The 138,563-nt window shown below is 42.9% G+C and overlaps 2 protein-coding genes and 1 long non-coding RNA gene across 4 annotated transcripts; 1 reads left to right on the top strand and 2 right to left on the bottom strand.

Annotated features, from left to right (window-relative positions):
- Positions 1–77,365: 77,365 nt before the first annotated feature.
- LOC124009722 (dynein light chain Tctex-type 5) lies at positions 77,366–79,523 on the top strand. The gene is made up of 2 exons (XM_046321845.1): positions 77,366–77,501; positions 78,265–79,523. Exon 2 carries the CDS (start codon positions 78,277–78,279, stop codon positions 78,985–78,987), a length of 711 nt encoding a protein of 236 aa, XP_046177801.1. The 5' UTR covers positions 77,366–77,501; positions 78,265–78,276; the 3' UTR covers positions 78,988–79,523.
- Positions 79,524–81,427: 1,904 nt separating this feature from the next.
- LOC124009721 (serine/threonine-protein kinase PLK3-like) lies at positions 81,428–89,187 on the bottom strand. Its single transcript, XM_046321844.1, has 15 exons — positions 88,896–89,187; positions 87,935–88,042; positions 87,716–87,832; positions 87,488–87,617; positions 87,202–87,289; positions 87,005–87,100; positions 86,529–86,727; positions 86,062–86,188; positions 85,851–85,960; positions 85,181–85,304; positions 84,814–84,897; positions 84,549–84,711; positions 84,273–84,402; positions 83,933–84,043; positions 81,428–83,800 (listed from the first exon to the last, which is right to left on the bottom strand). The coding sequence occupies exons 1-15, from the start codon at positions 89,100–89,102 to the stop codon at positions 83,606–83,608; spliced, it is 1,989 nt and encodes a 662-aa protein (XP_046177800.1). The 5' UTR covers positions 89,103–89,187; the 3' UTR covers positions 81,428–83,605.
- Positions 89,188–111,843: 22,656 nt separating this feature from the next.
- Positions 111,844–128,829, bottom strand: LOC124009977. Of its 2 annotated transcripts, none has more exons than XR_006834342.1 (7): positions 128,739–128,829; positions 114,561–114,870; positions 114,301–114,369; positions 113,966–114,136; positions 113,739–113,826; positions 112,862–112,986; positions 111,844–112,332 (listed from the first exon to the last, which is right to left on the bottom strand). It is a non-coding gene; the product is annotated as an uncharacterized LOC124009977 (long non-coding RNA). The 2 variants fall into 2 exon arrangements; XR_006834343.1 differs by lacking the exon at positions 128,739–128,829 and adding an exon at positions 118,157–118,287.
- Positions 128,830–138,563: the final 9,734 nt, after the last annotated feature.

The raw sequence follows: 138,563 nt of genomic DNA, 5'->3' as shown, positions 1-138,563 counted from the left end.
GCATCAGTGACATGGCAGGAGATGTTTTGAAACAATGACTGTTTCGCATACAAGCCAGTGAATTCTATGCGTTACAGCTGGATGAGTCAACAGACGTGGCGGGCCTGGCACAGCTCCTGGTATATGTCCATTACTCCACTTGAGTGCACTTCAGCATCCACCGAGAGGCTCTTGCTGCCAAGGGAATGCCTGACAGCTTGAAATACGTTTTGGACACTATAGTGAAAATGGTTAACTTTGTTAAAGCAAGGCCCCTGAACTCTCGTGTATTTTCTGCATTATGCAATGATATGGGCACCGGCCATGTAATGCTTTTACAACATACGGAAGTGACACTTTTTTTAAATTGAGAGAACGTATTGACACATGTTTTTTTATTGAGAGACTAACTTAAAGCTTTCTTTACTGACCATAATTTTCACTTGTCTGACCGCTTGCATGATGACGAGTTTCTCACACGACTGTCCTATCTGGGAGATGTTTTTTCTCTCCTGAATGATCTGAATCTAGGATTACAGGGACTCTCCGCAATTATATTCAAAGTGCGGTACAAAATTGAGGCTATGATTAAGAAGTTGGAGCTCTTTTCTGTCTGCATTAACAAGGACAACACACAGGTCTTTCCATCATTGTATGATTTTTTGTGTGCAAATTAACTCAAGCTATATCAAATGTGATATAGCGAAGCACCTGAGGGAGCTAGGTGAGCAATTACGCAGGTACTTTCCCGAAACGGATGACAGAAACAACTGGATTCATTATCCCTTTCATGCCCTGCCTCCAGTCCACTTATCTGAACAAGAGAGCCTCATTGAGATTGCAACAAGCGATTCTGTGAAAATTGAATTTTAACAGAAGTCACTGCCAGATTTCTGGATTGGGCTGCGCTCAGAGTTTCTTGCCTTGGCAAATCACTCTGTTAAGACACTGATGCCCTTTGCAACCATGGACCTATGTGAGAGTGGATTCTCGGCCCTCACTAGCATGAAAACTAAATTCGGGCACAGACCTGGGGTGTGTGGAAAATTATTTAAGACTGAGACTCTCTCCAATACAACCAACATTGCAGAGTTATGTGCATCCTTTCAAGCGAAACCCTTCTCATTAACCTGTGGTGAGTTATTCACAATTTCTGATGAACTAATAAGGTTTTATATGTAAGATGGCTAAATAAAGAGCTAAATTATTGATTATTATTATATTATTATTTGTGCCCTGGTCCTATAAGAGCTCTTTGTCACTTTCCACTAGTCGGATTGAGACAAACTCACACTCATTCTTATGTTTAATAAATGTATTGTATAGTGTGTGTGTGGCAGTCTTACAATTATGGCAAAAAACAACATTTGAGAGTGCGCTGACCTTGGTGCTAGAGGGGGTACGCAGCTGGAGGTTGAATGTTTCAAGGGGTACGGGACTATAACACGTTTGGGAACCACAGCTTTAGCTGATCCTTTTAGCAGTTGATGTGTATCATATTTTCTAGAGTTTGGTAATTATAATTACTGTCATTTCAATGATCTGCTTCATAAAAAAATTCCTCTTGGATACCTTCCTTTCACATTTACGTTTGTAAAGCACCTTTTACTCCAACACGAAAAGGTCCAAAACACGGGTTCCAGACACAGGAAATATCTAGACTGCATGGTTTTGATGAGCCAAAGCAGTAAACAGTGGGCAACTCCCTGTCGGAAGGGCCTGGCATGTCTGTGCGCAGTGCTATGCCTGGTGAGTGCATGTGTCAAGTCTTTGACTGTTTTACATGTCTGGCACTGTTCATATTTTTAGTGCTTGTAACAAAGCTTGTAGTTCGGCTAGCTTGATATAAAACAGAGCAGAGAGAAGAAGAGATAGGAGTCTACTCTACCTTATGTAGCGCCTGGATTTACAGTAAAACTCCCACCCAAACATGGATGAGGGTGAGCCGGGAAAAGGGATGGTATGTTGTGGGTTTTATAATTGTTTAAAAACATGAAGGTTGTTCCAACAGAAATTCCCCTCCTCTGGCACCAATTGTGGTTTATAAAGCAAAATCTAAAGTATGTCACTATAACATAAGCACATCATCACGCTTTATAGTTTATCCTCTAGGGGTATGATTGTGTGTGCGTCTGTGCTCTATGTGTATGTGCGTGTGTGTTTATGAGTACTAGCAAGTGGACATTCATCTGTGTGCGTGTCTGGTGCTGGCCATGTGGGTGACTGCCCTTACTCTGCTGGGGCCTGTTTTAGGGGGGGAGCCCAGTGAGGCAAAGCCACAAGAGTGCAAACAGCACGCTGCCCTGCCTCTCTGATCTCTGTGTGTGTCTCCTCTCCTCTGTCTTTGTCCGCCCAGCAGGGCTCTGTCTATCTGTGAGGTCCTTTAACAACCATTCTCTCCCCTCAGCCTCCCAACACTGCAGGCAGCCACAACTCCACTGGGTGTCCCCATGCACACACAGGCCCAGAGGCCAAGCCAGAGGCAACCTCCAAGGGGTAGAATCCACACGGACTCACTCATGACGGTTGCTGACTGTCCTCCTGTTACACAGCATATGTTCCATCGCTCTTTTGGCTTGTGTCCCAAATGGCACCCTATTCCCTATTTAGTGCACTACTTTCGACCAGGGCCCATCGGGCTCTGATTAAAATATACGGAATAAGGTGCCACTTGTGAAGTATCCTTAGAACAGACCAAACTTCCCATGGTGGGATCCCAGGCTGTGTCTGTATTAAACCCTGTGATGACATGATGGATGTTTTGTTTATGTCAGGCCTGGCTGGAGCCCCTACTCTCAATAATCACATGGCATGTCACTGTTTGGATTGTCACATCTGGCTGGGGACATTTAGTTTTTTTGTTTACGTGACACAATTTCCCATTCTCCAAGCACCGCTGGTGTGCTGACTGACAGACAAGGCATTGGGGAGTGGGGTCCATATTGGCATCCTAATTGGCACCCTATTCTCTATATAGTGCAGTACTTGGGCAGTGGTGAAAAGTAGTGTGCTGTACAGTACATTTGGAAAGTATTCAGACCCCTTCCCTTTTCCACATTTTGTTACGGTATAGACTTATTCTAAAATGTATTATATTAATGTGTTTCCTCATCAATCTACACACAATACCCCATGATTACAAAGTGAAGACAGGTTTTAATAAATTTTTACACATTTATTTAAAATAAAAAACATAAATACCTTATTTACATAAGTATCCAGACCCTTTGCTATGATACTCGAAATTGAGCTCAGGTGCATCCTGTTTCCATCGTAGAGCTCTGGGGAAGGGTACCAAAAACATTCTACAGCATTGAAAGTCCCCAAGAACACAGTGGCCTCCATCATCCTTCAATGGTAGAAGTTTAGAACTACCAAGACTCTTCCTAAAGCTGGCCGACTGGCCAAACTGAGCAATCGGAGGAGAAGGGCCTTGGTCAGGTAGGTGACCAAGAACCCGAGGGCCACTCTGACAGAGCTCCAGAATTCCTCTGTGGAGATGGGAGAACCTTCCAGAAGGACAACCAACTCTTCAGCACTCCACCAATCAGGCCTTAATGGTAGAGTGGCCAGACGGAATACACTCCTCAGTAAAAAGCACATGACAGCCCACTTGGAGAGGACTCTCAGACCATGAGAAACAAGATTCTCTGATCTGATGACAAGATTGAATTCTTTGGCCTGAATTCCAAGCATCACATCTGGAGGAAACCTGGCACCATTCCTATGGTGAAGCATGGTAGTGGCAGCATAAAGTTTTTCAGTGACAGGGACAGCTGGGAGACTAGTCAGGATTGAGGGAAAGATGAACGGAGCAAAGTACAGAGAGATCTTTGATGAAAATCTGTTCCAGAGTACTCAGGACCTCAGACTGGGGCGAAGGTTCATCTTCCAACATGATAACGACCCTAAGCACACAGCCAAGACCACGCAGAACCCCATCAAACATCTCTGGAGAGACCTGAAACTAGCTGTGCAGCAACGCTCCACATCCAACCTGACAGAGCTTGAGAGGATCTGCAGAGAAGAGTGGGAGAAACTCCCCAAATACAGGTGTGCCAAGCTTGTAGTGTCATATTCAAGAAGACTCGAGGCTGTAATCACTGCCAAAGGTGCTTGAACAAAGTGCTGAGTACAGGGTCTGAATACTTATGTAAATGTTATATTTCTATATTACAATAAGGCTGTAATGTAACAAAATGTGGAAAAGGTCTCATTTGTCTGAATACTTTCACGAATGCACTGCTATGGAAGAAGGTGCCATTTGGGATGGGCCTGATGTCCTTTCTTCTGTCGGTCTGGGTCTGGGTTCCTCTGCTCTGTGGTCTGGCATGGGGCCTTGATCTGTCCAGAAACAGTCACATCCTCTTACAGATGAAGGGAAGCAGTACATCTAGGCCTCGGGCTAAGGTGGAGGATATCCAAGTCTGGAACCAGGTCCAGTAACATGCTGTGATTTATTTGTGATTTCCCTTGACTGATGTTGAACTGTTTTCTTGGACAAACGAAGAGTGTATAGCTGTGGAGATGTACAACACCATAACGATTATGTGTTAATCTAAAGTTGTGTTCATGGCTTGATATGTTTTTCGAAAAAGGATCAGCGGAGAGAATTACTAAGATTAACATCATGTTATGCTCAAGATCATGCTGATTATGATATCCATCTCAATCTTGAGAGAAGCACTAGTAGATTGAGTGGTAGTATATTACAGTGAGCCCTGTGATTTGAGTGAATCAAAAATTGCAGCCAAACACTTAAATTATACTGAGTTAGACAATACTACCTGAATAATTCCAAGGCTAAGAGGGAGGTATTCTGCCCCTCCCCCTCCCCTGAAGACAAGACAAGACTCAGATATCCAGCTGTCTTAATCACAGATTTAGTGAGAACATTACTCAACGGGCTTTGGGCTAATTTGGCCAGGCATTGTAATTCGGCACAAAATTCAGCTGTTTCCCTAAAGTGTCTGCCAGGATTGCAGTGGAGTCGGAAGCAGCACTATGGCTTTGGCTTAGCTCTGTGTGAGGTCCTCCTCCACCTTCACAGGGTGAGCAGTCTGCTGGCAGGACAAACATGGGTGGGACTACACCATATACAACCACGCTTAAATCACACACTCTAATTCTATTAAACAGAGGAAGGAGGCCAACAGAGCGTGGGCTGAGTCATGGGCCATGCATCTCTCTCTCTCTCTTACTCTCTTGCTCTCTCGCTCTCTCAACCTGTCTCATTCATTCCTGTCTTCCATTTAGACAAAGAGAATTATCCCTTAATGAAAAAAGACTGAGAGTAATGTCTTAACCATTGTTTTTGGAGGATATCTAGTTTAAGAAAAGTGGTATTACGTTAAGCAGTGCAGTAACTCAAATCATCAGGATTTCTGGGTTACAAGACAAGAGACAAAAATGGCTGCAAATGGTGGAGGTGTCGTGTTCCCCAGAAATTCCTTACAGTTACAGTTTTGTTATTTATTTGGTACACAACTCCAAACAGCTCATCAAAAAGGCAGTTCTTTTAAAACTCTAAGCACATTTTCAATTGACTAACAACACCCAAAATCATACAGTCACTTTTTTCACCAAACTTCATTTTTTTTTTATCTAGAAGTACATGTTCCACATTGCAATACATGTTCATATAAAGTAATTGCCTTTCACAATGCAATGCATACATTACTTTTGATATGATTCCCTTCACTTTAAAAAAAATACCTTTTACTATTACTTAACTTGTTATGGCTGTGGGCAGTATTGAGTAGCTTGGATGAATAAGGTGCCCAGAGTAATCTGCTAATCAGGCCCAGTTGCTAATATATGCATATTAGTAGAAGATTTGGATAGAAAACAGTCTGAAGTTTCTAAAACTGTTTGAACAATGTCTGTGAGTATAACATAACTCATATGGCAGGCAAAAACCTGAGAAAAAATCCAACCAGGAAGTGGGAAATCTGAGGTTTGTAGTTTTCCCAACTCATTGCCTATCGAATATACAGTGTCTATGGGGTCATATTGCATTTCTGTTATGCAGATGAATGAGGACCCAAAAGCGACTTAACAGAAACAGAGTTTATTCCAGTCTTAACAGAAAACGACTAATCCTGAATTCTTTCACAGGTAATGTCCAAACAGGAATAACAGAAATCCTCTAGTCTGTAGAGGGGAACAACAGGAGAAGCGACCAAAGACTGCAGGTCGCTTCGGGTAGGCGCAGGCCGTAGCTGATAGAGACACCTGCTCACTCGCAGCATCTGATGAAGGCAAAAACACGACGGAACAAGAACACAGCACAGCAAACATCAAACAAGGATCCGACAAGGACAGAAGCGGAAACAGAGGGAGAAATAGGGACTCTAATCAGAGGGCAAAATAGGGGACAGGTGTGAAAGAGTAAACGAGGTAGTTAGGAGAATGAGGAACAGCTGGGAGCAGGAACGGAACGATAGAGAGAGAGAGAGAGAGAGAGAGAGAGAGAGAGAGAGAGAGAGAGAGAGAGAGAGAGAGAGAGAGAGAGATAGAGAGAGGGAAAGAACCTAATAAGACCAGCAGGGGGAAACGAATAGAAGAGAAAGCACAGGGACAAGACATGACAATCTATGACAAAACATGACAGTACCCCCCCACTCACCGAGCGCCTCCTGGCGCACTCGAGGAGGAACCCTGGCGGCAACGGAGGAAATCATTGATCAACGAACGGTCCAGCACGTCCCGAGAAAGAACCCAACTCCTCTCCTCAGGACCGTAACGGGAAACGATGAAAGGGAATCTAGTGCAATAACTCTTATAAAAATGAGACACGGGTAGAGAACTGTAAGCATTAGAGCAATCAGGACCAAACAGGCCAGGAGAGTAACAACTAGGGACAGACTGAGACACAGCAAGGCTAAGACCAGGAACAGGAGAGAGGCGGTGGCTGTGGACAGACTGAGACACAGCAAGTGCAGGAACAGGACCAGGAGAGATGCGGTGGCTGGGGACAAACTGAGACACAGCAAGGGCAGGAGAGATGCGGTGGCTGGGGACAGACTGAGACTCAGCAAGGCCAGGAGCAGAAGCAGGAAGAAAGTTGCCGGACTTAGTCTGCGCGCAGTCCGAACAAGCAGCCACGAAACGGCGCGTGTCACGCTCCTGAGTAGGCCACCAAAAACGCTGGCGAATAGAAGCAAGCGTACCCCGAACGCCGGGGTGGCCAGCTAACTGGGCAGAGTGAGCCCACTGAAGAACGGCCAGACGAGTAGAAACGGGAACGAAAAGAAGGTTCCTAGGACAAGCGCGCGGTGACGGAGTGTGAGTGAGTGCTTGCTTTACCTGTCTCTCAATTCCCCAGACATTCAACCCGACAACACGCCCCTCAGGGAGAATTCCCTCGGGGTCGGTAGAGGCTACAGAAGAACTGAAGAGACGGGATAAAGCATCAGGCTTGGTGTTCTTAGTGCCCGGACGATAAGAAATAACGAACTCGAAATGAGCGAAATACAGCGCCCAACGAGCCTGACGCGCATTAAGTCGTTTGGCAGAACGGATGTACTCAAGGTTCTTATGGTCAGTCCAAATGACAAAAGGAACGGTCGCCCCCTCCAACCACTGTCGCCATTCGCCTAGGGCTAAACGGATGGCGAGCAGTTCGCGGTTAGCCACATCATAGTTACGTTCCGAGGGCGACAGGCGATGAGAAAAATATGCGCAAGGGTGGACCTTATCGTCAGTATGGGAGCGCTGGGACAGAATGGCTCCCACGCCCACCTCTGACGCGTCTACCTCGACAATGAACTGTTTAGTGACGTCAGGTGTAACAAGGATAGGAGCGGATGTTAAACGCTTCTTGAGGAGATCAGTACAACAATCATACGACCGGTGAGGAGGAAGGGAGGTGGCTCTGGACCGACTGAAGACCGTGCGCAGATCATGATATTCCTCCGGCAATCCTGTCAAATCACCAGGCTCCTCCTGTGAAGAGGGGGCAGAAGAAACAGGAGGAAAAGCAGACATTAAACATTTCACATGACAAGAAACGTTCCAGGAAAGGATAGAATTACTAGACCAATCAAAAGAAGGATTATGACACACTAGCCAGGGATGACCCAAAACAACAGGTGTAAAAGGTGAACGAAAAATCAAAAAAGAAATGGTCTCACTATGGTTACCAGATACTGTGAGGGTTAAAGGTAGTGTTTCACATAATATACTGGGGAGAGGACTACCATCCAAGGCGAACATGGCCGTGGGCTCCCCTAACTGTCTGAGAGGAATGTCATGTTCCCGAGCCCAGGCTTCGTCCATAAAACAGCCCTCCGCCCCAGAGTCTATTAATGCACTGCAGGAAGCTGCCGAACCGGTCCAGCGTAGATGGACCGGCAAGGTAGTACAGGAACTTGACGGAGAGGACAGAGTAGTAGCGCTTATCAGTAGCCCTCTGCTTACTGATGAGCTCTGGCCTTTAACTGGACATGAAATGACAAAATGACCAGCGGAACCGCAATAGAGACAGAGGCGGTTGGTGATTCTCCGTTCCCTCTCCTTAGTCGAGATGCGAATACCCCCCCAGCTGCATGGGCTCAACACCTGAGTCAGTGGGGAAAGATGGTAGTGTCGGGGAGAGTGGGGACACAGTTAACGCGAGCTCTCTTCCATGAGCTCGGTGACGAAGATCTACCCGTCGTATTATGCGAATAGCGAGTTCAAATCAAAGAATCCACGCTGGATGGAACCTCCCGGGAGAGAATCTCATCCTTAACCTTAGCGTGGAGTCCCTCCAGAAAACGAGCGAGCAACGCCTGCTCATTCCAGTTACTGGAGGCAGCAAGAGTGCGAAACTCTATAGAGTAATCCGTTATGGATCGATTACCTTGACATAGGGAAGACAGGGACCAGGAAGCTTCTTTCCCAAAAACAGAACGATCAAAAACCCGTATCATCTCCTCCTTAAAGTTCTGATACTGGTTAGTACACTCAGCCCTTGCCTCCCAGATAGCCGTGCCCCACTCCCGAGCCCGTCCAGTAAGGAGAGATATGACGTAGGCGATACGAGCAATACCCCTGGAGTACGTGTGGGGCTGGAGAGAGAACACTATATCACACTGGGTAAGGAACGAGCGACATTCAGTGGGCTCCCCAGAGTAGCACGGTGGGTTATTAATTCTGGGCTCCGGAGACCCGGAAGCCCAGGAGGTAACCGGTGGATCGAGGCGGAGATTGTGAATCTCCTCCGAGAGGCCGGAGACTTGGGCGGCCAGGGTCTCAACGGCATGTCGAGCAGCAGACAATTCCTGTTCGTGTCTGCCTAGCATCTGGAACTCGACAGCAGAGTAGAGAGAATACGTAGTCGCTGGGTCCATTCTTGGTCGGATCCTTCTGTTATGCAGATGAATGAGGACCCAAAAGCGACTTAACAGAAACAGAGTTTATTCCAGTCTTAACAGAAAACGACTAATCCTGAATTCTTTCACAGGTAATGTCCAAACAGGAATAACAGAAATCCTCTAGTCTGTAGAGGGGAACAACAGGAGAAGCGGCCACAGACTGCAGGTCGCCCGGGTAGGCGCAGGCCGTAGCTGATAGAGACACCTGCTCACTCGCAGCATCTGATGAAGGCAAAAACACGACGGAACAAGAACACAGCACAGCAAACATCAAACAAGGATCCGACAAGGACAGAAGCGGAAACAGAGGGAGAAATAGGGACTCTAATCAGAGGGCAAAATAGGGGACAGGTGTGAAAGAGTAAACGAGGTAGTTAGGAGAATGAGGAACAGCTGGGAGCAGGAACGGAACGATAGAGAGAGAGAGAGAGAGAGAGAGAGAGAGAGAGAGAGAGAGAGAGAGAGAGAGAGAGAGAGAGAGAGAGAGAGAGAGAGAGAGAGAGAGAGAGAGAGAGAGAGAGAGAGAGAGATAGAGAGAGGAAAGAACCTAATAAGACCAGCAGGGGGAAACGAATAGAAGAGAAAGCACAGGGACAAGACATGACAATCTATGACAAAACATGACAATTTCTTAAGGCTTCCACTAGATGTCAACATTCTTTAGAACTTGTTTGATGCTTCTACTGTGAAGGGAAGGGGAATGGGAGCTGAATGAGTCAGAGGTCTGGCAGAGTGGCATGAGCTGACCACGCGCGTTCACGTGAGAGTTAGCTCTGTTCCATTGCAATTCTACAGACAAAGGAATTCTCCGGTTGGAACATTATTGAAGATTTATGTTAAAAACATCCTAAATGTTGATTTTATACTTCGTTTGACATTCTTCTACGGACTGTAATGGAACTTTTTGACTTTTCGTCTGGCCTGCGCGTCATGAATTTGGATTACTAGGCTAAATGCATGAACAAAAAGGAGTTATTTGGACATAAATTATGGACTTTATTGAACAAATCAAACATTTATTGTGGAACTGGGATTCCTGGGAGTGCATTATGATGAAGATCATCAAAGGTAAGTAAATATTTATAATGATATTTCTGACTTCTGTTGACTCCACAACATGGCGGATATCTGTATGGCTTGATTTGAGCACTGTACTCAGATTATTGCATGGTGTGCTTTTTCGGTAAAGCTTTTTTGAAATCTGGCACAGCGGTTGCATTAAGGAGTAGTGTATCTATAATTCCATGCATAATAGTTGTGTATTTTTATCAATGTTTATTATGAGTATTTCTGTAAATTGATGTGCGCTCTTTGCAAAATCACCGGATGTTTTGGAACTACTAAACATAACGTGCCAATGTAAACTCAGATTTGTGTATATAAATATGAACTTTATCGAACAAAACATACATGTATTGTGTAACATGAAATCCTATGAGTGTCATCTGATGAAGATCATCAAAGGTTAGTGATGAATTTTATCGCTATTTCTGCTTTTTGTGACTCCTCTCTTTGGCTGGTTTCTGTGACTAGGTGCCGATCTAACATAATTGTTTGGTGTGCTTTCATCGTGAAGCCTTTTTGAAATCGGACACTGTGGTGGGTTTAACAAGTTTATTTTTAAAATGGTGTAAAATACTTCTATGTTTGAGGAATTTTAATTATGAGATTTCTGTTGTTTTGAAAAAAACATGAAGAAGTTTTTAATACAACCGCTCTTAATTGATGATCACTTAACCGTTTGGTAAACCTGTAGATTTGACATGAAAACTGGTTTGTCTACTACAGACAGAACTACATAATGAAAATATATGTCTGTAAAGTAGAAACATAAAAAGTATTATAACGTTTCTTTTATCGTTTTGGTGCAGTTTACACGTGGTCAATTTTCACAACTCTTAGTACAAAACTCTAAACAGATCATCAAAAAAATCATCACACTGCTTTATAAAAATATACGTAACTGACACTTTTATCTAAAGTGAGAGGAGTCCACACGTTTTGGCATGTGACACCCACATCTCTGGTGTTGCGAGTGCCATGCTTCTATGAACTGAGCACATACAGGACCACTATACATACAGTTGAAGTCGGAAGTTTACATGCACTTAGGTTGGAGTCATTAAAACTTGTTTTTCAACCACTCTACAATTTTCTTCGTTTTGGCAAGTCGGTTAGTACATCTACTTTGGGCATGACTGTCACGCCTTGGTCATTGTATTTTGTGTTTGTGTTATATGTTTGGGTAGGCCAGGGTGTGACATGGGTTTATATGTTGTATTCGTATTGGGGTTTGTATTATTTGGGATTGCGGCTGATTAGGGGTGTGTCTAGTTAGGCTTGGCTGCCTGAGGCGATTCTCAATCAGAGTCAGGTGCTTGTCGTTGTCTCTGATTGAGAACCGTATTTAGACAGCCTGACTTTCGCTTTGTATTTTGTGGGTGTTTGTTCCTGTCTCTGTGTTGTAGTCACCAGATAGGCTGTAATTAGTTTCACATTCCGTTCTGTTGTTTTTGTATTTAGTTCAGTTATTTCATGTACCGAGATACTTTCATTAAAGTCATGAGTAACCTACACGCTGCATTTCGGTCTGACTCTCTTCATTCAACAGACTAAAGTAGTTACAGAAACACCCACCACTTCACAGACCGAGCAGTGTGTAAACTGGCAGGAGCTAAAGGAGGACGTTATGGACAGCAGAAGCATGGAGTATACGACGTGGGAAGAAATCGACAGGTGGGCGGCCGACCCAGAGCGAGTGCAGGAGCCCGCCTGGGATTCCCTGCAGCAATGCGAAGAGGGCTATAGACGAATGGAGTCTAAAAGGAAAACATGGCGACGCAGAGCGCAAAACGAAAGTAAACCCCAAATATTTATTGGGGGAAAGCGCAGAGAGAGAGTGGCTGAGTCAGGAGTCAGACCTGGGCCTACTCTCCCTGTTAATTGTGAAGAGCAGCAATATAAGGACTTCTGGTCTTGGGAGATGATATTAGACGGAAAAGGACCCTGGGCGCAGCCGGGAGAATATCGCCGTCCCAAGGAAGAAATAGAAGGAGATAAAGCGGAGAGGCGCAGGTATGGGGAGGCAGCACGGCGACGAGGTTGGAAGCCGGAAAAGCAGCCCCAAAAAATTATTGGGGGGGGGGACTAGAAGGGAGAGTAGTTATGCCAGGTAGGAGACCTGCGCAAACTCCCTGTGCTCACCGTTGGGCTAGAGAGACCGGGCAGGCACCGTGTTATGATATGGAGCGCACGGTGTTTCCAGTGCGGGTGCAGAGCCAGGTGCGGCACATACCAGCCCTTTCTATTGGCCGGGCTAGAGTGGGCATCGAGCCAGGTAAGCTTGGGCAGGCTCGGTGCTCAAGAGCTCCAGTGCGCCTGCACGGTCCGGTCTATCCAGAGCCACCTCTACACACCAGTCCTCTGGTAGCAGCTCCCCGCACCAGGCTTCCTATGCGTGTCCTAGATCCAGTACCACCAGCGCCAGCCTCACGCACCAGGCCTCCTGTGCACATCCCTAGCCTTGCACGTCCTGTGCCTACACTGCTCTCAAGATCTCCAGTACGCCTTCACTGTCTAGCCCATCCTGTGCCACCTCCACACACCAGTCCTCCGGTAGCAGCTCCCCGCACCAGGCTTCCTGTGCGTGTCCTCGATCCAGTACCACCAGTTCCAGCACCACGCACCAGGCCTCCAGTGCACCTCGCCTGTTCAGCGCAGCCAGCGCTTTTCTCCTCTCCTGCGCTGTCGGAGTCTCCCGCCTGTTTAGCGCAGCCAGAGCCTTACTCCTCTCCTGAGCTGCCGGAGTCACCCGTCTGCCCAGCGCCGCCAGTGCCGCCAGTCTGCCCAGTGCCGCCAGTCTGCCCAGCGCCGCCAGTCTGCCCAGCGCTGCCAGTCTGCCCAGCGCCGCCAGTCTGCCAGGATCCGCCAGAAGTGCCAGTCTGCCAAGATCCGCCAGAAGTGCCAGTCAGCCATGATCTTCTAGATCGGCCAGACAACCTGAATCATCCAGTTCCACCAGCCAGCCAGGATTTACCAGAGCCTACTACCTGCCTGAGCTTCCTCTCAGTACTGGGCTTCCTCTCAGTACTGGGCTTCCTCTCAGTACCGGGCTTCCCCTCAGTACCGGGCTTCCCCTCAGTCCCGGGCTGCTTCGGTCCCGAGCTGCCCCTCTGTCCTGAGCTGCCCCTCTGTCCTGAGCTGCCCCTCTGTCCTGAGCTGCCCCTCTGTCCCGAGCTGCCCCTCTGTCCCGGGCTGCCCCTCTGTCCCGGGCTGCCCCTCTGTCCCGGGCTGCCCCTCTGTCCCTGGCTGCCCCTCTGTCCCCTGCCCCTCTGTCCCGAGCTGCCCCTCTGTCCTGAGATGCCCCTCTGTCCTGAGATGCCCCTCTGTCCCGTGCTGCCCCTCTGTCCCGTGCTGCCCCTCTGTCCCGAGCTGCCCCTCTGTCACGAGCAGCTCCTCAGTTATGTGGGGCTCTGGGTGAGGACTATTAGGCCATGGTCGGCAGAGAAGGTGGATTATCCCAGGACGCGAAGGGGAGGAAATAGGACATTTATGGAGTGGGGTCCACGTCCCGAGCCAGAACCGCCACCATGGACAGACGCCCACCCGGACCCTCCCTATGCTCTTGAGGTGCGTCCGGGAGTCAGCACCTTAGGGGGGGGTTCTGTCACGCCTTGGTCATTGTATTTTGTGTTTTTGTTATATGTTTGGGTAGGCCAGGGTGTGACATGGGTTTATATGTTGTATTCGTATTGGGGTTTGTATTATTTGGGATTGCGGCTGATTAGGGGTGTGTCTAGTTAGGCTTGGCTGCCTGAGGCGATTCTCAATCAGAGTCAGGTGCTTGTCGTTGTCTCTGATTGAGAACCGTATTTAGACAGCCTGACTTTCGCTTTGTATTTTGTGGGTGTTTGTTCCTGTCTCTGTGTTGTAGTCACCAGATAGTCTGTAATTAGTTTCACGTTCCGTTCTGTTGTTTTTGTATTTAGTTCAGTTATTTCATGTACCATGATACTTTCATTAAAGTCATGAGTAACCTACACGCTGCATTTCGGTCTGACTCTCTTCATTCAACAGACGAACGTCTTTACAATGACACAAGTCATATTTCCAACAATTGTTTACAGACAGATTATTTCACTTGTAATTCACTGTATCACATTTCCAGTGGGTCAGAAGAAAACATACACTAAGTTGACTGTGCCTTTAACCTGTTACTCCTACCCCCTAATTTTTCGAACATTCTGTTAAAAATCGCGCAACATTTCAGCGCCCTGCTGCTCATGCCAGGAATATAGTATATGCATATGATTAGTATGTGTGGATAGAAAGCACTCAGACGTTTATAAAACTGGTTAAATCACGGCTGTCACTATAACAGAACGTGCGTTTCATCGAAAAGCGCAGGAAAATCTGATCACTGAAAATGGAAATATATATCCATCCGCCACTTCAACCCATTGACAAAGGCGAACCACAATAAATGGGGCTGAGGTTGCAATACCTACAGACACGATGTCAACAGTCTTGTCATTTGCCTATGCTTTGTTTCTTGGTCAAACGAGGACATTATTTCCAGACGGACAGCTAAAGAATATACTTCGCCTCGTGATCAATTTGATCGCTTATTAACGTTTACTAATACCTAAAGTTGCATTACAAAAGTATTTCGAAGTGTTTTGTGAAAGTTTATCGTCAACTTTTTTAATAAAAAAAAATGACGTTACGTTATAAGACGCTATTTTTTTCCGTTTATCACACAGTCTTCATAGATCGATATCTAGGCTATATATGGACCGATTTAATCGAAAAAAAGACCCAATAGTGATTATGGGTCATCTAGGAGTGACAACAAAGAAGATGGTCAAAGGTAATGAATTTTTATATTTTATTTGTGCGGTTTGTGTAGCGACGACTATGCTAATTATTTTGTTTACGTCCCCTGCGGGTCTTTTGGGGTGTTACATGCTATCAGATTATAGCTTCTCATGCTTTCGCCGAAAAGCATTTTAAAAATCTGACTTGTTGCCTGGATTCACAACGAGGGTAACTTTAATTCAATACCCTGCATGTGTATTTTAATGAACGTTTGAGTTTTAACTAGTACTATTAGCATTTAGCGTCGCGCATTTGCATTTCCAGATGTCTAGATGGGACGCCTGCGTGTCAGGTAGGAGCAAGAGGTTAAACAGCTTGGAAAATTCCAGAAAATGATGTCATGGCTTTAGAAGCTTCTGATAGGCTAATTGACATCATTTGAGTCAATTGGAGGTGTACCTGTGGATGTATTTCAAGGCCTACCTTCAAACTAGTGCCTCTTTGCTTGACATTTTGGGAAAATCCAAAGAAATCAGCCAAGACCTCGGAAGAAAAATGTAGACCTCCACAAGTCTGGATCATCCTTGGGAAGCAATTTCCAAATGCCTGAAGGTACCACGTTCATCTGTAGAAACAATAGTACGCAAGTATAAACACCATGGAACAACAAAGTTGTCATACCGCTCAGGAAGGAGACATGTTCTGTCTCCTAGAGATGAACGTACTTTGGTGCCAAAAGTGCAAATCAATCCCAGAACAACAGCAAATGACCCTGTGAAGATGCTGGAGGAAACAGGTACAAAAGTATCTATATCCACAGTAAAACAAGTCCTATATCGACATAACCTGAAAGGCCGCTCAGCAAGGAAGTAGCCACTGCTCCAAAACCGCCATAAAAAAGCCAGACTACGGTTTGCAACTGCACATGGTGATAAAGATCATACTTTTTGGAGAAATGTTGTCTGGTCTGATGAAACAAAAATATAACTGTTTGGCCATTGTTATGTTAGGAGGAAAAAGGGGGAGGCTTGCAAGCCGAAAAACACCATCCCAACTGTGAAGCACAGGGGGGTGGCAGCATCATGTTATGGGGGTGCTTTGCTGTAGGTGGGACTGGTGCACTTCACAAAATAGATGACATCATGAGAATGGAAAATTATGTGGATATATTGAAACAACATCTCAAGACATCAGTCAGGAAGTTAAAGCTTGGTCGCAAATGGGTCTTCCAAATGGACAATGACCCTAAGCATGCTTCCAAATTTGTGGCAAAACGGCTTGAGGACAACAAAGTTAAGGTATTGGAGCGGCCATCACAACGCCCTGACCTCAATCCTTTAGAAAATTTGTGGGCAGAACTGAAAATGCGTGTGCTTGCAAGGAGGCCTACAAACCTGACTCGGTTACACCAGCTCTGTCAGGAGGAATGGGCCAAAATTCACCCAACTTATTGTGGGAAGCTTGTGGAAGGCTACCCGGAACATTTGACCCAAGTAAAACAATTGAAAGGCTCTGGAGCAACGAACCACCTGGCCGGTTCCCCTCTGCCTGGCCGGTACCCCTCTTTCCACTGTGATTCTCTGCCTCTAACCCAATTACAGCGGCTGAGTCACTGGCTTACTGGTGCTCTTTCATGCCGTCCCTAGGAGGGGTGCGTCACTTGAGTGGGTTGAGTCACTGATGTGATCTTCCTGTCTGGGTTGGTGCCCCCCCTTGGGTTGTGCCGTGGCGAGATCTTTGTGGACTATACTCGACGTTGTCTCAGGATGGTAAGTTGGTGGTTGAAGATATCCCTCTAGTTGTGTGGGGGCTGTGCTTTGGCAAAGTGGTTGGGGTATCATCGGATGGGGCCACAGTGTCTCCTGACCCCTCCTGTCACAGCCTCCAGTATTTATGCTACAGTAGTTTATGTGTCGGGGGGATAGGGTCAGTTTGTTATATCTGGAGTACTTATCCTGTCTTATCCGGTGTCCTGTGTGAATTTAAGCATGCTGTCACAGCTTTCTTCCTGGGAAGGAGAGGCGGACCAAAACGCAGCGTGGTTAGAGTTCATGTTAATTTAATAAGGTAACTCAAACATGAACAGGATACAAAACAATAAATGTGAAAACCGAAACAGTCCTAACTGGTGCATAAAACACAAAGACAGGAAACAATCACCCACAAAATACCCAAAGAATATGGCTGCCTAAATATGGTTCCCAATCAGAGACAACAATAAACACCTGCCTCTGATTGAGAACCAATCTAGGCAACCATAGACTTACCTAGACACCTAAACTGAACACAACCCCATAAATCTACAAAAAACCCTAGACAAGTCAAAACACATAAATCACCCATATCACACCCTGGCCTAAACAAAATAATAAAGAAAACAAAGATAACTAAGGCCAGGGAGTGACATATGCTCTCTCTAATGATCTCTTTCTCTCTTTCTTTCTCTCTCATGGAGGACCTGAGCCCTAGGACCATGCCTCAGGTCTACCTGGCATGATGACTCCTTGCTGTCCCCAGTCCACCTGGCTGTGCTGCTGCTCCAGTTTCAACTGTTCTGCCTGCGGCTATGGAATCCTGACCTGTTCACCGGACGTGCTACCTGTCCCAGACCTATTATTTGACCATGCTGGTCATTTATGAACATTTGAACATCTTGGCCATGTTCTGTTATAATCCCCACCCGGCACAGCCAAAAGAGGACTGGCCACCCCTCATAGCCTGGTTCCTCTCTAGGTTTCTTCCTATGTTCTGACCTTTCTAGGGAGTTTTTCCTAGCCACCGTGCTTCAACACCTGCATTGCTTGCTGTTTGGGGTTTTAGGCTGGGTTTCTGTACAGCACTTTGAGATATCAGCTGATGTACGAAGGGCTATATAAATACATTTGATTTCATTTGATTTGGTGGAATAGAAATTATGGAAATGTTATGTTCAGTCAATTTTAATGGGTAGTGCAAGAGTGAAAATGTGAAATGTGTGTAATGTACTCTAATGTACAGTACTGTAGCATGCTACATTCAAAGGACAATGTTGAAATATGCATCTTACATGTAATGCTGTTGGATTAACTTGTTGAATAACTCAATTGAAAAGATATAATTATGTTGTGTATTGGTGATTAAACCAATGCAGTCATTATATTTCACAGCAAATATTTTGTCTCAATGGTTGTGTGGTGAAAGAAAGGTTTTCAATGTAAGACTGGCTGTGTAACAAGTGTTACCAGTTTGGAGTTTTGTACTAAGTGTTTAGAAAATTCACCACATACTTGTGAAAATAGTACCAAAATGAAATAAAATACTGCAACAGTCAATGTAGTTCACGTTACCCCTGCTTCACATTTCAACAAATCCAGACTTTGGACAACACATCCAAAATATGTATTGGTTTATCCTTTACTATAGTGTACATGTAGTTACACTTTCCTTTAAGACATGTTAATTTAAGTTGAAATAAATGTTTTTAGCATTCCAAACATTTTGAGTGAGACAGTATGTGTGGTCCTGTTAGCACCTAATGTAGGGTAATGTTGGCAAGGTGTGTGTCTGTGTGTGTGTGTGTGTGTGTGTGTGTGTGTGTGTGTGTGTGTGTGTGTGTGTGTGTGTGTGTGTGTGTGTGTGTGTGTGTGTGTGTGTGTGTGTGTGTGTGTGTGTGTGTGTGTGTGTGTGTGTGTGTGTGTGTGTGTGTGTGTGTGTGTGTGTGTGCGTGTGTGGGTGCGTATGTGCATATCTGTGTGTGTGTGTGTGCGTGTGTGGGTGCGTATGTGCATATCTGTGTGTGTGTTTGTGTGTGCGTGTGTGGGTGCGTATGTGCATATCTGTGTGTGTGTGTGCGTGTGTGCGTGTGTGTGTCTGTGTGTGTGTGTGTGTGTGTGTGTGTGTGTGTGTGTGTGTGTGTGCGTGTGTGCGTGTGTGCGTGTGTGTGTGTGTGTGTGTGTGTGTGTGTGTGTGTGTGTGTGTGTGTGTGTGTGTGTGTGTGTGTGTGTGATGTGTGTGCGTGTGTGTGTGTGTGTGTGTGATGTGGCTACCTCTGCAGGAACACCCATGGCTAGCTTCGGCCTACATGTCAAATTGTTGAGATGGAGCAACAACTCCCTTCTGAGATACAAACAAACAGAGCTCCACCCCGGCTGTTTGAATGTTGAATGCACAGCTGCAGATCTAGACTTTATCCCAAATGGTATCTTATTCCCTGTATAGTGCACTACTTTTGACCTGGGGCCCTAGTCAAAAGTAGTGCACTGCATAGGAAATACGGTGCCATTTGGGAAGCAGTCCTGCACCAGGACTTGCCGGAGGCTGAGACTACTAGGGTCACAGCCCTGATTACTTTTGGCTCACGTCTCACAAGATACTTTCAAACACATTATGTTATTGTCATTAGGCAATTCTATATTATGTGATAGATGTTGTATTTACCTCACCTGAAAAATGAAATGGACATCTAACATATGATTGAACATGTTGAAGATTGAATTTAATAACCATGCAAAATTAGAAGTCAAACATTGTTTCTTCAACATGGTTATAGGTTTTCACTGTATGAAACGGTCTCACAAGCATTGTAAATGCATTCTCTGCTAAGTTATACTGCAACATGTTTCAGCATTTGCACATTTCCCCATAGGACTGTAACTCCAAGCACCATAAAATGAGTGGAAACAATTGTGTGTATCCAGAGGCCCATATAATTGTAAACAAAAACACAACCCCACCGGGCTTTCACCAATTATTTATTTGTCTACTCATTTATCTATTATTATTTGTATTATTATTATTATTACTATTGTTATTATTATGTGTTTCTCTCTGCATTGTTGTGAAGCATTTCACTGTCAGTCTACCTACACCTGTTGTTTAAGAAGCATGTGACAAATAACATTTGATTTGATTTATTACCTCTGATTTGATAATTGGATTTGACTCTCTGTAACAGCGCTCCCTTGTGGTAAATCTGGAGAATTGCTGGAATCACATTTCATCTCGGCCAGCGAAACAGGGCTGTTATGGTCAGGTTACGGTACTGTTTAAACCCCACAAGATCAGACGCGGATGATGAAGAAGGGATGAGAATTCCTGCCTGCTGTGGCTGGTAGCAGCTTCCGGTGGCTCTGGGAAATCAGTTGAACGTGAATAAATCACCCTTAACAAACCCCCCTTAAACACCATACTGAGCCCAGGCTAGAAAACCTGCCATATGTTTTGTTTCTCCACTCTGTGTGTGTGTGTGTGTGTGTGTGTGTGTGTGTGTGTGTGTGTGTGTGTGTGTGTGTGTGTGTGTGTGTGTGTGTGTGTGTGTGTGTGTGTGTGTGTGTGTGTGTGTGTGTGCAGCTGGATCCATCTTTCTCTCCAATCCCCTGGAACAATATTCCCCCTCCTGCACAAAAGTATTTCACAGAAAACAGAGAGACGGTGGTCTAATAGTAACAGTAGGCCTCATGGAGACTGACTTACACCCCCCACCTTCTCTTCTCTCACAGAAAAGTATACCTCCTCGGCCAGATGTCCTGGTCTCATCCTACAGTGAAGGTAAGTTCAAACAGCAGGGATAAATAACACACATTTGACTGCAGTGAAGACAGTTTTAGTAGGTTTCATAAGACCCTGGTCATCCAGCTAGTTCCCACAGTGCCGTATTTAAAGACGCTTGTTGGGAGGTTACGACACTTGTATACACTTGTACCCTAACACACAGACAACTTAATATACAGTACCCTAACACACAGACTATTTCATATACAGTACCCTAACACACAGACTACTTAATATACAGTACCCTAACACACAGACAACTTAATATACAGTACCCTAACACACAGACTATTTCATATACAGTACCCTAACACACAGACAACTTAATATACAGTACCCTAACACACAGACAACTTAATATACAGTACCCTAACACACAGACAACTTAATATACAGTACCCTAACACACAGACTATTTCATATACAGTACCCTAACACACAGACAACTTAATATACAGTACCCTAACACACAGACAACTTAATATACAGTACCCTAACACACAGACAACTTAATATACAGTACCCTAACACACAGACTATTTCATATACAGTACCCTAACACACAGACAACTTAATATACAGTACCCTAACACACAGACTATTTCATATACAGTACCCTAACACACAGACTATTTCATATACAGTACCATAACACACAGACTACTTAAACAGACTTTTAATATACAGTACCCTAACACACAGACTAGTTCATATACAGTACCCTAACACACAGACTAGTTCATATACAGTACCCTAACACACAGACTATTTCATATACAGTACCATAACACACAGACTACTTAAACAGACTTTTTAATATACAGTACCCTAACACACAGACTAGTTCATATACAGTACCCTAACACACAGACTAGTTCATATACAGTACCCTAACACACAGACTACTTAAACAGACTTTTTAATATACAGTGCCCTATTTTTTTATTTATTTTTTATTTCACCTTTATTTAACCAGGTAGGCTAGTTGAGAACCAGTTTCATTTGCAACTGCGACCTGGCCAAGATAAAGCATAGCAGTGTGAACAGACAACACAGAGTTACACATGGAGTAAACAATTAACGAGGTCAATAACACAGTAGGAAAAGAAAAGGAAAACAAAGAAAAGGGGAGTCTATATACATTGTGTGCAAAAGGCATGAGGAGGTAGGCAAATAATAAAACTTTTGCAGATTAACACTGGAGTGATAAAGAAGGTAGAGATACTGGTGTGCAAAAGAGCAGAAAAGTAAATTAATAAAAACAGTATGGGGATGAGGTAGGTAAAAATGGGTGGGCTATTTACCGATAGACTATGTACAGCTGCAGCGATCGGTTAGCTGCTCAGATAGCAGATGTTTGAAGTTGTTGAGGGAGATAAAAGTCTCCAACTTCAGCGATTTTTGCAATTCGTTCCAGTCACAGGCAGCAGAGAATTGGAACGAAATGCGGCCAAATGAGGTGTTGGCTTTAGGGATGATCAGTGACATACACCTGCTGGAGTGCGTGCTACGGATGGGTGTTGCCATCGTGACCAGTGAACTGAGATAAGGCGGAGCTTTACCTAGCATGGACTTGTAGATGACCTGGAGCCAGTGGGTCTGGCGACGAATATGTAGTGAGGGCCAGCCGACTAGAGCATACAAGTCGCAGTTGTGGGTGGTATAAGGTGCTTTAGTGACAAAACGGATGGCACTGTGATAAACTGTATCCAGTTTGCTGAGTAGAGTGTTGGAAGCAATTTTGTAGATGACATCGCCGAAGTCGAGGATCGGTAGGATAGTCAGTTTTACTAGGGTAAGTTTGGCGGCGTGAGTGAAGGAGGCTTTGTTGCGGAATAGAAAGCGGACTCTTGATTTGATTTTTGATTGGAGATGTTTGATATGAGTCTGGAAGGAGAGTTTACAGTCTCGCCAGACACCAAGGTAGTTATAGATGTCCACATATTCAAGGTTGGAACCATCCAGGGTGGTGATGCTGGTCAGGCGTGCGGGTGCAGGCAGCGAACGGTTGAAAAGCATGCATTTGGTTTTACTAGCGTTTAAGAGCAGTTGGAGGCCACGGAAGGAGTGTTGTATGGCATTGAAGCTCGTTTGGAGGTTAGATAGCACAGTGTCCAAGGACGGGCCGGAGGTGTATAGAATGGTGTCGTCTGCATAGAGGTGGATCAGGGAATCGCCCGCAGGAAGAGCAACATCGTTGATATATACAGAAAAAAGAGTCGGCCCGAGGATTGAATCCTGTGGCACACCCATAGAGACTGCCAGAGGACCGGACAACAGGCCCTCCGATTTGACACACTGAACTCTGTCTGCAAAGTAATTGGTGAACCAGGCAAGGCAGTCATCCGAAAAACCGAGGCTACTGAGTCTGCCGATAAGAATATGGTGATTGACCGAGTCGATGAAGACGGCTGCACAGTACTGTCTTTTATCGATGGCGGTTATGATATCGTTTAGTACCTTGAGCGTGGCTGAGGTGGCCCCTTGACCGGCTCGGAAACCAGATTGCACACCAGAGAAGGTACGGTGGGATTCGAGATGGTCAGTGACCTGTTTGTTGACTTGGCTTTCGAAGACCTTAGATAGGCAGGGCAGAATGGATATAGGTCTGTAACAGTTTGGGTCCAGGGTGTCTCCCCCTTTGAAGAGGGGGATGACTGTGGCAGCTTTCCAATCCTTGGGGATCTCAGACGATATGAAAGAGAGGTTGAACAGGCTGGTAATAGGGGTTGCGACAATGGCGGCGGATAGTTTCAGAAATAGAGGGTCCAGATTGTCAAGCCCAGCTGATTTGTACGGGTCCAGGATTTGCAGCTCTTTCAGAACATCTGCTATCTGGATTAGGGTAAAGGAGAACCTGGAGAGGCTTGGGCGAGTAGCTGCGGGGGGGTCGGAGCTGTTGGCCGAGGTTGGAGTAGCCAGGCGGAAGGCATGGCCAGCCGTTGAGAAATGCTTGTTGAAGTTTTCGATAATCATGGATTTATCGGTGGTGACCGTGTTACCTAGCCTCAGTGCAGTGGGCAGCTGGGAGGAGGTGCTCTTGTTCTCCATGGACTTCACAGTGTCCCAGAACTTTTTGGAGTTGGAGCTACAGGATGCAAACTTCTGCCTGAAGAAGCTGGCCTTAGCTTTCCTGACTGACTGCATGTATTGGTTCCTGACTTCCCTGAACAGTTGCATATCGCGGGGACTATTCAATGCTATTGCAGTCCGCCACAGGCTGTTTTTGTGCTGGTCGAGGGCAGTCAGGTCTGGAGTGAACCAAGGGCTGTATCTGTTCTTAGTTCTGCATCTTTTGAACGGAGCATGCTTATCTAAAATGGTGAGGAAGTTACTTTTAAAGAATGACTAACACACTGACTATTTCATATACAGTACCCTAACACACAGACAATTTGATATACAGTACCCTAACACACAGACTACTTAAACAGACTTTTTAATATACAGTACCCTAACACACAGACTATTTGATATACAGTACCCTATCACACAGACTGTTTGATATACAGTATCTTAACACACAGACTGTTTGATATACAGTACCCTAACACACAAACTATTTCATATACAGTACCTTAACACACAGACTGTTTGATATACAGTACCCTAACACACAAACTATTTCATATACAGTACCCTAACACACAAACTATTTGATATACAGTACCCTATCACACAGACTGTTTGATATACAGTACCTTAACACACAGACTGTTTGATATACAGTACCCTAACACACAGACTGTTTGATATACAGTACCTTAACACACAGACTGTTTGATATACAGTACCTTAACACACAGACTGTTTGATATACAGTACCCTAACACACAAACTATTTCATATACAGTACCCTAACACACAAACTATTTGATATACAGTACCCTATCACACAGACTATTTGATATACAGTACCCTATCACACAGACTGTTTGATATACAGTACCCTAACACACAAACTATTTCATATACAGTACCCTAACACACAAACTATTTGATATACAGTACCCTAACACACAAACTATTTGATATACAGTACCCTATCACACAGACTGTTTGATATACAGTACCTTAACACACAGACTGTTTGATATACAGTACCTTAACACACAGACTGTTTGATATACAGTACCCTAACACACAAACTATTTCATATACAGTACCCTAACACACAAACTATTTGATATACAGTACCCTATCACACAGACTGTTTGATATACAGTACCTTAACACACAGACTGTTTGATATACAGTACCCTAACACACAAACTATTTCAGTACCCTAACAGTTTCATATACAGTACCCTAACACACAGACTATTTCATATACAGTACCCTAACACACAAACTATTTCATATACAGTACCCTAACACACAGACTATTTCATATACAGTACCCTAACACACAGACTATTTCATATACAGTACCCTAACACACAAACTATTTCATATACAGTACCCTAACACACAGACTATTTCATATACAGTACCCTAACACACAAACTATTTCATATACAGTACCCTAACACACAGACTATTTGATATACAGTACCCTAACACACAGACTGTTTGATATACAGTACCCTAACACACAGACTGTTTGATATACAGTACCCTAACACACAGACTGTTTGATATACAGTACCCTAACACACAGACTATTTCATATACAGTACCCTAACACACAGACTGTTTGATATACAGTACCCTAACACACAGACTGTTTGATATACAGTACTGATAGTAGTTTACATGTCTGTTTCAAAGGACCACACTTGAAAAGTAATAACACATGAAAGTAAATGTTTTGTTGGACATATTGACGTGCAAAGGCCTGACATTTTGCTTTATATAATTCTGTATATCATATAGCATGCTGTATATCATAAACTCTATGGGCCAGTTTACAGGACAGAGATTAATTGGATTACTGGACTAAAAAGCATGCTCAATGGAGATTCTTTATTGAAATAGCTTTTTAGTCCAGGAATCGGCTTAATCTGTGTACGGGAAAACTGTCCCTATATAATTATACACCCAGATTATATATTTCTTTATTGTCTGATTTTCACAGATATTTGCTTTACGTACAATAAAATGCACTGCGATAGGGTGGGAGACATGGCATAGGCTCGACATATTATCAAACAAAATGTACAGTTTAAGGACTCTTACCCCTCCCTTGGCCATTACATAACTGTACCCCCCCCCCATATACTCACTATTACACATCCCTTAAAAGCCCAAGGCCCCTGAGCTTTGCACATCATGTTACTGCACAACCCTATAATTTCAATATCCATCATTCCTCTACCTTGAACAACCCTTTTATTTGAAACAGTTTGTTACATTTCACTTTTCACTATTGCAACTTCCTGAATGAGTGAGTCCATCCCTATGCCCCTAATGGCCTCAGTGTTCCTCAGTGTTCAGTCAGAGAGAGCTGTTACTCGACCAGCCTACCCAGAAGACAGAGTGGTTGGTCCTGAAAGGGCAGGTCAACCTGGCACCAAGCAGTGGTTGGAGTGCACCCACATACTAAATGAAGTCTCTTTTGATCCCTGGCACAAAGCCTATGTGAGTGCCCCTAAGGAGAGAGGACCACCTCTCTGTCTGAATGGCCCTGTGGATACCATGCCATGCCACCCCCCATTAGACACCCAAGAGGCCTCGTTTCTCCTCCTGCTTGGCCACCAGCCTGTATACCATCACCACACACAGACAGGGAAAGGGAGGGAGTGAAGGGGTGGGGGGGATAGAAAGAGAGACCCTCTAGTGAAACAGAGAGGATGATGGTGGTGGAGGCCCCAACCTAAGCCCAATGATTTACTCCCTGTCTGCCCAACTAGTGCCTATTGTCCTGTCCTCACCACTCCAAGCCTTCATAGGTAGTTATGAGCTATTAGGCAGATTTCCAGTGAATATAATCATACTATTTTATGGTGTGTGTTTAGCTGGAAAGTACTTGATTTGAATCTCATGCCAAGGAAAGTTCTAAATTAAGGATGATATATTTTTGGATTAAAACCTGGTAAGTCCTATATTGTTGGAAAGGTTCTATCAATCAGTGCTTCATACGTGGTCTGGTCCAGGATGGTTGGTCCCTCAGATGAATTTTCCAAACCTGACCAAGGCTAATGAGCATGTCTCTCTAGGGAATACAATCCTATAAGTAACTTAAAATAGAAGCAAGGATCCATTTATACAATACAGGTTGTATATGGATAATTCCCAAATGTGTCATCTTAGCATAAAACACATTTAAAAAATGAATAGGCCAGGACAACAACTTCATGCATGAATCTGGGATTATTAGAAATGGGATAACACTGAGTCTTGTGAGGCATTGAACAGCATCAAACCTGAAAACTGTGTATAAATCCTGGATGACTAACAGGGGCGCTGTATTGAAGCCACGGCACAGCCATTTTGGTACTCCTCCATTGTAAAAAAAAGACTTTGGAAATTATAAAAATGTCTACATTCGTTTTTGCCCAGTATATTAAATTACAGACACCTTAATTCGTACTTTTAAAATATCTGATGTAACTATATATTAAAATAAAACATTAAAAATACATATAAAAATACATATAAAACATATACAAATATATCTAAATATTTTTTCATATATTCATATATTAATGAAAGTGTTTTTTTGTTGAGATTACTTATGTTACGGTCCCTACTACTACATGCAGTGTAATGTAATTTTGTCCTTGAATAATTTGATTGAAATACCAATTCCATTCCTTCCCATGGAGGACTGCTCCTTCTGGGGAGTACCAGTATGGCAGGCAGTGGCTTCAAAGCCTCTCATTACAAAGAATCAGCTATCCAGGGTTTATACACATTATTGCATTCAGCTCATTGCCATGTCCCCTCCAAATGTTTTGACTTTACCTGTAGTACTAAGGAATGACCACCATCTGGTGGTAAAGTCAAGTAAGATCTCTCTGTAGAAATTGCCAGTCCATGGTACAAGATTGTTCCTGGAAATCTGCTGAGGAAACAAGGGAGGGCAATTTAGCATGTAATTGAGGATTATACGTCTTTTAATTCATTTATTTTTTTCACCAAAAGTTTGACAAAAAATCTTGTCTTTAGAAATATATATATATATATATATATGTATATATACATACAGTATATTAGATATACATTATTATTACTATATTTTCTTCTAAGAATGTTTACTTTTCTTATTTATATATATATATATATATATTTTTTTTTTTTGTTTGTTTGTTAGTTTTTGTTTTTTGTTAAATGTGTAAATCACACTTTTCATATTTTCCCCTAAAATTGACCAATGTTGTCAACAGGTATCAGAAGTGTTCTCCTGCTGAGTGAATGGCCACTTGAAATGACCCTTTCTTCTCCAGTACACTATCCTACAATAACAGAAATCCTCCTGTTGAAACTTAACTGCTGCTTATGACTGGGAAGGAATATTTCAGGGACATGATGTGAATGACCTCTCTCTTCCTTTCAGCCATTCAACCGGCCCAACCAGCTTACTAAGACAATGTCAAACAGGACATATCAGTGGAAGAAGGCATGGTCGGACTCTGAGTGTGGCCAGCCAGGCAAGTGCAGTCTGAAAACCCCTGGTTAGACCCATGATTGGAACTCTCTCTCTGTCACACCACGATCAGGGAGATGGAATGCATCTCCCGCTCTCCAGAAAAGTCTTCTCCTTATCGCCGCTCATGTTTGGACCCTCCTTGTCAAACCCCTGCCCCATCCCCCAATATGTCCCTTTTCTCCTGGTTGCCTGGGTGATGCCTAACAAAGCCATCATTTTACCAATTTCCACAGAAACAGGTGCTGGCACAATGGCTGCTTCCTTCTTAGCTGAATGGGAAGGTTAGCGAGGTTCATGGGAACCCGGGTGGACAATCTCAGGGCTGTCCAAGTGTCGTCCCTGGGCCTGGACATAAAAGAAGGCTAATTTGTTGTCGCTGTTTTCCCAGGGGGGGGAATTTCAAAACAGACCCCCTGATATCATTCTCCATGCGTGATAGGTCTGATTTCAAAGGGTGGTGTCAATATTTTTTTTGCTTCGACTCTGCAATAGAAGACAAAAGCGGCCATGTCATGACTTCAAGATGTTTCAATTTAGCTTTTCATCGAGTGTCCACGTCTGTGTGTGTATTTATTTATCAGGGATTTTTTTTTGCGTATCCAATTTAAGCCTCTGATATCTGCACTTTTCTTTAATCCCTTGCGTACTCGCCCCCTTGAGTGCCCCACCAAAAACAGAAAGAGGCTGGGCATTTGGCGGCGCTACAAAGTATTTATGGGCACTTTAAGAGTGAGGAGGGCTAGTGGGGCCTCTGCTCCTCTTGCACAGGCCTCCCCACAAAATGTTTTGTGGGGACACAAACCGTTTGAGGGGCGTAGGCAAAGCATTTCAATTGTGCAAGAACTGTGCCATTCACTTGCAATCTCGCTAATGGTATGTGTCTCCATGTGCATTGCCCAATGGAATAAATTGAACTCAATCCAATTTGGATCGAGTTCAAGTACTGGGCTGTCACAGCTTTATTTATGCAACACAAAAATATATTCTGAGTATACTTTTTTCAGTATATTTCATTATATCTGTTTCAGTGCTACAATAACATGAGTTATAGTGGAGAAGTTGGGTGTCAGAAAAGGGCATTTGTCAGCTCACACTTTTAGTTTTGTTTCCTGTCGCCTATTTTCATGTCCATTGCACGTTTGTTTTCATGTTTTCAGTATCGTCTGGATTCCTCAACGTCTCTCTACAAATAAGACACAGGCTTGTGCACATTTCCTGGTCTTTAAAAAAAACGTTTATGTGTTTATTAGGTGTGAATTGTTATTGTATTGTTAGATATTGCTGCACTGTTGGAGCTCGGAAATGAAGCATTTTGCTACACTGCGATAACATCTTGCAAAACTGTGTACGCAACCAGATAAACATATTTTATTTGCTATCTCAAGTGACACCTATTCCCAATATAGTGCACTCCTTTTGACCAGAGCCCTATAGTAGTTCACTATAATGGGGAATAGGGTGCCATTTGGAACTCATCCCAGCCTGGGGTGCCACCGTGCCAGTCTGTATGGTTACGGTTACGCCACTCCGTTTTCTGACCCAGACAAATGCAGCCGGCGAGCAGTAATCCAACAGGTTTACACCCTGACTAAACGGAGCAACACTGCGGAGAGGGGGCTCAGTCCAAAAAGAAACAAAGCCATCAAGGAAGCAACGCCACCTAGAAACCACAACATCACTACACTAAAATATCCCTTATGGTTGAGGCTACCGCTGAGGACACGAGCGCATACAAGAAGTCCCGCTAAGACCTCCGCAGAGCCGTCAACCAGGGAAAAGGACCAGGTAGAATCCTATTATACCGGCTTCCAGTGGTCAACACATGTTGCAGGGGCTATATGGACACAGGGATGGGTCAAAATGACCAAATAAAATGACAAAACACCATGAAGATCAATGTATCAAAATAAACTGCTAAATACCCGTATTTTAAATGTCTCATTAAAATACATGTGTTTTGTATTTTGAAATACAGAAATACATTTGCAAGTAGCAGCCCGAACAGGAACAACATTCTCTGTAACGGTTACAGAAACGTTTTATTTGCTACGACTGTGATATTTAGTTGTTTATCGAACTTAGTTGAATGCACTGACTGTAAGTCACTTTGGATAAGAGTGTCTGCTAAATCACCAACATGTAAATGTACATGTGAAGACGTACATATCAAAATGAACTGCAAAGCACACAGGGTATAATTATTGGCCTTATTTCAGAGCCATGTCTAGATGGGATACAGCTTAACCTAATTCTCCTAACCTGCTACATTAATTCTCCTAACCTGCTACAAAAAAGTCAATTTTGACAAAAGGAGTATCCCTTTTAGGCAAAACCTTGTTTTGGGGTTGAGGCCAATAGAATAATACTCATGCTTTGCAATTGTCCATTTTTACATGCACATTTATATTTAGTTCATTTAGCAGATGCTGTCATCACAACGTGGTGCCATCAGACTTCTCATACCAAGGCAGGGTGAAAGGGGACCACAAAATGGTAAACCGCAAAAAGAAAGAATATACAGCATGCTATATTTTGAAAATATAAATTAAAGCTCTCAAAGTATCTTGTTACAAAATACATTTGAGTGTAGTTCAGCTCAGTGTAATACAAATGACTAAAAAGTCAGAAGTAATTCAAATACATATTTCAAATACATGTAACAGAAATACTGCACATCTCTGATTACGAACTACAAAGGAAGCCCTTGCTGTGATCTGGTCAACGATGCCTCTCTGCCAGACAAACTCAATGCCTTTTATGCACGCTTTGACAAAAACCATACAGAGCCCTGCATGAGTGCCCCTGCTGATTCTGAGGACTAGGTGATCGTTCTCTCCGAGGCTGACGTGAGTAAGGTTTTAAAGCAGGTCAACACTCGTAAGGCCGCGGGGCCACACGGTATTCCAGGACGTGTCTTCAGGGCATTTGCAGATCAGCTGGCAGGTGTCTTCACAGATATTGTCAACCTCTCCTTGTCCCAGTCTGTAATCCACCATCATTCCTGTTCCTGAAAACTCTAAGGCATCCTGTCACAATGACTATCGCCCTATAGCACTCACTTCTGTAATAACGACGTGCTTTTAAAGACTGGTCATGTCTGACATCAACTCCATCATCCGAGACACCATGGACCCACTCCAACAGATCCACAGATGATGCAATCTCATTTGCACACTGACCTCTCCCACCTAGAAAAGAGGAATACCCATGTGAGGATGCTGTTCAATGACTACAGCTTAGCGTTCAACCCCATAGTGCCCTACAAGCTCACCACTAAGCTCGGGACCATTGGACTGACTGGATGGGTCGACCCCAGGTGGTAAGAGTAGGCAACAACACATCTGCTGCGCTGAACCTCAACATGGGGCCCCCTAGGGGTGTGTGCTTAGCTCCCTCCTATACTCCCTGTTTACCCACGACAGTGTGGCCATGCACACCTCAAACTCCATCCTCAAAGTCGCTGATGACACGACAGTGGTAGACCTGATCACCAACGGTGATCCTACAGGGAGGAGGTCAGAGACCTGGCAGTGTGGTGCCAGGACAATAACCTCTCCCTCAACGTCAGCAAGCTGACAGTGGACAATAGGAAACAGGGACAGGTGCTCACCCCCATCCCCATTGACAGGGTCGCAGTGGAGAGGGTCAAGCGCTTCATGTTCCTCTGTGCCGACACCACTGAGGACTTAACAAGGTCCTCTCACACCAGCACAGTTGTGAAGAAGGCACGGCAGTGCTTCTTCTTTCTCAGGAGGCTGAAACAATCCTTAGGAACTTTACAGCTGCACCATCAAGAGCATCCTGACCGGTATGGCAACTGAGCGCCCTCGACTGGAAGGCCCAACAGAGGGTGGTGCAGACGCCCCAGCTCATCACTGGGGGTGAGCTCCCAGCCATCCAGGATGTACATGCCAGGCAGTGTCTGAGAAAGGCCCAAAGAATTGTCAAAGACTCTAGCCTCCCGAGACATGGACTGTTCTCCATGATCCCGTCCAGCAGGAGGTAGCATCAAGGCTCAGATCAACAGACTCTTAAACAGCTTCTATCCACTGACCATAAGATTGTTAAATGGCTACTACTGCTCCTCCTCACGCCAACGCTGCTGCTAATTTGATTATTGATTAGATTTATTACTACCACTACGCTGCTGTGCAATGATTATTGATTGCCATTACCATTAGTATGTATTTATTTAGCCTGCTACTCGTCACTATTACTCCTTTTTACATGTATATTTGCCTATCACACCTACACTGACACACTTGCACACAAACATTCACACACTAACACCCACACCCACACCCACACCCACACCCACACCCACACCCACACACTCACACTAACACTCACACTAACACCCACACCCACACCCACACACTCACACTAATACCCACACACTCACCATAACATCCACACACTAACTAATACCCACATACTCACAACAACACCCACACACTCACACTAACACCCTAACACCCACACCCTTAGCGACAGCGACTGGGAGACTACTCGGGATCGAGGGAAAGATGAACTGAGCAAAGTACACAGAGATCCTTGATGACAACCTGCTAGGACAAAGGACAAAGTTCCTAAGCACACAGCCAAGAAAATGCAGGAGTGACTTTGGTACAAGTCTCTGAATGTCCTTAAGTGGCCCAGCCAGAGCCTGGACTTGAACCCGATCGTACATCTCTGGAGAGACCTGAAAATAGCTGTGTAGTGATGCTTCCCATAGCTGACAGAGCTTGAGAGGATTTGCAGAGAAGAATGGGAGAAACTCACCAAATATGTAGCGCCATACCCAAATAGACTCAAGGCTGTAATCGCTGCCAAAGGTGCTTCAACAAAGTACTGAGTAAAGGGTCTGAATACTTATGTAAATGTTATATTTCAGTTTTTTATGTTTTATAAATTTGTAAACATTTCTAAAAACCTGTTTTTGCTTTGACATGATGGGGTATTGTGTGTTGATTGATGGATACGGCTGTACATTAAGAAAATGTGGAAAAAGTTAAGGGGTCTCGTGTTTTCTTTAGAATGTTTTATTTTTATTAGTAATCATTTTTTGACATTGAGTACTGCACATTTGAGGTCGGACTTGCAAGTTAAGCATTTGGGAAACTGGCACAGAGAATGACCTATGAAAACAATCCACTGACCTATGAAACCAGTCTTCAATCAACAAAGAAAAAAGAACACAAATCAAATTTGTGCCGAATACTACTGGTGTAGACTTAACCAGTAAATGCTTGCTTACGAGCCCTTCCCAGCGATGCAGAATTAAAAATAGTAACACAAGAGGAATAAAATACACAAGAATGGAGATACAGGGAGTACCAGCGCCAGATCAATGTGAAGGGGTATTAATTGAGGTAGATATGTCGAAATCTAGGTTCGTAACTTTCGATCGGTCCAGAAGTCCAGAAGCGCATGGCGGATATAATAGTATGAACTTTCACAAATCTAAATCTAAATACAATACATAATTAGCATAAAGCAACAATACAACACAATGTCATACGGTTGAATTCAGGATGTGTCTGTGTGTGTGCTTGTGTTCGTGCGTGCATTCGTGTGTGTGGCTGTGTCTTAGGTGGCATCCTCCCACCCACACGGGCAGGAGATGAGCTGGGGCCATGTTTGCTCTGTTGGGGGCTGCAGTGTTGGGTTTTCTCCCTGATTTCATCTTCTCCAAAGCAGCAAGACCTACAATTGTCCTGTTCGGCCATTGGCTGCAGTGTAGTGCAACCACTAAAACATTCGACAAAGCGTATAATGAGACATTGGCGCAAGAGGCTTAGGACTGGGGAGAGAGCAGGGATCGCTGGGCTTGTAAACCATTCTGTAAACATTCCATTGAGAGATGGAAGAATGCAGCCTCATAAGAGCGCTATTCAGTCTGCCGGGATCACTGTCAGTCAGCCCCTCAGAGGAGTGGTGGGCTGGGAGAACATGCTCACGCACGCTCACAGGAACACACAGAGAGCTAGCGCACAGCACAGCACACTTGGAGGGAAACAGACAAAAGCACGCACATTTTATCTCAGGAGCCACCGATGATAAAAGGGAGGAAAAGAACACATATATCAGTCATAGACAAGATTGTGACCACACACATACACACAGATACCTAAACATCTCTGTAACCTGCAAAATCACTCATTCATGCACTCTGGTGATTTTGGTGGGACAAAACAAATGATATGTTTTTGATGCATGCCAGCAAAGCCACTAAACAACACACCACTAAATAATACATTAATTGCACTATAATGGTGACAAATAGTTCCCAGAAACTGTTAGTGTTTTCAGCACCATGGAGTGAATCCTTACCGCTGCTACATCTGACTATCTGCGACGCCTTGTCTGGCAGTGAAACAGTTCATTCAGCCTCATTTACTGCCTTTATCTGATATGACTGACTTGCTGGTTTCTGTTGACAATTAAAATGTACAAACTATGGCATAAGGGGACGACGAGCAGATAAGAGGCAATTTGTCATTTAAGAAATTAATGAGAGAGCTACGACGGACATAGTCAATATAACTATTTTTCAGCACTTTTAAAATTGTACAACAAGTCAGAACCATAGGATAAATAAAGGGGGCATTTAAGCAGACAATAAAAGCTCTTATAATTTTCAATGATGAAATTTCTCTATAACAGGCTATAGGCTACATGTGCACCATCAAGTCAGAACAGTAGGCTAAATTATGAGGGGGAAAGGTACCAAATTATTAGGGTGAGGCACATAGGCTACTAACAGCTTACTATTTATTTCATTTTAATTTAACCTTTATTTAACTAGGCAAGTCAGTTAAGAACAAATGATTATTTACAATGACGGCCTACCAAAAGGCAAAAGGCCTCCTGTGGATATGGGGGACTGGGATTAAAAATGTTAAATAAATACAATATAAACGTAGGACAAATCACACATCAACAACAAGAGACAACACAACACTACATAAAGAGAGACCTAAGACAACAACTTAGCAAGGCAGAAACACATGACAACACAGCATGGTAGAAACACAACACAAGAACAACATGGTAGCAACACACTATGCTAGCAAAATAAAACATGGTACAAACTTGATTGGGCACAGACAACAGCACAAAGTGCAAGAAGATAGAGACAACAAGACATTACGCAAAGCAGCCACATCTGTCAGTAATAGTGTCCATGATTGAGTCTTTGCATGAAGAGATTGAGATAAAACTGTCCATTGAGTGTTTGTTGCAGCTCGTTCCAGTTGCTTGCTGCAGCGAACTGAAAAGAGGAGCGACCAAGGGATGTATGTGCTTTGGGGACCTTTAACAGAATGTGAATGGCAGAACGGGTGTTGTATGTAGAGGATGAGGCCTACAGTAGATATCTCAGATAGGGGGAAGTGAGGCCTAAGAGGGTTTTATAAATAAGCATCAACCAGTGGGTAGTGCGACAGGTATACAGAGATGACTAGTTTACAGAGGAGTATAGAGTACAGTGATTGTCATGGAAATATTGAATCAAATATGTCTCAGATACTGGAGCTTGTGAATTTTTTTATATATTTTTTATTTCACCTTTATTTAACCAGGTAGACTAGTTGAGAACAAGTTATCATTTGCAACTGCGACCTGGCCCAGATAAGGCATAGCAATTCGACACATACAACAACAGAGTTACACACAGAGTTACACAAGTCTATATACAGTGAGTGGAAATGAGGTAAGATAAGGGAGTTAAGGCAATAAATAGGCCATGGTGGCAAAGTAATTACAATATAGCAATTAAACACTGGAATGGTAGATGTGCAGAAGATGAATGTGCAATTGAAGATACTGGGGTGCAAAAGGAGAAAGATAAATAAATAAATACAGTATGGGGATTAGGTAGATAGATGGGCTGTTTACAGATGGGCTATGTACAGGTGCATTGATCTGTGAGCTGCTCTGACAGCTGGCGCTTAAAGCTAGTGAGGGAGATATGAGTCTCCAGCTTCAGTGGTTTTTGCAGTTCATTCCAATCATTGGCTGCAGAGAACTGGAAGGAAAGGTGACCAAAGGAGGAATTGGCTTTGGGGGTGACCAGTGAGATATACCTGCTGGAGCGCGTGCTACGAGTGGGTGCTGCTATGGTGACCAGTGAGCTGAGATAAGGCAGGGCTTTACCTAGCAGAGACTTGTAGATAACCTGTAGCCAGTGGGTTTGGCGATGAGTATGAAGAGAAGGCCAGCCAACGAGAGCGTACAGGCCGCAGTGGTGGGTAGCGTATGGGGCTTTGGTGACAAAACGGATGGCACTCTGATAGACAGCATCCAATTTGTTGAGTAGAGTGTTGGAGGCTATTTTATAGATGACATCGCCGAAGTCGAATTCAAATAGACTTTATTACAAAAAGTAACAAAGCCGAGCAATTCCATGGAAGAACTAAATTCTCTTGCCACAGACCTCAGGCTTTATAGGTTTCCACCTTCAGATAACACACATGGTCTTTCCATGGAAGAACTAAATTCTCTTGCCACAGACCTCAGGCTTTATAGGTTTCCACCTTCAGATAACACACATGGTCTTTCCCCTCTATGTAGATGATTAACACCCCTTGGCCTCTCGCCACCATTATCTTTCTGTCTCAATTCTTACGTGTTTACAGATTCTATTGGTGGCGTATCCATAGCAATGATACAAAAAATAAGACACACACATAATGCAGGTGTCTGTCCAATGATACTCATAGGACTACACAATGGCTCTCCCCAAGCCTGTAATGGAACAGACATACACATACAATACAACTACATGCCCTAAAGCCAGTCACAGGACCAGGCAATGACTTCCCTCAGGCCTACAACAGCACAAGCATACATACGTAATGCAATTCGATGTCTCAATGCTAGTCACAGGACAAGTCACTTGGCTCTGTCATAACCTCACATGGTCTCTCCTATCATTGCTATGCAGACGACACACAATTAATCTTCTCCTTTCCCCCTTCTGATGACCAGGTGGCGAATCGCATCTCTGCATGTCTGGCAGACATATCAGTGTGGATGACGGATCACCACCTCAAGCTGAACTTCGGCAAGACGGAGCTGCTCTTCCTCCCGGGGAAGGACTGCCCGTTCCATGATCTCGCCATCACGGTTGACAACTCCATTGTGTCCTCCTCCCAGAGCGCTAAGAACCTTGGCGTGATCCTGGACAACACCCTGTCGTTCTCAACTAACATCAAGGCGGTGGCCCGTTCCTGTAGGTTCATGCTCTACAACATCCGCAGAGTACGACCCTGCCTCACACAGGAAGCGGCGCAGGTCCTAATCCAGGCACTTGTCATCTCCCGTCTGGATTACTGCAACTCGCTGTTGGCTGGGCTCCCTGCCTGTGCCATTAAACCCCTACAACTCATCCAGAACGCCGCAGCCCGTCTAGTGTTCAACCTTCCCAAGTTCTCTCACGTCACCCCGCTCCTCCGCTCTCTCCACTGGCTTCCAGTTGAAGCTCGCATCCGCTACAAGACCATGGTGCTTGCCTACGGAGCTGTGAGGGGAACGGCACCTTAGTACCTCCAGGCTCTGATCAGGCCCTACACCCAAATAAGGGCACTGCGTTCATCCACCTCTGGCCTGCTCGCCTCCCTACCACTGAGGAAGTACAGTTCCCGCTCAGCCCAGTCAAAACTGTTCGCTGCTCTGGCTCCCCAATGGTGGAACAAACTCCCTCACGACGCCAGGACAGCGGAGTCAATCACCACCTTCCGGAGACACCTGAAACTCCACCTCTTTAAGGAATACCTAGGATAGGATAAAGTAATCCTTCTCACCCCCCCTTAAAATATTTAAATGCACTATTGTAAAGTGGCTCTTCCACTGGATGTCATAAGGTGAATGCACCAATTTGTAAGTCGCTCTGGATAAGAGCGTCTGCTAAATGACTTAAATGTAATGTAATGTAAATGTAATCCCTCAGGCCTATAACAGCACAGGCATACATTTTCTGCTTACGTTCTGTTTTGACATGTGTAGTGATCAACTCCATGTTGCCCTGTTCATTCTCAGCTTTTATTCGGCTTGCACCTGTCTATTAAGTAACCTTATGTTGATTCTGCTTACTACTTTTGGGAGAACAGTCTAGATACTGGAAAATCACCCATAGTCATGATATGTAGGAGAGGAGCATTGGTGGCAAATCTGATGGCCGAATGGTAAAGAACATCTAGCCGCTCGAGCGCACCCTTACCTGCCAATCTATAAATTATGTCTTTGTAATCTAGCATGGGTAGGATGGTCATCTGAATCAGGGTTAGTTTGGCAGCTGGGGTGAAAGAGGAGCGATTATGATAGAGGAAACCATGTCTAGATTTAACTATAGCCTGCAGCTTTGATATGTGAAGGACAGTGCACTGTCTAGCCATACTCCCAAGTACTTGTATGAGGTGACTTCCTCAAGCTCTAAACCCTCAGATGTAGTAATAACACCTATGGGAGGTCGGGCATTCTTCTTACCAAACCACATGACTGTTGTTTTGGAGGTGTTCAGAACAAGGTTAAGTGTAGGGACACCAAGAAAGCTTTGTTGTAAAGCATTTAACACAAAATCCAGAGAGGGGCCAGCTGAGTATAGGACTGAATCTCCTGCATATAACTGGATGAGAGACCTTCCTACTGCCTGAGCTATGTGGTTGATGTAAATTGAGAAGAGCATGGGGTCTATAAAGTCAATAAAAATAGCAGCATAACATTGCTTAGAATCAACGGCAATTGTGGCATTATTGAGGACCTTTAAGGTTGCAGTGACACAATCATAACCTCAGCGAAAACCAGATTGCATACCCAAGAGAATACTATAGACATCAAGAAAGCCAGTCAGTTGATTATGTTTTACCAACACTTTTGATAAACAGGTGTCACGAGAGTCATGGGAAGAAGTGGACGTGTTCATTCTATTTATTCATTAACTGAACACAGACAACAACCAAACAAACTACGAACGTGATGTTCTGCAGGGCAAAATAACAACCAGTGCAAAATTAAGAACCCACAAATGAAAGAGGGAAAAAGTATGATTCCAAATCAGAGATAATGATAGACAGCTGCCTCTGATTGGGAACCACACTCGGCCAAAAACAAAGAAATAGAAAACATAGAAATAAAGAAACTAGAATGCCCAACCTAGTCACACCCTGGGCTAACCAAAATAGAGAATAAAAACCTCTCTATGGCCAGGGCGTGACAACAGGGAAAAATAGAAATAGGCCTATAACAGTGAGGATCAGCTTTATCTCCCCCTTTAAATAAAGGTTGAACCGTGGCTGCCTTTCAAACAATGGGAACCTCCCCATAAAGGAGAGACAGGTTAAAAAGGTTGGAGATAGGCCTGGTGATGATAGGGGCAGCAAACTTAAAGAAGAAAGGGTCTAAACCATCTGACCCAGATGTTTTTTTGGGGTCAAGTTTAAGGAGCTCCTTTAGCACCTCAGACTCATTGACTGCCTGCAGGGAGAAACTTTGTATCGGGACAGGGAAAAAGAGGGAGGAGCATCGGGGATAGTCACATTAGAAGGGGTGGGAGATGAGGGAATGTTGGACGGGCAAGGAGGCATGGCTGAGTCAAATAGGAATCCTGACTTAATGAAGTGGTGATTAAAGAGCTCAGCCATGTGCTTCTTGTCAATAACAACCACATCATCAACATTAAGGGACATGGGCAGCCGTGAGGAGGAGGGTTTATTCTCCAGATCTTAGCCCGTTTTCCAGACCCTCCTGAGGTTAGACCCACAGAGATAGAGAGTTGCTCCTTAAAGTAACTAACTTTGGCCTTCCGGATAGCCTGACTGCACTTATTTCTCATTTACCTGAATGATAGCCAGTTAGCCTGAGTTTGCGTGTGCCTTTCACCAAATGCAGTTCTTGAGGTTCACCATTACTACACAACTTAGTATTACTTTCTTAGCTACAGTATACATATCTCCCTGGCATATTACATAAGTTATGCAGCAGCACACAATACATTTTTGGACTCACCTTGTTGTGCTGTGCTCACTTGAACAGGAAGGTGGCGCGGCTGTTGTTCTTGTGGCCAAATTTTGTCATCAGACTCTGTCATCGTTCTCTGGATTTATGGTGCTTTGATTTTCACATCGAAGCTCTAGAAAGAGGTCGAGGTCTAGAAAGAGTTGGATGAGCGTTCAAGACGTATTTTCCCAGTCGTAACTCTTTTTGTTTTAGAGTTCCAAGTTGTCTTGAACTCACTGAAGTCTGAGATTTACCAGTTTCCAGTTGTTTTGAATGGGGCAGAAGTCATGTTGTGTTGATAGCGTGGCCAATCTATTTAACCTTTTCTGGTGTTGAATGTATCTTTTTTAAGCTTGGAAAAGAGACCCTTAAACAAACATCCCCACAGCATGATGCTGCCCCCACCATGCTTCACCATAGAAATGGTGCCTGGTTTAATGCTTGGCATTAAGGCCAAAGAGTTCAATATTGGTTTCATCAGACCAGAGAATCTTGTTTCTTATGGTTTGAGAGTCCTTAGGTGCCTTTTGGCAAACTACAAGCATGCTGTCATGTGCCTTTTACTGAGGAGTGACTTCCGTCTGGTCACTCTAACATAAAGGCCTGATTGGTGGAGTGCTGCAGAGATGGTTGTCCCTCTAAAAGGTTCTCCCATCTCCACAGAGGAACTCTGGAGCTCTGTCAAAGGGACCATCCGGTTCTTGGTCACCTCCTGGAAAGGTACACAACTGTCTATATAAGGTCCTGCAGTTGACAGTGCATGTCAGAGCAAAACCAAGCCATGAGGTCAAAGGAATTGTCCGTAAGGCTCCGAGACAGGATGGTGTACCCAAAAGAAATCTGCAGCATTGAAGGTCCCCAAGAACACAGTGGCCTCAGTTATTCTTAAATGGAATAAATTTGGGACCACCCTAGTCCTAGACTGTTCTCTCTGCTACCGCACGGCAAGAAGTACCAGAGTGCCAAGTTTAGGTCCAAGAGGCTTCTAAACAGCTTCTACCCCCAAGCCATAAGACTCCTGAAAACCTAATCAAATGGCTACCCAGACTATTTGCATTGCCCCCCCCCCCCCCTTTACACCACTGTTACTCTCTGCTGTTATCATCTAGGCATAGTCACTTTAATAACACTAGCTACATGTACATATTACCTAAAAAAAACGGTGCCCCCGCACATTGACTCTATTCCGGTACCCCCCCTGTATATAGTTCGCTATTTTATCTTACTGCTGCTCTTTAATTACTTGTTACTTTTATTTCTTATTCTTATCTGTATTTTTTAAAACTGCATTGTTGGTTAGGGGCTTGTAAGTAAGCATTTCCCTGTAAGGTCTACTACACCTGTTGTATTCGGCGCATGTGATGAATCCAATTTGATTTGATTTGATTAGAATTCTAACCTCGGGAATTAATACCTAGAATAAGATTTCTGGTAATTGGGTTAATAACCCTGTTAAACATACATATATTGACAGCTGCCTTTCATATTGTTGCAGGAAACCACGTGGTGCAATTATGTGTTATATATCCACTGACTAGTCTTTTGGCCTGAGCCACATGTTCAGCCTAGTCGGTATAAAAAAAGATGACATGCTGTGAATGTTCAACTCCACTAGATGGCAGTAAGGAGTTTCATCGAAAAAACAGTTTTGATCCAATGTGATGCATCACTTCTCCTCCACAAGAGGTCAGTGTTTCCCTGTATATCAGCCCTAACAGTCTACAGTTGACTGTAGCAGATTTGTTTTTAGGGAACGTGTTGAAAAAATGTGCAGTTTTACAATGCAATTCTACACATTTTGTCACGAGGCTAAGAGAAAATGTTGCAGTTCTAACTAAGTTCTAGCTAATTTCCTGCAGTTCTACACGTTCAAATCAAATCAAATCAAATGTTATTTGTCAAATGCGCAGAATACAACAGGTATAGCAGACCTTACAGTGAAATGTTTACTTACAAACCCTTAACCAACAATGCAGTTTTAAGAAAATACCTAAACAAAAGTAAGAGATAAGAAAAACAAATACTTAAAGAACTGCAATAAATAACAAGAGCGGGGCTATATACAGGGGAAACCAGTACAGAGTCAATGTGTCAATGTGCGGGGGCACCAGTGTCGAGGTAATAGAGGTAATTATGTACATGTAGGTAGAGTTGTTAAAGTGGCTATGCATAGATAATAACAGAGAGTAGCAGCAGCGTGGGGGGGGAGAGAATCAATTGTTGGTTTATACATCATCTCATTCTATTGTTCACATTTTGCCATGAGGCCGAGCGAAAAGTCGATAAATATATCAATGAGAAAAGAGGGTTATAGAAGCCATATGATTCTGAAGGAGAAGTGGTAAGGGGGGAGTTGTGATGCTTTTTCTTCTTGTTGTTGGGATGATTTCTAATGAAAAAGTCACCATGACCCACCAAGGAATCCCCATCAGCTGGACACATGGTTAAAAAAACGATATAAACAATCCACGAGAGAGAAAAATCCCCTCGAATACAAGATGAGGTCTAAATATTCTGACTGCAATCATATCAGAGAAAATATGAATTAGAAGTCAGAGTCCAAGACGATACATATTATTCTTGGAAGTGAACCATAGTGTATTCAGCTTGAAATCAAATGTAACAGTTATCAATTAAATGCTCAAATGCATCACGGCAATACCAGAGTGATCTATGTTTGCCAATTGTTTAGAAGTTTTCCTATTCTCCAGCAGAGGCCAGCATCATACAAACTTTATAATGGAGTCCTATTTTTGGGCCCAGCCTCAGACGGGTAGTTATGGAAAAAAGAAAGAAAAAAAACCCAACCACAACACAGGTGGAGTTTTTTTGTTTTCTTCAAAGTGAGAGTAGATAATAGCTAACCACAATGTGTCTGCTGAGTTTTCCATTTCCTTCTGATCACTGAGTATGAACAGCTCTCTACAAACACAGTTTTATCAGACAGTCTGAACTACTGTTAGATCTGGTTGGCTCATTCCAAAATGAAAATGTAAACGAACAAGCTCCCTAATCGTAACTACAGTATTGAACTAAAATAGTGTACACAAAATGCAGTACCTTTTAAGACGTTGTTAAGTCCATGGTCACTAATTTAAAAAAATACTTGTTCTGCTAGAAGGTTGTTGGTGGCTCGGGAAGAGTTGGTCATCTGGACATGACCATTCACAAGGGGTCACAAGGGCTCATTCAGCAGGCATCTAGTCTATGACAAACACATTACAGAAACTGTTGGCAAGTCACAAGTAAAGTCATCAGGAGTTAGGACTGTGAGCATTTGACACATTCCCAATGTTATGGCAAAGATGGCTGCCATACAGGGTTTATTATCCATCTCTCCCTCCTCATTTGTAAACATGTTCCTGAACTTACCAACTGACCTTCTAATGTGTCTGTAACTGACTGCTATTTGTACCATCGGAAAGATCATCTGAACATAATTGCATTTCTGCCCCATTTTTACACAGAGAAGATTCTAATGCACTGTACTATTACTAACATTGGAGAGAGATATTGGGAGATAGAGAGAGATATAGGGACAGAGGGGGAAGAGAGAGAGGGAGAGAGAGAGGGAGAGAGAGAGAGAGAGAGAGAGAGAGAGAGAGAGAGAGAGAGAGAGAGAGAGAGAGAGAGAGAGAGAGGGACAGACAGAGGGAGAGAGAGAGAGAGATATAGGGAAAGAGGGAGAGAGAGATATAGGGAGATGGAGAGAGATATAGGGACAGAGGGGGAAGAGAGAGAGAGAGAGATAGGGCCAGAGGGGGAAAAGCAAGAGAGATATAGGGACAGAGAGAGAGATATTGGGACAGAGGGAGAGAGAGAGAGAGAGATAGGGACAGAGGGAGAGAGAGAGAGATAGGGACAGAGGGAGAGAGAGAGAGATATAGAGGGAGAGAGAGAGAGAGATATGGGGACAGAGGGAGAGAGAGAGAGAGAGATATAGGGACAGAGGGGGAAGAGAGAGAGAGGGAGATATAGGGACAGAGGGGGAAGAGAGAGAGAGAGAGAGATAGATAGATAGAGCGATAGAGAGAAGAGGGCTGTCTAAATGATAATCATACACTTATACCATACAATTGAATGTACTCCAATTAACATCCATTAAGACAGCTATTAACATGTTCTCCTGTTTCTACTCCTTGGTGGCCATACAGCACAGTACAGACACATCCATCACCATAGTGTGAGTCCTCCATCCTCCCAGTCATCAACCTTTGTGGTAGTCGTTTGGCCACTACTGGCTTAAGTAGCAGCTGTGGTTATGTTTTTCCCCCTCAGGGTACCAAACTCATTTAACCACTGAGTTCCAGGGTCTCTAAAGACTGTGTTCCCTCTTCTGCTCCGATGGTGCAGAACCAGGGAACAAAACAGCATCTGTGTCCTGCTCTGCAGCTCTGCTCTGGCCAGGTAAATAACGGCCCATGAAGTGTCGTTGACTACTGTAGGATTGATATGAGCAACAGTGAACAGACACTGATGAGCGGGTCACATTGTCACATTGTTCTACCACGTTATTCTCAGTGCCTCTCAGTGCACATTTGATGTGAGTTTATTGAAGTTCAGACAGAAACACAGCATATCCGGTATGATTCAGCATAAAGAGAAATAAGAAAACTTCTCTGAGGATGTTTCTAAAGAAAAAAAGGATCTTAAATTCATGAAATATTTTCTTTCTCCCCATCTCAAATCTATTTGGCATTCATATCATTCTAACGTCTGGACTAATCCTGACTAACGGTTCATTTAGACAGCTCTTAGACAGCTCTTAGACAGCTCTCAGACAGCTCGGGATAAGGCCCTTTTCCTAAGAGGGAACACCCCAATACCATATCACCCAGAACTTCTCCCATTGTTAAAATTAGAGAAACCTTCTGGCCTGTTATTGCACCATAATCCCTTAATGATGTCAGATTCTCGTTTGGTCTCTCTCTCTCTTATTATTCCTCCAGGTTTTTTTTTTAAATCACTCAGAACTAAACATGTAACCATAGAAGGTTTGGAGGGACTCTGACTGGTGGACTGCTGGTACTTGGTGAACCATGGGACTGGTACAGCTGAGCCAACACAGAGGAATATTTGCCCTGTGATGGAAACCAAAACAAAAATGTGTCCAAATGTGTCCAAACTAAACAAAGAAAGCAATCAGACTAGTCATCATGACAATAAATAAAAGAGTTGCCTGAAATAAAACGTATCCTAACCAGCACATCAATGACACCGCACCATATAGTCAATATGCATCTAGCTAACGTAGAGCAATAACGCACAGAGACACAATCATATGAGAAATATTCAATCAAATGGAGCCACTGTCTGTCCTCCCCTGTTTTGGGCCCGGACATGACACATACATGTGAGCTCAAATAGCAACACATTGGAGAAGATGATCCTGTATGTCTGTTTAACCTACAATACCAGAACACTGATGATTTAGTATGAGTAGGCCATATTTACTCCCGGTCGCAGCACTGCCCCACAGAATGTTGTTCATCTCCTGGGAATGACAGTCACAGATACTCTGACAATGTTTGAAGATGAAGGAGACATAGGGACTGTTAGAGAGCTGAGAGCAGATCATGGAGGCCGTTGACGGGGGATGTGTAATGGTTTAGGCTTGATTGGTGGAGTTTGTTTTAGATGTGCTTAAATGACAGCTGTGCACTGATGTAACTCAGTCCCTTATGAGCCAGTGGAATAATTACATCTGAGATGACGAGTGGTCTGGCAACACAGAGATCAATCTGGCCTGTTATGTGATTACATAGATCCTGGGATGAGATGGGAGGTTGTGTGTACCGTGTCACATACAGCATACACACACTCTCGCACTGTCGCATGAAACACACACACACACACACACACACACACACACACACACACACACACACACACACACACACACACACACACACACACACACACACACACACACACACACACACACACACACACACACACACACACACACACACACACACACACACACACACACACACACACACACACACACACACACGTAACGGATGTGAAATGGCTAGCTTAGTTAGCGGTGTGCGCTAAATAGCGTTTCAATCGGTTATGTCACTTGCTCTGAGACCTTGAAGTAGTGTTTCCCCTTGCTCTGCAAGGGCCGCGGCTTTTGTGGAGTGATGGGTAACGATGCTTCGAGGGTGACTGTTGTCGTTCTGTGCAGAAGGTCCCTGGTTCGCGCCCGGGTATGGGCGAGGGGACGGTTTAAAATTATACTGTTACACACACACACACACACACACACACACACACACACACACACACACACACACACACACACACACACACACACACACACACACACACACACACACACACACACACACACACACACTCACACACACACACACACACACACACACACACACACACACACACACACACACACAGGTGTACACTTGTCACACACCACTCTGATACTGATGCGCCAATAATCAAATCTAATTTATTTATATAGCCCTTCGTACATCAGCTGATATCTCAAAGTGCTGTACAGAAACCCAGCCTTAAACCCCAAACAGCAAACAATGCAGGTGTAAAAGCACGGTGGCTAGGAAAAACTCCCTAGAAAGGCCAAAACCTAGGAAGAAACCTAGAGAGGAACCGGGCTATGTGGGGTGGCCAGTCCTCTTCTGGCTGTGCCGGGTAGAGATTATAACAGAACATGACCAAGATGTTCAAATGTTCATAAATGACCAGCATGGTCAAATAATAATAAGGCAGAACAGTTGAAACTGGAGCAGCAGCACAGTCAGGTGGACTGGGGACAGCAAGGAGCCATCATGTCAGGTAGTCCTGGGGCACGGTCCTAGGGTTCAGGTCCTCCGAGAGAGAGAAAGAAAGAGAGAATTAGAGAGAGCATATGTGGGGTGGCCAGTCCTCTTCTGGCTGTGCCGGGTGGAGATTATAACAGAACGTGGCCAAGATGTTCAAATGTTCATAAATGACCAGCATGGTTGAATAATAGTAAGGCAGAACAGTTGAAACTGGAGCAGGAGCATGGCCAGGTGGACTGGGGACAGCAAGGAGTCCTCATGTCAGGTAGTCCTGGGACATGGTCCTAGGGCCCAGGCCAGTTGTAACTGGAGCAGCAGCATGGCCAGGTGGACTGGGGACAGCAAGGAGTCATCATGTCAGGTAGTCCTGGGGCATGGTCCTAGGGCTCAGGTCCTCCGAGAGAGAAAAAGAAAGAGAGAAGGAGAGAATTAGAGAACGCACACTTAGATTCACACAGGACACCGAATAGGACAGGAGAAGTACTCCAGATAAACAAACTGACCCCAGCCCCCCGACACATAAACTACTGCAGCATAAATACTGGAGGCTGAGACAGGAGGGGTCAGGAGACACTGTGGCCCCATCCGAGGACACCCCGGACAGGGCCAAACAGGAAGGATATAACCCCACCCACTTTGCCAAAGCACAGCCCCCACACCACTAGAGGGAAATCTTCAACCACCAACTTACCATCCTGAGACAAGGCCGAGTATAGCCCACAAAGATCCCCGACACGGTACAACCCAAGGGGGGAACCCAGACAGGCCGACCACAACAGTGAATCAACCCACCCAGGTGACGCACCCCCCCAGGGACGGCACGAGAGAGCCCCAGCAAGCCAGTGACTCAGCCCCCGTAACAGGGTTAGAGGCAGAGAATCCCAGTGGAAAGAGGGGAACCGGCCAGGCAGAGACAGCAAGGGCGGTTCGTTGCTCCAGAGCATTTCCGTTCACCTTCCCACTCCTGGGCCAGACTACACTCAATCATATGACCCACTGAAGAGATGAGTCTTCAGTAAAGACTTAAAGGTTGAGACCGAGTTTGCGTCTCTGACATGGGTAGGCAGACCGTTCCATAAAAATGGAGCTCTATAGGAGAAAGCCCTGCCTCCAGCTGTTTGCTTAGAAATTCTAGGGATAGTCAAATATGTAGAGAGAGTGGAGTTGGATTTGACCTCTCATAATGGCTCAAGGGCCCATCCTTAGAACAGCTGAAATAATGCTACTGAACTTGATTCTGATTAACACACGACTGTGTTTTTTTTGTCATGTTTTTTTGTCATGTCTCATCGCTATTTGTTTCTTGGTCTATGACTTGTTGCGTCAGTGGCCTACTTTTACATATAGCATTGTTCTATTTGTGTAGTTCAAGAGACAGGAACTTGAACAGTGTCAGTTGTAAATAGAAAGTGTCTGAGTGTGGCGGCCAGCAGCTACACAAATGCGTCACTAAAATCTTAAAGGTGCACTGTAAGACCTGTACTATTTCTACGTCTTCTGATATAAAACCTGCGTAGATGGAAATGAAAGTGGGTGGAAAAATACATTGGTCTTATCACAGATGGGCCTCTGTCTGCAGTGGGTAATGGTGCCCTGGATGTGCATCAACAACCTGTGTGTCATTGACAGACCACAGAGATCAACAGGACGCTGGAGCAGAGACCTTTGGTAAGACAAAACAACCGCGTGGGCGACAAGGGTCCACAAACCGCATGTAGTGTCCACATGACCTTCGAAGTAAACAATACTATATAGCAAACAGTCAATGCCTTCAAGATGCAGTTTCTGACACCGTTTCTGAATTCTTACTGTCGGCTTTGTTTACAGATATTATAGTGACGGCACACAAAAAAGTCATATATAATGCCAAATAATATGATTTGTCTTGTAACCATAGCAGATCCCTTTTTGGTGCTATAAAATAACCTTTTTTTGAAGGTTCTATAAGAACCATGCTTATAAGGTTCTAACTGGAATATGCATGGTGCTATTAAGAACCCTTTCTTAAGGTTCTATACAGAACCATTAATAAAATGTTATGTATCGTGCCAAAAAAAGGGTTCTGCTATATGGTTACAACCCTTTTTGGGGCTATATACAGTAGAACCCTTTTTCTGGATCTTTATAGAACCTTTATGGAAAAGTGTTCCATAAAGAACCTTCCTTAATATAAAAAAAATGTATAGATCCTTTTGATGAACCACACAGGGTTTGTGATTAATCACATTTCCATTGGTGTCATTATTGTGTTCGTTGACCAGTTGAATCACGCGTTAGCTCTGGAAAAGCTGGGGAGAAAGTTGAGACAAAGCCTTATGTGAGTCTTTCACAAGACATGCTTACGGGCCATAGTCATACTTATCATGCAGTGACATAACACAACATGTTAGATCAACTGGAATGACACTATAACTCACGGCTGCTCCAAAGAGATGTGAGCAAACCACGCCACAAAATGTTCAAATGAGCTGCCAACCCTTCATTTGAACTGTCACTAAAAGAGGAAATAACCCTTTTCAGAACTGCAAAAAAACCATCGAAGGGCTCAAATAGTTATTTGAGTCATTATGGTTCCACATAGAACCATCACGCTTCCCAAAGAACCCTTGAGGAACCCTCTTTTGTTCGTGTGTGTATAGATTGACATAAACATGCAATAGTGCATGCATTAAGGGCGAGCAACAGTGCACACAAATATCACACACCTGCTGTTGATCGGTAGCAGTCGAAACTGCTGAAGAATAGAAAAACATGTTTGTCTTCCTCTCACTGCAAATGTGGTCAAACAGCCCAGTGCGCCTCTGCATGGTTAGTGTAAGGTGGTTTCATAGTGGTTCTGTCTGATTGCAGTATTGTCCTGATGTCTCTCACTAAGGTTGACACTGCCGCAATCCAGCTGCAGTCTGGGCAGATTGATCACTCTATTAGTTGGCTGTGTTCCAACACCCAACTCGTTTCTGCTCTCCTGTCCAATCAGATTTTGCAGTTAAATGCTGGAGGACTGGCCTGGTTGGGAAGGGTGTGTCCTCTGGATCCAATACTACTGCATCAGACATTAACCCTGAACATCAGCGTGAGGCAGGGGGCTCATTATGGAAGATAACAGGTCCACATGACAGAGATGAAAGTACAGGTGTACCAACCTAGCCCACGTATCATGTAACAATATTTAGGAATATATTGTAGTAAGCCAGAGTAAAGGAATGTAGCTTAGTCGACTTTTATAGTTCTACGAACCTCAATTGTTGTGAGCAGAGACTTTGGTTATGCTGCTTGTTGTAAAAGCATTAGGTAATCAAGGCAACTTGAACAGGCTTACATGTAGGTATGTATGGGGCACTCCTGCCCTAATGCCTTGTCTTACAGCACTGGGTAGCAGAGACAGTTACCAGCCAGTACAATGCACCCTATTCTATTTGTTTGACTGTATTGCCAGCTCAGGCCAGAACGGCTGATGTTGTAGTTGCTTTATGTAAGTTGCAACATCTAAAATACAGGAGCTTGGACACATTAACACTCAATCCCTTCTGGGATTACTAACAGACTGTAGGAAAGGAGTAATAGAGACCTTTGTGCTACCATGGTTACCATCCCCCTACAGTGGGTTTCATAAGTATTCAGGCCCTTGCACTTTTTCACATTTTGTTGAGTTACAACCTAGAAATGAAAATGGATTTAACTTGGATTGTCTTTGACACTGATATATACAAAGTACTCTAATGTCAAAAGACCCCCTTCTGATCAAAAGGATGTTTATCTTTGTCTCTCTTCCTAAGTCTAGACTGATTCATTTTTCTTTAGGCTGCCAGAACGTTTCCTGCTTGTCTTCCCAGCCCTGTCATGCCCCCAGTCAGTACAGTCAACCCTTGGCTGTTAGCTCTGTCAGACGGTGTGCTGTCATCCTAGCACAGCAATGCTGAATCATATCTCTGGGATCTCTGTCAATCACAATGTTTCCTCAGTCGTCACTGTTTTGTGTACCAATACAGGCTGCAGTGAAATTGCCCATGATCAGTCAAAAAAATCGATAAAATTAATATAGTATGCTAAATATGAAGGTATGTTGAATATGATAGCCATGAGTGGATATTCTTGCACAATTGCACACAGCTAGCACGAATAGATCCACTCCTGTGCTGCAGGCATCTGTGAGGACACTGTGGAGTTGAGTGGAAGAGGACTGGGGAGGTGATGGATGATTGATCTCTTAGACTGCAATAAAGAAGTTTACAGATCAGCTTAGAGTGGCCAGGCAGGCGTTTTGTGGCCTTTCTAATCTAGTTGTCTTTATTTTAATTTGACATTTTTTTTAACCTTTATTTACCTAGGCAAATAATTTAAGAAGTAAATTATTATTTACAATAACGGCCTACCCCGGCCAAACCCGGACGACGCTGGGCGAATTGTGCGCCGCCTCACGGCCAGATGTGATACGACCCGGATTGAAACCAGGGACTGTGGTCACGCCTCTTGCACTGAGATGCAGTGCCTTAGACTGCTGAACCACTCGGGAGCCCTAACTTTGGCCAGTGATCTTATTTTTCACATTCTGAACATCTACAAGCTTTCTAATTCGGTTTGAACCAACATCAGCAAAGCACCACACAGTTGTCGGTCTGTCTTTGAGGCCAGGAGTCAGGAGGACAAAGAAATTGACAAGACCTGCAAACTGTGCCTGTGGTTTATCTTGGAAAAAGCTGAACTGTTAGCATTTGAAAGTCACCTCAAAGAGATACTGATACAGTCCACCACAGTGATATTGAAACACTTTGGAGAATGAAGTGAAATCTTACTGTAGATGCCAATTCTGTTCTATCACACATTATATGAAGGTTATTTTTGTTTTAGGACTCAACGCTAATGATTGTATTCATAAGCAAAACAATAATATGCATGACAAGCTGTGTGTGGTGTAATGACAGGATGTGTTGAAGGTCACAGCATGTGACACAGTGAGACTCTGTTGCCGAGTGTTACTTTACAGAGACTCAACTCTAGACTAGAGTGATTTGAATGTGTGTGTTTGTGTGTGTACTGTATGTGTGTGTACATGTGTGTGTGCGTGTGCAGAGAGAGAGGACTATAGAGGGCTACAGAGAAATAGAGATAGAGAGAGCGTGACGCACAACACAGCTATGGAGAGAGAAAGGGCATATGGCAACTAAATCCTTGCCTGTTACTATGGAAATAGCTACCTCCACTAACCACCCACATGTCTGTATGTCTGTCATGTCGACGTGGGAGGTACTGGGGTTTCCTATCTCCCTTTCCTTCTGCAATCCAATTATCAAACCGACTGATGACACCATCGCAGCGTCACCTCAACGCTGTCACTTGCCTTGCACTTCACAATCACCCACCAGTCCTTTCACTCTCCCCTCCCTCCCTCCCTCCCTCCCTCCCTCCCTCCCTCCCTCCCTCCCTCCCTCCCTCCCTCCCCCTCCCTCCCTCCCTCCCTCCCTCCCTCCCTCCCTCCCTCCCTCCCTCCCTCTGGGCAAGTTCCCTTGCATCTCCGAACACTTCCCACCCATTGTACAACACCAATAGATCACTTCCTGGGGCCTTTTGTGTGCTGCTGAGCTCAAAGACGTATTACTCAGACAGACAAGCATTGTTTCCTGTTTTGATGATTGCTAGACTGCAGCACATACACTGAGTTTACAAAACATTAAGGGCACCTGCTCTTTCCATGACATAGACTGACCAGGTGAATCCAGGTGAAGGCTATGATCCCTTATTGATGTCACTTGTTAAAACTTCTTCAGGATTGGTGGGTCCCCTGCGGCACGGTTGAGCTAACGTAGGCTGATGCGATTAGCAGAGGTGTGGACTCGAGTCACATGACTTGGACTCGAGTCAGACTTGAGTCACAAATATGATGACTTGCAACTCGACTTTAACACCAATGATACCCTCCCCCAAGCCCAAATATTAAAAATGATGCTATTAAAAGAAGTGTGCAGCGCATCAACTCTTCATTTAACGGATTATAGTTTGAATTGGACAGCAGCCAATCAAATTGTGCCAGCTGAGAAAAAGTTGTGTATATGGCAGCGCAGAGGAACGTCGGCGGGTGAATTCAGATGGAGCCCTTGGAAAGAAAAATGATTCTTTTCGGATATAAAGACGACGCTGTATCAAAAAAACAGATTGCAACTTGCAAAACATACGGGAAGAAAATGACAGACGGAGGTGGGGGGGGGTCTTTCTCATGGCTACCCATAACGTTCTTTTGGAAAGTAATAAATCATTTAAAAGCATTCATGATTTGCATAAAATGTTATATTAACCTTGTTAAAAATATGAAATGGTATTACATTTGGTGAAGAGCACATTATGATTCGTTTAGGACTCGAAATTCAAAGTTTAGGACTTGAGACTTGACTTGATATTTGACGGTCTTGACTTGAGTCTTGACTCGGTCTTGCCTGTTTTGACCTGGAACTTAAGTGCTGAGACTTGAGACTTGTAAAACAATGACTTGGTCCCATCTCTGGCGATTAGCATGAGGTTGTAAGTAACAAGAACATTTCCCAGGACACAGACATATCTGATATTGGCAGAAAGCTTAGATTCTTGTCAATCTAACTGCACTGTCCAATTTCCAGTAGCTAGTACAGTGAAATAATACCATGCTATTGTTTGAGGAGAGTGCACAGTTTTGAACATGAAAAGTTATTAATCAACAAATTAGGCACATTTGGGCAGTAAACACAACATTTTGAACAGAAATGCAATGGTTCATTGGATCAATCTTTGCACATACTCTGCAAAATCGAAATTGCCCCTGGGCTGGAATAATACATTATGGCCATTCTCTTGCATTTCAAAGATGATGGTACAAAAAAAAACTGTTTTTTTCCTTGTATTATATTTGACCAGATCTAATGTGTTACATTCCTTTCACATTTCCACAAACTTCAAAGTGTTTCCTTTCAAATGGTACCAATAATATGCATATCCTTGCTTCAGGAGCTACAGGCAGTTAGATTTGTGTGGATTGTGTGTGTGCCATTCAGAGGGCAAGAAGTGCCTTTGAACGGGGTACGGTTGTAGGTCCCAGGCGCACCGGTTTGTGTCAAGAACTGCAACGCCGCTGGATTTTTCAGGCTCAACAGTTGTCCATGTGTATCAAAAATGGTCCACCACCCAAAGGACATCTAGCAAACTTGACACAACTGCGGGAAGCATTGGAGTCAACATTGGCCAGCATCCCTGTGGAACGCCTTCAACACCTTGTAGTGTCTATGCCCCGACAAATTGAGGCTGACAAATTGAGGGCAAAAGGAAGTGCAACTCCATATTAGGACGGTGCTCCTAATGTTTGGTATACTCATTGTATGTGGTGTTGCGCCCAACAACATACATGTTGCACAGATTTCTTAGGTCATAGTGTATAGCTAGCCTTTTAGATGATATCATTTTGATGAACATTTATATGATAGAGTATGATGGAGTATCAGCACTGTAAAAACAATCGAGCCATTAATCATTGTAATGGATGCACCACCAATAATTGATTACTTGTGGCATTTAATTGCAATTATTTATGTTGCTGAAACTCATTAGGTCTACATAACATCCTAATTGTCTCAAGTACCACCAAATACTAGATATTACATAACTGGACTGAAGCATCTGGCTTTCATTTCTTAAAAGCCTGGACTCTCGGAAATGGACTAATTCAAGGTTTTAAGAGTTAATAATAAGAAGGTGAATGACCCCACTAATCTATGTCTGAGAACCCCTTTGTTATCTGTTTGTGTAATGTTCATTTATTGGCTAGAGTTCGTCTTTGATTTTAAAGTTCCTGCATGTTAAAACGGTTTATTGGAAATACTTCCAAGTTCCATACCTTGGAAAGAGAACAAAGCATATTTATTAGATACAATCTGAACCTGTAATTCATATCATCTTTAAAGAATGTTTCAACGTATTTTATGTAGCGGAGAATGCATATGGGGGAATTTCCCAAATAAACAGAATGCCAGGGAGGAGATGATATTGGAGACAAGCACAGGAATTTATGACCTGAGAAGGCTTATTAGCCCATGAACTTCACGGGTGCTATGATCAAGATTCATGGAGAGACTCTTTTGATGTCCCGGTAGTTCTACTTACAGAGTTAACAGATTTATACTGGTGTTGAATGAAACAATACCACAGGAGGCATGTAGGATGCGTCCCAAATGGAACCGTATTCCCTTTATAGTGCATTCGTTTTGACCAGAGCCCTATGAGCACTGGTCAAAAGCAGTGCACTAAATAGGGAATAGGGTGCCATTTGGGACCCAAACATAGTACGATATCGACGTCAGAGTAATGAATATGCAGGTATCCCTTGTATTGTTAGTGGTTCTAAAGACAGCTGGCAGAACCATGGGGAGGGTCTAAACTAAAACAACCTATGTCTGGAGAAGTGTGCCTGAGATACAGAAAGCTGCACCTCCGTCCCTCATGAAGATTAATGAAGTGAAATGCACTTCCGTGCCCCTGCTGGCTTTACCTGACCCCTCAGAGGCAGATGGCAGATGGGGCAAATTCTGGACAGGCCCTTGGCCTTGTGACAGCTGTCAGGGGCGGGGGATGGAAGAGGTCAAAGGTTAAAAAAACTCTGTCGGAAATAACCACCCCTCCCTCCCAACCCTTTCCCAACTGCTACCACAACAAAGGCTGTTTCACTTCCTTTTCTGTCTCGAAAACAACAACCAGAAATCATGTGTATACATAACATAGTAAATGTACTTTTCTTTCCCTCCATTTAGTAAAATATGTATACAATTGTGGATGTCCATCATCCATTTCGCATGATATGTTACGAATTGTACTGGGAGACAGGAGAACAGCCAAGTAGTGATGGACATTTAAACATGTTTTGGGGTGAGCTGGATCATTTGCCTCTGTTCACCTAAAACAGCTGTTCACTTGGTTCCCAAATGTCTATTTGTTCAAAATTGTCCTAGAAAAAAGAAAAAAGCAATATGTTAATGTAAAGCCTTCCCTGATTCTGTCCCAAAAAGAGGATGTGTCTGGACATGTCCTGTCATGTACTAGGGGGAGGCAGCAGGATACCGCTAAGCAAGGAAGAAGGACTGTGCTCTCCTCAGCTGTTTTATTCATGAATCATGTCCCCCATGGGATGCTGAATCTTTTGAAGCTGACAGGTCAGGCCTGTAATTCAGGATCAGGATACGGTGTCTGGTCCAGGACTAGGGGTTTCCCTTCCTTCAGTTTGGATGCTGTCTATAGAGTTATGTCACAGATCCTGTACCAACAGAGGACATCCTCTTCTGTTTGGTCCATATGTAAAGCCAGCCTTATGTTTATACATATGTAAAGCCAGCCTTATGTTTATACATATGTAAAGCAAGCCATATGTTTATACATATGTAAAGTAAAGAGATGTTTATACATATGTAAAGCAAGCCTTATGTTTATACATATGTAAAGCAAGCCTTATGTTTATACATACGTAAAGTAAAGAGAGAGGCTAAAATGAAGTAATATACATTTTTGCGCATGTAACTTGATTTTTCTCACAAATGAATGCATACACAAAAGTCAGAGTTAAGCTCTGATATCTCAAGTTAGGATTCAGCCCATACACAAAAGTCAGAGTTAAGCTCTGATATCTCAAGTTAGGATTCAGCCCATACACAAAAGTCAGAGTTAAGCTCTGATATCTCATATCTCAAGTTAGGATTCAGCCCATACACAAAAGTCAGAGTTAAGCTCTGATATCTCAAGTTAGGATTCAGCCCATACACAAAAGTCAGAGTTAAGCTCTGATATCTCAAGTTAGGATTCAGCCCATACACAAAAGTCAGAGTTAAGCTCTGATATCTCAAGTTAGGATTCAGCCCATACACAAAAGTCAGAGTTAAGCTCTGATATCTCAAGTTAGGATTCAGCCCATACACAAAAGTCAGAGTTAAGCTCTGATATCTCAAGTTAGGATTCAGCCCATACACAAAAGTCAGAGTTAAGCTCTGATATCTCAAGTTAGGATTCAGCCCATACAATCTTAAAGTAGTTAAGGGCACCAGGTCTGGAAAGAAAGGAAGTTCGCAGGTCACACTGCATTCTCTAAGCTCACTTGCCCTTCTTTGCATATTCATTTCAAACCCAACGCTGCTAATTTTCTGTTCCCTTGTTGTTGAAGCAAGCGTTAAGGAGGAACAGGCTGTACCCTTTTCTTCTCTGTCAGTGAGTAAGGTAATATATTCAGCCTAAGTGGGACGACAGGCTGCCTTCCCTTGTCTGTCGCAAACGCTAACCATTGTGACTGCCTTTCTCCTGTGTCAGCAGTGCTGCTAATAGTAAATAATATGGAGCAAAAGGGTCCCAAGACAATACCTGCCTGGAGGGATGGCTAAAAAAAAGTTCAATCTGCATCCTTGCAGAAGTTATAGATTTCCTAAAAAGTGCTTGGTATTCTAAATTGACAATATACACTCAGTGGCCAGTTTATTAGGTAGCCCTTTCACGAAAATGGTTCGCTCCTACAGACAGTAAGTCACGTGGCCGTGGCTTGCTATATAAAGCAGGCAGACCGGTATAGAACCATTCAGTAACTGTTCGATTGCACGTTAGAATGGGCAAAACAAGTGACCTAAGCAACTTTGAGCGTGGCATGATCGTCGGCGCCAGGCACGCCAGGTTCCAGTATCTCAGAAATGGCCAGCCTCCTGGGCTTTTCATGTACGACAGTGTCTATGGTTTACCGAGAATGGTGCAACAAACAAAAAAGATCCAGTCAGCGGCAGTCCTGTGGGAGAAAACAGCTTGGCCACAAACTGCTAAATAACAGCGGTGTGCAGAGCGGCATTTCGGAACGCACAACTCATCGATCCTTGTCACGGATGGGCTACTGCAGCAGACGACCACACCGGGTTCCATTCTTATCAGCTAAAAAGAAGAAGAAGGGACTCCAGTGGGTACGAGATCACCACCGGACAATTGAGGAGTGGAAAAACATTTGGTCTCGATACCAATTGAGCAACGTTCCCATGTCCCGAAGAATTCAGGCTGTTCTGGAGGCATAGGAAGGTCCGACCCGGTATTAGATGGATGTATCTAATAAACTGTTACATTACTGAGAAACTGTTCAACAACTGACAAAAAAACTCACAAATTACAAGTCTTGGACCTTGAGGAATCGCAGACCAATGGATCAATAACAGTCACAACAAATCAATAGAACTATACAAACATTGTTTTATGGACATATTTCATTGTTTTGGGGTGTCCTTTGCACATTTCCTAATTGAAGTCAGTCTGCATTTATCTCAATATCAACATTGGGGTGGCAGGTAGCCTAGTGGTTAGAGCATTGGGCCAAACTGAAAGGTTGCTGGATAGAATCCCTGAGCTGCAAAAAAAATGTCCTTCTGCCCATGAACAAGGCAGTTAACCTACTGTTCCCTGGTAGGTTGTCATTGTAAATAAGAATTTGTTCTTAACAAAGTTGCCTAGTTAAATTTAAAAAAGGACAGAAAACCTTTTGGTTCAAGAAAGATCACTGATAGAGATATCTACCACCACACCTGTGTTTCCCCAACTTTGCTGAGCCCTTGTTTCACTATCGCAGCCAATATTGTCATGAACAGCCTACTATAATAACATTCCTTTCCTCTAACCTTCATCGCCTTGGCCAGCCCTAGAGACAGGTGTACACATGCACATTCATAGCTGGGATAGGATTTGAATAATTGCATTCAGTGGAGTGAATAGGAGTCATTGGGGCCCAGGATCGCTTTCTATTCCCTGGCTGAAAGATGAGCAGATTGTCTTTGTGTTGGTGGGGAGCGGAGGGAGTGAAGTGGAGGGGCCCCTACTCACTCAGCCCATAGGTTGAGGTTTAGTGGTGGCGGCCGTAGGGTTGTGTTCCCCGCTGTCACTGCAGCAGATGGGGTTTGGATACCCTCTCGCCCTGCCGAGGGTCCAGGCTGGGGGGGGGGGGGGGGGGGGGTTGGTCCCACCAGCCGGGGCCACACAAAGCACTCCCGTGTCATCACAACACCCTGCCCTGCTGCCTGTCAGACCCAGGAGGCTTTTCTTCACTGTGTCTTTGTCGACGAGGGCGTAAATACTGCTTAAATATGAATATTAACAATACACAGCTGCTGCTTGTTTGGCTCCGAGCTAGCTACCTCCACTCATGGTCTCTACTGCTGCCAGCAGCAAAAGTGTTATTGTCATGAAACATGAAGGCCTATGTTGTTTTGTCCTGTTCCATGCCAGAAGTGGTTTGGTAGAGGAGTAGTATAAACTGGGTAATCAGGAGAACAGGGAAAAGTACTGTTCAGTCAAGACTCCTCTAAACACAGAGATTCACAAAAAGACATTTGAGGAGAAGCATCCAACAATTTGTCAACAAAAATGTGTAGATACTGGAGGTCCACTTTATTTAGATAGTCCATCTGTAAATAGTCTATGGCGTGCAGGTCCAGACGCGGCAACGATCGCCTGTCAGTGAGATATTGATTGGATGGTTGATCTAAAGGCAAAGGATGCTCTAGAGACAGGCTACAGACTATCAGTAACATTTCAACTAACTATCTACTAACCCTAACCCTACCTCTAACTCTTAATCCTTATCCTAACCCTTATCCTAAAACTAACCCAAACCCCAATCGTAACCTTAGCAAGCAGTTGATTATCCATAGATAGTCTGTTGATAGTAAGATGACCATCTGTAGAGCATCAAAAGACGGAAAATCCGGACTATCCAAAAGTGTGACCGATATACCCACTCAAATGTTTGTTGGGGACAAATGATTTTGGTTGAAATAAATATAGTACCAGTCAAAGTTTGGATACATCTACTCATTCAAGGGATTTTTCTTTATTTTTACTATTTTATACATTGTAGAATAATAGTGAAGACATCAAAACTATGAATGAACAGGTATGCCTTGTTAAAAGCTCATTTGTGGAATTTCTTTCCTTCTTAAAGCGTTTGAACCAATCAGTTGTGTTGTGACAAGGTAAGGGTGATATACAGAAGATAGACCTATTTGGTAAAAGACCAAGTCCATATTATGTCAAGAACAGCTCTAATAAGCAAAGAGAAACAACAGTCCATCATTTCTTTACGACCTGGACGTAAGTCAATATGGTACATTTCAAGAACTTTGAAAGGTTTTTCAAGTGCAGTCTCAAAAACCATCATGCGCTATGATGAAACTGGCTCTCATGTGGGCCGCCACAGGAAAGGAACAGACACATCTCAACATCAACTGTTCAGAGGAGACTGTGTGAATCAGGCCTTCATGGTTGAATTGCTGCAAGAAACCCCTACTAAAGGAGACCAGTAATAAGAAGAGACTTGCTTGGGACTCATTTGTTTTTCAACAGGACAATGACCCAAAACACACCTCCGGGCTGCGTAAGGGCTATTTTGCCAAGAAGGAAAGTGATAGAGTGCTGCATCAAATGACCTGGCCTCCAGAATCACCGACCTCAACCCAATTGAGATGGTTTGGGATAAGTTGGAGCGCAGAGTGAAGGAAAAGGAGCCAACAAGTGCTCAGCATATGTGGGAACTCCTTCAAGACTGTTGGAAAAACATTCCAGGTGAAGCTGGTTGAGAGAATGCCAAGCATGTACAAAGCTGTCATCAAGGCAAAGGTTGGCGACTTTGCAGAATCTAAAATATATTTTAATTTGTTAAACACTTTTTTGGCTACTACATGATTCCATATGTGTTATTTCATATTTTATGTCTTTACCTTTATTCTATAATTATAAAATAGTAAAAATATTTTTTTAAAACTTGAATGAGTAGGTGTGTCCAAACGTTTGACTGGTACTGTATATCTGAATGTAAATTAATCATTACCTAGTGGATGAAAGTAGTACTTTGTTTTTAGTACTTTTGCCTGTGATTAGGTATTCAGACCATGTCTGAAGGAGGTGACGTCATTGTGCTTTGTCACATCACTCTGCTCGGTATGCTGCTGCTGCAGAGAGAGAGAGAGCTCCATAACCACCTCACTGTTAGGATGATAATCCGATATTTTTTAAATATGAGAGAGAGAGAGAGAGAGAGAGAGAGAAGGGAGAGAGAGAGGGACAGAGGGAGTGTGAGAGAGAGAGAGAGAGAGAGAGAGAGACAGAGAGAGAGGGAGAGAGAGAGAGAGAGAGAGAAGGAGAGAGAGAGAGACAGAGAGAGAAGGGAGAGAGAGAGGGACAGAGGGAGTGTGAGAGAGAGAGAGAGAGAGAGAGAGAGAGAGAGAGAGACAGAGAGAAGGAGAGAGAGAGAGACAGAGAGAGAAGGGAGAGAGAGAGGGACAGAGAGAGTGAGAGGAAAGGGAAGAAAGAGAAGGAAAGAAAGAGACACTGTTCTGTTTCCTGCTCTCCCTCGAGAAACTGCCTAACTGGAGAAAAGGAGAACCTGTCACATTCTTTCCTTAATTCTCTCTCTCTCTCTCTCTCTCTCTCTCTCTCTCTCTCTCTCTCTCTCTCTCTCTCTCTCTCTCTCTCTCTCTCTCTCCTCTCTCTCTCTCCCATCTCCTTTGCTACTCAGAGACAGAGGCTTCCACCACCAGTCAAATGGATCTGTTATTCACAATCACTCCTGATGCGCTGCTTCCCTTCCCCTGACACAGTTCAAGTAGCTTTTATACAGCTCTCTGCTATTGAAAAGTTTAGTGGCTATCATGTGAAGCCTTATTGGGGACAACACAGCCTCAGTGAGACAGAGACCGTTAGTAGTATAGTCTATGGAGGTCTCCTCTGTGTGCTGTCATTTACACATAACCCCATTGTAAACTAAGCTGTTTTTCAAATATACAAATTAAAAAGAATGGAAAAATAATGAAAGGTCTCTGGGTAAAGGTCTCTGGATAAATGTCTCTGGATAAATGTCTCTGGGTAAAGGTCTCTGGGTAAAGGTCTCTGGGTAAAGGTCTCTGGATAAATGTGCATTTGTTCTTAACTGACTTGCCTAGTTCAATAAAGGTTAAATGAAAATGTATAAATTAAGGCCTCTGGGTAAAGGCCTCTGGGTGAAGGCCTCTGGGTAAAGGCCTCTGGGTGAAGGGGGCTATAGGCTAAGTCTAATACAATGACAGTGTTAGTGATCAGTTAGAAAAGGGTCTAGAGAACAAACGGTCATTGAATGATGTGCAGTGTAACGTAATTCTAATTCTAGTCTAGGCTGGTAGATCCATAGTGTAAACAGGGATATGTCTCTGCAGGTCTCTGAGGAAGGTCTCTGAAATAAGCCTTTGTTCAGAGGATATTGATTGGTTAAATGAAAATGTTTGCTCTGAAGGACTATTTTCCCCTCTCATCCAGGCTTGGGGTTTTCTAATTGACAGTTTAGTGAGGGTTAGAAAGTGGGTCTAGAGAACCGGTCATTGAATGATCTGCAGTGTAACGTAATTCTAATTCTAGTCTATGGCTGGCAGCCCGGCACATTTTAAATAAATAAGACAGAGGCTGTTTCATGGCTATCCAATTGTTGTGAAGATTTCAGACACATGACAACAAGACTGTTATGGTCTTGGGTAAACATTCCTTAAATGCCACATCTACGACATTGAACTCCCGTCAGGGGCTCAGCATTGAGGCGATGCATGCGCACAATGCAATTGCGAGTTGTAGTATTCCGAATTTGATTTGGATGATATTGCTTACTATTGCTGCTATTTTCCTGTGTAAAATGTCTGCCTAAATATTTTAAACATGTCAACTGTTTTCATGAAAGACCCAGCTGAATTAATCCCCTTGATCATTCGACGTTAGAGGCACAGACATTTTCAGTGGCTTCAATTATTATCTACTAAAATGTAGATAAGTGTATTTTAGAATTCTGTAAGCTTGCAAAACAAGCCGTCTCTGAATACAAAAAAACTGCTTTGTGACTTCATATGAAACTATTTCAGGAATTGAAGGTCAATTAACTCATCTGAGAGCATTCATACACATGAATTGAACACATGAAAAGGCCATTTATTCTTTGGAGTAAGAGAAGATTAGGGGAACACACACGAAAGCCTGCTTCTTCTCTTTGCTAGCGTTGGATACCATGTGTCCCACTTGATAGGGAAAATCTGTGTGCCACTTTGTTGCTATATGAGTATTCAAAAAGTTAGTGGTATCTGGGTAATGGACAAGTCCATTAGTTCTACAGACTATGACAATGTGTCACCATACTGCGTCATACTGCAGTACTTTGCTTATACTTACTGGCAATTGCTTATGTACAGTATGGACATGCGTCACTTGTGGACTCTGTTGGTTATAGGTCTATGTTGCTGTGTGATTGGAGGAACATACAGCTGGTGACCAAGGAAAACACATCAGAATTTCTTCCCTGCAAGTCTTCATGATGAATGAAGAAATGAAGATAAAATGGGCACTAAGCCCACATGTGTTACCTTGTTGTCCCAAAAAGCCATTGACTTAACAATACTCACGTCTCTCATTGATTACTTGCAAAGCACCTGTCATGGCACATTTCGGATTCCTCCAAAATCCACAAACAACAGTTTGAAAAAACGGAGAAAAAGGAAAGAAGATAAGCCAGACACCATAAAAAGTCAATAACAGCCATTAGTCTGTGATAGCCTACATGTGTGTGATTAAACTACTGTGTGGGTGTTTGCACTTCCAGGAGTGGAGAGGCAGTTGTGAGTCATCATACCTCATTACAAAACACTACAAAACATTCCAACCAACGCACTTATACTTTCTTTACCAGTACACTCTGACAATAAGAAAAAAGCGTCAAGAGCTGCCGTCCACCAGCAAAGTTATTGGTAACACTTTATTTGGATAGTCAGTAGATGCTCTACAAACTATCAACATACATTTGAACTAACTACCTACTAACCCTAACCCTACTGTAGCTTTAACCCTATCCTTAATCTGTATTCTAACCCTAAACTTAACCCTCACCCTAACCCTAACCGTAACCTTAGCAAGCAGTTGCTTATCAACAGATAGTTTGACCATGTGTAGAGAATACGGACTATCCCAAAAAAGTGTGACCAAGCTATTTCCCCAACTGCACTATATCTTGTAGATCACAAAGGCAGCCTCTGTGCCACTCAGAAGGACAACCCCCACCTGCCCGTAACGGCCTGAGAATAGCTCTGAGACGTTCACACCACCACGAGAGAGGTCAGCAGCCTTGGAGTGAGTTATTTCACTTGGGAAGTAACCCTGGATCTGAAGTGTCTCACACTTCCCGACTGTAAACTCAGTGGGGTGTGGTGGGGGCAGCTCAGGGGGGGGGGGGGGGGGGTCAAACATTCTCTCCCTCCCGTGGTAAACATGTCTCACCCAGGTGATTACATTCCCACAAACTCTCCTTCTCTGGAACATCATGGGAAACAGGCCTGTTTGAATGTGTTTCTGTACACAACACGGACAAAAAAAATGGTGTAGACATATGTGTAGTGCTCGACGGACCTATCACAACATCACACAAGAGAGGAGGGGATTTTAGCTGACTTGAACATTTATGGTATGTAACACTGTACAACATAAACTGTGTTTGTGCAGAGCAAATACATGTTGTGGTGTATAGAGAAAAACAAGGCAACTATAATATCTCAATTACAGCGGACTACAACATAAAGTATAAATGCCTACAGGAGCAACCAGGAGCAGAGGAAACAGTCATCCTTAGACGAGCCTAACTCTACATGCGTCACAGCCTCCCTCCTCCTTTGATTGGCTATACGACAATGATTACAGATGTCGACATCATCCTTTTACATCATGAAGGGGTGGGAACCTGATTGCTCAGGTTGCTCATCACATACCTCACTGTACACGCATCACACAGAGCGAGGTCAGGCCATTGTCTGTGACAACTCAGAGACTCCGATAGATTGAATTGAATTGGATAGAAATATGGATTGATGCTTGGTGATGTCACTCACAAGGACAAGACCTGATTATAGGCCTGGATGTGTTTCCCATAGCAACACATCCTGTTCTATGTACAGGCTCCTCCCATGTGTGTGGGAGACTGAATAGATTGTCACACTAGGCCTTAATTGCACAGCATGTGCAGCCAGCACAGCTACGCATATGAGTAGGTTGTAGTTTATTGTGGAATATTTGCGAAGCCTGTAACAATGGCTGTAACTTCAATTAGGCTAAAGTTTGTAAGGTAAATATCTGGTGACACTATAATTCTCTATGTTTCTCATGTGATTTCCCTTCCCTACAGGGATATGCTTAGTTACAGGCTCATCATTTCAGGACACCAAGCATTTTTCTGTCAAATCTATTGATCTTATGGTGACTGTCTCTCTGCTTTACATAGTAAAATAAAAATCAATCACATCAAAATGTATTGGCCGCATACACATATGTAGCAGATGTTTTTGCGGCAAAATGTTTGTGTTCCTAGCTCCAACAGTGCTGTAATATCTAACCATTCACAACAATAACCACAAATCTAAATAGTAAAATAATGGAGTAATTAAATATAGAAATATTAGGATGAGAAATGTTGGAGTACCATAGAAAATATACATGTATATGTGATGGGATGTATAGACAATATGGACAGTATATGGATAGAATATGTAGTATATCTGAAGAATAGTATATGCCCAGCAATAGTTATATTCGAAATATGCCTTGACTATAATACAGTATATACATACTGTATAAATGGGTAAAACAATGTGTAAACATTATTAAAGTGACAAGTGTTCAATGAATATGTACATAGGGCAGCAGCCCCTAAACACGTCCACATGCATCCCAGCCGAAACAGTTTGGCAGAGTTTGTGCATAATATTATAAGAACATTTTGTGATTTTTTTTCTTTTCCCGTTTTGGACTTTGGTGAGGATTTTTTCAGCTGTTCAGGCAAACAATCTTTTTCCCACACGCAAGTTGAAGATTGGAAGCCGAAGTCTACGCCCCTTCGTCGGTGATTGATCAACTCTGGGGATTCTTCAATAAAGTCTTTGTTGTCATTCAACGATATGACCTACTCGTTTTCATGCAAATGTTTTAATTGAGAAATACTGTACCAAACTTCTTAGTTAGAAATAAAATTGCACGACTAAGATCTCTTCGGCAATAACGTTAAAATTAAGGACATTTATACATTCTAAGTCATCTCAAAATGAACAAACAGTACTATTGCCGTTTTTTTCCTCATTTTTCAAGCGAAGGTCTTTTAAGTGAGTATGCAAGCACACTCTTTCGGTTCGACTAGCCAACTAGGCACCAGCAAACTGAAGCATGCTGCCTCGTTAAGATGCATGGTAGAGTAACCAGGTGGTAGCCAACTAGGCACCAGCAAACTGAAGCATGCTGCCTCGTTAAGATGCATGGTAGAGTAACCAGGTGGTAGCCGGCTAGTGACAGTGACTAAAGTTTAGGGCATGATACTGGGCGGAGGCCGTCTAGTGGTGACTATTTAACAGTCTGATGGCTGGAGATAGAAGCTGTTTTTCAGTCTCTCGGTCCCTGCTTTGATGCACCTGTACTGACCTCGCCTTCAGGATGGTAATGACCTACGCATTCTCACATAATATCTCAGCCCTGCTGCCCAAGTGATTGAACATGTAGTGGAATGATTCCAGCACACAGGTTAATGTACAACAACTTAGACTGAGTAGAGCTGGCTGAGGAGTGTGGGTGGCTAATGGCTGAAATACCAGCTGTATTTGTAGTGAGAGTGTCATTAGTCTGTGTCCCTAATGGCACCCTCCTTCCTATATAGTGCACTACATCTATGGGCCCTGGTCAAAAGCATTGCACTACATAGCAAATCTTATTTGGGATACAGTCATAGAGGGCTCTATTTTCAGCTGGAGCTAAGGAGGCGCAGGTGTCAAACACATGTTAGATTGCACTTTCGTCATGTAAAAACATTTCCCAGCCCTAACGCCTGGTTCTGACATTTATCCGTCTAACATTAGCTCACTTGCGCTTTGGTGGGAGGGAGGGGTGGCAATATTTGAGGTGTGTCCTTAAAAACAAGAGCAAACGTGACAATTTCATGAAGCAATAATGGGACGTTTTAGGACCCACAAAAGCAGAAAGAGAAGCGATTTATGATATTATGCTTCTGACCCGAACCTGGTTAGAAATATTGTTTTGTTTAACTTGATTATAAACCAAACTTATAAGAAAGAGTCACCATCCATTGGGTTATGGTGATAACATACACGGCTCGAATGCAATCCAATTTTGTCGGCTATTTCTGGAGAAGTGCAAATATGATCATTAAGATGGATCTATGACGTTTATAAAACATAACATTTGCGAGCACAGCTCAGCTGAGTGGACATTAAGTTCGGTTTGTTAAAATAAAGCCCAGAGCATGTGACCCGGAAACTCAATGAGGATCTCTCTCCACAGGGATGACTTCCAATAACCTTGGGTGAGAGGGAACTTTCTGACTAATCACTAGCTTGTGCTGGCACTGTGCAGTACTAAGAGGAATACAAAGAATAGCACTCTGTGCTAAAAACAATATGCATAAGGATTAGAGGATGATCATGACCTATAGCGTCACATTGGTATGTTGTAATGTACTGTAAATACTGAGTAAATGTCTGCCAAATTAGGTCTGTATAGATAGTACCTGAAAGTATTAACTATCAGGTGTAATTCCTGGATAGTTCAACTGACTATGTAATCTTCCTATTCAAGTGACCAAATCCATCTCCCCGTCATAATGCCTAGAACACACTTTTACCCGTAGATTGTTTTTTGCTAGTTGTCTTTATGCATGCAGTTTAATGAGACGATAGGTAGTTGGGTCACTAACTTAGGATCTTGCCAAGTTTCTTGTTCAAAGTGTACACATGTATACATGGAGCGCTTGAGGCTCTGCTGCCTTCTAAATATACCATCCAATCAAGGAGACAAAGGAATCGAATGCAATCTTACCAATAGAGTTGTTACCTGTCACAGCTGTTTTAAAGCTAGATAGTGTGTAGGAATACGTGACGTGGCATATGACTATCAGCTTGTATCAATATATAGCTCCTTCAGAAAGTATTCAGACTCCTTGAGTTTTTCCACATTCCCCCCCCCCCTCATCAATCTACACACGATACCCCATAATGTTAAAGCTGGCCATTGCAGCCAGTTCCAGGAGGAGTCTTGGTGGTTCCAAACTTATTCCCTTTCAGAATGATGGAGGCCACTGTGTCCTGTGTCCTTGGTACCCTTCTCCATATCCGTGCCTCGACACAATCCTGTCTCGGAGCTCTACAGACAATTCTACAGACAATTCCTTCGACCTCATGGTTTTTGCTCTGACCTGCTCTGTCAACTGTGGGACCTTATATAGACAGGTGTGTGCAATGTGCATTTGCAGGTATGTCCAATCAATTGAAGTTACCACAGGTGGACTCCAATCAAGTTGTAGAAACATCTCAAGTATGATCAATGGAAACAGGATGCACCTGACCTAAATTCTTGGTGTCTCATAGCAAAGGGTGTGAATACTTATGTAAATAAAGTATTTCTGTTTTATTTGTACTTTTGACCTTTTTTTACCCCCTTTTCTCCCCAATTTCGTGGGATCCAATTGTTGGTAGTTACTATCTTGTCTCATCGCTACAACTCCCGTACGGGCTCAAGAGAGACGAAGGTCAAAAGCCATGCGTCCTCTGAAACACAACCCAACCAAGCTTCTTAACACAGCGCGCATCCAACCCGGAAGCCAGCCGCACCAATGTGTCAGAGGAAACACCGTGCACCTGGCTACCTTGGTTAGCGCGCACTGCGCCCGGCCCGCCACAGGGTTCGCTGGTGCACGATGAGACAGGGATATCCCTACCAGCCAAACCCTGCTGCGACAGAGCCTGGGCGCGAACCCAGAATCTCTGGTGGCACAGCTAGTGCGCAAATGCACCCGGGAGTCCCGGTATTTCTGTTTTTAACATTTGCAAAAACATTCAAAAACCTGTTTTCACTTTGTTATTATGAGGTATTGTGTGTAGATTGCTGAGGATTTTGGAAAAATGTAATCCATTTTAGAATAAGGCTGTAACATAACAAAATGTGGAAAATGTCAAGGGGTCTGAAAACTTTCCGAATGCACTGTATACTGTATATCAAAATCGAGACACACTAGATTGGTACAGTAGACATGTCAGAGGTGCAATAAAACCCATGGTGCAAAATTACCAGACAATGAGACAGTGAATACCAAACTTATCTCCACTCCCATTAAACATTGTAAACAGCAGGTATCTGCGTTTTATCTTACCATAGTGGTTGAAACAACCGACAAGATTATGCAGGCTGATCTCCATGGGCAACGTAATGACTAGAGTTTCTATTGCCCTTCGAAAGTGCTCTCTCTCTATCCTGGTTTGACGATAAGGTCTCCCTCATTGCCCATTGTCTTGTGTTTTCTGGGAAGACATAATCATTTTACCCATAACAAATTACAGTGCATAAACCCACAGGTAGATTATGTCTGAACTGCCAAGAAAAGATGCTGGGGAGTTCTGGCTAGGGGAGGGGAGGTAGACCTGGGACAGCCCCAGTTAGGTGGATTGAAACACCCCTGACACCCCTGACCGTCTCATCACTAGAGAGACTACAGAGGCCCAGTTTGTACATGAGGAGGCGGACATCGTGGGGAGATTTACAGGATGAGAAACTGTATGGGTTTTCTGCTGCGTCAATTATACCTTGTTGTCCCCTCCCACAAATTCACCTTCTCTCTGATGTGTCTGCTGCACTTGTTATGTGCCTGGGTTGTTCGTCAAGTTCCTTCTCAAATTTCCCCAGTTCATTAAGTGACTAAGAAAATGCCCGTCACTACACCGAAACTCGCCCCTGTGGGGAATGTCATGTTTTCCTACCTAACTACCCTGTCAAAATGTACCTTTGTTATCAACCGTGTGTTTTAAAATGTGTTGTTGTATCCTGCTCAGTGCCTGTGGGTCATCAAGTAGATCAATGCGATACGGTTGGCATATATTGCGAGATTAGTTGGCACACAGGCTTGAAATAACAAGTCCAAAATAGTACTGTTGGCATATGCACACAGCTTGTTATATGGCACAATAAATATAAACCTGTCCTACATACAGTGTCTGATCAATAGTCTCCGTGATGAGATCGGCGCACCTTATCTAACAGTGTCTTCGATGAATAGGCGTAGGATAAGTGATTTATTTGTATCCATTAAAGTGGTGAGCTCTCCCACGTCTCTGCATTATAACACCATCCATCAAAATGGTGTCCTTGGACTCCTTCTTCTTCGTCTGGACCTCGAGTCTTACTGGAATGCCACGCAGTGACACACTGTCACTCAAGTTTTATTTGTGTTTAGTCTATCCCATCAGACATCAGTCGTTGATCTTGATGATTTTTGGAAACTTCCTCTAGATCAAAAAGGCAAAAACCCCAAGACTCACAAGAGACTCACATAAACCCTGATGTAAGGTTAAGGGGTAAATACACAGGAGGAACCTTCCGGCTGTACTTTAAATAAAATGACATTCCCTTTATCGCTTCCCAAAATATAAAAGTTAGAGACAAATAAATCTGCCTGTTTCTCCCGAGCACGAATTACAGTCAGACACATAGTTGTAACGTGAACCGTTCTGATCTGGGCTGAACTTTGTTCAGCTGGGAAAGAGGGAGGGAGGGAGTCTGTTGGAATGATCAACAGTGCAGTGAGTGTGGGAATTCCCCCTTATCTAGCCTTCTGGAATCTCTCTCTGGCACACATCACATGGCTGTTTGGGTTTTAGAGGAAGAAAGACAGAGAAATAAGAAGAAAGAAAACAGCCTACTTTCACATTTAGCATCATGGTATTATTCTGAATTATACCACATTAGCCCATTTTGAAGTAGAACCTGCAATTGTTCGAGTTGAGACGTCTTTTTCAGCTATTAGGTTCTTAGACAGACATGACTTTGAATTAGAGCCTAGTAAACGTTACAGCCTCTTGGGGATTTCCAATAAAGCCAAACCAAAAACAAAGGGTGGCTTTCAGGCGAGAGACCCTCTACTCAACAGCCTTTCTCATAGTCAGTAACAGTCAGTCTAAGTGCTTCACCTGAAATAGTGCTGGTGTGCATCCCAAATGGCACCCTTTGCACCCTATGGGCCCTGGTCAAAAGTAGTGCAATGAATAGGGGAAAGGGTGCCATTGAATACACAAACTAGGCCTCTGGAGACATAATATCTGATTGTGAATGCTGTTCACATTTTTACACGTATCACACTCACAGCGAAATACACTTACTATCCAGATGCCATAAGACTGTAGCTGCCAGAGATAAGTAAAGATTCCCATTAATAATGCAGGCTTTCTGAAAGAGACAAACCCACCTAGTGTCCCAGAATACCTATTTATAGTGCTGATTAAGTCGTCAGACTATCGTGGGTGTGCAGTTGCTTGGAGATCATCAGGTTACATCCTGTTTACCAGGTACAGAGGAAGTCATGTGCTGAGAGAAGGCTTATGACCTGCACCCATGGAAAACAAAGCAACAGTCTGAGGGATGCATTTAGTGCTGTACTTTCTATCGCATGTTGCTGTACTTTCCATCAGCTCTGCAACGCCTCATTTTCCCTGGCAGATGCCGGTGGACGTTAATATACATTCATAAACGCATAGACGAACAAAAGCCATTTTAGAGGTAACAAGTCAACCCGATGCATTGTTTTACTGTAGTTTTGAAATGATCAAGCGTCGGACAGACAGACGACAAATATCATAAGGCTAAGTCATCCTCCAATACAGTATGTACAGTACTACAGTATATACCTTTTATCAGCATATGTACAACACCATACAGTGTATCTGACAGTCCAGACCAACATTAGTTTATCAGGAAAAGCACTACTTTGAATACTTTTCTCTCGGATGACATAGACGATAAGACTTTCTGGAACAGCATGTCCACACCCTTAAATATTGTGGAGACACCGAGTGTGAAATGCTAACCTAATCCCCTAATGTCTTTGGCAAATAGTTGTTGTTGCTGACACATCAAAATGCACAGACTAAAGAATGGAGGGTTTAAATGTAGAGTTTAAACCGTGCCTTGAATGCTCTACACACTATGAAGCAGTGCAGATAGTCAGTCAATGAAGGGATTGCAACACGTGTTCATTTCCATGTAACAAGAGCCATGAGCACCAACATGTGAAGTTCATAGGAGCAAATTGGGTGTAAAATGAAAGCTAAGTCTCTATTTAAAAATAATAATTAGGCATATACATTTTTTCAACCATTTTCCATCCTAGAAATGAGGAATAAGAAAAGGCTTTGATTTCTTGTCAAACATATGGAAAGCGTCTAACAGAAACATTCTTAGAAGGTATACAAAGTACATCAAAACACAATAACGCTGAGGTAACGCCTTCTGTAACTTTATGAAACATCGCCTTGTGCCATGAAATCCCGTTACCATACTGGATGATCACAGAAGTCACAAGTAGAGATAGATTGTGAGGACAGATGCTGGGAGACGAGAAGCAAGTAGAGGGAGTGAATATTGAATGAATAACCGACATGAAACAAAACAGGGACAGCGCATGGACAGGGGAAACCTAACAGCATTACTGCAGACACCGGGAAGAAACTCAGGAAGTAATAGATTTAGCAGAGGTAATCAATAAAGTAATAGTGTCCAGGTGAGTCCCATGAGGCGCTGATGCGCCCTCGAGCACCGGACAGGGGGAGCGGGAGCAGGGGTAACATCAATTGTAGATATATCAATTAGTTATGTCTGTAGTGTCACCTCTTGCACTGAGATGCAGTGCCTTTGATCTTGCGCCACTCGGGAGCATCCTCACCCACTGAGCACCGGTCGACACCAGATATCCATGAAGTAGTTGAAATTTGGTCAGTTCGCTCTGGCCTTGATTGAAAGTAATAGTTCAATAACTAAAAGAGATTTTTTTCAAAGTCAAGGTATCATATCATGGTTTGTTAAACTTTGAAATCAATGTTTTTTGTTTGGCATACATTACAAGTAAAAAGTCTCAGGGCAATTCCGTTACTGTGGAATTTCCCATATGTAACAATAGCGTGAAGGTGGTCAATTTCACTCCAACCATCTTAAATGAGGTATTTTGGAGTGGACAGCTCACTAGACAGAGGATGTATCCCCATTGGCACCCTATTCCCTACATAGTGAACTACATTTGGGACGCACACCTACTAGAGCTGCTCTACTTCTCTGCTGACTCTTCTATGACAAATGAATGAAGTCATTCATTCCCATTTCCCTCCCTCACATGATGAGCTCCATGCCTCCAGAAGAAATCCACCATGTCTAAAACAAACATGGCCTCCATTAGTCTTCTACGAGGGGGAAAAAAAGCATTCCATATCTTCCACTCTGGCCCTCCTCTGCTCACAATGGCTGCTTATCTGCCTGGCCTCTCCCTGCCCAGCAGCAGCACCTCTGTTCAGAGGAAGCTAGTGTCAGTCAGTCCTCCATCATCCACCCACCCAGTCCAGACCAATTCCCAGCCACCCACATAGACCCTGCTTTTTGTTGTTGTAAGGACAGCACCGAACACCATAATAGAAGGCAATGATCTGGCTGCCTTTCCCAGAGCTGCCATGTGGCTGGGAAAACACAAGTTAATAATTAGGAACATTCTCCGACCCCCAGAACCAAATGTCTGAATGCCTTTTTCCAAATGTTTTACTTCCTGGCGGGGTAGTTTTCATTGCCTTCTGTGGATGCTGTCATACTAGGAAGCCATGCTAATCAGTAGACAGGGATAAATGAGGACAGGGCCGGAAGTAAAATAGTCAAAACAGAGGACTGATAGAATATTCTAGAACAGGTCCAGGATCATTTTGGGGAAAAACCATAATCAGAGAGAAGTGAAGTTATTGGTAACTCACTCCACTCATGTCACTTCTTGGAAGTCGCTCGGGAATAAGGCGTCTGCTAAATGAATAAAAAGTAGAAACATTTTTATAAGGAGGGGGAAAGGGAGCTAGGTTTTCCTCTGTTGTTCTGATGAGTAACAGAGGGAAGGATCTGAGAAAGAAAGGGCAGAGCACATCCTGCTGTGGTCTTCCAGAGTGACGTTACTCTCCCTGTGTGATTCAGTCCTCGTGGGCCGCTGGAGTTGTTAATAGCACATCTATGACATCAGCCAGTGAATCCCAAGCCGACTGAGAATAAATTGATTGCATTCACTTTAGCTAAGCAGGGATCACATAAGGGGTAATATGGGAGTAACTAGGATGTGGAAGAGTGAATAAAGTTCCACCACCAGCAAAAAACACAATTGAATCCCTGCTCAAGAGCATTTAATAAAAACAACGTTCAGTTAGCACTCAACCCAACGCAACATATAGAAATACAAGGGAGGTCACAAATTTAACGTAAAGAACGATGCATATTCACAAATAAATCAGTTGGCATATAGACCAAAACTCTAAACAAAATCACCACATATCAAGAAACCATGAAACCGTGGGGGTTACAAACATGTCCCACAAACAGCAATGAGGTTATTTAGTAGATTCTTCCTGTCTCTAATCAATGATTTACAGTCTATATTTTCTTCCCTTTTTAACCTTTATCTGACCAGGTCGGTCAGTTCTGAACTAGTTGTCAAGTTGATTACATCTCTTCTGCAAAGTTATAAATACAGGGTCATATGCAAATACACTCCATTGAACTTACTTCTGCAATATTTCATTTGACATTCAAATGATCCTCCCTGAATGTACAGCAGAGCATGCCATGATTATACAAAAGCACATACATGAACTTCTGTATTGGAATGAAAGAAATACATAACATCAAGCTTTGAAAGAGCTTTGAAACAGATGCTTTGTTCTCCTTAGGGGACTCAGCAAATACTTACCAGAAATAGAATCTCTCCAATAGAGGCTCTCCAAATGGGGTCCCAGGTACCTCACCAAGCAGATTGCAATGATAGGGTACTCCCATGTGTACACATGTGAGAGGATGGCAACCTGGCCAAAAATAGCACAGATGAATAGCTGCTGAAATCCTTCAGCTTACTGCAGAAGGTCAAAAATACAGGATGCAAAACATCCAATCACTGTGGGTTGTCAACACACTTTAATGATGCCTATTGTATACTTCAGAGCTCATGTAGAAGCCATAATGAAAAGAGATGAAATATGCGGCATCTTAACTCAAGATGAGCAATTCAAGGCAACATAATTCTTCAGTTTCATAATGGATAAAAACTGTTAGTAGGTTTGGCTGCTATTACAGTTGTGCTTCATAGCCAGTTAGTGATTTACTTCACATTTCCTTGATATCAAAAAGGTCAATTGTGCAACATGGAGATACGTTTATTTTAGTCAAGATGCAACAAGTTATGTCAGTGTATAGAAACCTCATGTTCATCTTCCACAGTATTTAAATGTACAATTCTGTGAAAAGGACCTTGTTATTAAAATGCAGAATTCATACCAATTCAAGTTCTCTAAGTCTCTGGCAACAGCAATGTGCAGCTATGTTGAGTAATAGACAAAAGTTATTGATTTGGATTCCCAAATGACCAATGTATGAATGAAAAGTTGGAAAGAACACTAATATACTGATCCATCAGGATTAGATGAAGGTTTCCACCTAATTTCTGAACAATCTAAGGATCTATTGTTAGTGACACAGGGCTGGCTGGTGATTCTATGTCATTACAGGCTGCTTGTTTACGGTCCTTTGTCAAATGGGCCATTGAAACATATCAATATGACTGAAGTGGTCAGAGCCAATACCTATTTTCTTCTAGCCTGGTTAAACCAGACTAGTACTACACATATCTGTTTGGATCACAGGCTACTTACATCCCACTCCATCAAATAGATTGCTCTTAAACTGTAACAAACTTTTTTTTCTAAATGACCATCTTCAATCAAGGAAAAAGCAAACAAAACCCCACCTTAGAAAGTCTTCAACTTCCAACAGAAAAGTTCCCGTAACTATAAACATATTTTCCCTTCAAAGGAGAAGTCATCAACCTCTCCCATCTGTTTGTTCAACTCCAGAGTTATTGATCTCTATTAGCTTCCACCGACAGACATGCCCAGGCTTGCCAATCTTACAGGTATAGCTCCATAACCACCTCACTGTTAGGATGATAACCTGATATTTTTAAATGAGAGAGAGAGAGAGAGAGAGAGAGAGAGAGAGAGAGAGAGAGAGAGAGAGAGAGAGAGAGAGAGAGAGAGAGAGAGAGAGAGAGAGAGAGAGAGAGAGAGAGAGAGTAAAGTAAGACATAGCATATCCCTGAATCATTCCCTTCATACCTTCAGGGGTCCTCAGAACTATTCTGTAGTCATGGAAATAGGAAGGAGGTGGTACAGCACAGTATAGTACCTGCGACTGTGAGAAGATAGCATTGTTAATTAGGAAAATGAATTAGACGGTGCTCTGCTCATTAGTGCCTCTGCCCTTCTACTCTTCCTCTGACGTCAGAATGTTAATCACCCTAGGCACAAACAGATGGATGGCACAATTACTCTCATGCTTTGGGGATATTTTTGGTTAGAGGAAAACATTTTCTCATTTGCACTGTCGCGTAATTCTGAATGCCCTGAAATGAAAAGCTAAAGCCACGTTGCAATTAAGCATTTGGAATGGCACATTTAGCTGTCACTCTCTTCATGGGTGCCAGATGCCTTTTGATGACCACCTGCTAGTGCCCCAGTTCAGATGCTTGGACGTCTTTTAGGACTTGCAATCAAGAGAGAGATACCCCAGAGTTGGCTGGATTCCCAGTCCACATCATACAAACTATCTTCCATTTGTCTCTGTTAACCTGTGTGTACTGCATTGCCCTTGTGGCCAACCCAAATGATCTTATATGCATACATGCTTACGTCTACATTCTTACATGCACATTTTGTGTTGTTTTTTTATGAGTCCAAAGCCATGGTATTATAGGGAAGGACACCTGTCAATCATGCATGGAACTCAGAATGAAATTGTCCAATGCTAATGGTGTCTCCAACACCAATGCCATTGGTAATATAGCAATGAAATACCCAAATGAAATGACTGATCCCTTTCACTATTGAATTTGTTGACACTGTCATATTCATCCATTCGTATTTCGATTGCTTAATCAAATGATTCCAAAGACAGCAAACACAGACAAGGCCATTGATTCAGAAGGTCACTGTTCAGGTTGAAGAAAACAATTTGCCATGACAACAGCAGACGTGGCAGTAAGCCAGAGACTGCACATCTCTCCCAGGGAATGATTGCTTAGCTCTCAGCCTGTTGTAGTTGCTGACCTGCACTGGCCTTCTAGCCAATAATTTACCCACAGTGGCTTGCTGAGAACCCAAAGTAGTAAAACTCCTGTTGGTGGGTTGGCCAGTGTTCGCCTGATAACTTTCCTTAGCATGCAGAGGAGTCACAAAGCAGTGTCTGAGTCACAAAGCTTTTGCGGGAGAGTTGATCATCATACAGTAGTCTCTCCGGTGATTTTAAAAGGTAAGGTTATACTTATATTTTACTGTTGTTATTGGTTGTAGTCACAGTATTTTGTTATTTTTCGGGGTGTGGTAAAGCTAATGTTTGCAACTGGCAGCATGATTGGCCCATTTGAAAAAGGGGAAGGTTGTAAGCAACATAATTGGATTGTATACAGTGTGACACATGCAACATAACTCGTTTTTTAAGGAAACATAACTTCCCCATGGCATCATAGTATATGTCAAAATGATTTCCCTTTGGTTAGTTTAAAGAGCACATTTTCTAACCTACTATTGTATGCCTCAGCGCTTGTCCTTTGAATAGTTAACCTTAATCTCACATACATAGTTTTAAAGATGTTATTTAAAGCTACTGATAAGCACAAGTGGAAATTGTAAATGAAGGTATTTTAGCCATCATGCTGATAGGAACTCTCATGGGGGTATTAGGGGTGGATGGAATGAGCAAAGTGGTTAAATTTAGGACATACAGGTGATGTGAACCAAAATGCTGTGGATTATGTTCATTCAGAAAGAACTGGTGAAATGGTGTTCTTTGTGTCTTATTTACATTTAATGTAAAGGCGATTTTTATTCTCCACATGCAAAAAGGAAGATGTTTACTAATATGATAGACAAGACTTAGGGCAGCACTCTGAAAATCCATAGTTCAGGACAGATTGATTCCTCTGGCAAATAACAGCGATGCAAATTAACGTGATTAAATGAATGCACCGGCAAGCAACTGCATCCTTGAACAGTACAGTGCCCTCGACTTTCAGGTTTGGCTCGAAATGACGACCCAGCAGCCCCCTCTCTCCCAGGAGATTCTGGCTCAGTGTAACCAGCAGGCCATGGAACCATGGGGCTCCCGGAAGCTTCGCCAGAGCCGCCAAGGCTCCATCTCCACCCTCCGCAGCTCCCTGTCTAGGGACCAACAGCAGCAGCAGCATCCCCGGTACCCTCTTCTACTCCCAAGGGGCTTCCTCCCTATCGAGTCCTCATCCAGGAGGCCCAATATCAGCAACCCAAACTCCCCTTTCATACGCCGGGACTTGGTCGCCCTGACCAAGCGTTTTTCTTTTGGCGGTTGGCTTCAGGGCAGTCGGGCCAGTTTCTCTGGGTTGCCCCTCCATCAGCCTGTCCAGCTAGAGAACACCTATAAGACTGAACCAGAGAAGGGATGTCTTTTTAAAGCCAGTAAGGTCCAGAAGCTTGTGCAAGCCATGCTGGATAGTTATCTGGATGGGGCCAGCTATAACGCAGCCTCAGGCAGCCATCTTAGCCAGATTCTGTCAGACATGGTGAAGAGCAAAGTGAAAGAGATGAGTCCTCCGCGGTACAAGCTGGTGTGTCAGGTGGTGGTGGGGCAGAACAGGAACCAGGATCTACGAGTGGCCAGTCGCTGTCTTTGGGACTCGCAACATGATGACTTTGCAGTTGCCATGTTCCAAAACCATTCTCTTTTCACATTGGTCATAGTCCATGGAGTTTATTGTGAGTGAGTCGTACGCACTGGCAACTGAACAAAAATATAAATGCAACATGTAAAGTGATGGTCCCATGATTCATGAGCTGAAACAAAAGCTCCCAGAAATGGTCCATAGGCACAAAAAGTTTATTTCTGACTACAGGAATGTCCACCAGAACTGTTGCCAGAGAATTTGATGTTTATTTCACAAGCCTCCAGAAACATTTTAAAGAAACTGTCAGAAATTTTCTCAGGAAAGCTCATCTTCGTGTTCAGCGTAGTAACCGACTACAGTGGGCAAATGCTGACCTTCGATGGCCACTAGAACACTGGGGAAGGGTGCTCTTCACCGATGAATCCTGGTTTCAACTGTACCGGGCAAATGGCAGTGTGTATGGCTTGGTGTGAGCGAGCAGTTTGCAGATGTCAACATTGTTTACAGAGTGTACCATGGTGGCGGTGGGGTTATGTTATGGGCAGGCATAAGCTACGGACAACGAACAAAATTGCATTTTATCAATGGCAATTTGAATGCACAGAGATACCATGACAAGATCGAGGCCCATTGTCGTGCCATTCATCTGCCATCACTTCAGCCAAATACATTTGAACTCAGTTTTTCACAATTCCTGACATTTAATCCAAGTAAGAATTCCCTGTCTCAGATCAGTTAGGATCACTACTTTATTTTAAGAATGTGAAATGTCAGAATAATAATAAAGAGAATGATTAATTTCAGCTTTTATTTATTTCATCACATTCCTAGTGGGTCAGAAGTTTACATACACTCAATTAGTATTTGGTAGCATTGCCTTTAGATTGTTTAACTTGGGGTCAAACGTTTCGGGTAGCCTTCCAGAGGTTTCACACAATAAGTTGGGTGAATTTTGGCCCATTCCTCCTGACAGAGTTGGTGCAACTGAGTCAGGTTTGTAGGCCTCCTTGCTCGCACATGCTTTTTCAGTTATGCCCACAAAATGTCAATAAGATTGAGGTCACGGCTTTGTGATGGCCACTCTAATACCTTGACTTTGTTGTCCTTAAGCCATTTTGCCATTTGCGACCAAGCCTTAACTTCCTGACTGTCTTGAGATGTTGCTTCAATATATTCACATAATTTTCCCTCATGATGCCTACTATTTTGTGAAGTGCACAAGTCCCTCCTGCAGCAAAGCACCCCCACAACATGTTGCTGCCACCCCCGTGCTTCAGGGTTGGGATGGTGTTCTCCGGCTTGCAAGCCTCATTTTTCCTTCAAACATAAAGATGGTCAATATGGCCAAACAGTTCTATTTTTGTTTCATCAGATCAGAGGACATTTCTCTAAAAGGTACGATCTTTGTCCCGATGTGCAATTGCAAATCATAGTCTGGCTTTTTTATGTCAGTTTTGGAGCAGCGGCTTCTTCCTTGCTGAGCAGCCTTTCAGGTAATGTCGATATTGGACTCGTTTTTACTGTGGATATATACTTTGTACCCGTTTCCACCAGCATCTTCACAAGGTCCTTTGCTGCTGTTCTGGAATTTATTTGCACTTTTCTTCATATCAAAATACATTCTCTAGGAGACAGAAAGCATCTCCTTCCTGAGTGGTATGATGGCTACGTGTTCCCATGGTGTTTATACTTGCGTACTATTGTTTGTACAGATGAACGTGGTACCTTCGGGCAATTTGGAATTTTCTCCCAAGGATGAATCAGACTTGGAGGTCAACATTCCCCCCCCCCCGAGGTCTTGGCAGATATCATTTGATTCTCCCATGTCAAGCATAGAGGCACTGAGTTTGAAGGTAGGCCTTAATACATTCACAAGTACACCTCCAATTGACTAGAATATGAATTAGCCTTTCAGAAGCTTAAGCCACAACAATTTTCTGGAATTTTCCAAGCTTTTTAAAGGCAGTCAATTTAGTGTATGTAAATGTTTGACCCACTGGAATTGTGATAGTGAAATAATCTGTCTAAACAATTTTGAAAAATTCCTTGCGTCATGCAAAGGTCCTAACAGATTTGCCAAAACTACAGTTCAAAAAAAATTGTGGAGGGGTTGAAAACCAGTTAATGACTCAGACCTAGGTGTATGCAAACTGCCGACTTAAACTGTGACCAGATATCCATCTGTATTTCCAGTCTTGTGGAAGCTGTAGATTAGGGCCTAACAAAATTCACAAGACAGATTCTCATAACTCAGTAAAATCTTTGAAATTGTTACATTTATATTTTTCTTCAGCGTAGATCCAAATTGCTGCTTATAAATAGGTAGTCCACCTGGATGGACGCTGATAAAGTCCTAGTTCCTAGGGCCAGAATATGTCAACTCTGGTGTATGGCAAAGACTAGTTTGAGAATTAATTTTGTATTTCACCAACACCATTGCCAAATGTGCTTATTGTACTAATGTTAAGCTAATGGGACACAAAAAGCTTAAACTGTTGTATTTTGATGGATCGGGCAATTGTCAAAGAATTCAAAATGATCAATGTGATTACCATAACTTTATTTTCCTCCATTCGCCCAAATACAGTACATAATGATCATATCACATGTCAAGAACATAGAATTACACATTAATAAATAAAAATAAATAGACAACATTTGTCAAAAAAATAAAGGTTCTTCTGAAAAAGCAGATGCTTTCACAAAGTTGTATTTTTGAAAAGACAATACCCGGAAGTTGAATAATACTTGCACTCAGGGGTCACAGTTTAAGGATACAACTCTTGGCAGACACGGCCAGCAAGGTAAACCAAAGAGGGATGAGTACAGTATGACGAAACACAATTTTACATATTGATACAGGTTTATCATACCATTTTACCAAACGCTTATACCAGGTAGTGAGACTAGTGCTTCATTTTAATTTAACCAATTCCATGTAAAAAAGTATTTGCCTCCATAGCCCATTTCCCATGACACCACAACCTGACATTCAAAAGGGCTGTTATTGCACAATACAGAATTCTCAAAAAGGCACTTTATCCCTTTTGCCAAACAGCAATTCAATTTAGCGAAGCCAATTTCAACTGGAGTGCACACATTCACTCCTGAACACAGAAAAACAAACTATATTAGGGCGATTCCACGGCAACATAAGACAAAACATATTTTTGATCTCATATTGTTCTGGCACTTCTCAGAGACCTCATTGGGCAAAAGGACGTTTCACATTTGCAACTTCAGAAAATCCTGATGAAAGTGGCACTTTGTAGACCTATACACACAACTCCTGCAAGACCTTATGATGCGGACATGATAGACATCTTTGTCGTTAAACTCCTTATTGTGCGCTAACATGTCAAGATTTTGAAACACTTCCACATTAAAAATATTTGTATGAATCTCTCAAAGCACTGATTTTGATTTTGTTAATTTTAAAACCACTTTTGGAACAAAACACACCACATACAAGTCTATCAAAATTTCAGTGTGGTCTAGTAATTTTGAAGATATCAATTTTATGAGCACCACCAAAACAGTGAATGGTGATTTGTTGAATGTGCAATCCTAAAAAGGAGGGCTGTGGTTGGTATAATGACTTATGTAATTTCCTTAAAAGTACAAGAGCCCACTGGAAGTGTGATTTGTTTGAAGAGTATTTGGTTCCAAACAAAGTCTAAAAATAAGCTAAATTAAAACAGGTACTTTGAGATAATGCTAAATGTCTCAAACATGAAGTGATTTTTTTTTCCAGAATCGAGATATTCCATATTTTAGAGCACACTAAGGAGAATGAAACAAAGACATTGTCTATATAATGTACAGTTCACAGATCATAGGGTCTTACAAGAGGCATGTATAGGTCTAAAAAAAGCAACTAAATTTGTGAAACTTTTCATACAAGCGTAAAAACATGGTCAAATTTACTTCTGCCCAATAATGTTGATGTGAGAATTACCAGAACATGCCAAAAATATTTTTGGGCAATGCTGGCATGAGTTGCACATTAACCAGTTAAGGTTAAAATATTTACCTTTTGGTATCTATAGATAAAAACTGAACATAAATTCAGCAACTTGTGGTAAAATGACTGCCAATCCAAAGAAATATAATAAGAGATTGTGCAAATAGTGTCACTCACTGCCCTCCTTATGCCATTGTGTACCAATTAGTGAAGTTCAATCATAAAAGGCAAGTGAAGTCAAAGCATGAAAAGCAGAAGAGCCCCTTTTCACACAGCTTTTCAACCACAATGGGGCTGGTCACTAGGCAGCTTGTGATCCCAGGCTGCCATTTTCAGAATCAGGTCTGAGCATCTACTCAGAGAACAGGGTCAGGTTGTTTGTGCGCATGAAGTGAGTCAAGCCAGTAGTGTGTTACTGTTGTCAGGCTTCATCCAAAAAGAATAACTGAAAAACATAGATGTGCACCATAGTCCAAAGAGGCCAGACACTAGCCGAAGACAGGAGACTCCCTGAATTAACAGCCTCCTGGTTATTTGCTCCCAGTGGAAGCAGAAAGCAGCGGGTTGATTGGCTGAGGCTTGTGGATAGAGCCAGGCGTTATGGCACTGGGGTGAAGTTTTCCCTAGGTACAGATCCAGGATCAGCTTCCCCTCCCCAATTCTAACCTTCACCATGGGGGAATTCAAAACTGACCCTAGATCAGCATTTACGGGAAACTTCACCGTACTCTGGAGCTGTGAGGCAGGAGTCCATTATGAATCTGCGTGGTGTTCGAGTAGCTGGACCACGTAACGCATGCGGTGCCGCAGCTCGGCAGAACAGCCCATCTCTGACAGCATGCTCAGGAGGTAGGTGTAGGACACACGCTCTCGGCTGATGTAGGTCAGTAGGTAGGAGCCAGAAGACTTGCACAGGATGATCTTGGTGTGGTCAGTGTAGAAATTCACCTGTGAGAAAAGGATGGTAAACGCACAATAAGACAAAGGGAATTTTGTACAATATAATTAGTGAGTGGTGTATAACAGTGCTGCAGTTAAATTGTGCTATGCAAAGCACAGAAGTGTTGCAGTCAGTCTTACCTGCAGAGTACCGTTGTTGAAGAGCATCACCAGAGCATGGTCGGTCTTCACCCACTGTAGAAGGAGCGGTGGCTGGGAGGGAGGCTGTTCTTCACAGTGGAGGTCTCCACCCTGGAAAAGAGAAATTACATTAAAATCCCCCTTAGATCAGCAAACTACAAGCTGATTACTGATACTCTGATGAGATAAAATGACTGTCCGAGTTTCAAATGGCAACCAACTCACCATGCAATGCACTACTCTTGACCAGGGCTCATAGGTCTTTGGTCAAAAGTAGAGTACTAATGAAACAGGGTACCATTTTTGAGGCAACCTATAACTTCCTTCTCCAATGCCTTACCTCCATGAGGTTCTGTTCCATGTAGTTGGCCATAAGCTCCACAATCTGCTTCTGGCTGCAGAGCTGCTCTGGTAAAGCACTGGCCTGGAAGGTGAAGTGTTTGTTGTTGGTCATGCAGTAGTGCACAGTCCTATGGAGAAGACAATGGAGATACATTAGACAAGGGTTTGAAACAATCAAAAGGCTACAAAATGAGCACAAGTAGGGTTTGTTCAAAGCATTAAAATAAGGATAATAAATGCTTGAATATTACTCAATTAGTTGAAGGGCTCTTACTTGCGCTGATCACACAGACTCAAGTGTGTCCCCTCGTTGAAGAGCACACCAATGTCTTGATTTGAGAGCTGGTAGCCAAAGCCATATTTATTGGAATAATCGACCCATTTTGTGACCCAGATAAATGATTTGGGTCTGGAGAGACAAGGTGGATTTCTTGTAGCTGGAAAGGAAAAGACTTATTAAGAAAAGGCTAGTTAAGAGAATTTCAGTATAACCATTTAAACATACTGAATACTAGCTTGCAGAGGGGCTGAACGCTCACCTGCAGGCATGGCAGACAAACAGCTGTTGAGGACCTTCATTGCTGACTCCGCTATAGCAGCAGGGGTAACGCCATCTTCACACGCTGGAGAGAAATGAGGGTGAGGTTTAATTTACCACCACCAACAGTCTGACTCAATCACTTGTCAGGTCCATGAGCTCAGATTAAATTATCAGTGCATTCAAGCCACTTCAAAAGCAATCAATTTGGATACCCCAAAAAAGACAAGTCAAAGGCTGTTTCATTTATTGAACAGTATAGGTATGGAAAAGGCCTTGACCTTAAAATAATCTATATTTAAAGCATTGATCATGTTCAGTAAAACTGCTGATTGGTGTTAAATCAAACAGCCAGAGTAGCGACTTACGTTCTGTGCTGCTGGCCACCGTGCCTTTAAAGGAGCCTGATGCTGCAGACTTCCTGGACTCTTCCTCAGCTGGAGTATCCAGCGGACCAGAGCTGACTTGCTGGCCTACTGTGGGAGTGGGAGGCTAAAACAGGAAACATCTTTCATGAGCATCAGGAAACAAACAAAGACTGGTTTTCCTTCCTTACAAGTAAGTGTTTTAAATCTGACCCAAAAAGCATAGAATGGTACATGAATCAAATGCAGTTGTACTGAATCAGAGCACTGCTAGGGAAACAGATGTCAGGGGGCTGTGAGAACACGGATTAGCAGTGTGAATATACTGCTGCACATTCATTCTATTCCACAGGCCTGTTTATTTGATTTTACTTTATTTTAAATGTGGTCAATCAAGCCATCACCCAGTCTTGCCATATGTCTCCTGGCTAAAATGGGATTCTGCTAAGTACAGTAGAAAACTATTCTGAGAGATTTACTACTATAGCAACCCCATAACAGTCCCTTTGCTGAGCTCGGTCCTCAGCTAATGCATCTCAGCTAACAAGAGGAAGTGCAAAATGGCTGCATACTTAAAGTAATTAAACATGTCTAGCCTATGCTATAAACTATCTAGCCTATACTACAGAAAAACATTTGCAGTACCATGTGTTGTCATGTGCAAAGTACATACCTCATTGGCTCCAACTGTTTTATAGCTTATCTGGCGACTAATGGAGCATTTGACGATGCCAGACACAAGCTTGGAGATGCTCTCCCGCTCTTCACAATGGCTGTTATCCACTATAAAACAAACATGTTCAATTAAACTCTGATTCTAAGGTAAATCCTGGGGTTAGGCTGCGGCCTTTTGAAGGTCAGTCATGACTTGCCACAATGCTTACCTTTGGATTTTCTCTTTCCAAAAAGACTCTTGGCCATCTTGGTGAAAAACTTCTTGGCAGGGCTGGGCAGGTTGAGCTCTGGCACTGTCACACAGCTGCTGGGAGGCAGCTTGTCTGGGGTGAAAGCCTATAAGAGGGAGAGAAGAGGTTTAGGACAGGGAAAATGCAAGGTCGGCACTTCAAAAATCAAACACTTAGCACAATGAATACTGACATCCTGTCGAGATCTCTTCAGTCAGTGGCCATGTGCTATTATTCAGTGTTGGTATTTAGAAAGTACACTTTATAGCCAAGGCCTTTAATTGTACCCAAATGTCATCCCAAGATCAAGAAGCATAAACCAATTAGAAGGTCACTCAAAACACAAATCAAGGCTGATTAGACTAAAAATGTAAACCAATAAGTAAAAAAGCTATAGGAATTGGTGCTATAAGTTCTAGCCTAATTCCAGGGCATAGGTGACATACTTTTGTGAAGAATTGGTGGTTGAGGATTTGGTCCAGTGTGAGGCGGTCACTGGGGTTCTTCTGCAGAATGCCAGAGATGAGTTTCTGAGCAGCAGGAGACAGGGTTGAGGGCAGGTTGTATTTCACTTCCTTTATACACTTGTATGTCTCTTTCAGATCAAGGGTTTCAAAGGGAGGGTTCCCGCACATCAGCGTGTACCTGGTTAAAGACAACACTAATCCGTAAGTCTCCCAAATGCCAATTGAGTTCAACTGTTGACATATGCGTAATTTGAGTAAGGTTATACAAGCATAAACTAGCTTAGCAATGGCCTACCTCATAACTATAAAACTTTTTGCATATGTGAAATTCTGTACATGCTTTAAACGTTCAAGAGCCAAGTATGAGCTGTAGATAAAAGTCAACAGCAAGTATGCGCCAAGTCAAATACAACGTAGCTCAGACACCACAAAACCACCATTTGAAGTATACTTACATTACACAACCTAGTGACCAGATGTCAGACTCTGTTCCATGGCCCTGCCTGTTCAACACCTCAGGTGCAAGGTAGTTAGGTGTTCCACATATAGTTCTGAGGAGAAACAGGTTTGCGTTAGAGGTGTTCAACTCAGATTGCCCGAATATTATTTTTTCCTTCCCAGCCAAAGGAGATACTCCCATCAGTTGACTTACTTCTTCCTCTGCTCAACTGGTTCCAACTTTGCTGCCAGGCCGAAGTCCCCTAACCGCAACTCCATGTTCTCATTCACAAAGAAATTCCCTGCAAGAGCAACATTTGTCAAATTCCTTTTCCCCCCTAGGCCTCCCATGAGGAATAGGCACACACCTGAAATGGCTTGACATGAAACAACCAAATAGGAAATTCTAAATATACCATTGACATTTTCTAAATGGCTGAACTGAATGAGATGCATGGTGGTAAAATAATAAATATGATTTGACAAATCACTCTACATACCTAATTTGAGATCCCTGTGAAGGATGCCCCTATTGTGAAGGTACTTCAGCCCAGAAATGATCTGCCGGAGGTAGTACCGCACTTCTGGGTCTGTCAGTGTGTGTCTTGCTTTCCAAATGTGCGCCAGGGACTGCGAAGACAAGGTGAGAATTCTGTCAGTACCCAGCAAGCACCCTTCAGAATGCCTGCACACACTGTACCATAACAGAAAGCAGCAGCACAGCTCACCTTTCTACTGCAGAGTTCAAGGAAAATATAGATGTTGTCTTGGTCTTCAAAATGATGGGAGAACTTGACCACATGCTTGTGATGAAGGGTTTTGTGAAGCTCGATTTCATTTGTTATCTGACAGAAAAATTATGAAACTGTTAACCAGAATATAAATAGGAATAGAGACCACTTTGGAGAACAGTTCATCTGTAGATCTACATTCAAATGTTTCCTTACCTTATCTCTCTGATGAGGTTTTGACACCCTGCTCTGTGGTATCACCTTTACAGCATACATTTTCTTGTTAGAAAGGTCTGTCATTTCATAGCATCGTGCAAAGCCACCCTTAGAAGAAAAACGACAACTCAGCATCAGACTATTTTCTAGCCATAAAATAACATTAATGGGGTTTTCACAATGTTGGTGTGGCTGCCATTCAACACTAGGCTGCTTGTTTGTATTGTATATCCAATGACGCATGTTCCAACCAGAAGAATGACGCTTTCCTTTCATCAAATACATGCGATATTTATTAGTACCGGTGTTAAACACATTTAATTTAGAATTAAGTGAAATTATTATATTTAGGGTAACGCCACAATCATTAACAATGATTTGTTTCTCACATGCAGCAGCAAAGACTGAGGCAACGATGTTTAGACAGTGACACCGCGCTTGTGTTGATACATTTAGAATATATAAACTTAGAATACATACATTATATCAACAAATGACTGACTAGTGACAGGTAGGGCGTTAGAATACATTATTGCACTGTCAAAATAATGTAGTCTAGACTCATGACGGGTGGTATTTGAACAGCTGGTTTTACGATTAGTCACAAGAGATCATACATAAACATCGATATTTGGGCTAGTAGACTAGATCAATGCACATGAGGGGCACATCTCCCTAGACTCGTCGCGAGAGAGAAAGACTAGGATATAAAGTTAGTCATATCAAACACCGCACGAGGTAATTATCCCGCAACATTCACATGTGACTAACGTGTAACTTCGTAGAACATGCGACCTAACCGTGAACAAATCATGTCAATGAATGAAAACCGACAACGTAACACTGACGCGGCATTCTCCAATTTCTTTAGACTACTACCATCCGACCACATCGTCACCAGATTTGTGTACAAACAATTGAATTCGGTGAGATACATAATCCATAGAGCAAATTGATATACCTTTCCCAGAAGCTTTCCTTTGCTGTAAGACTTTCCTGTCTTGGAATCTGTCACCACCTGGGCGAGTTCTGGTTTGATTTGTTCTGATTTAGTCCTGTTTGGTTTAGTAGGAGGAATAACTTCACGTTCTGGACAAGGTTTGAATAGATTCGGATTCATCGCGAGACATGAACTACCCTGAGAGGTGGCGAAACATGGGGTATCCATTGATCCAAAATAAATATTTTCCAACAATCCTCTGATTCAACGATTGATCCTTTCAGCGGAGTCGTGTCCTCAAACCCAATTCGTATCCATCTGACATGACCGCGCAGAAAATTCCTCACCTATATAAACTATCTCTGACGTCATGGAGGGCGGGTGAATAGGTGGTGCATTACTGAAATGAACCAATCCTATTTGCTCGAAATACTTCTCAATCAAAGATGATTTAAATGATTCGTGTGCTTAAATGTGCTTTTCATATGTGCGTGAAATACTGAATGAACGAATGAACAATGCACCCAGTCACGTGACTGCATTGATTCAACTGCTGTTGAATTGAGGGGATTTTGTTTTAGGCATGGAGGTTTTGAACCACTCTTTCATTTTTTTAAATATATTTTAAAAAAATATTATCAGAGAAACACATAACTCTATCAAAGCACATTACACTTATGCTCTATCAACATGATATTCAATATACCAATATTAAATACATATGTATTAATTTATTCTCTTATTAGTAGGATTTTGTCTTAGAAATTGAAATATGTAACCTGTATTTTGGAAATTAAATTACTGTAATAGATGTTTCTTTAAAAAACTGAAGACAACAATCAATCAACAGCATTTTATCATATTGACTTCAGTGCCATTATCACGAGGCTGAACATGAGGCTGCCAACTCATTTCACGTCTGACAGTGAAAGGAAGTGGTTCGAGATGCCATCTGGTGGAGTAAACATTGAATGGTTTCAGCATGAACTACACGTGAAAATTGTATCCATCTGACATGCGCAGTTGCGGTTTCCTTCATATAAAGCCATTTTCTTTCAGCAGGGATAGGGATTAGGGAATCATCTCACCAGTGCCTGTTCAACAAATAGCCATTGGCTATTGGCAAATAATCCGTGGCTGGGTGACGACAGTATTTGGAACACCTAGGATAATCCTTTCTCAGTTTGACATGTTGAGCAGCTGTGTTCAAAACAGAATGTTTGGCAGCTAGAAAGCTGATCTCTTGTTTTAGGGATAAAATACATTTTTATTCGTAAAATTTGCTCTTTTTAATAAAGATCCAGCTAATCATTGGCCCCTCAGTAAACTCCCCTGTAATTTGAACAACAGCAATCCCCTGTTCATGTAAATGTCTCTGGGGTTTGCATCTTGATCACTTAGCTTGCATTTCAGAACCAGACCATGGAAGGCTACTAGAAACAATTCTTAAATTATATATTTTTAAATGTAACCATTATTTCACTAGGCAAGTCAGTTAAGAACAAATTCTTTTGCCTTGTTCAGAAGTAGAACAACAGATTTTTACCTTGTCAGCTCAGGGATTTGATCCAGCAACCATTCGGTTACTAGTCCAATGCTCTAACCACTAGGCTAACCGCCACCCCAACTAGGGACCATTCGTGTCTAAGGTGAACGTGATAACCACTACACTACGGAAACACGTTAGAGTGGATAACTTTTACATTTCATTCTGAAATGCATATGTACACGAGTGCAACAATTTTACATTTTCACAAATATACTTTGTGATCTACCTAATAAAGTTGGACTTTTAACAGTTATTTTCTTTTTGGAATGACTTGAACAGGAAGGAACATCTCTGCAAACTTTCATTTTCAGTCAGTTCAAGGACTTTTAAGAGGGCAATGGAATGCAAAGTCATCGATGAACGAAAATTTTAAAAAACTTAGGAAGGACTGGAAGGCTGGTAGGTTTTTAGGGTGTGGATCAGGTTCAAAACATGTCCATGTTGCCCATGTCTCCATCTCTTTTGGATTTATTGTCTTGGGACTCAGACTATAGGCCTTGTTGATGCTGTGCCTCATCTCATTGTGCCCCTCAGAGTACATATTTTTCAGCATGCTCATTAGTTCATCGCTAGGATCAGCATTCTCGTCTGGCTTTACAGTGTCTTTTTAGTATTGCATGTATTACTCGAAAAGGTGCTGTCTGTAAACATCTTGAACAGGGTTGGTACGTTAAAGGTACGTTAAAACGTCTTGGTGACAGGGGGCAGTATTTTCACATCCGGATGAAATGCATGCCCAAATTCAACTGCCTGCTACTCATCCCCAGAAGATAAGATATGCATATTATTAGTAGATTTGGATAGAGAGCACTCTGAAGTTTCTAAAACTGTTTGAATCATGTCTGTGAATATAACATAATTTATTTAGCAGGCGAAACCCAGAGGACAAACCATTCAGATTTTTTGAGGTCACTCCCTTTTCAATGGGTTTTCATTGGGAATCCAGATTTCTAAGGAATCTTCTTGCAGTTCCTATTGCTTCCACTGGATATCAACAGTCTTTAGAAATTGATTCAGGTTTTTGCTTTTTGGAATGAAGAAGTAGCCCTGTTCAAAACGAGGGTAACCTCTATACTGTTAGATAGAGGTGCGTGACCAGAAAGCTAGCTACAGTTAGTTTTCCTCCTATATTGAACACAGATCATCCCGTCTTCAATTTTATCGATTATTTACGTTACAAAATACCTAAAGTTGTATTACAAAAGTAGTTTGAAATGTTTTGGCAAAGTTTACAGGTAACGTTTGAGATATTTTGTAGTCACGTTGCACAAGTTGGAACCAGTGTTTTGCTGGATGAAACGCGCCAAATAAATTGACATTTTGAATATATATCGACGTAATTAATCGAATAAAAGGACCATTCGTGATGTTTATGAGACATATTGGAGTGCCAACAAAAGAAGCTCGTCAAAGGTAAGGCATGAATTATATTTTTATTTCTGCATTTTGTGTCGCGCCTGCAGGGTTGAAATATGCTTCTCTCTTTGTTTACGGAGGTACTATCCTCAGGTAATAGCATCGTTTGCTTTCGCCGAAAAGCCTTTTTGAAATCTGTCGTGTCGGCTGGATTCACAACACGTGTAGCTTTAATTTGCTATCTTGCATGTGTGATTTCATGAAAGTTGGATTTTTATAGTAATTTATTTGAATTTGGCGCTCTGCATTTTCACTGGATTTTGGCTAGCGTCCCACATATCCCAGAGAGTTTATTAAAGCTCAATATCCATTACAATTCTAATCCGTTAACATTTTGATCCAATTCTGTTCGTCTTCTTCTGACACATTACCAGGACCATATCAGTTTTAACCTATAAAAAAAGAAGGATATCATGAGAGGTGTCATTTACAGACTTTGCCTACATAAGACAATGCAGCAAAGCTATTGTGGTCCACAATCATTATGAAAATCTAAAACAATAAAACACCTTTTTAGAGCTGTTCTGAACATCAATAGTATAAAGAAAATTGTCGTGTCATTTGATGGTTCTTCCTATCCAAATATTTTACAAGTAAAACGAAATACCTGTAATAGGAAAAAATGAAGACACATTATACAAATTGAAACTTAGGCAGCGTTGATGAAGAGATGAAAGGGGATTGAAACATTTATCATTGTAACACGACAAAAGCATAGCCCTATCTCTCTGTAAAGTGACCTTCACATTTTCTGGTGCAATGTTGTGTACTCGATTGAGGGTGATGTACATTTTGATTTTTGATTGGTCCCACCCTGCATTAAAGAAGAACGTACACTACCATTGAAATGTTTGGGGTCACTTAGAAATGTCCTTGTTTTTGAAAGAAAATCACATCATTTTTGCCCATTTAAACAATATCAAATTGATCAGAAATACAGTGTAGACATTGTTAATGTTGTAAATGACTACTGTAGCTGGAAACGGCAGATTTTTTAATGGAATGGAACAGAGGCGTACAGAGGCCTATTATCAGCAACCATCACTCCTGTGTTCCAATGGCACGTTGTGTTAGCTAATCCAAGTTTATCATTTTAAAAGGCTAATTGATCATTAGAAAACCAATTTTACAATTATGTTAGCACAGCTGAAAACTGTTCTGATTAAAAAAAGCAATAAAACTGGCCTTCTTTAGACTATTTGAGAATCTGGAGCATCAGCATAAGTGGATTCGATTACCGGCTGAAAATGGCCAGAAACAAAGACCGTTCTTCTGAAACTCGTCAGACTATTCTTGTTCTGAGAAATAAAGGCTATTACATGCAAGAAATTGCCAAGCAACTGAAGACCTGGTACAATGCTGTGTACTACTGCCTCCACAGAACAGCGCAAAATGACTTTAAGCAGAATAGAAAGAGGAGTGGGAGGTCCCGGTGCACAACTGAGCAAGAGGACAAGTACATTAGAGTGTCTAGTTTGAGAAAAAGATGCCTCACAAGTCCGCAGCTTCACTAAATAGTACCTGAAAAACACCAGTCTCAACGTCAACAGTGAAGAGGCGACTCCGGGATGCTTGCCTTCTAGGCAGAGTTCCTCTGTCCAGTGTCTGTGTTCTTTTGCCCATCTTAATCATTTATTTTCATTGGCCAGTCTGAGATACGTCTTTTTCTTTGCAACTCTGCCTAGAAGACATGCATCCTACATTTTTTATATTAGTGTTTGCTAGCTGAGCTGCAAGCAAAGTAATGTATCCTTTTAGATATTACAAAATCAGTATCATAATATATATATTTTTACTGTGTATGCTTTACTGTGTCTCGCTTTTGAAGCAGAAGTTTGGGTCTGCCTCCCCTTTTGCCTGCTGCTCCTTATGATGTTGCTTCACTGAAATCTTCTTCTGTTCCAGTTAAAGGAAATCCGAAACACGCTCTTTATCAGACTTCTCCAGAAAACTGGTGACTTCCTGCAAGTCAGCGAACTTTAGCTTGCTAATGAACAAACGATAACATCACAGATAACACATTCCATTGGTAGAATTCGGAATATCTGCCCACAAGGCCTGAAAACTGGCCGCCCAAAAAGTTGCCACATTTATCCAATAAACCCTTTTTCCATAACGTTATCGAGCGTATTAAGAATTAATATCAACGTAATTGTTAATGACGTAGTCTAAGAAACAAAATTCAGTTTTCCATTCAAATAATAATTATTACAAGTTTAAAAATATGTTGCAAGAGAAAATATAAATCACCCTTACTAAACTCTCCAGATCATTTTCCATCAATGGATGTCGATTTAACATGTTTTGACTGCTATGATTAAGCAATAAGGCCTTAGGAGGTGTGGTATATGGCTAATATACCACGGCTAGGGGCTGTTCTTAGGACATAGCCCTTAGCCATGGTATATTGACCATATATCACAAAGAACAGCCCTTAGCCGTGGTATATTGGCCATATACCACAAACCCCTGAGATGCCTTATTGCTATTATAAACTGGTTACCAACATAATTAGAATAGTAAAAAGTATGTTTTTGTCATTCCTCTGGTACATGTCTGATATACCATGACTTTCAACCAATCAGATAAATTCGTCAGGAGAGTTTGAGTGATGAAAGTTGGACTGAGGATATCGCAATCTCTGTACAAGACAAACTTCCAAATACAAATGTTAGGCTATTTTCTGGCAATTGTGTTGTTATTATGTGCCAGATGTTGACAACAAACTTTTATAAAGGGCCTATTTGTGAGATTGACTTGTTATAGGCATAGGCTACTGACTAAAATCTGGGTTTATAATTGCAATTCAACTTTGCCATGGTTTGCTGAGCTAGATGCAGGAAGCCTGTAGCCCTGTGAAAGGCCAACATGCCAACATCTCATTTCAGGGAAAAGTCTACAATGAAACTGATATTAAATGTAGAGAATGATACATTTGCAATAGAGCTGTGACCATGATCACAATTGATAACTTCAAATGTAATGAACTAAACATGGCCATTAATAATTGCATAATAACACAAGGCAACAACAAAAAACTTTTTTTATAGGATATTTTGGTATTTATTACAACACTCCAAATTTTGCCAAAGCATATTCTGTAGGAGGGTTAATGTGAAATCAAATAATTTAACATGATTTATATGAATCGGGTCATGAACATATGGACTTTGAAATGAACAAGGGAGAGGTTAAACATAGGCTAAGTCTGGCATGAACTTAGTCCTACACTTTACAATAACTCTGAGGCAGTGGTGTTAGGTAGTCTCTGTATAGACTATTCCCTCCATCGTGACACTGCTGCCCAGTTGAAGAGCTTGTGATCTCCATGCAGCACCACAGCACCATGCGCCGTCAGAAAGGCACCACTCAGCCTCAGGAGATGCCCTTCTGGAGGCATGCAGCCATAGAGTCATTATACCTTAATGTAGGTCTTGTCACACCCTGATCTGTTTCACCTGTGATTGTCTCCACCCCCTCCAGGTGTCACTTATTTTCCTCAGTGTATTTATCTCTGTGTTTCCTGTCTCTCTGTGCCAGTTCATCTTGTATGTTCCAAGTTAACCAGAGTGTTTTCCCCCTGCCTTTTCTATTCTCTTTTTCTAGTCCTCCCGGTTTTGACCCTTGCCTGTTTTCTGGACTCTGTACCTGCCTGCCTGACCATTCTGCCTGCCCTGACCTCGAGCCTGCCTGCCACGCTGTACTTTGTGGACTTTGAACTGGTTTTGACCCTTTGCCTGTCCACAACCATTCTCATGCCTTCTCCTTTTGGATTATTAATAAATATCCAAGACTTAAACCATCTGCCTCCCGTCTGCATTTGGGTCTCGCCTTGTGCCCTTATAGGTCTATTTGCCTACTAGCCAAACAAAGTGCAGAGCGTGCAACTCGTCATTCAAGCATGTTTGAACATTTAATTCATCCTTCATTCAGTTCAGTCAGTATGTCATCCATTTGGTCTGAGTTGCAATGGGAACTAAATCAAAGAGAATAGAACAGTCACCCATTTGTCTATTGAAATCCATATGTACTCCCGGGTGGCGCAGTGGTTAAGGGCGCTGTATTGCAGCGCCAGCTGTGCCACCAGAGACTCTGGGTTTGCGCCCAGGCTCTGTCGTAACCGGCCGCGACCGGGAGGTCTGTGGGGCGGTGCACAATTGGCCTAGCGTCGTCCGGGTTAGGGAGGGTTTGGCCGGTAGGAAAATCCTTGTCTCATCACGCACCAGCGACTCCTGTGGCGGGCCAGGTGCACGGTGTTTCCTCCGACACATTGGTGCGGCTGGCTTCCAGGTTGGATGGCGCTGTGTTAAGAAGCAGTAGGGCTTGGTTGGGTTGTGTATCGGAGGATACATGACTTTCAACCTTCGTCTCTCCCGAACCCATACGGGAGTTGTAGCGATGAGACAAGATAGTACCTCCTAAACAATTGGATACCCTGAAATTGGGGAGAAAAAAATGGGTAAAAAAAGAAAAATAAATCCATATGTATTCAAAATGATCTACATTCTCAAAGGTTCTTTAGCCTATCATTTTGACAATTAAATGTTTAATGTAGGCCTATCCAAAGACAAAATAGGCCTTCAACTTGTTGGCATTGCAATTTAGGCTATCATTTTGCATACGGGTGTTTGTAGAATTATTTTAGAAATCAATTTTTGTTTTATAACTGTTTTTTATTATAGTGCTCCCCTTAAAAAGAGATCTTAGCTCACAGGCCTCTAAATAAATGTTGAACTAAATAGTTGAAGAAGCACATGCAGTGGCTGATGGGGTAAACATATCTGGCAATAAGAATAGGCTATATATAGTCTTGACCATTTGGAACCTTGGCTATTTTACTCAGGACAGGTTATAAGCCAAGACTTAATCAATATTTTGTTTTGTCTCATTTATTGATATGGACCTAGCCTCTGCGTGATGAGGTGGTGCAACGCAAATGGCTATAGCAAGCCTACATTCTACAGAGTGGAATTCACAAATACAATAGTCAAAATGCCTAATAAGGCCTACAGTCCCTGTTCCCAAATACTGGAAAAATTGTGATACATTACATTACAGGATCACCATAATAGTCCCATGCGGCTATAACAATGTATTATGCAATTATATAGCGATTAAATAACACACAACAAATAGCATGACCTTTTTAGATATCAGAACAGGCATAATCATATTTACCTTCTATTTTGCAGCTCAGGTGGCTATTCTAGACAAGGCTCATCTGTGTCTTTATTATTCTCACACAAGTCATTTGCTGAAGGTCCAAGCCTATAACTACATCATCTACTGGTATAACGTAGATGATGCCTCTGGACTACCTGGCCTGATGACTCCTGGCTGCCCCCATTCAAATGCAATTGTATTTGTCACATGAGCCAAATAGAATAGGTTTAGAAATGCTTACTTACAAGCCCATAATCAACAATGCAGTTTAAAGAAAAATACCTAAAGAAAATAAGAAATAAAAGAAACAAATATCGAGGCCATATACAGGGAGTACCGGCACAGAGTCGATGTGCGGGTGCACCGGTTAGTCGAGGTAATTGAGATAATGCATAGATAACCTACTTGTACATATTATCTATGCATAGATAATAATAGAGAGTAGCAGCAGCGTAAAAGGGGAGGGGGGAGGGGGGGGCAATGCAAATAGTCTGGGTAGCCATTTGATTAGATGTTCAGGAGTCTTATGGCTTGGGGGTAGAAGCTGTTTAGAATCCTCTTGGACCTAGACTTGGCACTCTGGTACCACTTGCCGTGCGGTAGCAGAGAGAACAGTCTATGACTAGGGTGGCTGGAGTCTTTTTTTGAGAGGGGTCTTCCTCTGACACCGCCTGGTATAGAAGACCTGGATGGCAGGAAGCTTGCTCCCAGTGATGTACTGGGCCATATGCACTACCCTCTGTAGTGCCTTGCGGTCAGAGGCCGAGCAGTTGTCATACCAGGCAGTGATGCAACCCATCAGGATGCTCTAGATGGTGCAGCTGTAGAACCTTTTGAGGATCTGAGGACCCATGCCAAATCTTTTCAGTCTCCTGAGGGTGAATAGGTTTTGTCGTGCCCTCTTCACGACGGTTTAGGTGTGTTTGAACTTTGGACCATGTTAGTTGTTTGTTGGTGTTGTGGACGCCAAGGAACTTGAAGCTCTCAACCTTCTCCACTACAGCCCCGTCGATGAGAATGAGGGCGTGCTCAGTCCTCTTTATCCTGTAGTCAATAATCATCTCCATTGTCTTGCTCACGTTGAGGGAGAGGTTGCTGTCCTTGCACCATACGGTCAGGTCTCTGACCTCCTCCCTATAGGCTGTCTCATTGTTGTCGGTGATCAGGCCTACCACTGTTGTGTCATCTGCAAACTTAATGATGGTGTTGGAGTCATGCCTGGCCGTGTAGTCATGAGTGAACAGGGAGTACAGGAGCGGAATGAGCACGCACCCCTGAGGGGTCCCCGTGTTGAGGATCAGAGTGGTGGATGTGTTGTTACCTACGCTTACCACCTGGGGACGGCCCGTCAAGAAGTCCAGGATCGAGTTGCAGAGGGTGGTGTTTAGTCCCAGGGTCCTTAGCTTAGTGATGAATTTTGAGGGCAATATGGTGTTGAACACTGAGCTGTAGTCAATGAATAGCATTCTCACATAGGTGTTCCTTTTGTCCAGGTGGGACAGGGAAGTGTGGAGTGCAATAGAAATTGCAGCATCTGTGGATCTGTTGGAAGAAACCTAGAGAGGAACCCGGCTCTGAGGGGTGGTTATAAGAGTACATGGACATTAAGGCCAGACTGTTCAAAACCACTGGACTAGGCAAGTATTAGATAGTACATTATAACAATTCCAACAATAATCATCCATTAGCCAAGATGCCCAATATATTCCTGTCCCATGCTTGTTGAAGCCCAAAGATGTGTTATCATCTGTCTCTGGAGCCAATTTCGGACTACTTATATCCAATGCGAAGCACAACTTCCTACTCATAACTGTCTTTAGATTCTCTATAAGAAAATAATTGAATGAATGCAAAGTAACTCCACTAGTCATGCATTATGATATAGAATTGTGTCCTATGTATCAGATCATTTAAATGTAATTCAAATGATATCTTTATTTAGAATTAACCAAACTTAGTGGTCATTGTCTTGTTTTTCTTGTCATCTTTTAGAAGAAAAAGAGCCCCGCTGGGTTACAGAGACCTGACTAGAGGTGTGATGAAAAAGAGCCACGCTGGTTTACAGAGACCTGACTAGAGGTGTGAGGAAAAAGAGCCACGCTGGTTTACAGAGACCTGACTAGAGGTGTGATGAAAAAGAGACACGTTGGTTTACAGAGACCTGACTAGAGGTGTGATGGTTTACAGAGACCTGACTAGAGGTGTGATGAAAAAGAGACACGTTGGTTTACAGAGACCTGACTAGAGGTGTGATGAAAAAGAGACACGTTGGTTTACAGAGACCTGACTAGAGGTGTGAGGAAAAAGAGACACGCTGGTTTACAGAGACCTGACTAGAGGTGTGATGAAAAAAAGCCCTGCTGGGTTACAGAGACCTGACTAGAGGTGTGATGAAAAAGAGACACGCTGGTTTACAGAGACCTGACTAGAAGTGTGATAGTTTCTCTGTTCAGTTCTGTTAAACTTAATTTAACCAGGATAGTCCACTCAGTAACAATTGTCACTGCTACCTAGAGAGTACTGGGAGAACAGAGCCGGTTCCTTCTGCAGCAGAAGTTGTGCCCAGCTGTAGTGATGTGCCTCCTCCACCTTAACCAGCATATTAAAAGGAAGGCAGCGGATGTTGAGGCCTGGAAGGGGTTGTGGGAGCTACTCCACATGCCTGCATTGGAACTTAAATGTCCTCCCCCAATGCCATCTGCAATGTGTGTGGAGATTTGGAGGAGGTTGAGCTATGGCGCTGTGGGGATTGTGGCTCAGATAAATATTTCTGTGCCACCTCTGCTGTGAGAACACACAACACATTCTCCACCAGTTGGAGTTATGGAAGGTAATGTGTTTCATGTTGTCAACAAACCTGTCAACTGCTGCCTTAAAAACTGCTTCACAGTCAAAAATGTTCATGTACACACAGTTCAGTTTCTAAAACAGTTACTGTTCCCTGCAGTGGTAATGTAAATGTGACTAAATCTGTCATTCCAAGCACCTAGTTGATTTTTAATTTACAAACAACTTGTGTAATGCAATATTCCCCTGATCGTGTAGTTTCAAATCTGCAGCTACTGTAGTCTGTTCTACAACAACTTTATGTCTGTCTGTCTTTCTTAGTAAGGGCAGTTCATCCCATGTGTCCTGGTGGGCCCACGATGGGAGTGGAAGAGACAAGATGGCCATGACTGTCACAGCCAGTACAACCGTCTTGTGACTGTTGTTGAAGTTAGAGGTAGGCCTTATATCAAAATTGGAAAGTAAGATGTCTGGCTCCTTGCAAACTGTATCAGAACATCAAGTGTAGTAGCACCATGAACAGAGAGAGTTTCACCTTCCAAGCAATAAGACTGTTGATGAAAACTCTTTGCTGCTATGGCACCTACTGATCTGTACTTAATATACCGAAGTTACCTACTTATTTCATTGTATTGTGCACACTACGCTGTATTCCTGCGCAACTTTGATTTAGATTTCATTTGATCTAGTTTACTATAACCCTGTTCACTCTGTTGTTATGATGAAAATATGAAGTCATTTTAAACGTTTTTTAAGACATGCATCTCACCAACAACGGATGTAATGCTTAGCAATGCAATCTAAGAAATGGAATGTCCTCATTTCAGGAAGAGCTCATGACGTCTGGCTGCAGTTTGCAGCTGTGAGCTGGAACCTGTCACCCTGATCCGCTACAGACTCTGGCCTGCCACCCCCCAACCAGCCGCAAGCAGTAATTTCAGTGGAAATCCTGCAGCTGGAGTGTGGGGTGTCTTTGAGGGGGATTAGCTAGACTTTCCATAAATCCAATGCATGCTGGTAGGTAGTTATTGTATTTTAAATTGGAAATCAAACTATACATGCAAGTGTTTCTTGCTATGAGGAGTAATCTTCAGACATTTGAGCTCTAACGGAAGCTCACAAATGAATAATTTGAGAAGTTCAAACGCTGGCAGTTTGAACAAGAGACTGTCAGGAAGTTGGCACCAGACCTCAGACGGAACAAAGTATGCTCTCTGTCCACTGGTATGTCAATGATAACAATTAAGGAACAACCATAAAGTCTCAGGAAGCTAAGCTTCTCATTTGTCCTCATATCTTTTGAATGTAATGTTGTTCATAATTGTTTAGGGGAAATATATCTGGATCCTACCACCTCAGAAGATCTATAAAAAAGACAACTATCACTGCCTTGCCAAACAGTAGTAATGTTATGCAGCAATACCACTGCAAGCCTCTGAAAAACCTAACCCCTCATCCAAGTTGTGGGAGGCGGAAACAGCTGAGGTACGGGATGGGAATCAGGGCAAAGTTTTGTGGGTGGTTTTGCCACCCAGGCTGCTACGGTTGCCATGAAGGCCTGTCTGGATCCATCACACGCTGGATAATGGGTCTCTGGTAAAGTTAGGCGGACCAATCGTCCCCTTAGTGGATTCTACCGATTACAGATACAATCACAAATATAAACTACAGTGTAAATGACCTATGCTTCCCAAAGAACAAGGGGTTTAAGTAATACCCATGCAAATGTACATTTCCTGTATTCCTAATCATTTTGTATAATTCATTATTTGCATCATTTAAAAAAAAGAAAACATTCATCAAATTATTGCAGCTTGTGCACTATTTGGGCTCTCCATGAAAAGATTGTCTGTGATCAGCATTGATGGTCCCAAACATGTTGAGCGGATCTTTGGTAAGCATTTCACAATAAGGTCTATTCTATTGTTGTATTCGGCGCATGAGACAAATAAAGTTTGATTTGATTTTGTGACCAAGACAAAGTTGACTGATCAGTAGGAGCATCAGACACACCAACTGAGGTATACTGGATTTTGAAGAATGAGATGTCTCTCACAATCGGTTAGTTTCACTAACCCTCTTCTGTGTGACTTGTGCGATGTCTGTTTTTGTGTGTAACCAACAGCTGGGCTAATGTTGAAAGGTTTGACTGAAATCAGGGAGAAGCCATTTATCCTTGGCGATACGACTGTCATTGGACTATGTCCTTTTTTTTACAGATTACATGAACTGCTTAGTGAACATGGACTTTTTTCACTCATGCTTATTCACTTCATTTACAGGGGTGCCTAGAATTTCAACCCAGGGATGTGCTGCGATCCAAACCCAAAACCTGGACGTAACTGGTGTGTTAGGAATGGCGGCCCGGCACGAGCATCCACAGAAATCACTGAACCTGAAGACAGGATAGAAGTATGTGGATGGAGGCTTATGTTTAGTTGATACATTTTCGTTATATATCACATTGGCTACGATGACTGATGTTGAACTTGAATGTCATTTAAGGCTTGCAAATGCTGTGTACCTGCTGGGGACCTAGAAGCAATGCAGGGACCAAACATCACAACGCTTCTTCACTATGACATTGCTTTCTAGCTGAAGCCTCATTTACAGGTAAAATAGATAGATTGACCTGTCAGCTATAACAATACATTAGATAATGTATAGAATATAGTTAACCACCAGCCTGTAGTAAGAGATTCATGAATTGCATGATACGGTTTTATGAATGGCTTGAAACGGATTGCTTCATACCTGCTTTGTAATCATAAGTAACGTTTTACACACAAATTCACAAAAGACCTGCTCCTACACTAAATTATTTTTCCATTTAGAAAAACAGTCCCTATCTGATGGTGGACCCCACATTTTCAGGCCAGCCTTTCATGCCTATGCTCGTAATGCTGATTGTCAGGTAATGAAGAAAACATTTTCTTTATCATTTATTCTGTTAAACAACACTTCTTTGTTGTTGCAGACAGTTACCCAAATAGGGTTAAAAACAGATAATTGTAGTTTGTTCTACAGTACCTTAATTCATCATCATCATCATCATCACCCATTGTAATGCTCATTATGGTTTCTGATTGTACTTTACATTTCAGGTCACTGATGGTACCAGGTACTGTATGTACAGTATATCCGGAAAGTGTTAGGACCCCTTGACCTTTCCACATTTTGTTACGTTACAGCCTTATTTTAAAATGGATTAAATGCATTATTTTTCTCATCAATCTACACACAATACCCCATAATGACAAAGCGATAACAGGATTTTTTAGTTTTTGCAAATGTATTATAAAATAAAAACAGATACCTTTTTTACATAAGTATTCAGACCCATTGCTATAAGACTCGAAATTTAGCTCAGGTGCATCCTGTTTCGATTGTTTCTACAATTTGATAGTATTCCACCTGGTGGTGGATTCAATTGATTGGACATGATTTGGAAAGGCACACACCTGTCTATGTAATGTCCCACAGTTGACATTGCAAAAAAAAAAAAAACATGAGGTGGAAGGAATTGTCCATAGAGCTCCGAGACAGGATTGTGTCGATGCACAAATCTGGGGAAGGGTACCAAAACATTTCTGCAGCATTGAAGGTCCCTAAGAACACAGTGGCCTCCATAATTGTTAAATGGAAGAAGTTTGGGACCACCAAGACTCTTCCTAGAGTAGGCCGCCCGGCCAAACTGAGCAATCGGGGGAGAAGGGCCTTGGGTCAGGGAGGTGACCAAGAAGCTGATGGTCACTGACAGAGCTTCAGAGTTCCTCTGTGGAGATGGTAGAACCTTCCAGAAGGACAACCATCTCTGCAGCACTCCACCAATCAGGCCTTTATGGTAGAGTGACCAGATGGAAGCCACTCCTCAGTAAAAGGCACATAACAGCCCGCTTGGAGTTTACCAAAAGGCACCTAAAGACTCTCAGACCATGAAACAAGATTCTCTGGTCTGATGAAACCACGATTGAACTCTTTGACCTGAATGCCAAGCATCACATCTGGAGGAAATGTGGCACCATCCCTATGGTGAAGCATGGTGGTGGCAGCATGATGACGTGTGGATGTTCCTCAGCGGCATGGACTGGGAGACTAATCAGGATCGAGGCAAAGATGAACAAAGCAAAATACAGAGATATCCTTGATGAAAACCCGCTCCAGAGCGCTTAGGACCTCAGACTGGGGTGAAGGTTCCCCTTCCAACAGGACAATGACCCTAAGCACACAGCCATGACAACGTAGGAGTTGCTTCAAGACAAGTCTCCGAATATCCTTGATTGGCCCAGCTACAGCGCGGACTTGAACCCAATCGAACATCTCTGGAGAGACCTGAAAATAACTGTGCAGCAATGCTCCCCACCCAACCTGAGAAAGCCTGAGAGGATCTTAGAAGAATGGGATAAACTCCCCAAATACAGATGTGCCAAGCTTGTAGCATCATACCCCAAAATAGTTGAGGTTGTAATTGCTGCCAAAGGCGCTTCAACAAAGTACGGAGTAAAGCGTCTGAATACTTATATAAATGTGATATTTCCGTTTATAATTTTAAAAGATTAGCTCACGTTTCTAAAAACCTGTTTTTGCTTTGTCGATTGATGAGGGAATAAAAAAAAACATTTTAGAATAAGGCAGTAACCTAACAACATGTGGAAAAAGTCAATGGGTGTGAATACTTTCCGAAGGCACTGTATATTATTACAGTAGCAACCTCCAACCTCAACCCAACCCTCAGTTCCAGCCCAACCTCCAGCTCCATGGTCAGCCCAACATCCAGCTCCAGTCACAGCCCAACCTCCAGCTCCATCCATTACCTTAGCTCCTCTCCTAGCCCAACCTCCAGCCCCAACAACAGCTCAATCTCCAGTTAAAGGCCAAGGTGCAGCACAAACTATAGGCCACAATCCAGCTGTAGCAACAGGCCCAGCTCCATCTCCAGCTCTAGGACCAGCATCACCTACAGCTGCAAATATATATTCTAAAATCAAACAATTGCTCCATCTTTTCATAATCTGCAAACACATTTACGTAGAAAAAAAACAACAAGTGATGGACGGCCAAGATATGTATAGCAAATCCCACAATGGGTATCTGTTCAAAGGGAACAAACTGATTGTCTAAAGTAATGGGTCAAGTCACTGTCTGTACTGTACATGTCAATGTTGTTCATCTCAATGACCAAGACATTACAATTCTGCATTGAAACATTGTAGAGAGCATTGCATCTTACTTATTGTGAATTTGATGCCAAGACCTGCCTCCAAAATTAAAATAGTTGGTCTACGCCATATTTGGAGGGCTTATCTATCTCTTACCAACCTGGCATGCCCTCTACTTCAATGACCACTTTCTTGGCAGCCACAGCCGTATATGGAATAACACATATGGAATCATGTAGTAACCAAAAAAGTGTTAAACAAATAAAAATATATATTTGAGATTCTTCAAAGTAGCCGCTCTTGGTGATTGACAATAGTGTGCAAAGCTTTCTCTCAAACAGCTTCATGAGATAATCCCCTGGAACACATTTCAATTAACAGGTGTGCCTTGATAAAAGTTAATTTGTGGAATTTCTGTGTTGTGACAAGGTAGGGTTGGTATAAAGAAGATAGCCCTATTTGGCAATAGACCAAGTCCATATTATGGCAAGAACAGCACAAATAAGCAAAGAGAAACGACAGTCCATTATTACTTTAAGACATGACATGAAGGTCAGTCAATCGGGAACATTTCAAGAACTTTGAAAGTTTCTTCAAGTGCAGTTGCAAAAACCATCCAGCGCTATGACGAAACTGTCTCTCATGAGGACCGCCACAGGAAAGGAAGACCCAGAGTTACCTCTACTGCAGAGGATAAGTTCATTAGTTACCAGTCTCAGAAATTGCAGCCCAGATAAATGCTTCACAGAGTTCAAGTAACAGACATCTCAATCATCTGAATCAGGCCTTCAAGGTCAAATTGTTGTAAAGAAACCCCCACTAAAGGCCACAAATAATAATAAGAGACTTGCTTGGGCCAAGAAACACGATCAATGGACATTGGACTGGTGGAAATCTGTCAAAATATATTTTGTTAACACTTCTTTGGTTACTACATGATTCCATATGTGTTATTTCATAGTGTTAATGTCGTCACTATTAATCTACAATGTAGAAAATTGTAAAAATAAGGAAAAAGCCTTTAATGAGTAGGTGTCCAAACTTTTGACTTGTACTTTATGTTTTTATAAATCTGTCAGCCCTTACATCCAGAACTCTGTCTGAATTTTAGTGGTTCATTTGTTTAAAAGCAGCGCAGGACTGTTGGATTTTTTATCAGATTTTAATAGACATGTCAAGTAAAATTATATATACTCTACCTCTGGTTGAACAAGACTTGTCAAATCCCTTGAACTGTGAAGATACAGTTGGCCTAGATGTCACAATGAATTAGACGCAGTGCTGTATAAGTGTTTAAAGGCGTTATAGATTAGGCTTGGGCAGTATACCATATATACCGTATACTGGGGTATTTGGAAATAGCCAATGGATGGTATTTCTAATACATTTTAATATTTGTATCCACTTTAAATAAACAACTGCAGTCAACTTGTGCAATACGTTACGAGATAAAGCAGATCATTCTTCTTTTTACCTCACATTATTTGACATTATGAAGCTTACTGTAGTTCCCCAGAACAGCTGAGCCAGTCACCTGATTGTTTGTAAATGGCACAACGTGAGAAAGCGGGAGCAGGTGCATCCAGCTGTGTAATTAAAGTCTGTGTTTTTGTTGTTGCTTCAATGTTGATCAGGGACATGCAACTATAGTTTTCCTTAATGAGCTTACAATGAAAAAAACGTTTTTTTTGTTGTTGCAAAGCTAATGTTTATCATAGAGTAACCAGCTACTTTTCCTAATGTTTTGTTTGAAGTTTATATTGCATTTCACCTTAGAAAAGTAGTCTACACAGAGAAAAGTACCTGAGAAAAGTAGCTACGTATCAGTCAGAGTGCTGTCTTTTGATAGAATGCCCTTAATTGAATTCTCATCTGAGAGATGTGCAACTGAGGCATAAAATAAGTTTGATGCTGAGCAGATATTACAATAAGAAGCATTTTAGATCTGCATTTACAAAACGCAGCAAGATATTTCTTATGCTCTTATATATTTTTTTCCTGCGTGAAAAAACGAAGAATTCTGCATTAGGGCAACCTCTAAGTTCAACTTGCTAGTTATCTAAGTTAGTAGATTAGTTAATATTGTGTTTGCTTTTTGCTGTGTTTGAGAAGTCAAAGCCCTTTGGATGAGTTATCTGGACAGATGCCACTGCAGCTTGATTTCCTTCCGTTTTTTCTCCTCTCCATTCTGGTCCGTCTGCTCCTTCCTATCTTCTCTGAGCAGGCAGGCCCAGTTGCCCTAGCAACTCCAGACTCCACGCAGACACGTGTAACAGTTTAGTGTGAATTCCTTTTAACTGCACCCAACAAAGGATTTAATGTTCTCCAGCACACAACCCCAACACAGAAGACCAGGACAGGTAAGTATGCTCAAGGTAAGTTTTAGTTTCAATTCATGGGTTAAAATGGATTGGACCCCGTTTCCCCACAGCAGACTGTACGATTTCCCAGACGGTGTCCACAAAATAGACCCTCCCCTTACTCCCTCAGGTAAATATCAGGCATGCAAAAGTGACACACTGCGAATTACTCTGATATGGCACTGCAAACAATATGGTGAAAGGCACTACAATCACACTCTGGTGCGGCACCCAATATGGGACCCACCCTTGGCCCTGCTCTACTCTGCCAACCCCTCTAAAATTACTTTCTACTGCTATGAGACAAAATAGGGAGGGGAAAAGACATTTACATTTACATTTAAGTCATTTAGCAGACGCTCTTATCCAGAGCGACTTACAAATTGGTGCATTCACCTTATGACATCCAGTGGAACAGCCACTTTACAATAGTGCATCTAAATATTTTAAGGGGGGGGGGGGGTGAGAAGGATTACTTTATCCTATCCTAGGTATTCCTTAAAGAGGTGGGGTTTCAGGTGTCTCCGGAAGGTGGTGATTGACTCCGCTGTCCTGGCGTCGTGAGGGAGTTTGTTCCACCATTGGGGAGCCAGAGCAGCGAACAGTTTTGACTGGGCTGAGCGGGAACTGTACTTCCTCAGTGGTAGTGAGGCGAGCAGGCCAGAGGTGGATGAACGCAGTGCCCTTATTTGGGTGTAGGGCCTGATCAGAGCCTGGAGGTACTGAGTGCCGTTCCCCTCACAGCTCCGTAGGCAAGCACCATGGTCTTGTAGCGGATGCGAGCTTCAACTGGAAGCCAGTGGAGAGAGCGGAGGAGCGGGGTGACGTGAGAGAACTTGGGAAGGTTGAACACTAGACGGGCTGCGGCGTTCTGGATGAGTTGTAGGGGTTTAATGGCACAGGCAGGGAGCCCAGCCAACAGCGAGTTGCAGTAATCCAGACGGGAGATGACAAGTGCCTGGATTAGGACCTGCGCCGCTTCCTGTGTGAGGCAGGGTCGTACTCTGCGGATGTTGTAGAGCATGAACCTACAGGAACGGGCCACCGCCTTGATGTTAGTTGAGAACGACAGGGTGGCAGAATCAGATCCCCACAACAATGGAAATATTAACATCTGTCTGGTGATACCCAGATCCGCACAACTCCCTGTCCTGGAGTGCACATGGTCTGAGTCTCTGGCTTGCCTATATCACCGATGGCCCCATCTCTGATGCTGAATGAGATGGAGACAGACGGCAGGGAAACCTGCCGACAATAGTGGCTTCCAGTAGTGTGGCAAAATGGCCCAGAGAGAAAGAGTAGTGTAAGGTGAACACAGGAAGAGGCTAAAGCTCCTAGATGTGCGCTGTACCAATGCCTCTCTCGGTCCTCTGCTCCCCACAGCCCAGTTCCGTCATCAGGGCAGCCGCCCACTTCCTCACTTGAATTCACCACTAAGACTTTGTCCTGCCGACACTGGTCCAGTGTGATCACAGCAAACACCTAAGACATGGACACTTGCATAAGGGCCCGATCCCACCTCAGAGACATTCTCCACTCAACTCCAAGCATCAAACACCACAAAACACAGGGCTTTAAAGGAAATGACAGCCAATCCCCAGCTACCTGTCTGATTAGATAACTCCCTGCAGGTGCGTCTGATCACACCAGCCCCTAACCCCCCCACCCCAACACACACACTTTCTCTGTAGTCGTCCCGACTATACTGAACTAACCAACGGAGCCCAGTACCTAAGTAGGGGCCTTCGGTTCTCTCTGTTGGACCTGTAACCTTGGGGATGCAGCGGGCTCTTCTCTGGCCTGGGGAATGGCAGGGAGTCTGACTGGGTACCATGTGTAGTTCTGCCCGTCTGGCTTAGGTGCCTGGCTCAGCTGAACTTTGAAGTAACTCCCCAGCCAACCAATCACTTTTTACATCAGCCGATGTCACAAAGTGCTATACATCTGGGCGAAGTTTGAAGGATGGTTCGGGGCAAGCCGCACATGGATCCAATGAATTGTCTGTATTGTTCCCCCTCCCTCTGGTCAGACACGAAGGACTGGCAGTCCAGGCCGAAGATGTCCTAGAATGACAAACGGCCGCGGTTGCCATCGGGGGATTAATTTATCCTGATCACATCATCGTAAGTTTTGCAGGAGCACCCGTTCATCAACCATCAATGGAAGGTCCTTTGCCTGCTTGTCGTACCGCTGTTTCTCTTGCCCCTGCTGATATCGGGTCCTTGTTTCAACCGGACTGTAGGCCCATCGTAGCTGGTCATGATGGTGCCTCACCCATCCATCTAGGTCCATCCGCAGCATCAGGGGCTCTACACCTAAAACCTCAAAAGGAAGACAGTCATGCCTGCCACACATTACAAAGAATGGGGTAAGCCCGGTGATGCCATGTTCAGTGTTATGTATGCCTGGAGAAGCATGGGTAACTACTGTCGTAGAAAATACCACTAAGGACTCCAAGTTAAATGAACATATCTTTATCATCACGGCCGGAGAGGTTACAACAAACTTAACAGTCTGTCGGAAGCTCTGAAGGGATGTTTTCCCTTCAGCACTCTTTATACTCATGCACAAACTAGGCGTTGCTGCTCTCAGTGTGCATTAAGCTGATTGTGACCTTGCACACATCGTTACTTTGGCCCAACGCCTAGAAACTGTGTTCCCTTCTTTCTGTTCTACTATCAGTCCTCCCTGAGAGCAGTCACAGAACCTCCTAACCCAACAAGAAACACGTTACATGTAGTCACAGATTTGCAGAGACAGAACACATTAAACATTTCTATTACACTCCCGCCTTGTACCACCATATGGGATAATAAAAATACATTTTACTTAACATAGTCAGTCTATCATCAGGAGTGCATTTAGTAAATACTGATTCTTAGATACAATAGGCATTACAATAGACAAATCCATCTTCATATCTGATCCTTTTTCCATTACATTCTACGGTTGCTGTCATTTAACAACATAACTAAAAACCTTCAGGTACTTAATCAAACATGGATACCAATTCATTCTTGCATATCATCATCCATTATGGGGACAAAGGGGAGTTCCTGGAGAGACAGCAAGTTATCAGTATCACCTTCTTTAGAGGCAATTAACATTCTCAGACTTGAGTTGCCAGGGAAGAACAAAATGGCTTACAACAAGGAAGAAAAATTATCAAACACATTCAGAGGGTGAAGACAAAATATTTAAGTGCCTTTGAATAGAGTATCGTAGTAGGTGTCAGGCACACCGGTTTGTGTCAAGAACTGCAATGCTGTTTGGTTTTTCACGCTCAACAGTTTCCTGTGTGTATCAAGAATGGTACACCAACCAAATTACATCCAGCAACTCAATATTAGGAAGGTATTCTTAATGTTTTGAATACTCAGTGTATAGTTTGCCCCTATATAACATACACACACCTCAACCACTTTCATCTTCTGAATCACTGTCCTCCTATACATATGTGCTGACCGAGCCTACATTGTGTAGGTCTGCCTGTATAGGGTGCCTGTCCTTAGCTGCCCTAAGGCACATTTTTTTTTTTTTTCACCGTTATTTAACCAGATAGGCCAGTTGAGAACAAGTTCTCATTTACATCTGTGACCTGGCCAAGATAAAGCAAAGTAGAAATACTCGTGTGCAAAAGAGCATAAAAATAAAAACAAATATTGGGATGAGGTAGGTAGTTGGATGAGCTATTTATAGATGAGCTGTGTAGATATAAGATATAAGCCTCCAACTTCAGTGATTTTTGCAATTCCTTCCAGTCATTGGCAGCAGAGAACTGGAAGGAGGTGTTGACTTTGGGGATGACCAGTGAAATATACGTATTAGAGCGCGTGCTACAGGTGGGTGTTGCTGTGGTGACCAGTGAGCTGAGATAAGGCGGAGCTTTACCTAGCAAAGACATATAGATGACCTGGAGCCAGTGGGTTTGGCAACGAAAATGTAGCAAGGACTAGCCAATGAGAGCATACAGGTTGCAGTGGTGGGTAGTATATGGGGCTTGTGTGACAAAACGGATGGTACTGTGATAGATTACATCCAATTTGCTGAGTGTTGGAGGCTATTTTGTAAATGACATCACCGAAGTGAAGGATCGGTAGGATAGTCAGTTTTACAAGGGTATGTTTGGCAGCATGAATGAAGGAGGCTTAGTTGCAAAATAAGAAGCCGGTTCTAGATCTAATTTTGGATTGGAGATGCATAATAGGAGTCTGGAAGTAGAGTTCACAGTCTAGCCAGACACTCTGAATATGTGGACAACTATAAATACCTAAGTCAGAACCGTCCAGAGTAGTGATGCTAGTAGGGCGGGTGGGTGTGGGCAGTGATCGGTTGAAGAGCAGGCATTTCGTTTTACTAGCATTTAAGAGCAGTTGGAGGCCATGGAAGGAGTGGTGTATGGCATTGAAGATTGTCTGGAGGTTTGTTAACAGCGTCCAAAGAAGGGCCAGATGTATACAGAATGGTGTCGTCTGCGTAGAGGTGGATCAAAGAATCAACCGCAGAAAGAGTGACATCGTTGATATATACAGAGAAGAGTGTCGGCCCGAGAATTTAACCCTGTGGCACCCCCATAGACTGCCAGAGGTCCGGACAACAGGCCCTCCGATTTGACACACTGAACTCCATCTGAGAAGTAGTTAGTGAACCAGGCGAGGAGGTCATTAGTGAAACAAAGGCTGTGGAGTCTGCCGATAAAAATACGGTGATTGACAGAGTCAAAAGCCTTGGCCAGGTCGATGAAGTTGGCTGCAGAGTACAGTCTTTTATCGATGGCGGTTATGATATCGTTTAGGACCTTGTGCAGCATCACTGCATGCTGCTTGGCCCGGAGCAGACTATCCCCAAAGGTTTGGACACCTGGGACTAGACTGGATGGTCTTGCTGGAGAACATCCATGTACTCCAGTCTTAGGGGGAATTGAGGTGACTTGTTCCCTCCATTGTAGGAGATGATCTGCTTTTTTATTCTCTCCGATGTCCACCTGGATTTTCTGGAGAGCTGCACAGCAATAGTCTGTGCATCTGAAAAACAATTGAAAGAAATGGTCATGAAAATCTTGAAGTTTGATAGAAATCTTTCATATAGTTCAAAACACCAGTGGGAATGACAATTAGATATCAACAGCAGTGATAAGCCAGGGAGTGATGCCGTGTTCAACAACACCTGCATACTTTCAGACTAGGCCACAATAGAAAGAGCACTTCAGGACCAGCCTATGGATTGTTGTCAGCAGACAGTGAGTCATCTTAGTCTGCAGACTTTCCAAAATTGCTGCAGTGTAGAGACCAGCATTCAATCCGGTCAGAAGACTTCATGTTGAATGGATTAAGCAGGACAGGGGGGGCATTCAGTCTTTGGGATATGCAGGGGAAAGGGGCAGGTGGCGGTGATGAGAGTATAAAGTAACAGGGAGATCTAGTAGATTGTGGGACCAGGATAAATAGTAGGGTATACGAACGTGTCAGTCATGACTGGTAGGGCTAAACCAGACAGAAAGGGCTATTTAGAGACGGGATAAAACCTTAGGTCAGAGATGTAGCAACTACTTACGCGACTCGATGTTGCTCTGCAAGAGTTTCCACATCTCTCTCCTGCCAGGTAAGGAACAACGTCCTCTTGTCTGAGGTTTTCCTTTATCTTACAGGTCCAAACTTCCACGTCCGACCGTGTGCTGCCTACGACATAATCACAGGCCTAATTAAATCTATTGCCGAACAAAATAAAACCACCTGGCCAGTTTTGTGCTGACTTCTACATGTGCAATGCCCACAAAGTAGACAAACATGTCTTATGGAAAATGTTGGGAGTTTGACTAAATTATTGAATTGTCAATGAAACCACAGAAAGGATTTCATCACCAAATTAATCAAATGTATTTTAAAGCCCTTTTTACATCAGCAGTTGTGAAACAGCATCAAAGTGCTTTACAGAAACCCAGCCTAAAACCCCAAAGGGCAAGCAATGCAGAGGTAGAAGCACAATACAAGCGGTTCATGGTGTGCATGCTTGTCAGACTGATGAATAATCAGAACAGGAAACATTCAAAGATGACCAGCAGGGCCAGGTAAAGACCATAATGGCTATAAACACTTCAAGACTCTAGGATCAGATGGCTTTCATGTTTTAGGAAGTGAAGGTTTATGGGTGGGTTGTGAGGGCTAGTAACTTGCTGTTCACCTTCCCACAAATGGGCCAGACTACACTCAACCTTAGGACTGACAGAAGAGAAGTCTTCAGTTTATATTTGAAGGTTGAGACAGTCTGATTCTCTCACGTCACGTCGGCAAACCATTCAATAAAGAGGAGCTCTGTAGGAGAAAGCCTTGTCTCCAGCTACTGAAGCCCTGCTTCCAATTCATCTGATTAAATTAGCAAAAAAGGATCATTACATATAAACAAAAATTATGAGCAAAACACAGAATCTAACCTGGAATGCTGTCGAGCACACAACAACTCCTCCTTTGCCTCAGTTTCCTCCTTTAGGACCTTCTGCTGACAGAGTTGTATTGCCGTTGCTATAACACATGAAGGTGAAAATACATTTCATAGATTTTTTTCAAATAGATCAGTATGTTCTTCGCAAAATTATATTAAAAGAATCCTGAACAATGTGTCATCGCAATACTTAAGAGATTTCCTGTTACACATTGATACCTTGCTTCTCCCGGACCACGTAATAGAGGGCATCGGTGAGGGTGTCAACACGATGAGATGGTGTCATCTCTTTTGTGATCTTTCATATTTTCCAAACTAGTACAACCTCTCCTCCATCTGTTCTCTGTCAGCAAGCCCACTACCAGTCACATACCTGGTACAATCAGTGACCTGAAATTTAAAGTCAAATCAGAAGCCATAATTACAATGGGAGAAGATGATTAATTAAGGGACTGGGACAAATTACAACTAGCTGTTTCTTAACCCTGTTTGGGCAACTATAAAGAAGTGTTGTTTAACAGAATAAATGATAAAGAAAATGTTTTCTTCATTACCTGACAGTCAGCATTACGAGCATAGGCATGAAAGGCTGTGGGGTCCACCATCAGATCGGGACTGTTTTTCTAAATAGAAAAATAATTTAGTGTAGGAGCAGGTCTTTTGTGAATTTTTGTGTAAAACATTACTTATGATTACAAAGCAGGTATGAAGCAATCAGTTTCAAGCCATTCATAAAACCGTATCATGCAATTCATGAATCTCTTACTACAGGCTGGTGGTTAAATATTAAATACAATCTAATGTATTGTTATACCTGACATAGCAATGTCATAGTGAAGAAACGTTGAGATGTTTGGTTCCTGCATTGCTTTCAGGTCCCCAGTAAGAACACAGTATTTGCAAGCCTTGAAATGACAGTTCAACATCAGTCATCATAGCCAATGTCATACATAAATAAAATACGTAAACTATACATCTGAAGCATCCATTCCATCCACAAACTTCTCTCCTGTCTTCAGGTTCAGCGGATGCTTGTGCCTGCACGCCATTCCAAACACACCAGCTATGTCCAGTTTCTGGATTTTGGATCGCAGCACATCCCCGGCTAGAAATCCTGGGCACCCCTGTAAAATGAAGTAAACAAGTATGAGTGAACAACATCCTCCATATTCATTAAGCAGTTCATTTGTATTTATTAGGGATCCCCATTAGCTGCTGCTGAGGCAGCAGCTACTCCTCCTGGGGTCCAGCAAAATTAAGGTGTTCATACAATTTTAAAAACATGACAATACATTCACAGATTTGACAACACATTGCGTGCCCTCAGGCCCCTACTCCACCACATATCTACAGTAGAACATCTGTGTGTACGTTATCGTGTATGCCTATGTGTTGCTTCACAGCCCCCGCTGTTCCATAGTGTATTTGTATGTGTTTTTTAAAATCAAATTTTACTGTTTGCATCAGTAACTTGATGTGGAATAGAGTTCCATGTAGTCATGGCTCTATGTAGTACTGCGTGTTGCCTGTTCTGGACTTGGGGACTATGAATAGACTTCTTGTGGCATGTCTTGTGGGGTATGCATGTGTGTCCGTGCTGTGAGGCAGTAGTTCAAAAACAGACAGCTCGGTGCATTCAACATGTCAATACCTCTCATAAATACTAGTGATGATGTCACTCTCCTCCACCTTGAGCAAGGAGAGATTGACATGCATATGATTAATATTAGCTTTCTGTGTACATCCAAGGGCAAGCCGTGTAGCCCTGATCTGAGCCAATTGCAATTTCTTAAACCCATTTTTGTGGCACTTGAACACTCAACCAGGTGGAACAAAACTAGGGCCTGTAGGATCTGCTTGGTTGATAAGTGCAGCCCTACCTTAACAACACTTTATTATAGACAGACTTCTCCCCATTTTAGCTACTGTTGTATCAATATGTTTTGACCATGACAATTTACAAGAGGTTTAGTCACATCAACTTTCTCAATTTCTACATTATTACAAGATGTAGTTGGGGTTTAGAGTTTAGTGAATGATTTGTCCAAAATGCAATGCTTTTAGTTTTAGAAATATTTAGAACTAACTTATTCCTTGCAACCCACTCCGAAACTAACGGAAGCTCTTTGTTAAGTGTTGCAGTCATACTCAAAGCCAGTGGCATGTCATTAGTAAAGGTTGAAAAAGTAATGGGCCTAGACAGCTGCCCTGGGGAATTCCTAATTCTACCTGGATTATGTTGAGGCTTCCATTAAAGAACACCCTCTGTAGCCATGATATAGCAAGGGGGTGTAAAGCCATAACATACGTTTTGTTCAGCAGCAGACTATGATGGATAATGTCAAAAGCCGCACTGAAGTCTAACAGCCCCCACAACATTTGATCAATTTCTCTTAGCCAGTCATTAGTCATTTCTGTAAGTGCTGTGCTTGTTGAATGTACTTCCCTATAATCATGTTGAAAGTTTGTTTACTGTAAAATAGCATTGTATTTGGTCAAATATTTTAGCCAAAAGTTTACTAAGGGTTGGTAACAGGCTGGTTGGCTATTTGAGCCAGTAAAAGGGGGATTTACTATTTTTTGATAGCGGCATGACTTGCTTCCCTCCAAGCCTGGGGGCACACAATTTCTAGTAGGTTTAAATTGAAAATATGTCAAATAGGAGTGGCAATATCGTCCTCGATTATCCATAGTCATTTTCCATCCATGTTGTCAGACCCCGGTGGCTCGTCATTGTTAACAGAATGTTTTCACCTCTTCCAGACTTTACGGAATTCAAAAGTACAATGGTTGTCTTTCATAATTTGGTCGGATGTGTAGTGTCAGCGTTTGTTGCTGCCATGACATTCCTAAGTTTACTAAATTTGCAACACTTGCCCAATCGGTTGTGCAGCCAGACTTATTCCCAATTCCTTTTGCCTCATCCCTCATCCATAACATTTTTCAATTCGTCATCAATCCATGTGGATTTAATAGTTTGTACAGTTATTATCTTAAATGGGTACATGCTTATTAGTAACTGGAATAAGCAATTTCATAAATGTGTCACGTGCAGTGTGTGGCAACAGGTTCAGGAAGGCCCTTTCCTGTTTCAGCATGACAATGCCCCCGTGCACAAAGAGAGTTCCATACAGAAATGGTTTGTCGAGATAGGTGTGGAAGAACTTGATTGGCCTGAACTACATATTAATGCCAATGATTTTGGAATAGGATGTTCATACTTTTGGTCATGTAGTGTGTATATAGTGCCTTTGGAAAGTGTTCAGACCTCTTGACTTTACACATTATGTTACAGCCCCATTCTAAAATTAATTAAATAGTCCCCCCCCTCAAAACAATACCCCATAATGACAATGAAAAAACTTTTAATATATATATTTTTTAAATGATAGTATTCAGGCCCTTTACTCAGTACTTTGTTGAAGCACCTTTGGATGTTGATTTTTGCTTCGGTCTGGACCAAATCTGAACCAATCATAGACATCTATATTTGGTTCAGATTTGGTCCGGTCTTAATTTGAAATTCCACAAACGTCCGGCCTATATTTGGGCCAAACATAGAAGTTCAGATTTGGTCTGGACCGGCCCAGATTTAGCCCAAACATAGAAATCTATCATAGACATTCATGTTTCACAAGTCTGGCCAGCACAGTAGAGCACAGTAGGATTGGGCGGTAACCAGATATCCACCTTCATACCGTGCCTGTGCCATCCGGGGATATATTATTTCCGTGCTCACAAGGGGTGCCATTTTTTGCCCAAATGTAAATATTGCCCCATAAATGTAAATGACCAGAATGATGACAAAATGCTAACAAGTTCTAAGGAAGTTATAGTGGATGCTAGGTAAATGCTAACGAGCGCATGCAAACATTTACTACTAGGACACAACCCAGCTCATAAGGTTACGCAACTATGTCAAAATGCAGTTTGCAGTACACACAAAACAAATAACAGGCAGCCGGGATCTAAATTGAGAGGATTATCTTGGCTGCTGTTACCAAGAAGCTTGATCTTGCAAGATAACATTAAACACTATGCTGACATTAGAAAGTTAGCAAAACCCAGCTGGAAATAATTTATTTGGTTAGTTAACTTAACAGTTATAGGATTTATAGCTAGCAAACAGTGAATTTCATACAAGTGTAACTTCACCTCACTTAAGTTGTGCTGCAGGAGCGACTCCCCTCACATTTTCTTGTTGTGCTTCTTTGTAAACAAACACAAGTGACTGGCTCAAACCTCTGTTTTGGGCTAACTAGTACCGGTAAGCTTCATAAAGAAAAATTATTTAAACAGGCGAAATGATGAATGCGATCTGCTTTATTACCCAGTGCACAAGTTGACTGCAGGTATTTATTTCAAAAGTACTAATATTCAAACTAAGCCCCCCCAAAAAAATGCACTTACCAGAATGCTATCAAAAAGTACTAAGGAAGCCTTATAGACAACGCTAACTAAATACTAACGAGTACATTGCGAACTTTTGGAAGTTTCTGACCTAAAATCTATAAGTATCTCAAATCGCTACTGACAGTTTGTTGCATGCACAAAACAAATATTAGCCAGCAAGGCTCTTGACCCAGGAGGGGATTCTGTGGAGTCACACTTCAAATGCTAGAACAGTCCCCATTTAATTTCTCTGCAAACAAAACTTGTCATGAATAGAAGCATTTGCTAAAAGGTCTACAAACATGTTTTTCACTTTGTCGTTATGGGGTATTGCGTGATTTTTAGTTTTAATACATTTTGAATTCCAGCTGTAATACAAATGGGGAATTAGTCAAGTGGTATGAATACTTTTTGAAGGCTCTGTTTATGCATGTTGTTAGGGACAAAATTCTTCAAATCATGTTTTACTTGTCACATGCGCCAAATACATAAGGTGTAGACTTTACAGTGAAATGCTTACTTAAAAGCCCTTAACCAACAATGCAGTTATGAAAAATACCAAAATAAAATAAATAATTAAAATCAGTAACATAACAATAGCGAAGCTATATACAGGGGTACCTGTACAGCGTCAATGTGCAGGGGCACCGGTGTCGAGGTAATATGTACATGTAGGTAGAGTTATTAAAGTGACTATGCATAGATAATAGAGAGTAGCAGCAGCGTAAAAGAGGGGTGGGGCAATGCAAATAGTCTGGGTAGGTATTTGATTAGTTGTTAAGGAGTCTTATGGCTTAGGGGAAGAAGCTGTTTAGACGCCTCTTGGACCTAGACTTGGTGCTCCGGTACCATTTACAGAGATTACAGTCTATGACTAGTGTGGCTGTAGTCTGACAATTTTTAGGGCCTTCCTCTGACACCGCCTGGTATAGAGGTCCTGGAAAGCAGGAAGTTTGGCCCCAGTGATGTACTGGGCCTTACGCACTACCCTCTGTAGTGCCTTGCGGTCAGAGGCCAAGCAGTTGCCATACCAGGCAGTGATGCAACCATTGCTTTCGATGGATGGTGCAGCTGTGGAAGCTTTTGAGGATCTGAGGACCCATGCCATATCTTTTCAGTCTCCTGAGGGGGAATAGGTTTTGTTGTGCCCTCTTCACGACTGTCTTGGTGTGCTTGGGCCATGATAGTTTGTTGGTGATGACGCCAAGGAACTTGAAGCTCTTAACATGCTCCACTACAGCCCCGTCGAAGAGAATGGGGGCGTGCTCGGTCCTCCTTTTCCTGTAGTCCACAATCATCTCCTTTGTCTTGATCACATTGAGAGAGGTTGTTGTCCTGGCACCAAATGGCCAGGTTGTCGGTGATCCGGCCTACCATTGTTGTGTTGTCTGCAAACTTAATGGTGTTGGAGTCATGCCTGGCCGTGCAGTCATGAGTGAACAGGGAGTACAGGAGGGGACTGAGCACTCACTCCCAAGGGGGACCTGTATTGAGGAACAGCATGGAGGATGTGTTGTTACCGACCCTTACCACCTGGGGGGCACCCGTCAGGAAGTTCAGGATCCAGTTGCAGAGGGAAGTGTTTAGTTCCAGTGTCCTTAGTTTAGCGATGAGCTTTGAGGGCAATATGGTGTTGAACGCGGAGCTGTAGTCAATGAATAGCATTCACACATCGGTGTTCCTTTTGTCTTGGTGTGAAAGGGCAGTGTGGAGTGCAATAGAGATGGCTACAGACGTGAGTGCTATGAGTCGGTAGTCATTTAGACAGGTAACCTTAGTGTTCTTGGGCACAGGGACTATAGTGGTCTGCTTAAAATATGTTGGTATTACAGACTCGGACAGGGAGAGGTTGAAAATGTCAGTGAAGACACTTGCCAGTTGGTCAGCCCTGCGGCCTTGTGGATGTTATGTTTAAAAAGGTCTTACATCGGCTGCAGAGAGGATGATCACACAGTCATCCAGAACTGCTGGGGTTCTCATGCACGTTTCAGTGTTACTTGCCTCAAAGCGAGCATAGAAATTATTTAGCTCGTCTGGTAGGCTCGTGTCAATGGGCAGCTCTCGGCTGTGCTTCCCTTTGTAGTCTAATAGTTTTCAAGCTCTGCCACATCCGACGAGCATCAGAGCCGGCGTAGTACAATTCGATCTTAGTCCTGTATTGACGCTTTGCTTGTTTGATGGTTCGTCGGAGGGCATACTGGAATTTCTTATAAGCTCCCGGGTTAGAGTCCCGCTCCTTGAAAGCGGCAGCTCTACCCTTTTAGCATAGTGCGAATGCTGCCTGTAATACATGGCTTCTGGTTGGAGTATGAACGTACAGTCACTGTGGGGATGACGTCAGTGACTGTACGTACAGTAGATGCTAACTAGATAAAAAATATTTGCCTACATTTGGGATCTAGCTAATGATTAACCCAATAGGGTAAATGCAGATTGGCAACCCCATTATTCAGCCTATTTATTTATAGCCACTATGTTGCATCAGTTTGGCTACAGGTGATAATGCTTATTGCTAATAATATACCTGATAATATGGACCATGCATAGACTATTTGCATGGTCCAACATGTAACTGAAATAACTTAAATAATTTTACCAATATGTTATCAAGCGCATCTCTGGAGGAAATTATATTTAACATAATTTTTCATACATTTTGAGTAGACGGTCCTTTTCAAGTCACTAGAACTGAGTTTCTCAGTGATTATAGATTAAGAAAATATCTAGGGGGGGGACATCACAGGCCCCCAAAACAAGGTGGGCAACCTCTCCCCACCGCTACAAATTCTTCCAGAGGGAACACCGGTATAGTATACTGTATTGTACCCTACTTTACTCTAACGTACTCTACTGAACTAAACTGTACTCTACTGAATTTAACTTCATTATGCTCTAATAAAACTACCGTACAATATACTGTAATTTATTCTGTCCTGTACCACACCGTACTGCATTGAGTTGGGAGTTTATTCTTGCTCACAGATAAAACTGAAGAAATTTAGAATTTACATTACTACTAATTGCTAAACATACATAAATACATAACGTGATATAAATAGAATAATGAAGAATTGAAAACGTTATAGGACATTTATGATGGAAATGTAAATATTAAAAGGTGATTAAAAAATATATAATTTTTAGGGCCTCCGGGTGGCGCAGTGGTTAAGGGTGCTGTACTGCAGTGCCACCAGAGACTCTGGTGGCCGCGACCGGGAGGTCCGTGGGGCGACGCACAATTGGCCTAGCGTCGTCCGGGTTTGGGAGGGTTTGGCCGGTAGGGAAATCCTTGTCTCATTGCGCACCAGCGACTCCTGTGGCGGGCCGGGCGCAGTGCACGCTAACCAAGGTTGCCAGGTGCACAGTGTTTCCTCCGACACATTGGTGCGGCTGGCTTCCGGGTCAGATGACGCTGTGTTAAGAAGCAGCGCAGCTTGCTTGGGTTGTGTATCGGAGGACGCATGACTTTCAACCTTCGTCTCTCCCGAGCCCATTCGGGAGTTGTAGCGATGAGACAAGATAGTAGCTACGAAAACAATTGGATAATATGAAATTGGGAAGAAAAAGGGGTAAAAAAATATATATAATTTTTGGGAGAACCATTTAAGAGCTAGAGTTATTATACTGTCTGATAGCAATGTGGCGTTTCGCAGGCGGTTCGTACGGGCAGTTATACAGGACAGTTCGTGGCTGTTTCTCAGGAGCCTGGTGGTGCAGTTACCTCCTTTTGGAGGGAGCAAGTTATTCAGTGGATGGTCAAGAGTGTGCATGTCCTTCACCAGATACACTGCAGCCTGCTCTCGCCTACTCTGCAGTGAGGGGAGCTGTGGTTGGACTGCCCAACCTCTGGAGATGATATTCAAGACCCTCAACTGCACCCTGTCTAGTTGGGCCTGCTGCCTTTTAGTGCATCCAACTAACAGCACTCCACCGTATTTCAGACAAGGCCTCACCAATGTAGTATAGACCAGATCTTCAGTGGTTAGGCCATTTCTGGCAAGAACAGTCAAAAAGTGCAGTTTTCTTTAGGCCTTCCTCACTGACTACTCCCCATATGTGTCACAACTGAGGTTAGAGGCTAGATGAAAACCAAGATACTTAGCGGTTACCACTGGTACTTCCTGTCCTCCTATGATCAGTGGTGCAGGTTGTGGATGGGCTCTAGAAAAACATCTGAATTTCCATAGACCTTTTCTCATTCAGGAGCATGTTGTTGGATGTGGTCCACTCTTCCAGCTGTTTTGCCTCCAAGCCCATGGAAATATCCTCTTTGATGCTGGTTAATGGTATGGCTCGGAACAGCCCTACATCGTCTGAATATCCCGTGTCCAGAGTAGAGGTCGGCCGATTAAATAGGGCCGGTTTAAAGTTTCCATAACAATCAGTATTTTTGGACAGGGAGACTGAACATCTGACTCCCAGCATAACATATTTTAAAATGTATTTAACCAGGAAGGGCTCACTGAGATTAAAATATATTTTTCAAAAGTGCCCTGGCCAAGATAGGCAGCACCAAGTCATTACAAAAAAATTAGACAGACAGACAACTTGGAAAAACTACAAGTAATCTAGTAAAAACCATTGAATTCACAAGAGTATAAAACAGCAAATTAAAAACATTGACAGGTCAGGGAATCAGCCTCAAAATCCTTCATCAGTGATTTAAAAACACCAATCGGGACAAGTTCTTCAAGTTTAAAAGTATTTTGTAAGGTGTTCCAAGACGATAGGGCAGAGTTCATAAAAGCCCTTTTACCAAATTCAGTTCGGACATTTGTAACAGTTAGCAGGATATAGTCCAGCGAACGAAAGAGTACCCACCACATTTCTGAACAATAAAAATGCACAAATAACAAGGTAGTAAACCCAAAATGGCTTTGTAAATAAAAGTATACCAGTGACTGAGCCTACGAGTGACCAGAGAAGGCCAGCCAACCCTGGTATACAAAGTGCTGTAGTGTGTAAGGGTTTTGCAGTTTAAAATAAATCTCAAAGTGCCATGGTAAAGAGTGTCAATTGATCTCAAACACTGAGCGGAAGCATTCATATATAAAATATCCCCATAGTCTAGTAAAGACATAAATGTAGCTGATATCAGCATCCTTCTGGCTTCAAAAGAAAAACAGGCCTTATTCCTAAAATACAATTTCAATTTCAATTTGTAAATGGTTGAATATGCAATTTAAAAGAGAGACCGTCATCAATTAAAATTCCAAGATATTTATGAGGTTACAACCTCAATCTCCTTGTCCTGACAGGTAGTAATAGGTGAAAGTTTCAGAGGTCTATTTCTTGCATTTGAAAACACCATTAGTTTAGTTCTCTCAGCATTGAGGATAAACTTCAATTGACACAGGGTATGTTGAACAGTATAAAAAGCAGTTTGAAAGTTCTGGAAAGCTTTTGTGAGAGACGAGGCACAACAGTAAATAACAGTACCATCAGCATAAAAATGAAGTTGTGCATTTTGGACATTTTTGTTTAAATCATTTATATAGATAAGAGAGGACCAAGTACAGAGCCTTGGGGCACACCATTCAAGACAGACAATTTGACATAAGCCCGTCAAATTGAGTGCACTGAGTTCTATCAGATAGATAGTTAGCAAACCATGCAACTGCATGCTCCGAAAGACCTACACTCAACAATCTCTGCCTTAGTATAGCATGGTCAACTGTATCAAAAGCCTTATAAAGATCAATAAAAAGTGAGACACAGTGCTGTTTTTTGTCAATGGCTTCAGTGATATCATTTAAAACCTTAATGGCTGCTGTAATTGTGCTATGCTTCTTCCTGAAGCCCGATTGACACATTGATAAAATAGAGTTAGTAAATAAAAACTCTTTTAGCTGTTCACTTACAAGAATTTCAAGTATTTTCACCAGGGGTGACAGCTTTGAGATTGGAGAGTTGGAACTCCCACTTTTAAAAGTGGTAGGACAAATGCTGATTTCCAGATCTTTGGAATTTCATTACATTCCAGGGTTAGATTGAACAGAAATGTAAGTGGTTAAGCTTTGAAATCAGATGCCAGATTTAAAAAGCAGGGATCCAAAAGATCAGGACCTGCAGGCTTTCTCTGATCTAAGGATTCCAGGGCTTTATGTACCACCTGCACTGAGAATGGAAAAAAGCTCAAAGTTTGACCAACTCTCACTGATTCATCCACACAGGGTTGTACAGAGACAGAGGACACTGAATCAAACAGCCTACCAGATGATGCAAAGTGCTCATTGAAACAATTCAGCATTTCAGTTGTCATATATAGCAACAGAGTCCTTCAAAACACATGACGGTAATTAATTAACATTACTGTTACCAGACATAGACTTAATAGCCTTCCAAACATTTCTAGGGTCATTCAGGTTATCAGTGGTAACAGACATAAAATATTCAGACTTTGCCTTCCTGAGAAGAAAAGAACACTTGTTTCGTAACTGCCTAAAAATAAGCCAATCAGCATCAGAACATGATTTCCTTGCTTTAGCCCAGGCTAGATTACGGTCGTGAATAATACAAGACAGCTCAGAAGAAAACCATGGATTATCCCACCCTTTAACCCCGAACCTGCCGAAATGGGGCATGTTTGTTTACTATTTGGGAAAAACCATCATGAAAGAATTTCCAGGCAGTTTCCACATCAGGGACATCAGGGATAAGCTCAATTTAAGATTTGGGCAAGTGGGTGAATTAATCAACTGGGTAAGATTCATAGAATTACAAAATATTTTTAAATCATCAGACACCGGCTTTAACCAACACCATCTTGATTTGTCCTCTCTGAATAAACACATTTTTCTCCCCCTGATTTGCTTTAGCAATTTATGTTATTCTTCAATAACAAACGCTAACGAATGTATGTGATGACAGAGGCTAGATCAGAGCTTGCTTTATCTGGCCAATGCTGCACAGCTCAACCTGCCTGGTAGGCATCGGCAGGGGGGAGATGGCAAGAGATGCTTGTCCATGCCTCAGCAAAGAAGACATTAAAAACAACCTGTATTCTCCCTACTGATGTTCTCTTTCGTCCCAGTCCTTTGTTAATGTAGTCCCACCATTCCTTAGGGCTTTTCTTATTTAGGTCCTTTTCTTTTTGAGGCAATTTTCTTCTTTAGGCAGGAGTTGAACATCTCCACCTTTAAATCAATGTTCTCCACCTCATACATGGCAGACCAGTCAGTACTTTCTGTTCTGGGTTACCAGACATTTTCCAGTGCACCTCGCTTCTCCCTCCTGATGTTGTGTTTGGGGACAACAGCAAACATTTGTGATCACGGAATCTGAGAGGAGTAAGTACAGTGGGGGTGTTATAGAGATTCTTCATATTTGTAATGATCAGATCTAGGATGGAGTCCCCTATGGTCTTGTCTTTGATCACTTGTTTCATGTCTGGATGGGAGTTCGTCAGTATCTTTCTACTGTACTAAATTGTGCCGGACCGTAATGTTCAAACCTGTGAAACAGCCTAGACGTCTATGAATCATTCAGATTTGGATCTGGTCCACACCGAACAAATGTGTTTGGGGGCAGAGCCAAACATGTTGGTCTTTCAGCAGACGCTCTTATCCAGAGTGATTTACAGTCAGTGCATTCAACTAAGTTAGATAAACAACAACATATCACAGTCATAGCAAGAAAAACTCATCTGTAACCGTTTCTGATTTGTAAGAAGTAAAACAACCTAAATATTTTTTTTAATCAACAGTTACATATCGGGATATTATTTGACGATATATACTGTTTTGACAATATCGTTATATTATTTTTGTGCTAGTTGACTGTACCTGCACCAAAACTTCAGTATTTCTCCTTCACAGCTTGTTCTCAATCTTCTTTTTAAACATGGAGCCAATGTTCTTAGCACTTTTATTTCCATTACTGATAAAAACGTGTTTTCTTCATGGCTCTCCCTCACTTACGGTGAGCAATATATTTGAAACATCGAATCGCAATACCCCTAAATATAGAATCACATTACATATCGTGTCGGCACTTACGTATCGTGATAATATAGTATTGTAAGGTCCCTGGCAATTCCCAGCCTTATTACTCAGAATGCTATTGTAGTTGAAGTTGATTCTGTATATTGAACATAATCGCTGCCAGTTTTAAAGCGTTTGAAAAATGTAACTTAAGTGCATGTGATAAGATGGGCGCAATAAATATTTTGTTGCAATCTTCAGCTTGCTCATTCCTATTAAGAGGAATGAACAATTATGATTGTGATATATACTACCTTTCAAAAGTTTGGGGTCACTTAGAAATCCCTGTCCTTGTTTTTGAAAGAAAAGCACATTTTGTCCATTAAAATAAAATCAGATTGATCAGAAATAGTGTAGACGTTCATTTCGTAAATGACTATTGCAGATAGATTTTTAAATGGAATATCTACATAGGCATAGAGGCCCATTATCAGCAACAATCACTCCTGTGTTCCAATGGCACATTGTGTTAGCTGATCCAAGTTTATAATTTTAAAAAGGTTTGCATCCCAGAGTCGCCTCTTCACTGTTGACGTTGAGACTGGTGTTTTGGGGGTACTATTTAATGAAGCTGCTAGTTGTGGACTTGTGAGGCGTCTGTTTCTAAAACTAGACACTAATGTACTTGTCCTCTTGCTCAGTTGTGCATCAGGGCCTCCCACTCCTCTTTCTATTCTGGTTAGAGCCAGTTTACGCTGTTCTGTGAAGGGAGAAGTATACAGCGTTGAATGAGATCTTCAGTTTCTTAGCAATTTCTCGTGTGGAATAGCCTTAATTTCTCAGAATAAACTGACGAGTTTCAGAAGTTTTTGTTTCTGGCAATTTTGAGCCTGTAATCGAACCCACAAATGCTGATTCCCAGATACTCATCTAGTCTAAAGAAGGCCAGTTTTCAATTGATCAATTAGCTTTTTAAAATGATACTTGGATTAGCTAACACAATGTGCCATTGGAACACAGGAGTGATGGTTGCTGACAATGGGTCTCTGTACGCCTATGTAGATATTCCATTTTAAAAAATCTTCCATTTACAACATTAATGTCTACACTGTATTTCTGACCAATTTTATGTTATTTTAAAAACAAGGACAGTTCTAAGTGAACCCAACTTTTGAACAGTAGTGTAATTGAGAATGTACACTGAACACCTTCCTAATATTGAGTTGCACCCTTTGGCCAACAGAATAGCCTCAATTTGTAGGGGCATAAAAGCATTCCACAAGGATGCTGGCCCATATTTACTCCATTGCTTCCCACAGTTGTGTGGTGGACCATTGTTGATACACATGGGAAACTGTTGAGCGTGTAAAACCCAGAAGAGTTGCAGTTCTTGACAAACAAACCGGTGCACCTGACACCTACCATACCCTGTTCTGCATGCGGCTATGGAACCCAGACCTGTTCACCGGACCTGCTACCCTGTCCCGGACCTGCTGTTTTCGACTTTCTACCGCACCTGCTGTCTCTGAATGATTGTCTATGAAAAGCCAACTGACATTTACTCCCGAGGTGCTGACCTGTTGCACCCTCTACAACCACTGTGATTATTATTATTTTACCCTGCTGGTCATCTATGAACATTTGACATCTTGGCTATGTACGGTTATCTCCACCCGGCACAGCCAGAACAGGACTGGCCACCTCTCAGAGCCTGGTTCCTCTCTAGGTTTCTTCCAAGTGCCTTTCTAGGGAGTTTTTCCAAGCCCCCGTGCTTCTATTGATCAATACATATGCATTGCTTGCTGTTTGGGGATTTAGGCTGGGTTTCTGTATAGTACTTTGTGACATCGGCTGATGTAAAAAAGGCTTTATAAATACATGATTGATTGATACCCCATTAAAAAGCACTTAAATATTTTGTTTTTCCCATGGCGCACACACACAAGCCATGTATATTTTCTCAGGGCCTAAAAATCCCACTTTAACCTGTTTCCTTCCCTTCCTCTACTCTGATTGAAGTGGATTTAACAAGTGACATTAAGTGATCATAGCTTTCACCTGGGTTCGTCTGGTTAGTATGTCATGGAAAGAGCAGGTGTTCCTAATGTTTAGTACATTCAGTGTATAGTAGTTTACATTTGGCCATAGAATCATGACCGAAAAATACATTTTCAATGTCTGTAAATTAGGTAGTTACATATTTTAAATATATAGAAGAGACATTTTTACCTTACATTCGTTCATTAAAGTAAACTGATTTAAACTTCTGGAAAATACGCATGACATCTGTATAAGACGCATTTTCGACAATACATCTTCTAACCTTTCATTCAGCACCTGAAATGTACGGGATGTCAACGTCTAGAAAATAAGTATTTTCATTTAGCTTACTTGGATCTTTATTTGGGGAGTTACTAAAGTAGATTGGAGCCAGTCAGTCACTTAACACATTTGGGGGAACAAACACATTTTCTAGGAAAGGATAAATCGAAAGGCAACTCAAAGGCAACTCGTCTAATGTTAGTTGTTGTCGTGCGATGGCAGAGAGCTAGCCTTTCGTTAACATGCTAGCAACCGTCTTTGCTTCTCTTTCAGGCTATAAAGTCCATAATTGAAAGTCACAATAACACAGACATCTCACCATGGACGAAAACATTAGAAATAATTCAACGACATACCTGTTTAGGTGCACAAAACGAGGCGTGAAAAACATTTACCCCCACAAATGCAGTCCTACAGGCCGTCGCCATCTTGAAAATTACGTCTTCTTCTTTAGTGCTCGAAATTTCGATTTGCACAATTACTACCACCTTGCGGCTAGGCGGGAGTTGGCTTGACAGTAATTTTCACTTGCCTGAACTTGATCAGGTCAGGTTCAATGCAAATGCAATAAATTACACATATCTTTAATAATAATACATTAAAATGAGACTTTCATGACTCAAATATGTTTACAAGTATCTCAGTGTCTAGAGAGTGCGAGAGAGAGACTATGCAGAACCCCATTTTCACCTAAGGATGGCAGTATTTGTTCACGTGATGAAGTAATTTTGATGTCTCAGTCTGATAATGTTAGGATGTAATCAGAAAGCATATTCAATGTATTTGAGCGGTTGAGAAAACACACACTCAAAGACTAGTCAAATCACTAAAGCTGAAAAACAAAACTGAAAAACAGCTGCTTCTACACACACAAACACACACACACACACATCCATCCTCTGAATACAGGGGATGATTTTGCCCCATCTTGTTAAATGAAATGTTTACAGAGCATCACAAGCCAAATTATTGTTTGTAAAAAACCCAGGAAACATCTCCCTCGACCACAACCCTATGAAAACCTTTCAGGCTAATTCTTAGGAGTTTCAAACCACAGTGTGGTGTGGTGCTTTGTTACACATCACATTGGTTAAGAGGACAGTGATCATAGCACAATAGAAGTGAATTCTTTCATAATTTCCCACAATTCCATTCATTGTAAGTAACCACTTGAAGATGCGTTCCTGGATAAATACTAACAGATGCTAAATTGCGAACGTGTTCACAATAAAGGGACACAATATGGAGAGAAGAGAATATGTAACAGGCATACTTGAATAGGATTCTATTTATTTAATTTTAATTTTTTAGAAACGACACATTTCTTTATACCCCACAGTTAAACAAGTGACTCTTACTATCTACAGGATGTCGTAAAGCTCGTACCAGGGATGAATGCAAACTTCAGACCTAGCTACTATAAACATTAAAGAGGACCATTAATATTATCCAAATCTCCCTGAAAGACTGCAAAATGAAATAAACAGTGCAGACCTATTTTGGGGTTTTGATAAATCCGTGACAAAGCAACCATTCATAAACAGTGAAACAAATCTAACAATTTGTCCACCTACTTTAACATCCGTGGACTGACAAACATGACAAAAACCAAACCAACCATTTAATGGCAGAACCAATATCTTCAGAAAGTATTCACACCCCTTGACTTTGGTAAATAGGTACAAAAAGAAAGAAAAAGCGGACATTGAATATTGCTTTGAGCATGGTGAAGTTATTCATTACACTTTGGATGGTGTATCAATACACCCAGCCACTACAGAGATACAGGCGTCCTTCCTAACACCATTGCCAGGGTGGAAGGAAACAGTTCAGGGATTTCACCATGAGGCCAATGGTGACTTTAAAACATTTACAGAGATAATGGCTGTGATAGGAGAAAACTGAGGATGGACCATCAATATTGTACTCTACAATACTGCAATACAATACTAACCTCTACAATACTAACCTAATTGACATAGTGAAAATAAGGAAGCAAGTACAGAATAAAAATATTCCAAAACATGCATCCTGTTTGCAGCAAGGCACTCAAGTAATACTGCATAAAATGTGGGAAAGCAATTCACTTTTTGTCCTGAATACAAAGTACCACACTCCATATTTACAAGCATAGTGGTGGCTGCATCATGTTATGGGTATGCTTGTAATCGTTAAGGACTAGGTGTAACGTCGTTCGTCTGTTGTATGAAGAGAGTCAGACCGAAATGCAGCGTGTAGGTTACTCATGACTTTAATTAAGATAATAGCGGTACATGAAAATAACTGTATATGAAAACAACAAACGAAACGAAAACCTATTACAGCCTATCTGGTGACTACAACACTAAGACAGGAACAAACACCCACAAAATACAACGCGAACTCAGGCTGCCTAAATACGGTTCCCAATCAGAGACAACGGTAAGCAGCTGATTCCAATTGAGAATCGCCTCAGGCAGCCAAGCCTAACTAGACACACCCCTAATCATACACAATCCCAATTACTACAAACCCCAATACGAAAACACAACATATAAACCCATGTCACACCCTGGCTACCCAAACATATACCAAAAACACAAAATATAATGACCAGGGCGTGACAGAACCCCCCCTAAGGTGCGGACTCCGGGACGCACCTCAAGAGCATAGGGAGGGTCCGGGTGGGCGTCTGTCCATGGTGGCGGTTCTGGCTCGGGACGTGGACCCCACTCCATTAATGTCCTATTTCCTCTCCTTCGCGTCCTGGGATAATCCACTTTCTCCGCCGACCATGGCCTAATAGTCCTCACCCTGATCCCCACATAACTGAGGGGCAGCTCGGGACCGAGGGGCAGCTCGGGACAGAGGGGTAGCTCGGGACAGAGGGGTAGCTCGGGACAGAGGGGCAGCTCGGGACAGAGGGGCAGCTCGGGACAGAGGGGCAGCCCGGGACAGAGGGGCATCTCAGGATAGAGGGGCAGCTCAGGACAGAGGGGCATCTCAGGACAGAGGGGCAGCTCGGGACAGAGGGGCAGCCCGGGACAGAGGGGCAGCCCGGGACCGAAGCAGCCCGGTACTGAGGGGAAGCCCGGTACTGAGAGGCAGCCCAGTACAGAGAGGAAGCCTAGTACTGAGAGGAAGCTCAGTACTGAGAGGAAGCTCAGGAAGGTAGTAGGCTCCGGTAAATCCTGGCTGGCTGGTGGAACTGGATGATTCAGGTTGTCTGGCCGATCTAGAAGATCTTGGCAGACTGGCACTTCTGGCGGATCCTGGCAGACTGGCACTTCTGGCGGATCCTGGCAGACTGGCGACACTGGGCCGACTGGCGGCGCTGGGCAGACTGGGAGCACTGGGCAGACTGGGAGCACTGGGCAGACTGGGAGCACTGGGCAGACTGGGCAGACTGGAGACTCCGGCAGCGCAGGAGAGGAGAAAGGCTCTAGCTGTGCTAAACAGGCGAGGCGCACCGGAGGCCTGGTGCGTGGTGCTGGAACTGGTGGTACTGGCGCGAGGACACGCACAGGAAGCCTGGTGCGGGGAGCTGCTACCGGAGGACTGGTGTGTAGAGGTGGCTCTGGATAGACCGGACCGTGCAGGCGCACTGGAGCTCTTGAGCACCGAGCCTGCCCAAGCTTACCTGGCTCGATGCCCACTCTAGCCCGGCCAATAGGAAGGGCTGGTATGTGTCGCAGCTGGCTCTGCACCCGCACTGGAAACACCGTGCGCTCCATAGCATAATACGGTGCCTGCCCGGTCTCTCTAGCCCAACGGTGAGCACAGGGAGTATGCACAGGTCTCCTACCTGGCATAACTATTCTCCCCTCTAGACCCCCCCCCCCCAATAAATTTTTTGGGGTGACTTTCCGGTTTCCAACCGCGTCGCCGTGCTGCCTCCTCATACCTGCGTCTCTCCGCTTTAGCTGCTTCTATTTCCTCCTTGGGACGGCGATATTCTCCCGGCTGCGCCCAGGGTCCTTTTCCGTCTAATTCCTCCTCCCATGTCCAAATCTCCAAATGGTGCAGTCTCTCCCACTGCAACTGCTGAAGCGAATCCCAGGCGGGCTCCTGCACTCGCTCTGGGTCGGCCGCCCACCTGTCGAATTCTTCCCACGTCGTATAATCCATGCTTCTGCTGTCCATAACGTCCTCCTTCAGATCCTGCCAGTTCACACGCTGCTCGGTCTGTGAGTGGTGGGTGTTTCTGTAAGTCGTTCGTCTGTTGTATGAAGAGAGTCAGACCGAAATGCAGCGTGTAGGTTACTCATGACTTTAATTAAGATAATAGCGGTACATGAAAATAACTGTATATGAAAACAACAAACGAAACGAAAACCTATTACAGCCTATCTGGTGACTACAACACTAAGACAGGAACAAACACCCACAAAATACAACGCGAACTCAGGCTGCCTAAATACGGTTCCCAATCAGAGACAAGATAAGCAGCTGACTCCAATTGAGAATCGCCTCAGGCAGCCAAGCCTAACTAGACACACCCCTAATCATATACAATCCCAATTACTACAAACCCCAATACGAAAAACACAACATATAAACCCATGTCACACCCTGGCTACCCAAACATATACCAAAAACACAAAATATAATGACCAGGGCGTGACACTAGAGGAGTTTTTCAGGATCAAAAATAAACTTAATGGCACTCAGCACAGTCAAAATCCTTGAGGAAAACCTGGTTCAGTCTGCTTTCCACCAGACACTGGGAGATTAATTCGCCTTTCAGCAGGACAATAACCTAAAAACAAGGCTAAATCTACAGTGGAGTTGGTTACCAAGAAGGCAGTATATGTTCCTGAGTGCCCGAGTTACAATTTTAACTTCAGATATCTCCCCCCAGTCATTACTCAGGGTTTCCAAAGAGGAGTCTCTCCCCTCTCCATTCCCTCAGTTCAATAGTCCTTATGGGCCATATGGTGTATGGTGCTCTCTTATAGATAACTATCTTATCAAACATAATCTAATGCAATTGTTGTCAATTGTGATTGATAGGAGACATCATGACATGGGATCTGGAACTTTTTTGGGGCGAAGTAAAATGGTTTAGTTCTGTTCAGATGAAGCTGGATTTCTAAGAGGTGTTAGGTTATAGTCATGCTTTATGGAGGCTACTGGTAATACACTTTTTTAGTTTCATTGACAGATTTTCAATGGAATGTTTGTCCACGTTGAATCGTTTGTTTAGCACTTCACCTCACGTCTACAGCCATCATTCAAATAATGTTTTGTCCTTCTCATACCACAACTGGTTTTGACCATTAAAGAGGATATAAAGACATTTTAGTGAGCTGTAAGCTAACAGCCAAGGATCACAATAAAACACAGGCTAGTCTGTATTCCCACTGACTGTAACTGTTAATAAAAAAGAGAACAAAGCTACGTTTATTGGGTTTGATCCTAAATGCCAAACAAAATGATAAGGGGATCATAAAGTTTCTGAATAGTTTCGAGCAGCGTCTGTTAAGTCACTTAGGTGGGACCACCAGGAATAAAAGGAAGTGAGATCCCTAAAGCTCAAGCAAGAAACTCTAAATCCAAATATCAGGTGTATTAGGGTACAATTTTGAGGTGACTTGTATTTCGTAAAAGCTCTGTCTGTTATAACATTAAAACAAACATCTTGAAACTAGGTCAGAGGCCACTATACACACACTGCTGTGTGACTACCACTAAGACCCTAGGCACTGTCACTGATCTAAAACAGTCAGGTCCTCACAGACACGCCCATGACAAGCTTGGTGGTTGAAGATTTCCCTCTAGTGGTGTGGGGGCTGTGCTTTGGCAAAGTGGGTGGGGTTATATCCTTCCTGTTTGGCCCTGTCCGGGGGTGTCCTCGGATGGGGCCACAGTGTCTCCTGACCCCTCCTGTCTCAGCCTCCAGTATTTATGCTGCAGTAGTTTATGTGTCGGGGGGCTAGGGTCAGTTTGTTTATCTGGAGTACTTCTCCTGTCCTATTCGGTGTCCTGTGTAAATCTAAGTGTGCGTTCTCTAATTCTCTCCTTCTCTCTTTCTTTCTCTCTCTCGGAGGACCTGAGCCCTAGAACCATGCCCCAGGACTACCTGACATGATGACTCCTTGCTGTCCCCAGTCCACCTGGCCATGCTGCTGCTCCAGTTTCAACTGGCCTGGGCCCTAGGACCATGTCCCAGGACTACCTGACATGAGGACTCCTTGCTGTCCCCAGTCCACCTGGCCATGCTCCTGCTCCAGTTTCAACTGTTCTGCCTTACTATTCAACCATGCTGGTCATTTATGAACATTTGAACATCTTGGCCACGTTCTGTTATAATCTCCACCTGGCACAGCCAGAAGAGGACTGGCCACCCCACATATGCTCTCTCTAATTCTCTCTTTCTTTCTCTCTCTCGGAGGACCTGAGCCCTAGGACCGTGCCCCAGGACTACCTGACATGATGGCTCCTTGCTGTCCCCAGTCCATCTGACTGTGCTGCTGCTCCAGTTTCAACTGTTCTGCCTTATTATTATTTGACCATGCTGGTCATTTATGAACATTTGAACATCTTGGTCATGTTCTGTTATAATCTCTACCCGGCACAGCCAGAAGAGGACTGGCCACCCCACATAGCCCGGTTCCTCTCTAGGTTTCTTCCTAGGTTTTGGCCTTTCTAGGGAGTTTTTCCTAGCCACCGTGCTTTTACACCTGCATTGTTTGCTGTTTGGGGTTTTAGGCTGGGTTTCTGTACAGCACTTTGAGATATCAGCTGATGTACGAAGGGCTATATAAATAAATTTGATTTGATTTGATTTGATTTGGGCAAACCAGACGAGTGCTTTCCTCATTAACTTCTTCATCAATAGTCCATCAATTCCTCTCATTAGCTAAACATTTGCTTTGTCTATTTTAACAAATTCTGGCAGCACATTACATTTGGCCCGTAAATCCAAATGAGATTTCACCTGTCAAGGGATGAGGGGAAAAGAAGAGTGACATTTCTCAACATAGGCCTACAGACCAAAACCACCGTTGCTGATACATTTCTTTCAACATTTATAAAAGAAGTTGTGATCTTGCCATGTAAAAAGGATCAACCTTTAATCATGTTATAGCATGTTGTATACCAGTGAGGAATGGAGAGGATGTGGACAATGGGAGAGGCATGAAGACATTATCATACCACCCTGCATACCACTGCTGGCTTGCATCTGAAGCTAAGCAAAGTTGGTCCTGGTCAGTCCCTGGATTGGAGACCAGATGTTGCTGGAAGTGGTGTTGGAGGGCCAGTAGGAGGCACTCTTTCCTCTGGTCTAAAAAAATATCCCAATGCCCCAGGGCAGTGATTGGGGACATGGCCCTGTGTAGGGTGCTGTCTTTCAGATGGGACGTTAAACGGGTGTCCTGACTCTTTGAGGTCATTAAAGATCCCATGGCACTTATCGTAAGAGTAGGGGTGTTAACCCTGTTGTCCTGGCTAAATTCCCAATCTGGCCCTCAAACCATCACGGTCACCTAATAATCAATTGGCTCATTCATCCCCTCCTCTCCCCTGTAACTATTCCCCAGGTCGTTGCTGCAAATGAGAACGTGTTCTCAGTCAACTTACCTGGTAAAATAACGGATAAATAAATCAAATCTTTGGCGTCCTCCATAGGCCACAGGTAAGAAGATTCTGCGTAGTTCTTATTAACTAAAGGGGCTCATGTACACTGAGTGCACAAAACATTAGGAACACCTTTCCTAATATTGAGTTGCACCCCCTTTTTTCCCTCAGAACAGCCTCAATTGCCAGGCGTGGACTCTACAAGGTGATGAAAGTGTTCCACAGGATGCTGGCCCATGTTGACTTCAATGCTTCCCGCAGTTGTGTCAAGTTGGCTAGATGTCCCTTGGGGCCATTCTTGATGCACACAGGAAACTGTTGTGTGTGAAAAACCCAGCAGCGTTGCAGCTCTTGACACACTCAAACCGGTGCGCCTGGTACCTACTACCATACCCTGTTCAAAGGCACCTAATTATTTTGTCGTGCCCATTCACCCTCTTAATGGGATACATACACGATCCATGTCTCGAGGCTTAAACATCCTTCTTTAACCTGTCTCCTCCCCTTCATCTACACTGTTTGAAGTGAATTTAACAAGTGAGATCAATAAGGGATCATAGCTTTCACCTGGATTCACCTGGTCAGTCTATGTCATGGAAAGAGCAGGTGTTCTTAATGTTTTGTACACTCATTGTATATCCTCATGGTAAATCTATGTGCTGTATGGATTCAGCCAAGCTGAATGTCCAACAAAAGGCTCTCTCAGTAAATGAACCCAAACCGCCAACTCCATCTGCTGATACCAACCACCTGAATAGCAGCTAGGGGAAGATAGCAACAACAACGATAAAATCAATTTCACGTGTGAGATCAAATACAGTACACGTACAGTAAGAGGAGAATGTGTCAAATTAAGGGGGGGGGTGGGTATAGAGGAAATGAAGTGATATTCTGCCACTGAAATTAACATTCCTTTGACAAAGGCTGTGAATAACAAAAAGGGAATATTCTCATGAAATTCAAACCGCGGCTGACTGGGACTCATCAATGTTAGAAAACTGGCATTAGAACAACCAACTAAATGGAACACAGCAGCCTTTTGTAGTGTACTCTTCTACCCCCACAAGTACATTGAAACCATACTTACATATTTACAGTTAATGAAAGTCCCTCTCCATGGAATACATGCCTTTCCATCACGTTACTCTTCAGGGTTATGGAGGTTATGCTTAGTGGGCCTGTTATCGGCTCTGTTCACCCACTAAAGGAGTTTAATAATGTCAGACCAGGGCTACTGTCAGTAGGAGAATGTATGGGGGGAATCATGCCATCTGCAACTCATTCACACGGGTCCAATGAGCTACTATAAAGCAGTACCTAAATCCAATGGATTACTTCAACATCGGAAGTATGTAGTTGATTTTATAGGAGAGTGATAACAGTCAAACTCAAAACAACAAACCTAACTGCAGCCCTGGCTATAATGTTACCTGAAAGAATACATCTCCCTATGCTAGCAGCTCATGACTTACATTTACATTTACATTTAAGTCATTTAGCAGACGCTCTTATCCAGAGCGACTTACAAATTGGTGCATTCACCTTATGACATCCAGTGGAACAACCACTTTACAATAGTGCATCTAAGTATTTTAAGGGGGGTGAGAAGGATTACTTTATCCTATCCTAGGTATTCCTTAAAGAGGTGGGGTTTCAGGTGTCTCCGGAAGGTGGTGATTGACTCCGCTGTCCTGGCGTCGTGAGGGAGTTTGTTCCACCATTGGGGAGCCAGAGCAGCGAACAGTTTTGACTGAGCTGAGCGGGAACTGTACTTCCTCAGTGGTAGGGAGGCGAGCAGGCCAGAGGTGGATGAACGCAGTGCCCTTATTTGGGTGTAGGGCCTGATCAGAGCCTGGAGGTACTGAGGTGCCGTTCCCCTCACAGCTCCGTAGGCAAGCACCATGGTCTTGTAGCGGATGCGAGCTTCAACTGGAAGCCAGTGGAGAGAGCGGAGGAGCGGGGTGACGTGAGAGAACTTGGGAAGGTTGAACACTAGATGGGCTGCGGCGTTCTGGATGAGTTGTAGGGTTTAATGGCACAGGCAGGGAGCCCAGCCAACAGCGAGTTGCAGTAATCCAGACGGGAGATGACAAGTGCCTGGATTAGGACCTGCGCCGCTTCCTGTGTGAGGCAGGGTCGTACTCTGCGGATGTTGTAGAGCATGAACCTACAGGAACGGGCCACCGCCTTGATGTTAGTTGAGAACGACAGTTTGTTGTCCAGGATCACGCCAAGGTTCTTAGCGCTCTGGGAGGAGGACACAATGGAGTTGTCAACCGTGATGGCGAGATCATGGAACGGGCAGTCCTTCCCCGGGAGGAAGAGCAGCTCCGTCTTGCCGAAGTTCAGCTTGAGGTGGTGATCCGTCATCCACACTGATATGTCTGCCAGACATGCAGAGATGCGATTCGCCACCTGGTCATCAGAAGGGGGAAAGGAGAAGATTAATTGTGTGTCGTCTGCATAGCAATGATAGGAGAGACCATGTGAGGTTATGACAGAGCCAAGTGACTTGGTGTATAGCGAGAATAGGAGAGGGCCTAGAACAGAGCCCTGGGGGACACCAGTGGTGAGAGCGCGTGGTGAGGAGACAGATTCTCGCCACGCCACCTGGTAGGAGC

Source organism: Oncorhynchus gorbuscha, linkage group LG22, assembly GCF_021184085.1.
Source record: "Oncorhynchus gorbuscha isolate QuinsamMale2020 ecotype Even-year linkage group LG22, OgorEven_v1.0, whole genome shotgun sequence".
NCBI classification, from domain to species: Eukaryota; Metazoa; Chordata; class Actinopteri; order Salmoniformes; family Salmonidae; genus Oncorhynchus; species Oncorhynchus gorbuscha.
The sequence above is the reverse complement of the archived record's forward strand: the minus strand, read 5'-3'. Positions and strand labels throughout refer to the sequence as shown.

Excerpts from the sequence above, each read along its gene's own strand:
- LOC124009722 (XM_046321845.1), top strand. The coding sequence starts at position 78,277 with ATGACGACCCAGCAGCCCCCTCTCTCCCAGGAGATTCTGGCTCAGTGT.
- LOC124009721 (XM_046321844.1), bottom strand. The coding sequence starts at position 89,102 with ATGGATACCCCATGTTTCGCCACCTCTCAGGGTAGTTCATGTCTCGCG. Across the intron at positions 88,043-88,895 it reads AAGGAAAGCTTCTGGGAAAG|GGTGGCTTTGCACGATGCTA; the intron begins GTATATCAATTT and ends TTTTCTTCTAAG. Across the intron at positions 85,305-85,850 it reads AAACAGTTGGAGCCAATGAG|CCTCCCACTCCCACAGTAGG; the intron begins GTATGTACTTTG and ends TTCCTGTTTTAG.